At 41.9% G+C, this 144,179-nt stretch overlaps 2 protein-coding genes, 1 long non-coding RNA gene and 1 pseudogene across 3 annotated transcripts; 2 read left to right on the forward strand and 2 right to left on the reverse strand.

Annotated features, from left to right (window-relative positions):
* Window positions 1-16,849: 16,849 nt before the first annotated feature.
* Window positions 16,850-26,585, reverse strand: LOC119516045 (NUT family member 2G-like). The gene is made up of 6 exons (XM_037812236.1): window positions 26,387-26,585; window positions 24,464-24,518; window positions 21,736-22,266; window positions 20,034-20,162; window positions 18,622-18,761; window positions 16,850-16,857 (listed from the first exon to the last, which is right to left on the reverse strand). The coding sequence occupies exons 1-6, from the start codon at window positions 26,583-26,585 to the stop codon at window positions 16,850-16,852; spliced, it is 1,062 nt and encodes a 353-aa protein (XP_037668164.1).
* A 447-nt stretch (window positions 26,586-27,032) lies between these two features.
* Window positions 27,033-79,177, forward strand: LOC119515854. Its single transcript, XR_005213158.1, has 2 exons — window positions 27,033-31,252; window positions 78,860-79,177. It is a non-coding gene; the product is annotated as an uncharacterized LOC119515854 (long non-coding RNA).
* A 42,674-nt stretch (window positions 79,178-121,851) lies between these two features.
* On the forward strand, window positions 121,852-129,387 carry VSX1 (visual system homeobox 1). Its single transcript, XM_037812066.1, has 5 exons — window positions 121,852-122,281; window positions 125,119-125,197; window positions 125,694-125,817; window positions 126,769-126,949; window positions 128,351-129,387. The coding sequence occupies exons 1-5, from the start codon at window positions 121,852-121,854 to the stop codon at window positions 128,629-128,631; spliced, it is 1,095 nt and encodes a 364-aa protein (XP_037667994.1). The 3' UTR covers window positions 128,632-129,387.
* A 14,787-nt stretch (window positions 129,388-144,174) lies between these two features.
* LOC119516224 overlaps window positions 144,175-144,179 on the reverse strand; it is a 130-nt pseudogene continuing 125 nt past the window's right edge.

The following is a 144,179-nucleotide window of genomic DNA, read 5'->3' on the forward strand; positions in this document are numbered from 1 at the left end:
TCTTTCTTCATGGTCATCCCTCTGAAATTTCAACCAGTATCTCCTCCATTTTTCTCTGTAGAATATAAACTACACAAAGTTAAGGATTTTGGTCTGTTTGGATCACTGTTTGTTTTGATTTCACTATTGTTCCCAGTTCCTTTCTCTGAATCTATCTTTGTCGCTTGCAGTGTTTACCGTGAGAGTTATATTATATTTGTCTGCCAAATTGATATTGGGTTTGGCCGTGAGACTTGCTTTGATCAATGAAATGTTGGGAAGAAGTGAAAGTGTGGCAATTCTAAACATAGGCTTAAGAGGAAGGCACTGTGTGTCTCTGCTCACCCCTTATCTTTCTGCCATTTCCATTGGAAGCACATGTATCGTGTAGCCATTGAAGCAGGATGAAGGCTATATGGAGTAGAGCTGTACAACCTGTTCCATCTGTGGCTTACAGTCTTTCTCAACTGACCCCATTCTGGATCAGCCAAATCCAATCCATGTGACATACGCACAAAAGAGAAATAAGTGCAATTGCTGCATCGAAGGGTAACTCTATATCTAGTTTTCTAAGGAACTGCCACACTGACTTCCAGAGTGGCTGAACCATTATACAATCCCACCAACAATGAGTAAGAGTTCCAATTTCTCCACATCCCCTCCAGCATTTGTAGTTTCCTGTTTGTTTAATGGCAGCCATTCCAATTGGTGTGAGATGTTATCTCATTGTGGTCTTAATTTGCATCACTCTAATAGCTAGTGAAGCTGAACATTTTTGCATGTGTTTCTTGGCCATTTGTATTTCCTCTTCAGAGAACTGTCTTTTCATATCTTTTTCCCATTTTATAATTGGACTGTCTGTACTATCATCATTGAGTTGTAGGATTTCTTTATACCTGCAAGATATCAGTCTTTAGTCAGATACATGGTTTCCAAAATTTTTTCCCATTGAGTTGGCTGCCTCTTTACCTTTTTGACAAATTCCTTGGAGGTACAGAAACTTCTAAGCTTGAGGAGTTACCATTTATCTATTTTTTCTTTTGTTGCTTGTGCTTTGGGTATAAAGTTTAGGAAGTGGCCGCCTAATACAAGGTCTTGAAGATGTTTTCCTACATTATCTTCTAGAAGTTTTATGGTACTTTCTTTTATATTGAGATCTTTGGTCCATTTTGAGTTAATTTTTGTGTAGGGTGTGAGGTAGTTGTCCTCTTTCATTCTTTTGGATATGGATATCCAACTCTCCCAGCCCCATTTGTTGAAAAGACCATTATCACCCAGTTCAGTGACTTTGGGGGCCTTATCAAAGATCAGTAGGCCATAGATCTGGGGGTCTATCTCCGAATTCTCAATTCGATTCCATTGATCTATATGTCTGTCTTTGTGCCAGTACCATGCTGTTTTGACAACTGTGGCTTCATAATAAGCTTCAAAGTCAGGGAGTGTAAGTCCTCCCACTTCATTTTCCTTTTTTAGAGTGTCTTTAGCAATTCAAGGCATCTTCCCTTTCCAAATAAATTTTCCAAGTCTGCAAAGTAGGTTGTTGGAATTTTGATTGTGATTACATTGAATCTGTAGATGAGTTTGGATAGAAATGACATCTTAATGACATTTAGCCTTCCTATCCATGAACATGGAATATTTTTCCATCTTTTAAGGTCCCCTTCTATTTCTTTTAGTAACATTATGTAGTTTTCTTTGTATAGGTCTTTTACATCTTTGGTTAAATTTATTCCTAGGTACTTGATTATTTAGTTACTATGGAAAAATGATATCTTTCTTGAGTGTCTCTTCAGTTTGTTCAAAAAGGGCACCATACAGCATCCAGGGAAGAGCAAGGGGTGAGGCTGAGAACCCGCATTAAGAACTATGAGTAGCTTGTTCCAAACAGTGACTGCCTGCATCTATCCCCCACTCTTGTTTTTCCTTTTTTCTTTCTTTATTTTTATCTCACATGTATATTTTTATTGTAGAATATAACACGTATACATAGAAGTGATAACTTTCCAAGTGCAATTTAACAAGTAGTTAGTGAATTTCACAGAACATTGTAGGTTACATTTCCACAGTGTCACTTATTTCCTTATATACAAAAAGGTAATATCTTTCAAAGTATGATTTAACAGGTAGATATATAGGTTTCCAAAGTCATTATCAGCTATAGTACCATCATTTCAGTTATTTCCTTATTGCAAAATACACATACAAAAAGGTATGGCTTTCAAATTACAATTTAACAACTAGCTATAGAACAAACTTTAAAGGATGTTATGGGCTACAATTTCATCATTTCAATTCTTTCCTTCTATCTATTCTAATACCCTAGCACCTAAGAAAAAGCAAATTATATGAAGATTCAGTATTCATAATTCTTTGTTAAATTCCATTTTTTCTGTTGCTATCCCCTCTACAGTTTAATCACTTTCCCAATCTTCAGGGATGTCTAGGCAGTGACCACCATAACCTATTCATGTTGAAAAGGGATGTTGACTTTATGAGCAAAGGGGACATAGCTGGTTGATGTTCTTGAAGAGGCTATTGCCTCTGGGTTTTGGGACTTAGCTGGCATAGAAGCACTCTGAAGGACTTAAGTTTAACAATCATCACTCCTATCCATTACCATACCTTTGAATTCACCATCATTAACATATCTGTACATATTAGATTATCATTCCTCCTCAGGAGCTACTGTCTATCAGTAGGTCCCCAATATTCTTATAAAACATTGATTTTGCATTGTTCAGATAGTTCATGGAAGTGGTAACATACATTATCCTTTTATGTCTGAGTTATTTCACCCAGAATTATATCTTGAAGGTTCATGCATGTTGCCATATGTTTCAAGGCCTTGTTGCCTCTTACTGCTGCATGGTATTCCAACATATGAATATGCCACATTTAGTTTATCCACTCATCTGTTGAAGGGCACTTGGGTTATTTCCATCTGTTAGCAACTGTGAACAATGCTGCTGTGAACATAGATGTACAAATGTCTGTTCATGTCACTGCTTTCAACTCTTCTGTGTACATACCAAGAAGTGGATCATAGGGTAATTCGATGTCTAGTTTTCTGAGAAAACATCAAACTATCTTCCAGAGAGCTGTACCATTATAGGGTCTCACCCATAATGAATAAGTGTTCCAATTTTTCCACATCCTTTCCAGCATTTGTATTTTCCTGTTTATTTGATAGTAGACATTCTTATTGGTGTGAGATGATAGCTCATTGAAATCTTGATTTGCATCTCTCTAATAGCTAGTGAAGATGAATGTTTTTTCATTTTTTTGTTAAAACATTTTTATTTTCTCTTTGGAGAAATGTCTTTTCATATCTTTTGCCCATTTTATAATTGGGCTGTTTTTACTTTTGTCATTGAGTTGTAGCATTTCTTTATATATGCAGGATATTGATCTCTTACCAGATACATGGTTTCCAAATATTTCTTCCCATTGAGTCAGCTGCCTGTTCACGTTTTGATGAATTCCTTTGAGCTACAGAAGCTTTTGATTTTTGAGGAGTTCCCATTTATCTATTTTTTCTTTCATTTCTTGTGCTTTAGGTGTAAGGTCTAAGAAGCCACCTCCTAATAGTAGGTCTTGAAGATGTTTCTCCACATTATCTTCTAGGAATTTTATGGCACTGTTTCTTATATTGCGGTCTTTGCATCCACTCTGAGTTAATTTTTGTATAGGGTGTGATATAGGGGTCTTCGTTCACTGTTTTTGTTATGGCTATCCAGTTCTCCCAGCCCCATTTGTTGAAGAGATGGTTCTGTCCCAGTTCAGTAGATTTGGGGGCCTTATCAATAATCATTTGCGTTGGTCTGTTTCTGGACTCTAATTTGATTCCATTGATCAATATGTCTATCTTTATTCAAATACCATGCTGTTTTGAGTACTGTAGCTTTATACTAGGCTTCAAAGTCTGGAAGGGAAATCTCTCCCACTTTGTTCTTGTTTTTTAGGATTTTTTTTTTTTTTGCAATTTGAAGCCCCTCTTCCTTTCTTTTGAATAGCTTTTCCAAGTCTACAAAGTAGGTTGTTGGAATTTGGATTGGGATTGCATTGAATCTGTAGATCAGTTTGGGTAAAACTGACATCTTAACAATATTTAGTCTTCTGATCAATGATCATAGAATAAATATTTTTCCACCTATTAGGATCCTTTTTTATTTCTTTCAGCAAAATTTTGTTATTTTCTGTGTAGAGGTCTTTTATGTCCTTGGGTAAGTTTATTCCTAGGTACTTGAGTTTTTTAGTTGCTATTGTGAATTGAATTTTTTTTTATTTCCTCTTTGGTTAGTTGATTACTAGGGTATAGGAACGTAGTGAACTTATGTGCATTAATCTTATATCCCACCACTCTGCTGAATTTGTTTATTCTCAGGATTTTTCAAGTATAAGATCATGTCATCTGCAAATAATGACTGTTTTACGTCTTCTTTTCCAATTTAGATACCTTTTACATCTTTATCTTGGTGAATTCCTCTGGCCAGAACATCTAGCACAGTGTTGAATAATAGAGGTGGCAGTGGGAATCCTTGTCTTGTTCCCGATCTTAGGGGGAAGGCCTTTCAGCCTCAAACCATTGAGTACTATGCTGGCTGTGGGTTTTTCATATATGCCCTGTATCCTACTGAGGAAGTTTCCTTTAATTCCTACATTTTGTATTTTTTTTAATCAAAAAAGGGATGTTGAATTTTGTCAAATGTTTTTCAGTGTTGATGAAGATGATCATTTGATTTTTCCCTTTTGATTTGTTTATATGTTGAATTAACATTAATTGATTTTCTTATGTTGAACATGTGAACCACTCTTGCATTCTAGGAATGAACCCCACTTGGTTGTGGTGCATAATTCTTTTAATGTGCCTTTGGATTTCATTTGCAATTTTGTTAATAATTTTTGTATCTGTATTCATTAAGGAGATTGGCCTATAGTTTCCTTTTTTGTAGTGTCTTTATCTAGTTTTGGTGTCAGAGTGATATTAGCTTCATAAAATGAGTTAGGCAGTGTTCCTTTTTCTTCAATTTTTTGAAAGAGTTTGAGCAAGAATGATTTGAATTCTTTTTGGAAAGTTGGATAAAATTCCCGTAAAGCCATCTGGCCCTGGGCTTTTATTAGTAGGAAGATGTTTGATAACTGATTGGATCTTTTTGCTTGTGATTGTTTTGTTGAGGTCTTCTATTTCTTCTTGGGTCAGTCTAGGTTGTTTGTTTTTTTCCAGGAAATTGTCTATTTCCTCTTAATTGTCTAGCTTGTTGGCTTACAGTTGTTCATTGTATGCTCTTAGGATTTCTTTTATTTCTTCAGGATCTGTAGTAGTTATCCCCTTCTCATTTCTGATTCTGTTAATTTGTATCTACTCTATTTTTGACTTTGTCAGTCTAGCTAAGGATCTGTCAATCTTGCTGATCTTCTCAAAGAACCAACTTTTATTTTATTTATTCTCTCTATTATTTTTTTTGTTCTCTACCTCATTTATTTCTGATTTAATCATGGTTATTTCTTTTTGTCTAGTTCCTTTACAGATAGTTTGCTGATGATTCTCTAGCCTCTACAGTTGTTCAGTTATGTCTTTATTTAGCTCTTAATCATTATGCTACAACACATTAACAAATCAAAGGGAAAAATCAAATGAACATCTCAATAGATGCTGAAGAAGCATTTGACAAATTCCAGCATCCTTTTTTGATGGGAACACCTCAAAAGGTAGGAATTGGAGGAGACTTCCTCAGTATGATAAAGGGCATATATGAGAAACCCACACTGTCATCACTGTTATTCAACATTGTGCTAGAAGTGCTAGCCAGAGCACTCTGGGAAGACAAAGAAATAAAAGACACCAAACTGGAAAGAAAGAAGTTAACCTGTCATTATTTGCAGATGATATGATCTTATATCTGGAAAACCCTGAGAAATCCTCTACACAGCTACTTGAATTAATAAACAAATTTAGCAAAATAGCAGAATACAAGATTAATGCATATACGTCAGTAATGTTGTATACACTAGAAAATACATAACTGAAGAGACACTCAAGAAAAGGATTCCATTCTCAATAGCAACTAAAAAAATCAAGTACCTAAGAATAAACTTAACCAAGGATGTAAAGGACCTATACTTAGAAAACTACCTAACTTTACTAAAAGAAATAGAAGTGGACCGAAAAAGATGGAAATAAAAGGGGACTTAAATAGATGGAAAAGATGTTCATAGATAGGAAGGCTAAACGTCATTAAGATGTCAATTCTACCCAAAGTCATCTATAGATTCCATGCAATCCTATCAAAATTCCAACAACCTACTTTGCAGACTTGGAAAAGCTAGTTTTCAAATTTATTTGGAAGGGGAAGATGCCTCAAATTGCTCAAAATATTCTAAAAAAGAAAAACAAAGTGGGAGGACTTTCACTCCCTGACTTTGAAGCTTATTATATAAATCCTCAATAGTCAAAACAGCATGGTAGTAGCACAATGATAGACATATTGATCAATGGAATCAAATTGAGAATTCAGAAATAGCCCCCCAGATCTATGGTCGACTGATCTTTGATAGGGCCTCCAAAGCCGTTGAACTGAGATATAACAGTCTTTTCAACAAATGGGGCTGGAAGAGCTGTATATCCATACTCAAAGGAATGAAAGAGGACCCCTACCTCATACCCCACACAAAAATTAACTCAAAATGAATTAAAGACCTCACTATAAGAGAGAGTATGATAAAACCCTTAAGATAATGTAGGGAAACATCTTCAAGACCTAGTATTAGGAGGTCACTTGTTAGACCTTACACCCAAAACACAAGCAACAAAAGAAAAAATAGGTAAATGGGTAGTCACCAAACTTAAAAGCTCCTGCACCTCAAAGGAATTTGCCAAAAAGGTAAAGAGGCAGCCAACTCAATGGGGAAAAATATTTGGAATCCACATATCTGACAAACAACTGATACCTTACATATGTAAAGATATCATACAACTCACAAGCAATAGTACAGACAGCCCAATTATAAAATGGGCAAAAGATATAAAAAGACATTTCACTGAAGAGGAAATACACATGGCTAAGAAACACATGAAAAAATGTTCATCTTCACTAGCTATTATGGAGATGCAATTTAAGACCACAATGAGATATCATCTCATACCAATTAGAAGGCTGCTATTAAACAGGAAACTACAAATGCTGTAGAGCATGTGGAGAAATTGGAACTCTTATTCATTGTTGGTGGGACTGTATAATGGTACAACCACTCTGGAAGACAGTCTGGCAGCTCCTTAGAAAACTAGATATAGAGGTACCCTTCCATCCAGCAATTCAACTTCTTGATATATACCTGGAATATCTGAAAGCAGTGAGATGAACAGATACTTGCACACCGTTGTTCATAGCAGCATTATTTACAATTTCCAAGAAATGGAAACAGCCCAAAAGTCCTTTGATACATGAGTGAATAAACAAAACGTGGTATATACACACGATGGAATACTACACAGTAGTAAGAAGAAACGTGGTCATGAAACATATGACAACATGGATGAACCTTGAAGACATAATGCTGAGCAAAATCAGCCAGGCACGAAAAGAGAGATATTGGATGTTACAACTAATGTGAACACTGTGAAAATTGTAAAAGAATATGTTTATATGGTAGAATGTAGGGGACCTAGTGATAGCAAATATTGAAGGGGGAATGATAATCTGGTAAGAACAGCTAAGTTACAGAGGGTAAACTTAATCTTACGGGAATGTCCAGGAATGTCTACGGTTTGTTAATTTCTGGGGGATATGGTAGGAATAAGTTCACAGAAATGTAGTTATTTTAGGTTTTTTGTTTTTCTTATTCCTTTGTTGGGTTACCGTCTGTTTATTTTCTTAGGGCAGGGTAGGAACATATTTGAAGCAATGTAGTTGTTTTAGGTTATTTGTTTTTTCTTACTTCTTTGTTTTGGGTTTTTTGAAATAGTTTTTTTGTTTGTTTGTTTTTTAATTTTTTTGATAAAGTTAAAAAAACAATGAGTGAAGAAAAGGAAATGAACAATGGAAGGAGGGGAATGGAATGTTTTGGATGTTCTTTTGTATCCTAATTTTTATATTTTGGAGTAATGAAAATTTTCAAAACTGATTTTGGTGATTAATGCAGAATTATATGATGACACTATCAACAACTGAGTGTACACTTTGAAGGATTGTATGTTATGTGAATATATCTCAATAAAATTGCATTAAAATAAAGATAAGGTATGATCTAGTTCACATCTATGTGTCCTGATTATATTGGTATGATCAGGATGTCAATTTGCTTTGTGCTGTCTGCACTTTAGAGGGTCTCTTTCCAAATGTGATGAAGAAGAAGGACCCACATTTGCTCAGTTCCAAATTAAAAGATTGTGAGGGTCGGAATAGTCTACCAAGCTCAATAAATTTATTTATACTCATTAGGAAGAGTATGATCCTATGATTTTCATCTTTAGGCTTTTCCTGTGTGCTTACCATCAGAGAATTTTTTAAATCCCCCTAAATTTTTGAAAATGCACCAAAAACATATCTTTTGGAATGAAATAAGCCAAAGACATTGCAAGAAAGGACTATGAAATGGATGGTGGAATCAGTCCTTCAGGAGATTGGGTTGAGATAGGAAAACGGGAGCTCTCACTGCTCCATTTTAGTCAATACATTTTAATAAAATGGGCTCAATGGAATTTCTGGCCTTAGAATTCAGTCAAGTGGTTTGTCAGGTATCCTACAGATAATCATCAGGGATGTGTAGGTGTGATGGTGACTCTTGAGAACCTTCCTGGAGTGAGGATTTTACCAGGCCTTAGGGAGCCCCCATGTGGGGATTTTCCAAGTTCTCTTCTTCCCAATGCAGATCTCCAGCCATGCACTTTATGAGGTTGCAGGAATGAGATTTCAATGCCCCATTTTCTAGGCCTGATAGAGGAACTTCTGATAGAGAGTCTTCCTCCAGGTTGAGCTTTCTAAAGACTTAAGCCCAGATATTAGTCAACTGTGTACTGATAACCAGACCTTGGTCATGAGGAGCCATTTCTTAATTGCTTGGCAACAATTCAGGGGAGAAAGCCTGGCCTAGCCACCTGCAACACACACGGTCAGCTCTCAGCACTATTCCACACTGCCTGGTTACCCATCGTGAATGTTGTAGTTCTGAAGAATTACACATGTGCACACAAAGAGACAGACACATGGAGGGATTCTATGCTGGTCACTGGCAAAGTACTGTGTTTTCGTCAATGGTGTCAGGTCTTGTTATATTGTCAGTAGGGGTTTCTGTAGGTTGCTTCCATTTCCTTGAGAGGTTATATATGGAGCACTTATTGATGTGGGCTCCAGAACTCACCACACTTTTGGCCAATCCTGGCTGTCCTAATTGTTATTTTATAACCTCAAGACAGTCACTTGACATCCCTACGCCTCAGTTTCCTAATATTGAAGAACTCGTGAGTATATAGCATGTGTTAAGCATTTGGTATGTATAAGCATCCTTAGTTCTCTTAAAGAATTACAAGATATGATACACTGACATTCTAAATGTTCATATTCTTCTTCACTATCCCTTAATAATTTGAGACACATGTCTTACACCTTGTAATTGAAAAGTTTTATAGCTGACTAATTTTTCTAAGATTGCAGTGTGTTTCTACAAGGGAAATATTAAACCACTTCTTCATTTTCACTTCCTGTTTGACCTCTTCCTATTGGACCATTTTTGTCATAACTGACACCCAAACATTGTCAGGTGGAATTACAGCATAGTAAGTTGCGTTCTTCCACAATTTTGAACTTTACCTATCTGCTTTATGGGATGTTACAGGAGAAGTCATTGAAAAGAAAAGTGGGAAAAAATATTTTCTAGAATAAATAATTGCTGACTGAACACTACATGAAGCATTGCTTGTGTTAAAATATAAACCCTGGGAAGGCAGAGTTTCATATACAATAAGGTGTATTTAGTATGGCAATGCAGTTTTGGGATGTAAGGATGTGTGGGTGGCTTGTGTGTGAATTTGTAAACCTCAAGGAGAAATGAGGACAGAAAATTGGATTTCTCCTGCAACATCTTCTTCAGTTGCTGCCCATCTTAGGGGACTATTCAACTCTTCCAAACACAATTCCTGACCTACGTACTGCCAGGGAAAAATGGTAAATCAGACAAAAAGAAACCTCTCTGTGTTAAGTGAATGCCTGTTATGTCACCGGGCAACTCAGCACTTCTTCTGGCCTTTGACACATGGCTGTCAGGTGATGGTCAGGGAGGAAAATCATACAGTGATGGCCCTTTAGATATTTCCCACTCTGGAGATTCAAGGAGAGATTTTTTTTTTAATTTTTATTGGGATTGTTCAGATATCATACAATTATCTAAAGATCCAAAGTGCACAATCAGTTGCCCCTGGTGCCCTCTTACAGCTGTGCATCGATCACCACACTTAATTTTTGTTCGGTTTTTAGAACGTTTTCATTACTCCAGACAAGAAATAAAGTGAAAGATGGGGGGGAAAAAAGGAAAGAAAAAGAAGGAAACTCGAATCCTCCCATATCCCTAAGCAACTCCCCTCAATTGTTGACTCATAGTGTTGGTATAGTACATTTGTTACTGTTTATGAAAGAATGTTGAAAGACTACTAACTGTAGTATATAGTTTATAATAGGTATATATTTCTTCCCTATATGTCCCTCTATTATTAACTTCTAGTTGTATTGTCATACATGTGTTCTGGTTCATGGCAGAGTGTTCTAATATACTTATAGTTAATCATGGACATTGCCCACTGTAGGATTCAGTTTTATACATTCCCATCTTTTGACCTCCAACTCTCCTTCTGGTGACATATATGACTCTGAGCTTCCCGTTTCCACCTCATTCACATGCCATTTGGCACTGTTAGTTATTCTCACATCTTGCTACTGACACCTCTGTTTATTTCCAAACATTTAAGTTCATCGTAGTTGAACATTCTGCTCATACTAAGCAACTGCTCCCCATTCTTAAGCCTCATCCTATATCTTGGTACCTTATATTTCATGTCTATGAGTTTACATATTAAATTTAGTTCTTATCAGTGAGACCCTGCAATATTTGTCCATATGTGTCTGGCTTATTTCACTCAGTATATTGCCCTTGAGGTTTTGACATCAACCCATTTTTTTTAAGGTGGTTTTGTTCACACCCCATACATTCCATCCTAAGTAAACAATTGATGGTTCTCTGTATGGTCACATATTTATTTCTTCACCACCTTCACCACTATCTATATAAGGGCATCTACATTTCTTCCACAAGGGAGGAGGGAGAGTCAAAGAAGGTAGAGAGGGAAAAGAAAGAGGAAAAAAATAACAGCTAGGAAGTAGCAAAAGGAAAAGTAATCTTAAATCAAAGTAGGGTAAAGAGTCAGACAACACCAACAATGTCAAGTATCTAACATGCCTCCCCTATCCCCCCCTCTTATCTGCATTTACCTTGGTATATCACCTTTGTTACATTAAAGGAAGCATAATACAATGATACTGTTAGTTACAGTCTCTAGTTTACGCTGACTGCATCCCTCCCCCAATGCCTCCCCATTTTTAACATCTTGCAAGGTTGACATTTGCTTGTTCTCCCTCGTAAAAGAACATATTTGTACATTTTATCACAATTGTTGAACACTAGATTTCACCGAGTTACACAGGCCCATTCTTTATCTTTCCTCCTTTCTTCTGCTGTCTCACATGCTCCCAACCTTCCTCTCTCAACCGTATACATAGCTATCTTTGTTCAGTGTGCGTACATTGCTGTGCTACCATCTCCCAAAATTGTAGTCTGAACCACACACTCCCATCTTCTCCTGTCACTCTGCAGTGTTCCCTTTAGTATTTCCTGTAGGGCAGGTGTCTTGTTCACAAAGTCTCTCATTGTCTGTTTGTCAGAAAATATTTTGAACTCTCCCTCGTATTTGAAGGACAGCTTTGCTGGATACAGGATTTTTGGTTGGAGGTTTTTCTCTTTCAGTATCTTAAATATATCACACCACTTCCTTCTTGCCTCCATGGTTTCTGCTGAGAGATCCGCACATAGTCTTATTAAGCTTCCTTTGTATGTAATGGATCGCTTTTCTCTTGCTGCTTTCAGGATTCTCTCTTTGTCTTTGACATTTGATAATCTGATTATTAAGTGTCTTGGCATAGGCCTATTCAGATCTATTCTGTTTGGAGTACGCTGCACTTCTTGGATCTGTAATTTTATGTCTTTCATAAAAGATGGGAAATTTTCATTGATTATTTCCTCTATTATTGTCTCTATCCCTTTTCCCTTCTCTTCTCCTTCTGGGATACCAATGATATGTAAATTCTTGTACTTTGCTTCATCTTTAAGTTCCCAGAGATGTTGCTCATATTTTTTCATTCTTTTCTCCATCTGTTCCTTTGCATGTAGGCTTTCAGGCATTTTATTCTCCAGTTCTTGAGTGTTGTCTTCTGCCTCTTGATGTCTGCTGTTTCCATTGTGTCTTTCATCTCTTGTGTTGTGCCTTTCATTTCCATAGATTCTACTAGATGTTTTTTGAACTTTCAATTTCTGCCTTACATATGCCCAGTGTTTTCTTTACAGCCTCTATATCTTTTGTGAAATATTCTCTAAAGTTTTTGAATTGATTTAGCATTAGTTGTTTAAATTCCTGTATCTCAGTTGAAGTGTATGTTTGTTCCTTTGATTGGGTCATAGCTTCATTTTTTTAGTGTAGGTTGTAGATTTCTGTTGTCTAGGCATCTGACCTCCTCGGCCACCCCAATCAGGTTTTCCCAGATGAGAACAGGTTCAGGTCACAGAAGGAGGAAATATTCAGTATCCGGTTCCCTGATGGTTTTTCTTATGGAGGATTAATATACCTGTGCTTTTCTGTTTGGCAGGTGCAATCTGTCACCACCTGTGTAAGGGGGTGTGGCCTGTGGCTCTTCTCCCCCAGGCTTTGGGGTCTGGTTCCGGAAAGTTGGGCAGTAGAGCTGGGCCCCTCCCTTTCCTCTTGGGAAGTTATGCCCCCTCCAGTGAGGTCACTGCCTATCAGGAAGTTCCTTGTTTCTCTGACTCTGCTGATCAAAGTGCTTTAATTTTAAAATAGTCGAGTCTGTCTTTACTGCAAAGTGCTGTGGGCTGAAAGCGGTTGCAGTTTTCTCCACAGAGAGAGAAAGGGACAGAGAAGCTCCCAGGTTTGCCCGTCAGCCTCTGGGCTCCTCGTCCTGAGACAGATATGTCCTGCGACTCTCCCAAGGTCAGTTGTCCCCAAAAGCCTCCGTCTGTTTGTTGAGGATTCACTGTCTGTATTTAGCAGGTAACATTAAAATCCCAGATGGAGCTGGGCTGCGGTCCACTAGCTTGTTCGGAGAGTGCTGTTCTCCAGCACCGCGCGGCTTCTGTGAGAGAGGGGCTCTCGGCTCTGGGCTCTTAGCACGGGTCTGCAGTTTTACTTAGAGATTTTATGCTGTGATCTCAGGCATTCCTCCCAATTCAGATTGGTGAATGATGAGTGGACAGTCATGTTTGTCTCCCCACAGTTATTCCCGGTTATTTACTAGTTTTTTGGTCATTTATGAATTGTTCCTGGGGGGACTAACAGTCTTCCACTCCTCTCTATGCCGCCATCTTTTCTCCTCTCCTCAGGGAGAGATTTTAAAGGTCAGTTATGTCACAGAGATGGGGAAGACCAGAAGTGCCTATTTCTGTCAACTCCTCAACCAAGCAAGGATGGGAAAGGAAGATGACAACCAGGTGTGTGAGGATAAAATAGGAACACCTGAATCCCAGAACATAACAGTGATGAAGATTTCCATTCCTGACTGTGGAGACAAAACAAGGCTGAACTAGTTTACTAGAAGCTGGACTCGTTTAATATTCCGAACATTCTGAGCTGCACTGTCTTATGTCCCTTCCCAATGAAGAACTCAGAATGTACACGAGTTATTTACATGCACAAAATCACACACCAGTGAATGGTGGAACCAGGTCTCTGTCATTTGCTCAACATATTACCACTGAATGAGAAATGTGGGTGCTGGTCTAGCCATCAGGGTAAAGCAGGTGGAGCAGGGAACACCTGGTAGAGATGCTCATCCCAGATGGGCCTGAATGGTGCAGTGTTTAGGAATCTTCTGGACATTAGGTGCTTAGTGTCCAGGCATCGTCATAGTGTCTTGGAAGGGCATAGCCTGTGAGCCCCACTTTTCTTTGTTGAAGACCAGTTAGGAACAGAGAAAGGGCAGCAGCTGGAATAATCATGGCCAAGAGTAAAATTCCATTGCTCAAAAGACCAAAAAAAATCAGGCAGGTTCTTGATGCTTCCCAGTTGGGAAGGAGATGTCAGGTGGCACAGGAGAAACTGTAATGCAGAACCGTTAATATTATTTGTGGGATGATGACAGGACAGGATCTTGACATGTGTCCTTTTCTGTCTCAAGCTGTTTGCAGGAAGCGAGGATGGGTCTCAGGCAACCACTGGCCATCCTCCAGTGAAAGTACACAATTGTTGATGTTTACCTTGGACACTTTATGGTATTAAGACAGTGACTGTGTAACCAAATAAACCCCCTTTTCTGAAAGCCAATCCATTCTGGCAGCATTAACAAACTAGAACAGTCACCATCTTGCCTCTTCTGGTGGGACACCACCCTGCAACCACATTTTTGCATGCTGGGCTATACCACAGGATACATGCTGGGAGTCACAGCTTGTCTAAATCCACACAGGCTGTGGGGGAGTAATCAGAACTTAGAACATTCCAGTGGATGGGCAGGAAAAGGTGAGTGTAAGAGCTTTCCCATGCAGGGAATCTCAGTGTCTGACAGTTATGAATAGTAAATTGGGCTTGAAGAGGTGGAGCACACACACTTAAATTTGAGGAGTTAACCAGAGATTGAGGGGGAAGACAAGATAATTCAGCTGATGGAGCAGCTGAGTCTTCTCCTTGTTCTTAGCTCTGTTTTTCTTTTCATTGTTTTCTCAATAACTCTTGCCTGTTGGAGTCAGGTACAGAACACCTCTGTCCTCTGCTAACGTAAACTCTCCACAGCCAAGTCACTGAAAAGCCCTATCTCCAAGCAGCCCCACTGCTCTGTCCATGAGCCTGTACAAGAGCCCAAGAAGGGGGACAACTGGGTATCTCAGCCCCTCTCCCCTTCCTCCCACTCCAGGTCCATCCTGCACACAGAGGGCAGCCCAAGGCTTGCAATACAGCTCCAGCCATGTTTGGCTTTTCTAGAATCCAGTTGGTTTTACTTATGTTGGAAATAAAAAACTTTAGACTTGAATATACATCTTTACATGTATTCAAAGTAAGAATTTTAGTCATGAATTGGGAAGGGGAGAGAATAGCGGTTGTGGGATAATCCTTGAAAGATCCAAAAGGCTCCCAAGATGAGTCCTGTTGGCCACTGGAAATGGATCCATCCCCATCTAATTGGAGAAGACTCACACCTGCATAGAAATACACAAATGGACTTTGTATCCTCCCTGCCTAGGCCATGTTACATATAAACAATAACCTTTTGTCAGTTCTCATGATTAAGAAAGCTGACTACAATTAAAGATTTATTAACCTATCTGTGTCTTAATGATGCCGTCTCCCATGTTGAGGCAGAAATGCACAGAGCTGAATCCCCTTGAAACCAAGCTTGTCTGTCTCTGTTCAAACCACCCACACAGCAGTTAACCTGGGTGTGTTGAGGATCATTGAAGCCCTGATGTCTGCATCAGGAAAGCATGACATGAGAGGTGCTATGTCTAGGATCAGAGAAAATTAGCTAATAGTGAAGAAATCTGAAAGGTAGAAGAGCAAAATTCCATCAGGAAATTGTTAAGAGACACAGATAATGCTGGGATACTCACAGATGACCACCCGCAATTGAGGCAGGGCATGTGAATAGGAGATGAGGAAAGGGGTCACTGGGGACTAGTCAGTCACCAGGGAAAACACGAAAGTTAGTCTTTTCCCAGGAGCCTTCTGAAGGAAATGACACAACTAGGAGAGGGGAGAACTAGGCCAGTCATCTCTGGATCCATAGAGTCTGGGTCCTTCCATATCTTTTATTCACAGTCCCACAATCCAAGAGTAAATTGTTAAATATATATAAGACTGGGATGCCCCCACATGACCACCCACAACCAAGCCAGGTCATGTGAGAAGTGGACATGGACTTGTCAGCTATGAGGGAAAGCATGAAATTTAGTTTCTTCCCAGGAGCTGTCTGTAGGAAGTCACACTAAAGGTAGAGGGCAGAACGAGGGCAGTCATTTGTGGATCCATAGAGCCTGGAACCATCTGTATCTGTCCTTCACAGTCACACAATCCATCAAGTATCAATGAGAAGGGAATAGAGTATACAGAGTACTGCAGCACTGAGAGAATTTTTTCAACAGAACAACCTTAATTTTTATTTATATCACATTATTTATATGTTATACTATATTTATATTTTATATAAAAGTTGAAAATTTACTTTAGGTCCCCAACATGGAGGGGTGGTTTGTGGAGAGTTTGGTCCCACTTATCCCTTCTGTTTAAATACGGCGCTGCTTCTTTCCATGAGACAGGGAAGGCTCACATCTTCTTTTTTGAGGCTTTGAGGACTGAACTGCACCAGGAGAGAAGGAGCACATGGAAAGATCCCATGGAAATATGCAATGTCGTGGAGCCAAGAGGAAGGCAAGGCTTTGGAGCTCCTCATCCTTTTCTCCACTGCAACTGGCTTCTGGCCAGGATGGTGCGCTTGCCGCCGATGATTCTTGCAGAATGTCCTCATACCTGCTTCCCATTGTAGGGCCACTGCCTCTTTGTTGTTGCTTAGGACAGGTGACTCGTTTAGTTAGAATATTAGCAGACTTTTCACTCCTCTGAGGGACAACAAGATTTTCAGGGAGGGCCATGCTGGTATCTGCTCTGCCATTCCGAGGTGTGCCTTCAATACTGATTTTATTCCCACGATGGTGGTTATGGTCATTTCTGATCTCTGGACCATTGGTAAAGTGTGTTGTGGGAGGAACTGTGTCCAATTTTGGTATGTCAGGAGTTGGGGATGCTTCTGCACCCTCTCCATCTCTGAAGGCCAGGAGGCGTTTCTCAGCAAGCTGTGAGGAAGGAAAATGGACAAATTACCAACTCTGAAGAATTTCTCAGATCGGGTGGCTGAGTGATGGGGGAGATATTTGCACTTGGGTAGTGGGCAGGTAAGTTTGAAGTGCAGATAATATAGCTCATACTGCACATCTTACTGTTAAATATTCTGAAACATCCTGTCCTTACCACTCCCTCCGAACACCTTTCCATGGTCTGATACCCACTCATTCTCCACCTACACCCCACACATGCACTGCATTTCTCCAGAAGACTTGGCACCGAAGTTAACATAGGACCAGACAACACCACTGGAATTTATATTGTGAAATTCCCTGCAACTCTTTTTTACCTGAGTGGGAGTAAGTCCTTCCTCTTTTTGCAGCTCCTCTATTAGGGCAAGAAAATCTATATCTTCTCCTGGGGAAAGCAATTCTTGTAGGAACTTGGGGTTAATGACTGCCTCCACCTGTAAAAAGTAGCGAGAGGAAATGAACATCCTTGATGTTGACCAACCTGTCAGTTTGGGAGCCAAAAGCACAAGCCTTGATGTGACCCCACCATTTGTGATCTTTGCTTCTTTTGGACCATCAGGACCACCAGGTACACTTGTAGACACTCACACATGCACACACATAAGCTGACAAAGACACAAAACACTACACACAGCTCAGGAGATAAGGAACAAAATTAGGTTGCAACAGACTGGGGCAGAGGCAAATATTGTAGTTTGCTGACAATGCCAATACACTCCAATCTGCTGGACACCACACCTACAGAGCCAGCCTACCTTCGTAACAAAATCTTCCTCAGCACATAGCTTGTCAATGTATGTGAGGAGATCAGGGTCTTCATAAATCCCATCCTCTTCTTGCTGCTGCTCATGTTCTTCTGTGTCCCATTTGCCATCTGCCTCAGGGGCTGAGTCCAAAGACCCTACCAGCCCATCCATGATGTTAATATATTCTTTAACAGCTTCAGCTGGGATCTCCTTGGGTGCCTTCATCTTCTGTGTCTCCTGGTGACTCTTTTGCCGCTGTCTTGGAAACTGTGCTTTGGGTCTTGCTTTCTTTGGAATGGACACTAAAGTTAGGGTTGAATATCAGGAAAAGAAATTAGCATGGATCTCCAGCTTTTAATCTTCCAAACATACTGGTTAGAGCCGTATCTTAGGGTGCATGTGAGAAGGTGCATATAGGAGACGATTTGAGATATTGAGGAACTTAGAGATACTCACCTAGAAAGGGAAGATGGAAACTCTGATATTCTGAGATATTCTAAGATATTCCTTCATCCTCCCCCAATCTTAGAGCAAACTATATAAATGCATCCATATGTTACAGTCAACATGAAAGTGTAGTTATGGTAAATGAGAAAGTAGACCTGGTTTATGACAACAGGAAGCTGGTAACTTGGGGTCTCCTTGGGTTTTCTGCTTGCAGTACAATGCCATGTCTTGAAGGAAAAGTAACAGATGTGAGTCCTTTGGCCCTCCCTCTGCCCCCTTTGGCCATCATATTCTGTTGGAGTGTGTTGAGCCTTACCTGGCTGCTGGCCTTCCACGTTGCCTTTTTGCACCAAGGGATGAAGCTTTGGAGGGTCTGTTCTTAATGGGCCCTGAGGAACACTCATCTTCTGTAAGATCTCAATTTGTCCCTCTTCCTCAGTCTCAAACTCCTTGAATCTAGCATGGGAAAAAGGCACAAGCAATGCTTTAAGGAAGGCCCAGTCTCCTTGGATGCCCAGAAAAAAGAGATCAGCATCATCAACACAGTATATGAAGTATATTCTGTGGGTCCTCAAGGTCCTGGATAAGTGCTGCTCCAAGAGGGGCTTTACTCCTTGTGGAAAAACAACAGTTCTGGGGAACCTCATGAGATCACTGCATCATATTTTCACCTACAGTACAATCCATCACACTTAGGAAGCATGTGAAGAAAATGAACCATCTTTTGCTTGGTAGATCCTCAAGGATGGATCTACAGGTTTTAATTGTTTCACTTTAGGCTCTGACACCTAGGACCCTGTGAAGTTATGCAATATTGGTATACGTTATTGCATTAAATCAGACCTGTGTAATATATGGCAGGGCCATACAGGTAGACCCTCACCTCCATGGCAGTGCTGTTCCTGCCTAGATATACACAGAAGAGCCCGCTGTCAGAAGGTAGGATTTGAGATGCTATAGAATTGTATAGAAACCAGAGAGCAGCACATGGAATTAAGAACCCTAGGCTGGGAATTTGATCCTTAGAACAGTAAGCCTAGCAAGGACAGGGGTGAAGAAATTCTTGGGAAGAAAGTAGAAAGAAACACTGGGGTCGGGGTTCAATTTCCAATGAGGTGTTTTCCATGTGTTTTTCCATTGCTTTGTGTTTTAGCCAAGGAGAAGCAGGCAGAAATTGCAGTGAGGGCTGAAACACCCAGGCACCGGATGCCCGAGACTGTGGCTTCTACTGATCAACCTCTTCCACACCTGCCTCATCTGTGATGACAGGGAACAATTTCTGGACACTGCATCATGTATAAAAGTGGACCCCAAATTCTATGCCCATAGCCTCCAGCTCCTTTACCACCAAGGTAAGCAGGAACCTGCCTAGTAGAGCATGTCACCCACTGCCCAGTCCCTACAACTTGTAGTTTAACCCCTTGGAATCTGCAGAAATTAACCCCAATCAACCCTAAGACCTTCATGAACAGTGCATCTGCAGACCCAAAATAAGAAAAGGGAGGAAAGGGAGAAGAGAACAATTCCTGTACTAAAGTTTAAGAGAGAAGGTACCGAAGGGGAGAGTTGTACCTCCAACATCCTGGGAATCTCCACCTTTTTGACGCCCCCTGCTCTGAGCATTCCCTCTAATGACCACCCACACTGCCTTACAACTGCCTACCTCACTTTCCTCCATCACACCCCACAATGCAGCCCCCTCAAAATAGCAAGGATCCTGGGACTCACTTTCTTGCCATCTCATAGTAGATCATCCGGTCAAAATTGCTTGTCCGCTGCCATTCCTGCACAGCTCTGTGAAGTCCGTCCTCCAGGCTCATGGTGGGCTCGCGCCGGGCCAGAGATCGAAGCACTGGGCTAAAATCCTCCATGTCAGTAACATTCTATATGCACCTCCTCCTTCTCCTGCTCTGCCCCCAAATGTTATGTTCTCTGCCATCTATCACTTCATGACTTCCTTCCAGTGTGTAATCTGTGATTGTAAGTACTTTCACCTCAGAATACCCCTGACCATTGGATATTAATACTAGGATCCATTTCTGAGAGACAGAAATCAAAGAAAGGAATTATTTTAGAATATCTGCCTCTCCTTTGTGTCTTCAGTGTCTCTGTGGATACAATGACCTAGGAGAATACCTTAAAACAGATTCCAAGCCCCATTCCCAAAGGGCCAAAGTTAAGAAGTTTAACCAATTTCCCACATGACCATCAGGTGGAGGAATTATCTGGGAAACAGCATGAGAGTGTGAAGAGGAGGATTACATATTCCGAAGCCAATGGTGATTGGAGCTCTTTCCACAAAGAGTGCTCTGAGCTGGCTCAAGGGAGAGATCATCCTGCTGACTTCATTTGAGAGTCTGCTCCAGGAGGGATGATGGAATGTTTAAGAATTTGGGGAATCATTAATACTGTTCAAAACTGGAAATCTGGGATACCCCCTTGAATAATTTATTGAGCCAGAGGATTTCTTTAGGAGTTCAGCTACTGGGGAGCATGATGTAAATGAAAAACAAGCCTCTTGTTTAGTTGATATATGCACTCTTGTAGTTGACACATAATTTTACTGTAGGACAACACAGAGTAGAGAGTGATGGCGGTCCTGGGTGCGAGAAGAGAAAACTACCATAATCACACATGTCTCTATCTCACATTCAATATACCACATGGTCTTGGACTGCATGGCTTATCATCCACTCCCACATTTTAGCTGGGATATTTTGGCTTCTGTGAGCCCTTTTTTTCTTAAACTGTAATGACAAAATGACATAAGAAGATAATAAAAAGACTAGCTGTCATGTAATAAGCATCACATAAGTACTTCACACTTCCAAGTACTTCATTCATTAGCTCATGTAACAATCTCAGCAATCCTCTGAATCCAGTGTAAAAGTCTCATAGGTGATGTTACCTAGTGAGGTAACCTCTTGAGGTTTGCAAATTGGGTGAGGGGGACCAAGTATTTCACAACTGTACATGTTCTACCACCTCCTAGTTCTAATTGGAATTTTCCAGAAAATGAGGGTGGGGGCAAAAGTAAAGTACTTTGCCTGTTTCCTGCACTTCTCATCAATCCAGTGGATTTGACTAGACCTGGATGACATGTGCTTACCTCTTGTGCTGGAAGGTAAAGTACAGTGGGGTTTGTAGTTAGGAAACCTCTCTGATTTTTAGTCCTATGTAGATGATTATTAGGATGGTACTGAGGTGTAGATTGGCTAGAAACCCAATAGAAGGTGGTAAGGATGAGTGGAGACAAGACACCTGGAAGTGAGCTATAACTGGGAATACATCTTCTCCCATCGTACCCCTTTGCACTCACGACCTTCCTCCAAGTGCTCCCTGATGCCCTAAAATCAATGGTCCGTCCCCTAGCCCTCTTTATCAGAGTCCTCCAGGGCAGCCAATGTGTGCACAGGGGGAAGGTACTCACATGAGGAAGCAGGAGAGAGCTTCAGCATCAGGACTCCAGTGAAAGTACCTCTGGGCTAGGGACTTGAAGCGCTGCCAACAGCGGAAGTTCTCATAAACGCTCCTGGGTTTGCAGGAGTCATCCAGTGAAGGTGTCGACTGGGCCGAGGCCACAGCTCCCTCCCCTGAGGCCCCCTGTGTCCTGGGCAGAGCATTCCCTGAATGAACATTGGGGGCCAGCGGGGTGACTGGTGGTGGAGCTTGAGGAGGAAAGCCTGGAGACCAGCCCCCATTACCAGGCTTAGTGCCCCTGAGAGTCATGGCAGGCATGATGGGCTGCAGAGAAGAGGGCCTCAAGTTCCCTGGAGGGGGATGATTAACACCCCCACAGAGGATCCCGTTGGCACTTGAAATGTGGGGTGTCTGAGGAAGGATAACAGACTGAGTTTCAGGGGTCTCAGCTGGTCCTCCTTGTTTCCTGACTTGGAGAATGACTTTGTCAGCTCCAGGTGCTCTGGTGACAGGGCCTCCATCTCCTGTCACCAACAGTGTTCTAGGGAAAGCAGGCAGCACCTGAGGGTTTCCAGGAGGAAGTGATCGATTGAAAATAGGGTGTGGGTAATGTCCCCTGATAGGTGGGTTTGGTGGACCAGGTATTGGTGTGGGGACTGGTTGTGTAATGAAATGATATAAGGAGGCTCCAGGATACATGGTCATGTCCCGTGTGACCAATGGAGATGCTGTGGAAACAAGGAAATGTGTGAATAGAATACTTAAAAAAGACTACAGTGTTGAGGCTATCAGGGGATCTCCTAAACTAATTGGGAAATCCTAGCTATCAACTTATAAGTGAGCAGGCATGTGGACAGGGCATCTTGAAGGATAGCAAATGTCCTCCTAGAGATTTTAGATTACAGAACTCCTGCTGAGAGTTTTTCAATTGCAGGACTTGCTCCCAGGTCAAGACTCCCAGACCTCTGACTGCTAAGAAGAAGCGAGCCCATGCTCTCACTGGACCACAGCACCTAACTGAGGAAATCATTTCCATATATCTGGCCAGTCTCAAGGGCTGATCCAGGACAAGGAACAGGTTTGACAAGTGACATTTCGATAAATTCCCCTCAGGTCACTCAAGAGCAGATAAGGAAGGTTCTCTGGAGTAAGTTTTAGGTAGAGAAAGGGAAGTTACGAAGGAGGTAGATTCCCAAAGATTGTTTTACTCCTCTTCTCTTCAGTCTCCCTTTTCCTGATGCTCTTTATAAGTCATCTTTTGTCCTTTCTCAAAACTACAAAACAAGAAGTGGAGAAGAGTCTCTACCCAAAGAGGACTGAAGTTCATGCCCTCTACACATCCTTCCCAGCATATGCCTGCAGTTGTAGGCCCCACCCAGACCCTCATTACACAGGGCCAGGACCCCTACCCACTGCTCACACGTCCCTACCACCTCTCAGGAAATTCTCTTTCCAGGACAGTAGAGTCCAGTTTCCCCCTGATTCTGTCGTGTAACAGCCAACTGTGTTGGGAGACGGTAAGCGAGGGCCAATGAAAGGCATCGGGGGAGGACTTCAGAGGTTAACATAGGTGCCCGTCTGTTTAAAATTGGCACCAAGTGATGGAAACTGACTGTTCCATCTAATTTGAGCCCCAAATAGGGAAAGGAAATACCCTCACAACCAGGCTTGTGTCAGGTGTGATTTGGGGTATGAAATCCAGAATACATTCCCGTTCACAGGTCCCTCCCTCAGACTGTGCTCAGTGAGAACAGGAACCTACAGCACAGGCAAAGTTAATCACAAAGCTGTGCTAGTGACATTAATAATAATAACAATAGAGAAAATATACTTAATTCCTTGCTATTCTCCATTCTCTCTTCAAATAGGAATCTGCCTTTAAAAATGTTCCATTGGAAAACCAACACTACACAGTTTCCAATCCATGATCATGAAGCAACATCTTCCTCTCAATTGTAAAAGCAAGGGCTGAGGGTTCACCATGAGGTTAGGAACAAGTCTAAGGGAGTTTTAAAACCTGAGATTCCACAATCTTAGTACAATTCAGAACAATTTAGGTAAGCCCAACCTCTGAAACTATTTGGCATTACTCCACTGCCCTGTCCAGGTTGAAGGAAAGGAAACATGTGTCAGGAGGGAAATCAAAGATGTGTTTGGGCAGGAAGGAGCTTTGAGGTTCTGGGCTGTGGCAGTTAGAGTAACTTGCAGTCTAGCTCACCCAGAGACTCTGTCACTGCAGATGTGGACACAGATGACTCCACTGAATCATTTTGTGCTTTAGACCATTGCTCCCCACTGCCCACACAAGACCTAGTTTACTTCAGTTCAGAACCTTGACATAAAATCATACAGCACTTTCCAAGTGCCCTAACGAATTGACACAGGGTTTAGCCAAGCATCTCTGTTACCATACAACATAGCCACACTACTCATTGAACACTTGTTATGTGGCTTTTCTCCCTTCTATAGAGCATCAATCCGCTGTTCCCATCCTTTCTCTATAGCCAATGTAGTTCTGCTCAGAAATCCAGGTCTACCTCTAAGGCCACCCCTTCCTCAACTGAAAGTCTTTGGTTTCCAATCTGCCTCCAAGGTGTGGTCCTTGGTGGGAGTCCAGTGATCTCTCCTTCCTCTAATTCAGCTCTAATCTTGTCCCAATGGGCTGGGTCATATTTGAATGCCCATAGGTTAGAAGGATGGCCGGATTCTGTTAACACATCCCCATCCTACATTCCTACCTCCTTCTGATGTCACCACCACAGGTGTGGACACTGGCCACTGCTGTCTGGTAGCCTGCAGGTTGAGAAATGTTCAGGTTCAGGACCCAGAGAGTAACTTGCTGTCAGCAGATTCTCAGGAATCTGAGTTAAGGTTTGAAAATTTGAATCTAAGCAGGGTGAGAATGTAGGACTGAAGACATTCTACAGTGGGGGAGGGGCAGAGGGCAGGTGGGCCTGAGGTGGGGGAGGGGAGGCATTCCATGACTGGCTCTGACAGATGGGTAAATAAACACATGTTCCTTTCAAATTTTAATTGGACAACTCAATTGGTACCTAGTTCTTCAGTGCTATTTGTGGATTCTTTCTCAGATTCACAGCAAAAGACTTATCCCAAATTCTTATTAATCAACCTGGTTTCATGCTCCTCAACCCACCTGCTCTGCAACTGTAGTGGTAGGTTGTTCACTTAGATCAATGACAACATCACTTTTTGTACAAAAATTAGAACACATTATCTGATAAATGCATGTGTACTTATGGAGATAAGGTAACACAACGTTGGAAATTAGGATTGCTCAGCAGATCAAGCACGTTAGATTGCTGTATATTCATCAGCCTTGTTTCCCATAAATAGTGTCCGTTATTGTAAGCTCTGCAGTGTCCATCAAGGCTTGCCTGCACACTGTCGTCCTGTTCTGGAATGTCGCACTACATCAGAGACTCCCATGCTTGTAGGCTTCCAGGAAAAATCATCACTTTCTTCCTCATTTTATTTTCTTTTAGTTATGTTTTTAAATTTTATCTTCTAATGCTTTTAATTAATTTTTTAACAAGTAGCATTTTCATGGCGTAAAAATCAAATTTTGCAGAATGAAACGTGGAGGAAGACGTTTTCCCCCTGCCCTTTCCACTGGCTGCACCGTTCACTTCAACAGAGTAAACCAAGGTCAGTTGCTTCTTTTTAATCTTTCTAGAGAGATTTCGTGCAAAGTAAATACAATGTAAGTTCCTTTCAAATAACATTTTCATTTTTATTTCTGGTTATGAAATTAGCATATGATCCTATATTTTTTCATTATCAATTTTCCTGCAATTACTGTACTCTTATTTCCTTAAGATAGATTACTGAAAGGAACAGGTCTAATATTTCTGAAAAGTTTAAATCATCCTTAGGAATAACATTGCCATATTTAGAAAGAAATACACCTTCCCAACGACATTTGAAATTCAGGAAACAAGTAATATTTAGGCATAAGTATGCCCCAAACATTACATGACCCTTGTATGCTAGGAAAATATTCATGTCTGCAATTTCGAAGTTAAGTTGTGTCTTCTATTTTGTCTGGCTCCGCTACCTAAGAGGTGTAACCTATTAAGCTCTCATTACTTACTCCATAAGAAAGAGCAGAGAATTAACAGTAAAGAGATCTGAGTTTGAATCTTTGCTCCACGAACAAAACACACTATTTTCCCTTTTCATTGAAAGAGAACACTTTAATAGAATGCATTATTAAGGCTTGATTTTTATTCTATTCCAGTGCTAAGAAGCTACTTCATTCTACTCCAGGAACAAGGACCCAGGTAAGCCAGGAGTTTTCTGCAAAGGACATGAACAAGAACAAAATAAACATAGTCAAGGCGCACATAACTAATCCTTCCAATCTTAGAACACTGCCTTGGAGCGGACCTCTTCTTACAACAGTTCACCCAGGATTCTTTCTAAGTACAGGGAACTGCCCTGCATCCTTTTAAGTATAAAAATCGTGAGTGGTCTTTTCCTATACACTCTTTTATGGAGGATAGGATGGCTGTGGAGGTTTCTGGAGAAGAGGAACCACCTGTTTCCCAAGAAACCTCACAGCCTCTTCCTCGGGTTCCATTTCCCGCCTTTCCCACAGGCCCCTCCCCAGGACCCTGTCCCCACAGGGCCTGGCCCCGCACGCATGCGCACGTGGGCGCGCACGCTCGCTAATGGCCGGGCTTTCGGGCACGCGCCTCTTGTCCTGCAACCGCTGAAGCTGTCAGTTGGGAGCACGCGCATGAAGGGACGCAGATGAAGAGACGCGCATGCGCACAGCGTGAAGGTCGCGTCGCTAACTGTCGTTGGGGGAGGGGGAATATTCTTTTGACCATTTTGCATCTACTCGTAACCGGTTTTATATATCAGTTTTATAAGAAAATAAAAGGAATGGTTATTTAGACTCATGGCTTTTACTGTCACTGAGCTCACTGTTGCATGTGCTCTGCGATTATTTGTATCCGGTGTGTCTGTATCGGGGGTTGATCCCGAAGCTGCGCTCCTGCCCTCGGGTTCCCTGGGGGGAGCGTTTATACCTGGGAACGCGCAGACCCAGACCCAGCTGCATTTATTGATGATTGGGTTGTGTTCGGAAATTTAATAATGTATAGCAAACTTAAAAGTGTATCAAGTTTGCTTCTGTTATATTCTCGTAGAAAAAAAAATTGTCTTCTTCAGTATGTGAAAACCGTTATTCTCTTGAGGAAAGAGGTAAGGAACACCATTAAAAATTGAGTGAAATTCTAATGTATATGTTCATTGCTTCAGTATACTACTTGTTAACATAGAAATATCAACCAATATTTGTAATGAACCCACTCATTTTTCAAGACTGAGCGTCTTTGTTTAAAAAAATGTAATCAAACACTTCTTGAAAGTGTGATGTCAAATTGTGGTGGGATTGCAAGCACAGATTGGCTATAATAGATGCAAGATTTGGGCAAAAATCAACGAAAGCTCTATTATTCCAAGAAAAACTATTGCATATTTGGTAATTTTCTGTAAACTGTGTGCTGTATCTCTATTATCAAAATTTGTTGTGTGAGGCTGGGTGCAGTATTTACAGAGAGTTGGTTTAGGCTGTTGAACATTTTCCAACACACCTTTGATATGTACCTGGGAGTGTAACATGGTTTTGTTTTTGTATTCTGGAGGAGTGGAGGTTCTGAGTGGAAGGGTGTGTTTGGAGTGTGAGGTCCATGTGTGTTCATTCTTGGGTTGTTAGGGGGTCAATGAGAGGGCATTTTGTGCCTGATTATGGGTGTGGGGGAGATGAGGCTGGCTGTGTTCCTGGAAATGGGATATTCTGTATGGGTATTTGTGGGCCTCTTGGGGATTGTAGAAATTCAGGGAGCATGAGCTGAATTGTGCTTGTTCTTGGGATTGTGTTCCTATGAATTCAGATTTCGGGATGTTTGTGTGTATTTAATGGGTTGGTGAGAATGTGATATGTGTATTCAAATGTGTGAATTGATGGTGCCAGCATGCATTATTTCAGATTAACTGGAGGTTATGAGAATGTCGTTTGTGTGTGGCTCAGTGATTTTGGGGGGTTGAGATACAATTAATGTATTTCAGTGGGGTTGTTTATTTGTAATTTGAGGCACTGGAAATTTTTTTTTGCATGTTGTGCATGCTTTCCCCATAAATCTTGGAGAATCTTTTGTGTTTAATTGTGGGTTTGGCAGAAATATCTGCATATGCATATGAGCAGTGTTAAGCAGTGTGTCTGTGTATATTAGTTTCTAGGGTCTGTGTTTTTTGTTCATTTGGGAAACTTGGGGATACTTGAATTTGAATTTAATGGGGCATGTTGATTAGTGATGTATATTTTGGTGATTTTCGGGAATTGTATGTGTCCTTTGGTTTTTGAAGGTAGCTGTAAGACTTTTAAGTAGCTGGCAGGATGTTGTATATGTTCAGATGAAAAGATTGTGTGATTGTGGAGTTTGTTGAGTCTTATTCTGGAAGTTGCTGGAGTTATTTTTGTGAATCTTGTCAAGTGTGGGGAATATGTATATACAGGTAGTGTGGGGCCATATAGGTATTTTGAGAGTATAGGGTGTTTGTGCATATTTATAGCATGCTGGAGAATTGTGGGTGTATTTGACGCATATGTATATTGAGTGTATGTGTATTCAGGGATCATGGCAGTTTGGATGTATAACTTCTAGGACTATGAAATTGAATGTATCATTCGAGAATTATTGGTTTGCATTCTGGGAAGTTATTCTGTATATTCCTGTGTGTTTATATATGGAAGTAAATAACTTAGTTTGCCTGAGCTGCTATGACAGACTCCACACAAGGGATTGTCTTAAACAGGAAATGTTTATTGGTCTCTGGTTTGAAGCTAGAAGTCGTCCAAATCAAGGTACAGGCAAGGCTTGCTTTCTCGTGAATATCTATAGCGCTCTGGTGCTGGCGGCCAGCAATCCTTGGATGTATTTCTGCCTTCTGTCACTTGCCTATGTCCTCTCCTTTCTAGCTTCTGTAACACCTGATTCTTTTTATAAAAATTGCTGCAATCTAATTAAAACACACCCTCATTCATTTGGCCACACAATAACTAAAAGTATCATGTTCAGGAGATCCTACTTACAATAGGTTCCCACTAATAACAGCATGTCTAATTTTGTGTACATAATTCAGTCTACCATGGGGGTTAGTTTATTTTATGTTTTCCAGGTATATGATGTGATTATATCTGAGAATTTGGGGTGTAGGGTAGGTTTGTGTAATTGTGGATTTGGAAGCAGTTTTATGTGTACCTATATAGGATAGAATGAGATATTTCTTTGTGTCTTCAGTGTGTGTGACTCATATGTGTGTATATCCAGGAGTGAGTGGATGAACTGTATATGTTTATCTATAGGATATAGTATGTTAAAAGTATTCACAGCCTTCTTTGGAAAATGCTATGGTTTTCAAATGTGTCTTTGGCAATGGTTTGGGGTTACAGAGGTGGGGTTTTATTCTGGATATATGGAGATGATGTATAATGCTTGCTGGTGTATATGTTCAGGTATTGGAAATATTTGAGAGTGTATGTCTGCGTTTACTGTCTGTAGGGAGATCATGTTTGCATATTATCAATAGTGCAGAGATAGCTGGTGTTTGTATGTTTTGTGTGTATCTATCTGAGTGTTAGCTACATAATTATAATCATGGGTTTTGTGTAAGTGTCTTCATAGGGAGTTTGTGTGTGTAATAAAGGGTTCACTGAATATCTTTGCTTATTCTGGAATAAAATGCTCGAAGGTCTTGGTACAGTTGTGTGTATATGTGTTTTCAGGTCCTTGTTTGTAATTGATGTCTATAGTTTGTTTGTACCTCTCTATGCATTTGAGTTCACGGAGATCAGGAAGTTCATCGAGTATGTCCTCTTTGATATATGATAGTTCAGTATTGGAAACTAACAGTATGTGTAGGTTGTGCATGTGTTGAGAAATTGTGACTATTGTACAGTTGTGGGATTGTGTGTAGGTCCATTAGGGGGACATATGAGATAAATGTTTGTTTCCTTGGTGCTTTGAGAGCCTGTGCGTTTGTAGGGTGTTTAGTGTGTATATACCAGAAATGTGTTTGTTGCAAGTTTGTTTTCAGGCAGGTTTGTAATTTTTTATGTGCCTATCGTAGGACTGGCATGTGGGTATTCTAGGTGGGTATGTTTTCACTGTAAAAATTTAGGAATAATAGGTCATTTGACTATACTTAAGGTGTGGGTACAATTGGGCATGTTTGTCTAGGATATATGAGAGTCTGTGTGTCTGGAGATATATAGGGTGGTTTTACTGGTGTAGTTAGGGTGGGAGTTGAGGGTCCTCCTTGGGGTACAACTCCATCCTGTATACATGTTCCTATGAAAGGGGATCAGGTTCACTGGAGCTGGTTCATATTAGCAAGATATGGTGGTTTAGAGCTGTATGTACTCCAGAAAAATATGTTCTTAATCAATTCCCATTGTAATTAGTACCTTTTGATGGGGGTATCTCCAGTCATGTGTCTCACCTCACCAGGATGTGTCCTAATCTTTTATGAATGGAATTCTTTATGAACAGAATGCAATTCAGACAGAAAGCCACAGGAAGCAAGAAGGTGAAATTCAGTGGAACCCAATCAGAATGTCCAATGCTTTAGGAGTAAAGACTCCCGACTTAGATGTTGGAGATTTTCTTCTCTTCCTCATGCAGATGGGTTCAGGTGTGTCTGAAGTTTAGGGTGTTCCTTCTGCTTTCAGGTGGTACTGGCATCAGCGGACCCTAAATGGGTAGGGGTGATGGACAATGGCCATGCCGAGCAGAGCCTCCCAGCTGAGTTGTTCACATGGCAGCCAGCAGTCCTAAGGTAGTGCAGCTTCCTGAGCAGTAAATAAGATGGATCAAGTCTTCTCCCAGGCAGAGGCCACTGAGAAACTTCTGGGCAGCTACAGGTGCAATTAGCTTCTCTTGGTCCTGAGTAGTGGTCAAGGATAGTGTCCACCAAGGGTCCTGCTCTGGAAAGGATTCAGAGCCATCTGCCCCACCCCACCCCCAACCTACTGTCTGCTGCCTGGGCCTAATATTGGGTAGCAAGCAGGTCAGTTGTGACACTAATTCTCAAGCAACCTACCTCCATGGAAAGCTGAGCCTTCAGGAGTAGAGAGGACTTCTAGCTGTCAGTGAGGTGATATTGGAGGAATTGCAGAGTAGGCCTGGAAAATGATGGTTTGTGAGGGCTGGTGACCCTGGGGAAGTCCAGATAAGAGGGGATTTGTCTCTGACTCTCCTGAACCAATGTGACATGGATTTTTTCTTATCTAAATGCTTAGGATGTTCTTAGCACTGGGAAGCTCATCTGAGCTTCATGCTTGTTTTAATAGGGTTCCTGATTCTTCTTTATTTTCCCTATTCCACATGGAGCTGGATCCCAGCAGAGGGTTCCAAATGATAGCGGAAATCTTCTGACCTCACACCTGCCTCCTGCCTCCCTGGGACCCACTGAAGGATTTCTTGTCCTTACTCCTTTCGGTGAGTCTCCGTTTTGCCTTTTATTCTTTATGTTGTATCCTCCTGCCAACAAAAGGTATAGACATCCCTTTTTTGAAAGCCCCAATGAATGCTTCCCTATGGTATAGAGGGATTCTTATAGCCTCCACTGCCCATTTCATATCCTTATCCCAAGTTAAAGGCAGGATTTTATTCTATATAGTGTGTTTATTAGGAGAATGGTGCTGTGGTTGCTTTTATGCTTTAATATTATATATTTTAATTTAAAATACATAGAAAGTATACACAGTAGGTTTTCTCTGGTATTTTTTATTTTTTAAATTTTTTTATTTTGTTTTTATTTGGTAGGACATGTACCATGAGATTTAGGAGAGTGGACAGGAGTTTCTTGTATCTTGACCAAGCCTTGAAAAGCTCCCTCCCGGGTTGCATGAATGAAAATTGCTGGAATGCCTGATGTGATCTGATCTGGTTGTTCAGTATAAATATTTTGTGGAGAGAATGTCATGGTTTTTGGAGAGGGCCCACCCTGAAGAATCGAGTCCCCTGGCATGGAGCAAGGTGGAGCGAGTCTGACTGTGCCCTGGATCTGCCCCTGCCAGGGAGGAGGGTCGAGGGGTCAGAGCCCCAAGCATCACAGGGTCCGGGGATGGCAGGGCAGCTGTGTTGTTTCATTGGAGCCACATTTGTTTTCATCTCACTCCCCAGAAATAATCTCTAGTTTTGTTTTAGAATGAAAATCCACCCCTTTTCCCATGTTGAACTTAACCAGGAGGGAGGGAGGGCCCACACAGTCAGAGGCCAGTCTTCTTCAGGGTGTCATGTAAAAGAAGTCCTCAGGGTCATAGTACGTTTTCCCTCAGACCTGAGAATGGACATGGCAAATGTCAGCAGGCCCGAAGTTGTTCCTGACTCAGAACGTTCACAGCTAGTGTGGCAATGAGAATCTGAAGTAGAATATAGATAATCAAGTCATTCACACCACTGAAATTTACTGACTTTCATATTTGTACAGAAATCGGCAAGTCACAATAAGAGGTAAAAACTCACAGCATCTATATATCTGAAAATGGGTTTATATGCAGAATATCTAAAGAATATTTACAGCAGAATGATAAGTTTAAAAAGCCAATAAAAATGGCTAAAAATTTGTACAGACACTACAAAAAGTATTTGTGACTGGGAAATATGCTGGTGAACAGATACTCAACATCACTATTGAGCAAGGAAGTGAAAATTGAAACCAAAATATGAAGCCAGTAGACATGTGATAAAATGGTGAAAATAAAAGGCTGACCTTTCCAAGAGTTGAAGGAAATGGAGCAACTAGGATGTCTGTTCATGATCTGAGGGAGTGTGAAATGGTGCATCCAGTTTGGAAAGCAGTTTGGCTGTGCCTCATCACTTTAACTGGCTTATCCCACATGCCCAACCATCCCACTTCTAGATAATAAACTAAGAGAAATGCTAGTGAATAGTCAAACCCTCCCAAGTTTCCATCAGCTGATAAGCAGATAAGCAAATTGTGGTTTATTCACACAATGGACTACACTGTGCCATAAAACTATTCACACAGGACCACCTGGAGGATCTCAAAATTTCATTCTCAGTGACAAAAGCCAGCCCCCATGGCCATACATATTGTGACCCTGTTTATATTACCTTCTGTATTGAACATATCTACATTCATAGAAAGCAGATTCGTATTTCCCTCAGGTGAGGGTGAGAGATGAAGGGATTGGTGGCTGGATGGATTTGAAGCCAATTCTGGGTCATCCTCTTACTGGCCCTGTGACCTGGATGAGTTGTGCCTCACATGTGAAATGGGAATCACCTCTGTGTCACAGGCTAGTTATGACATTTATAGGAATCTGTAGTGTGACCTGAACAAGTGCTCTTGGTAAAGATATTAAAAAAATAATAGATGTCATTGTCCCCACTGTTGTCCTTGTTTGTGTTGCTGTCCAGAACAGGCTCAGGTCTTGTAAGGATGCAATAGTATCCAGTTTCCCTGAGGGTGTCTTAGAAGATGGATACACCCTGCGAGGCCTCAAGTCACTGTGCTTTTCTACCTAGCATGTGGCACCTCTCTGCCTGAAGCTCTAGAGTGGTGTAAGGAGTTGTGGCCTGTGGCTGTTTTCCTTCAGGCTCCAGGGTCTAGTGCTGAATGCAAGGTGGGTAGTAGAGTTTGGCATTACCTTCTTCCTCTTAGGGAAGATATACCCCATAGGGAGAGGTCATTTGCATTTGAATAGTCTCTCTGCCTTTGCTATCTCCACACTTGCCTGGATCAGAGCACTGGTAACTGAAAATGGCCAAGGCTTTCTCCACTGAGCTGAAAAGGGACAGAAAGCCCCCTTCAGGGCCTGTCCATGATGAACCTCCAGCTCTCCAATTCAGTTATCACCAAAAGCTTCTGTCTGCTTGTTGGGGATTGATAGCTTGTATTGAGCTGTCCATGTTTGTTAATTAAAAGCCCTGTTGGAGCTCAGCTGAGCCATATTCACTTTCTAGGAGAGTGCTGCTGTCATGCACCATGAGGGTTTGCAATTCAGGCCGTGGGGGTAGGGTGCTCCCAGCTTGGATCTGCAGTTGTTTCTTACAGATTTTATGCTGTGATCTCACGTATTCCTCCCAATTCAGGTTGGTGTATGATGAGTGGATAGTCTTGTTTGTACCCCCACAGTTCTTCCATTTTATTTACTAGTTGTTCCTGGTTGTTTATTAGTTGTTCCAGGGGGACAAGCTTGCTTCCACTCCTCTCTATGTTGCCATCTTCTTGTATCTCTGTCCATGGATTTTGGCAGGTGACCCCATTCTCCTCTTCCCAGTGCTCATGTCACATAATAACAACAGAAAATGTGGTGTTAGGACAGGATGTGTCTTGATGGCCCAGGGAGGTTGTATAGTAGTCTTGGGGCTGCAGACCTCATACTGGGATTACTGACCCCAAGAAGTGATGCAAAGATTGAGGCTTTGGAAGGGAGCACCCCTCAACTGGAGGCAGGACAATCTGCCTTCCCCTCCACAACCCCATCTCCATATGGACTGAAGGAATCATCAGCTCTGTACTACAATGTCCTTTGCTCTTCTCCTTCCACACTAGGGCCTGGGGTCCCACAGGCCATTTAGTGACATACTGGTAGGGTCTGAGGGGACCCAGAAGTCTTCTGCCTCACCACTGAGAAACTCCTCCTAAAAAAGAAGTTTTTTCTTATTTCTACTGTATGAGCCTGGGATTGAAGGGAGGAGGTGACCTAGGACCTGCAGAGGTGGAAAACAAAACAGGCTCAGTGGAAAACAGACAAGAGCTAGAGAAGCCAGGAATTGGAAATGGGTCCTTAGACAAGGTTCCTCTTACAGTGGGAGGTGGAGAGAGTGAATTGGGGGAGGTGAAGTCCACCAACCCACATCTGAGGAGAGATCTGCACCTCCCTTTTGCCCAGACTGAGCCCCTGTGTCTTCTGCAGCATGTACAGGAAGCCCTGCAGGAATGTCAGCCTGGAGCTAAAGCGTCTTGGTTCTGCCTGAGTCCAAGCTCGCCCCTTACCCATCCTTTCATCAGGAAATATGACTATGATGGGACCAGATGAAAATAGGGGTATTACAGAACCCTACTACCTTATAGATGGAAACCTAGAAAGCAACCTCTGTGAAAGATAGAAAAATAAATCAGGACCAGGCAGGGAGAGAAGAAGAATTATGATACACACCCAAAACCTTCTCAGCTGACCCCAGGAAGGCTGTGGCTCTAGGATGTGTGGTCAGGTCTTTCCTCACTTAGGCCGAGTCCTCCAGGCATTTCTTACCTGCCCCCATCACCCACTGGATGGTGAGCTTTCCTGGAAAGGGGGAGAGCAGAGACAAGGTGACTCCCTGTATCTGCAGCCATCAGATAAAGCCCAGACTGTCTCTCAACACCATTCCCATCAACAAGGAAAGCAAGGCCTTCACTGTAGAGGGCTCTGCTGCACTTCCCTCTACCCGCCAAGCTCATCCTTTCCACAGCTCGAGCCACTTCATCATATACATTGTGAGTGTCTGCAGCACAGTGGGAGATATTTATGTGCTTAGGGGAAATAGGTGTTTCTGTGTATATATGTTGAGTGTGTATGTATGGATTCACAGGTTGGGGAGGCCTGTATGTGTAGGTAGGAGGGAGGTGTGGATGACACTGTGAAGGTTTAGGGTGGGGGATAGAGGTTTGCATACGTACATGCAGGGTTCTTGTGGGTGTGTGTGTACTATAGTTTTGGGCAGGTTTTGTGAATATTCAGTGAATTTTTAGGGCATTTTTCCATATTCTGAGAATGAAGTGAGTCCAGGCTGACAGAATGTGTGTTGATTCAAAGGTGTGTTTATCCTTCTAATGCATGCATTTCAGAATTGAATATTAATTATCATGTGTGCTTATTCATCAATGCAAGTGAAATGACCACACCTGAGGTCAATAGGAAGGGAGCATATAGTGTTATATCATCAGGACACTGCAGAAAGGGACATCAAATATTCTGCATAGTCATATAGTCAGCCACTTTGGAAACATCTGTGTGTGTGCATTTGCTGTGGTTTTGTGTATTTTGATGGTGTTGTGAGGTTTGTTTATATGTCTGTATGTGTGAGCTGTGAGCTGGGTCTGTGTAAATGCAGATCATGGTGTTAAATGTGTGTTCATGGTGCCCAGGTGAGAATTCAGGGTGCTTATATTTTTGGTGTGGAAGAATTTGGAGAGAGTGGAGTGACTGGGTTTGTGTTTTGATGTTTGTTTGTTTGTTTTTGTTCTCTTAATTTGAATATATTGTCCAGGCAGTTGGATGGATTCTGTTCATAGTTTCTCAAGGTGGAGCCTTGTGCAAGTGTGTGTGCGTTTGGGACTGTGAGGTTATTCTGTGCATTTTGAGGGAAGTGGGGGCATCATGTGTGTTCATGAGAATGTGGAAATGCTTCTGTTCATATTCAGCTCCTGGGGCATTGTATATATGTGTATCTTCCCAGGATATGGGGGACTGAGTTTATAATATTTGGGACTAGTTGAATGACTTCTAAGTACTTAGTAATATGTGAGTGTGTCTTGAATGCATTTGGGTATTGTCAGAAGATCTGTGTGATTGATTGGGTGGTTACATGAGTTTTAGTGTGTTTTCTTGTGGGATGTGAGGATATGTGTACTACTAAATGTTTGTTTATTCACAACTCTGTTTTTATTATTCATTTTATTGAGACATATTCACATACCACGCAGTCATACAAAAAAAAATCGTACATTTGATTGTTCACAGTCCCATTACATAGTTGTACATTCATTACCAAAATCAATCCCCGACACCCTCATTACCACACACACACAAATAACCAGAATAATAATTAAAGTGAAAAGGAGCAACTAAAGTAAAAAAGAACACTGGGTGCCCTTGTCTGTTTGTTTGTTTGTTTGTTTCCTTCCCCCACCTTTCCACTCATCCATCCACAAATTAGACAAAGGGGAGTGTGATCCCTAAGTCCCCTCCCAATCCCACTGTCCCCTCTCATAAGCCACATTTTTATACAATTGTCTTCAAGATTCATGGGTTCTGGGTTGTAGTTTGATAGTTTCAGGTATCCACCACCAGCTACCCCAGTTCATTAGAACCTAAAAAGGGTTGTCTAAATTGTGCGTAAGAGTGCCCACCAGAGTGACCTCTCGGCTCCTTTTGGAATCTCTCTGCCACTGAAGCTTATTTCATTTCCTTTCACATCCCGCTTTTGGTCAAGAAGATGTTCTCCATCCCATGATGCCAGGTCTACATTCCTCCCCGGTAGTCATATTCCACGTTGCCAGGGAGCTTCACTTCCCTGGGTATTCACAATTCTTTACAGTCTTTTGTATAAAGATTGTACTTGATAATTTTACTGTGACTTGTGGGGCCTATGTACTTTTTTGCAGAAGGGATTCTGAGTGTATTTTCAGGGTTTCATAAAATATATGGTTAGTGTCTGAGATTGTTCAGGGATTTGTGTGATTGTTACTGTGTATATCCAGCAGGTATGGGGGTGTCTCTCATGTACCTTGTGATTGTGGAGGTGCATGTGCATTTCTGAGCAGATGGTGGGTGTGGAGATTCAGGCTCTGGGTGCTTGAGCTTGTGGAACCTGAGGGATGTGAATGTTTTTGGGAAATGTACGGATTTGGGTGTCTTCCTAGTGCTGTAGGTGGAGGGTGCATGCTTGTACTGGGGGAGTGTAAGACAGTTATATGTACATGTGGATTTGGGGGATTGGTTGGAGCATTTATAGGGTCCTTGCATATATTTGGGATGTACATGTGTGTGTAGAGATGGCAGGAATGTGTTTTTCAGGAGTTGAGTTTGGCCTCTTGGTAGTATTGGTTATTGGGATCTGTGAGTGTTCATTAAGGGAGCGTTTGAGGTATTTGGGTTTTTGTGAAAATGCGTATCTTGGCACTTGGGATGGGCATTTGTGTTTGCATAGGGAATGTGGAGAAATTTATTTTTGTATGGGGACTATGGTCAGATGTGCATTTTGTAAAGGGAAGGGTAGTTTATGTGTCTTTAATCCTAAGGCAGAGGTTCCATGTAATGAGGTTAATTTGGGGAGAGATCTGGAAGATTTTATGTGTATTTGGGAGTGTGTTGGAGCATCAGAGTGTTCTTGGGCTGGGAGTCATTGTCTATGTGTGTATCTCTGGTATTGTGGGATCTGTGTATTTTTTCAGGGATTCTGAATGCTGTGTGTTTTTAATCAAGTTTGGTAGGGGTGTGTGTATGTGTATGAGAGTTTGTGGAAGTTTGGGTATGTTTAGGGCTGTTGCATAATTACCTCCAGTTCACTGTAAGCATGCGCTTATATTCAGAAGCTCAAGTTTCCATGAGTTTTGGGAATTTAGCATTCCATTTATCTTGATTCTGGAAGCTAGTGGGATTGTGTGTGTTTGTGTGTGTGTGTGTGTGTGTGTGTGTGTGTGTGTGTGTGTGTGTGTGTGAATTTTAAGTGTTTGATAATGTCATGTGCACTTGTATATTCACGGAGTGAGGAGTATATTGGAAAGGCGAGAGCTTCGGGGAAGATCGCCAAGTAGGGAGCTCAAGAAGTCATTCCCATCTAGAAAACAACTGTGAAAACACAGACACTGTCTGAAGGAACTGTTCTGGGGTCCTGGAGATGAGAAAAAGGACACCACACAGCATCCAGGGAAGCGCAGGGGGTGAGGCTGAGAAACTGCATTAAAGAACTATGAGTAGCTTGTTCCAAACAGTGGCTGCCTGCCTGTACCCCCCACTCTTTTTTTTCTTTTTTTCTCACATATATATTTTTATTGTAGAATATAACATATATACATAGAAGTGATAACTTCCCATGTGCAATTTAACAAGTAGTTAGCAAATTTTAAAGACCATTATAGGTTACAATTCTGCATTTTCACTTATTTCCTTATTATGAAATATAACATTTATACAAAAATGTAGTGTCTTTCAAAGTATGATTAAACTAGTAGATATATAGGAAATTTCCAAAGTTATTATGAGTTTCAGTACCATAGTTTCAGTTATTTCCTTATTGCAAATTATACATAAAAAAAGATATGGCTTTCAAATTTAACAAGTAGCTATAGAACAAACTTTAATTGATGTTAGGGGTTACTATTTCACCACTTCAGTTCTTTCCTTCTATCTCTTCTAATACCCTAGCAACTAAGAAAAAGCAAATTATATGAAGATTCAGTGTTCGTAATTCTTTGTTAAATTCCATCTTTTCTGTTGTTACCCCTTCCTCTAGTTTAATCACTTTCCCAGTCTTCAGGGATATCTAGGCAGTGACCACTAAAACCTATTCCTGTTGAAAATGGGTGTCGACTTTATAAGCAAAGGGGACATACCTGATTGATGTTCTTGAAGAGGCTATTGCCTCTGGGTTTTGGGACTTAGCTGGCATAGGAGCACTCTGAAGGACTTAAGTTTAACAGTCGTCACTCCTATCCATTACCATACCTTTGAATTCACCACTATTAACATATCTGAACATATTTGGGAATCGTTCCCCCTCACTAGCTACTGTGTATCAGTAGGTCCCCAATATTCTTATAAAACATTGATTTTTCATTGTTCAGATAGTTCATAGAAATGGTAAAATTTGTCTGAGTTATTTCACTCAGAATTATATATTCAAGTTTCATGCATGTCGCCATATGTTTAAAGAGTTTGTTGCTTCTTACTGCTGCATGGTATTCCATTGTATGAGTATCCCACATTTTGTTTATCCACTCATCTGTTGAAGGGCACTTGGGTTGTTTCCATCTCTTGGCAATTGTGAACAATATTGCTATGAACATTGGTGTACAAATATCTGCTCATGTCACTGCTTTCAAATCTTCTGGGTATATACCAAGAAGTGGAATTACTGGATAATAGTGTAATTCAGTATCTAGTTTTCTGAGAAACCGCCAAGCTGCCTTCCAGAGTGACTGTACCATTATACAGTCCCACCAGCAATGAATAAGAGTTCCAGTTTCTCCACATCCTCTACAGCATTTGTAGTTGCCTGTTTGTTTGATAGTAGACTTTCTTATTTGTGTGAGATGATAATCTCATTGAGATCTTTATTTGCATCTCTCTATAGCTAATGAAGATAAACATTTTTTCATGTGTTTTTTAGCTATTTGTATTTCCTCTTCAGTGAAATGTCTTTTCATTTCCTTTGCCCATTTTATAATTGGGCTGTTTGTACTATTGTCATTGAGTTGTAGCATTTCTTCATATATGCATGATATTAGTCTCTTACGAGGTACATGGTTTCCAAATATTTCCTCCCATTGAGTTGGCTGCTGCTTCACTTTTTGATGAATTCCTTTGAGGTACAGAAGCTTTTGATTTTTGAAGAGTTCCCATTTATCTATTTTTTCTTTCATTTCTTGTGCTTTGGATGTAAGGTCTAAGAAGCGACCTCCTAATGTAGGTCTTGAAGATGTTTCCCTACATTATCTTCTAGGAGAAGATACTGCCTCTTACATTGAGGTCTTTGATCCACTTTGAGTTAATATTTGTATAGGGTGTGAGATAGGGGTCCTCTTTCATTGTTTTTGTTATGGATATCCAGTTCTCCCAGCCCCATTTGTTAAAGAGACTGTTCTGTCCCAGTTCAGTGGATTTGGGGGCCTTATCAAAAATCAGTTGACTCTAGATCTGAGGGTCTATTTCTGAACTCTGAATTTGATTCCATTGATCAATATGTCTCTCTTTATGCAAATGCCATGCTCTTTTGACCACTGTAACTTTATAGTAGGCTTCAAAGTCTGGAAGTGTAATTCCTCCCATCTTGTTTTTCATTTTTATGATGTTTTTGGTGATTCAAGGCCCTTTCCCTTCCAAATAAATTTGATAACTAGCTTTTCCAAGTCTGCAAAGTATGTTGTTGGAATTTGGAATGGGATTGTGTTGAATCTGTAGATCAGTTTGGATAGACTTGACATCTTATCAATATTTCATCTTCCTATCCATGGGCATGGAATATTTTTCCACCTATTTAAGTCCTTTTTATTTCTTTTAGTAAAACTTTGTAATTTTCTATGTAGAGATCTTTTATATCCTTGGGTAAGTTTATTCCTAGGTACTTGAGATTTTAGTTGCTATTTTGAATGGAATATTTTTATTGCCCATTCTGTTAGATCATTACTAGTGTATAGGAACATTACTGACTTATGTGCATTAATCTTATATCCTGCCACTCTGCTGAATTTGTTTATTAGGTCAGGTAGCTTTGTGGCAAAATTCTCAGGATTTTTCAAATATAAGATCATATCATCTGCAAATAATGACAGTTTTACTTCTTCCTTTCCAATCTGGATGCGTTTTTTTAAATGAATTTTATTTTGAAATAAATTCAAACTTACAAAAACAGTTGCAAAAACAATACAAACCCCATACATAGAACTCCAGCATACCCCGACCCCCCTCCCCCGATACCCCAAACCATCACCTTTAACATCCTGTCACACCACCATTTCTTTCTTGCCATCCCTCTCTCCTTCCCTCCCTCCCTCCCTGTCATCCATCATCTATTGCTCTGTCCTCTGAACATGAGAGCTAGCTGCACACATCTGTGAACAAACAATGTAATTCACATATACCTTTCCCATAGACAAGAACCTTCTTTTATGCAATCCCATTAAGCACAGCTAAGAAGTTCAAGAAAGTCAACATTGATACAAAGGTTACATTCTATATTTCCTTTTTTTTTTTTTCCCATCTGTGTCCCTTTGAGCCTCCTCTCCTCCATCCTCAGATCCCATCCAGGATCATCCTTGGCATTTAATTGTCATCTATTTAGACTGTCTTATATTTTTTCAATTGTGGAAACATATATACAGCCTAAATCTTCCCATTCCAACCCCTCGTTAGCATTCCATTAGTGGGATTAATCACATTTAGAATGTTGCAATGCTATCACCTTCCCACCATCCATTTCTGGAAGTTTCCCTTCACCCCAAACAGAAACACTACACTCATTTCTTAACTCTGTGTTGCCCCTTCCCCCAGTTCTTGAAACCCCTACTCTGCTTTTCATCTCTGTGGTCATATTCTCTGATACTTTCTTTGTGTTTACTGTGGGGCTTAAATTTTACATCTTAAATCTATAACAATCTTGTGTTTCTTTGATACCAACTTAACTTCAATATGACAGATAAACTATGTTCCTGTACTCCCTCATTCCCCCACCTTTATGCAGTTCTTGTCAAAAATTACATATTTTACATTGAGTCCAAAACCACTGATTTATCATTACAGTTTATGTATTTTAGATCCTGTAGGAAGCAAATAGTGGAGTTACAAATCAAAAATACAGTAGTATTGGTATTTATATTTACCATGTGATCTTTACTGGTAATCTTTATTTCTTCACGTAGTTTCAGTCAATTGTTTATATCCCTTCCTTTCAGCCTGATCAACTCCCTTTAGCATTTCTTATAGGACTGATCTACTGGTGCTGAAGTCCCTCAGCTTTTGATTATCCGGGAATATTTTCATCTCCTCCTCATTTTTTACCCTCCCAGTTTTTGTGATTTCTCCAAGTCTCTGAAGGTTATTGACTTCTATTTGTATTCCATTGTAGTCAGAGAATGTGCTTTGAACAAATTAATTTTTTTTTAATTATTGAGGCTTGTTTTTGTGTCCCAGCATACCATACAGTCCATTCTGGAGAAAGATCCATGATCACTAGAGAAGAATGTGTGTCCTGGTGACCTGGGATGTAATATTCTATATATGTCTGTTAAAATTCTCTATATCTCACTCTCCTTTTTTTATTTCTCTGTTGATAGGGCTCCCTTTAGTATCTGAAGTAGGGCAAGTCTTTTATTAGCAAAATCTCTCAGCATTTGTTTGTGAAAAATTTAAGCTCTCCCTCAAATTTGAAGGAGAGTTTTGCTGGATAAAGTATTTTTAGTTGTAAATTTTTCTCTCTCAGAATTTTAAATATGTCATGCCACTGCCTTCTCGCCTCCATGGTGGCCACTGAGTAGTCAGTATGTAGTCTTATGTTGTTTTCTTTGTATGTGGTGAATTGCTTTTCTCTTGCTGCTTTCAGAACTTGCTCCTTTTCTTCAGTATTTGACAGTCTGATTAGAATATGTCTTGGAATGGGTTTATTTGGATTTATTCTATTTGGGGTTTGCTGGGCATTTATGCTTTGTGTATTTATATTGCGTAGAAGGTTTGGGAAGTTTTCTCCAACAATTTCTTTGAATACTCTTTCTAGACCTTTACCCTTCTCTTCCCCTTCTGGGGCACCAATGAGTCTTAAATTTGGACGTTTTATTTTATCTATCGTATCCCTGAGATCCATTTTGATTTTTTCGATTTTTTTCTCCATTCTTTCTTTTGTTCTTTCATTTTCTGTTCTGTGGTTCTTGAGGAGGCTGAGTTGTTGTTCAACTTCCTCTAATCTTATATTACGAGTATTTTTAATTTGGCCTACAGTTTCTTTTATTTCCATAAGATCTTCTATTTTTTTTATTTACTTTTGCAGTTTCTTCTTTATGCTCTTCTAGGGTCTTCATTATGTCCTTTATATCCTGTGCCATGCTCTTCTTCATGTCCTTTATATCCTGTGCCATGCTCTCATTGTTTGACTTTAGTTCTTTGATTAATTGCACCAAGTACTGTGTGTCTTCTGATCTTTTGATTTGGGTGTTTGGTTTGAGTTCTCCATATCATCTGGTTTTATCATATGCTTTACGACTTTCTGTTGTTTTTGGCCTCTTGGCATTTGCTTTACTTGATCTCTAATTTGTCAGAACTGGAGCTTGGTGGCATATACTTTCTCTAACTAACCAGCAGATGACGTCCAATAGTCACCTATTCCCCTCAAGTCAGTTCTCCCCAATTTTGTCTTTGTGGTGTGTGAGGATCTGATACTTGTGGGGTTCAATTGGTGCACTAAATTTGGGTGTGTTGTTGGTGCTGTCCACCCTGAATGTGGGGCATGTGTCTGAGTGGTTAGGGAGGCAGGGAAGCTTTAATAATCTAACCTCTCAGGTGTTCCCAGAGATTTAAGGCTGTTGCAGGAGCCTAAGCCTTCATTTCAGTCTTTCCACCGATTGTCTCTGCCGCTGACCCACAAGTCCTTGGTATTCACATAGCATCCCTGGGATTTCTGAGCAGTTCCCCCTTCCCAGCTGTGCTCTTCCAGGACCTCTGCTGAGGGAGGGCCATGGCATGTCACAAGTGTGTGCTGGCCCACCAGGGAAGCCATGGGTCACTGGGCCGTGCAGGGGCGCTCTCAGCCTGCTTCAAAAATGGTTGAATGGGGCACATTAACTTCTCCCTTTTCACACAGCTCTGCCCTCCCAGCTCCGGGACAATCAGCCATGGGTACACTAAAGGCCACTGTCCACTGCTGATATTGTGGCGTGTATGCGGTGCTGCAGGAAAGACTCCCAGTCACACTGGGTTTCTTGGCACTGCTCTGGGCTGTGGGTCCAGCCCCAGGCAGAAGTGTCCCCATCCCACCAGGGAGATGGCTGCAAGGAATGTGGTTTTTTTCTCCTTTTGGCTCCCCTCTGCTCCCTTGGTCTCGAGACAATCAGCAGCGGGTATAGGAAGGGGTATCCTCCATGCCAGACACCAAGATGTTAGCCCAGCCTGCTCACACCATGCTTCACTGCACAGCTCTCCCTGTCTTATCTGTAGCTGCTCCCAAGCTTTTTTTTTTTTTTTTTTAAGAACTAGTCCATCTCCAAATGCCAGCCCACCATTTCCCCACACCGCAGTGCAGCTGCTGGACTATCAGCTGGCTCACTCACTCGTTTCAGAATGCAGACTCCTGGTTTCACCAAATGCACGTTCCCTGTGGATTTAGCAGACCTTGTCTGGCTGGTGCTATGCTGGAACTAGTGTTCTGGGTCACTTTCTGGTTTTTATCTAGTATTTTTCACAGAGGTGTTTTTTTGCCGTCTCACCTTGCCACCATCTTAAGTTCTCCCAATTTGGATACCTTTTAAAAATTTATCTTGGTGAATTGCTCTGGCTAGAACTTCTAGCACAATGTGGAATAATAGAGGTGACAGTGGGCATCCTTGTCTCATTCCCGATCGTGGATAGAAGGCTTTCAGCCTCTCACTTTTGAGTATTATACTGGCTGTGGGTTTTTTATATATGCCCTTTATCATATTGAGGAAGTGTCTTTCAATTTTTACATTTTGAAGTGATTTTATAAAAAAGGGATGTTGAATTTTGTTGAATGCTTTTTCAGTGTCTATCAAAACGATCATCTGATTTTTCTCTTTTGATTTGTTGATGTGCTGAATTACATTGATTGATTTTATTATGTTGAACCATCCTTGCATGCTAGGAATGAACTCCACTTGGTCGTGGTGTATAATTCTTTTAAGTTGCCTTTGGATTCAATTTGCAAGTATTTTGTTTAGGATTTTTGCATTTATATTCATTAGTGAGATTGGTCTATAATTTTCCTTTTTTGTAACGTATTTATCTGGTTTTGGTGTTAGAGTGATATTAGCATCATAAAATGAGTTAGGTAGCATTCTTTTTTCTTCAATATTTTGAAACAGTTTGAGCAAGAGTGGTGTCAATTCTTTTTGGAAAGTTTTGTAAAATTGCCCTTTGAAGCAATCTGACCTAGGCTTCTATTTGTATGTAGATTTTTGATAACTGATTGGATCTCTTTGTGATTGGTTTGTTGAGGTCTTCTATTTCTTCTTGGTTCAGTCTATGTTGTTCATTTGTTTCCAGAAAATTGTCCATTTCCACTAAATTGTCTGGCTTGTTGGCATACAGTTATTCATAGTATACTTTTATGTTTTTTTTTTTATTTCTTCATGATCTGTAGTAATTATCCCCTCCTCATTTCTGATTCTGTTCATTTGGTTCTTCTCTCTTCTTTTTGTCTACTTGCTTTAGGGTTAGTCTGCTGATCATTCTCTAGCCTCTCCAGTTGTTCAGTTTAGGTCCTTAGTTTTAGCTCTTTCTTGCTTTTTGATATATGCATTTAGAGCTATAAATTTACCTCTCAGCACTGCCTTCGCTGCATCCCACAGGTTTTCATATGTTGTATTCTCATTGTCATTCACCTCTAGATACTTACCAATTACTCTTGCAATATTTTCTTTGACCCACTGGTTGTTTAGGATTGTGTTGTTTAACCTCCATATATTTGTGGAAAATCTGGTTTCTTGGTGGTTGTTGATTTCTAGTTGCATTCCACTGTGGTCAGAGAATGTACTTTGAATAATTTCAATCTTTTAAAATGTATTAAGACTTATTTTGTGCCCCAGCATATGATCTATTCTGGAAAATGTTCCATGGGCACTAGAGAAGAATGTGTATCCTGGTACTTTGGGATCTATCAATTTATATATGCCTATTGAGTCTGACTCATTTATCATATTGTTTATGTTCTCAATTTCCTTATTGGTCCTCCATCTAGTTGTTCTGTCTATAGAAGAGAGTGGTGTATTGAAGTCTCCCACTATTATTGTAGTTGTGTCTGTTGCTCCCTTCAGTTTAACCAATGTTTGTCTCATGTACTTTGGAGCTCCTTGATTGGGTGCATAAACATTTTTAATTGTTATTTCTTCTTGGTGAATTATCCCTTTTATTAATATATGGTGTCCTTCTTTATCTCTTATGACATCTTTGCTTTTAAAGTCTATTTCATCCAATATTAGTGTAGCTATCCCAGCTTTCTTTTCAATGCAGTTTGCATGGAATATTTTTTACCATCCTTTCACTTTCATTCTGTGTCACAGGGTCTAAGATGAATCCTTTGTAAACAGCATATCACTGGGTTATATTTTTTAATCCATTCTACTGGCCTGTGTCTTTTAATTGAAGAGTTTAATCTGTTCACATTCAATGTTATTATTGTGAAAGGAATTCTTGAACAAGCCATCTTATGCTTTGGTTTTTAGTTGTCAGATCTATTTTTCCCACCCTCTCTTTTTTCATTTAAGTTACCCTTACTAATAACTTTTCAGTTCTGTGCTTTTCTCCAGACCGCTCTCTCCATTCTTTTTTTTCTCAGTTAGTAGAGCTCCCTTTAGTATTTCTTGCAGGGTGGGTCTCTTGTTAACAAATTCTCTCGGCTTTTGTTTGTGTGAAAATTTAAAACTCTCTCTCAATTTTAAAGGAGAGCTTTATTGGATAAAGAATTCTTGGCTGAGAGTTTTTCTGTTTCAGAATCTGAAATATGTCCTTCCACTTTCTTCTTGCCTCCATGGTGCCTGCTGAGTAGTCAGTACTCAATCTTATATTGTTCCCCTTATCTGTGGTGAATCACTTCTTTCTTGCTGCTTTCAGAAGTCTCTTCAGCATTTGACAATCTAATCTGTGTATGTCTTGGAATAGGTTTATTTGGATTTATTCTTTTTGGAGTTCATTGGACATCTTTAATTTGGATATTTATGTCATTTAGAAGAAGGGTTGGGAAGTTTTCCCCAACAGTTTCTTTGAAATATGCTTTCTAGCCCTTTGCTCTTCTCTTCCCCTTCTGGAATGCCAGTGATTCTTATATTTTTGTGCTTCATGTTGTCCATCATTTCCCTGAGATCCATTTCAATTTTTTAAAATTTTTTTTCACCATTTGTTCTTTTGAGCTTTCACTTTCCATCACCCTGTCTTCAAGGTCACTAATTCATTCCTCTACTTCTTGTCTGGTGTTATGTGTCTCAAGAATATTTTTGATTTGATTAACAGTATCTTTTGTTTCTGTAATATCCACTATTTTTAAATTTGCTCTTGCAAGTTCTTTTTTATGTTCTTCTAGAGTCTTCATGTCTTTTATATTCTGAGCCATAATATTGATACTTGTGAGTACTTTTTTGATTAATGGCTCCAAATTTTGTGTCTCTTACGGCTTTTTAATTTGCTCATTTGACTTGTCCATCTCTTCTACATCCTTCAAATGTTTTGTAATTTTCTGCTGGCTTCAGGACATTTGTTTGTCTTGTTAGGGTTATTTTGGGAAGTGCAGAATTGAGTATATGTGATTTGTTTTGCTGGAGTGCAGTTTTCCTATCTATCAGCAGGTGGTGCTATCAAGCCAGTCTTCCTTGAACTGTGTGGTGGGTGAAGTCCAAACAGGGTGGGGAGTCAATCAGTGCATCAGATCTCTGTGTGCACTGGGGAATCCCATTCCTGAGGCTGCAAGGTGGGCCTCTGAGCAGGTAGGCAGGGAGCCTGATCAAGTTCACCCCACAAGTGGGATGTGGGCCCTGTCTGCTGGTTCTCTACCTGCCCTGCACCCCTGAGTCTCTGGGGTGGGGGTGTGGGAGGGGCTCCCAATTGCCAAAATGGCACCTCTCCCTTCCCTGCTTCTCACTGCTGCACCACCCTGACTTCCATGGGCGAGAGCAATCACAGTCCCACGTTCCCTCACTGGGAGCTCCCGGCACTCCAGCTGTGGAGGATCACCCTCTAGCCAACTTTCAAGGTAGGTGAGTGTGCCGGTTTGAATGTATTGTGTCCCCCAAATGCCATTATCTTTGTAGTCTTGTGGGACAGACGTTTTGGTGCTGGTTGGATTTGCTTGGAATGTGCCCCACCCAGCTGTGGGTGGTGACTTTGGTGGGATACTCCCATGGAGGTGTGACCCCACCCATTCAGGGTGGGCCTTGATCAGTGGAGCCATATAAAACATGCTGACTCAAAGAGACTGAACGGAGTGCAGCTGGGAGAGATGTTTTGAAGAGGAGCAAGCTTGCTAGAGAGGAACGTCCTGGGAGAGAGCCGTTTTGAGGCCAGAGCTTTGGAGCAGACACCCGCTGCCTTCCCAGCTAACAGAGATTTTCTGGACGCCATTGGCCATCCTCTGGTGAAGGTAACCGATTGCTGAGGTGTTACCTTGGATGCTTTGTGGCCTTAAGATTGTAACTGTGTAGTGAAATAAACCCCCGTTTTATAAAAGCCTATCCATCACTGATGTTTTGCATTCCGCAGCATTAGCAAACTAGGACAGTGAACAAGGACAGAGAGCTGCTGCTCACTCCCCTTCCCAGCAGTGGTTTTCCGGCTGCTGGCCTAGGGCTCAAGGCCCTCCAGTCACACCGAATTCACCCTCTCTTTAAGCTGCTGTCTCTCCTCCGATTTTGTCAGGTGACCCCTCCACATACTGTGGGGGACCCTCCATGGCTGGTCATACCCCAGAACCATGGTTCCTGGTGTGCTCCGGTCCCTTTCTAGTTACTCTGATGGAGAAGCCCATCTGCCTCACCTACTCCGCAGTCTTCCTGGAAGTCTTCCAGCTAGGCTTTTAATAGAACCACGGAAAGAGCCCTACTGGGGTCAGAACAAATCTCAAAGACTGGTGTCAAAAGCAACTCCTTTAAAGGTGCCCTGAATTCAATTGTATGAGGTGGTGGAGAAATTTATGCCCCAGGGTGTGGTCAAAACAATAGAACAATCAGCAATTAGTAGAGGGTAAAGCTGAGTGTGTTATCAGTAGAGAGAGAGGTGCTAGAAGCATAACAGGAGGATCAGAGAGAGACAGTCAGATAGCCCGGCTAAAATCACTGATATCCTTGGAGGGGTGAGCCCAATGCTGTAACATCAGAGGGACAACATCAGAAGCTGCACACAGAAGGGGACATAGATTTCACTTAAATAGTCTAGTCAGGTCACTAATCGAATAAACAAGCCACAAGAATCCCCCAGCAGGTTGTTGTTGGTGGTGGAATAAATAACAAGAGGTGCTGTAATATATTATAGAAAACATACAGTTTTCTGCAAAAAATTATGACACATGCCAAGAAAAAAAAGTGTAACCCATTCAAAGGAAAAAAGGCATTCAATAGAAGCTATCCTTGAGGAAGCTTAGTAGACAAAGATTTTCAGTCAGCTAATGTGATGTTCAAACAATCAAAAGAAAACATGTCTAAAGAATTATAGAAAAGTAAGAGAACAATGAGAGTATGATATTCTCATCAAATAGAGAATATCAGCAAAGAGATGGAAATTATAAATAAGAACCAAGCAGAAATTCTAGAGTTGGAAAAGTACAATAACTAAAATGAAAAATTCACTAGAAGGACCCAACAGCAAGTTTGAGCTGATGGAAAAAAGAATCAGCAAACTTGAAGATAGGTCAATTGAGATTATCCCTTCCATGCTAATCCATATTCGCCAGGGAAACAAATCCAACGGGGTGTACTTGTAATATATCTATGCAAATGTTATGAAATTTATTATGGAAATTGGCTCACACGACTATGGGGATTGGCATGTCTAAATTCTGTAGGGCAGGCTGTGAGTTGGGAACTCTGATGAAGGTTTTGATGAGTTTCCCACGAGAAGCTGCTGGCTGAAGCAGAGGTAGAAATACTTCTTTCTGACAGTTGAAATAATCAGTTCTCCCTTTAAGGCCTTCAGTTGATTGGATGAGACTTCTCTTGTTGCTGAAGGCAGTCTCCTTTGTTAATTGTAGATGTAGTCAGCCGTAGATGCAACAAACTGTCTAATGATCAAAATCCACAAAATACCCTTACAGTAATAATCAGGCCAGTACTTCCTTGACCAAATAAAAGGACACCATAATCTAGCCAAGTTGACACATGAAATTAACCATCAAACTTTCTGAAGAACAGAAAGAAAAAAGAATGAAGAAAAATAAACAGTCTAAGAGAGCTGTGGGATACCACAAGCATACCAACATATGCACAATGAGAACCCCAGAAGGAGAGGAGGGAAAGAGACATAAACAATACTTGAAGAAATAAAGGCTGAAGCTTCCCAAATTTAATGAAAAACATTAATCTGCACATCCAAGAAGCTCAACGAACTCCAAGTAGAAGACTCAAAGGGATACATCATAATCGAACTATTGAAATGTAAAGACAAAGAGAGAAACTTGCAAAGAGTGTGAGAGAAGTGACTCATCACCTACAAGGAATTCTCAATAAGATTAAAAGATGATTTCTTATCAGAAATTATGGAGGCTAGGAGGCAGTGAGATGATATGTCTAAACTATGAAAAGAAAAAAACAAATTCTAGTTCCTGCAAAAGTATCCTTTAAAAATGAAGTAGAAATTAGATATCCCCAGATAAATAAAAACTGAGAAAATTTATTGCCAAAAAGCCCCTACAAGAAATACTAAAGGTAGTTCTTCAGGTTGAAATGAAAAGACACAAGTCAGACACTTGAATCCATAAGAAGAAATAAAGAATACCAGTAGAGATAACTACATAGATAAATAAAAGCGAGTATATTTATGTTTGTCTTTTCTTCTGTATTATTTAAAATAATCATATAAAAGCAATAATTATAAAGTTGTGTTGCTGGGCCTATAATGTATAAAGATATAATATATATGACAAGAATAGCACAAAAGAGGGAGGGAGCAAAGTTTTGTGTACTATAGAAATTAATTGGCATCAATCTGAACTGATTGTCTTAAATTAATATGTTAATTGTAATCACTAGGGCAACCAGTTAAGAAAAAACTAAAAAATACAGAAAAGAAACAGTAGCAATTAAAATGGTATGCTAGGAAATATTTGATACAAAAGAAGACAGTAATGGAGGAAAAGAAGAACAAAAAATGCATAAAACGTATTGAAAACAAATAGCAAAATGGCAGGCATAAATCCTACTTTATTAGTAATTACTTTAAATGTAAATGGACTCAACACATCAATAAAAAGGAGGATATTTCAAAGTAAAGCATAGAAGGTGCAGCATGGTTTCTTTTTTGCTGCTTTTAGTAAAGTGTGAGACGAAAGAGATAAACTGAGGACTGAACTGTTACACAAAAAAGGAATCAGCACTTGATGATCTGAAAAATTTTCAGTGTCCCCAGATGGTATGTCCAGGGAACTCCCTGATTTCCTAGGAGGTGAGTTGCCAGAAAGTGGGGCTCAGTGAGAGGAGGTTGTTGAACAACCATTTGCTACAGATATTTGGCATATGACTCATGAATCCACTCAACCATCTCAGAGTCAGTAAGGAGTGGAAATGCAATTATCCAGAAAAGATCTGTGGGAGATCCTTTGGTTTGATGGCTTGGGATCCTTGAATTTCGTGGAAGACTGATAAGGTTTTTGAGAATTTTTGTTGGCGAAAATACTGCCAGCCTGGACTAGAAGGAAAAGAGTTGGGACACAATGAAGAAAGATCGCAAGACAACCTTGGATGCAAAAATCTGGGTTGAAGGGACTTCCTTGGCCCAAGAGAGAGGGGCTGCTGCCCCAGCATTTGGGTACAGTAGTTGGATAGAGTGGACCCACCTCAGCATTTAGAGGATGGGACCTCCGTCACAGGGTTAGGAGAGAGGGTGGCCACTGTCACACTGCTTGAAAAAGATGAGGCTGCCACGCCAACAGGCCCGAAGGACAAACAATCATGTAACAGATGACTCTCAGGCCTTGAAATCATATGGGGTTTTCCCTGCTGGGTTTCAGACTTGTTTGGGATCTGTGACTCCCTTTTTTTCTTCCAATTTTGCCCTTTTGAAATAGGAATGTCTGTCCTATGCTGTCCCACAGTTGTGTTTTAGGACACAATTGGGACTTGTTTTTAGATTTCACAGGTCCACAGAAAAGGGAAACTGCCCAAGATGGATTAAACCCATAATTGATTTAGATGAGATTTTTGGATGAGAGTTGTTACTGAAATGGCTTAAAGTTTTGGGGATGCTGGAATAGGGTGAATGTATTTTACATGTCTTTCAGGGGTCTGTTATGGATTGAATCATGCCTCCCCCTCCCACAAAGACATGTTCAATTCTTAATCCCTGGCATTGTGGAGGTGAACTCATTTATAAATAGGTTCTTGAACAATCCTATTAATTAAGATGAGGTCAAAGTTAAATCAAGGCAGGCCTTAATCCAGTATGACTGCAGTCCTTGTAAGCAGAGGAAATTTGGACACTGGGAGGAGACAGGTGGGGAAAGATATGAATGCAGGAATACCTCATTGTGCTTTGCTTTATTGCACTTCACAGAGATTGTGTTTTTTACAAATTGAAGGTTTGTGGCAATCTTCCATTGAGCAAGTTCTGGTTTGTTTACACTGCCCTTTTGCAAAACACCAGAAATATATTGGCTTTTATAAAAGGGGGTTTATTTGGTTGCACAGTTACAGTCTTAAGGCCATAAAGTGTCCAAGGTAAGACATCAACAAAAGGTACCTTCATTGGAGAAAGGCAATTGGCATCTGAAAAACCTCTGTTAGCTGGGAAGGCACGTGGCTGGCGTCTGCTTGCTCCCAGCTTGCGTTTCAAAATGGTGTTCTCCAAAGGGTTGCTCTTGGGAAGTTTCTGCTCCACTGACTGGCCATTTCCCCATCTCTCCCTTTCCTGAGACTCAATGATATTAAAATTAGGCCAATTAATAACCTTTCAATGGCCTTGTAGTCTCTTGCTTTAAATCAAAAGCTGAAAATGATTAAGCTTAGTGAGGAAGGCCGAGATAGACTGAAAGTTAGGCCTCTTGTGCCAAACAGTTAGTGAAGATGTGAATGCCAAGGAAAAGTTCTTGAAGGAAATTAAAAGTTCTACTCCAGAGAACATATGATTGATAAGAAAGTGATATTGCTGATACGGAGAAATTTTGAGTGGTATAGATAGAAGAACAAACCAGCCATTAGGCTTGGGCCAAAGTCTAAATCCAGAGCAAGGCCCTAACCCTTCAATTCTGTGAAGGCTCAGGGAGGTGAGAAAGGTACAGAAGAAAAATCTGAAGGTAGCAGAGTTGGTTCATGAAATCTAAGGAAAGAAGCCATCTCTAGAACCTGAAAGTGCAAGATAAAGCAGCATGTGCTGATGTAGAAGATACAACAAGTTATCCAGAAGATTTAGCTAAGATCATTGATGAAGGTGGCTACGCTAAACAAAGATTTTCAATGTAGATGAAACAGTCTACTGTTTGAAGAAGATGCCATCTATGACTTTCCTAGTTAGAGAGGAGAAGTCAATGTCTAGCTTCAAAGCTTCAAAGGATGGGCTGACTGTCTTGTAAGGGGCTACTGCAGCTGGTAACTTTAAGTTGAAGCCAGTGCTCATTTATCATTCTGAAAATCCTAGGGCCCTTAAGAGTAATGCTAAATCTATTCTGCTTGTGCTCTATAAATGGAACTGTAAAGAATAGAAGACAGTACATCTGTTTGCAACATGGTTTACTGAATATTTTAATATTTTGAGACTTACTGCTCAGAATAAAAAGATTCCTTTCAAAATATTACTGCTCATTGACAATGCACATAGTCACCCAAGAGCTCTGATGGAGATGTTCAACAAGATTAATGTTGTTTTCATACCTGCGAACACAGCAACCATTCTGCAGCCCATGGATCAAGGAGTAATCTCAACTTTTAAGCTTTATTATTTAAGAAATATGTTTTGTAAGGCTAGAGCTGCCATAGATAGTGATTCCTCTGATGAATCTGTGCAAAGTCAATTGAAAACCTTCTGGAAAGGATTCATCATTCTAGATGCCATTAAGAACATCAGTGATTCATAGGAGGAGACAAAATACTGACATTAACAGGGGTTTGGAAGAAGTTGATTCCAGCCCTCATGGATGACTTTGATGGTTCAAGACTTCAGTAGAGGAAGTAACTGCAGATGTGGTGGAAATAGCAAGAGAACTAGGATTAGAAGTGGAGCCTGAAGATGTGACCGAGTTGCTGCAATCTCATGATAAAACTGTAAGGGATAAGGAGTTGCTTCTTATGGATGAGCAAAGAAGTTGGTGTCTTGAGATGGAGTTTGTTCCCAGTGAAGATGCTGTGAACATTGTTGAGATGACAACAAAGGATTTAGAATATTCTATAAACTTAGCTGATAAAGTAGTGGCAAGTTTTGAGAGGACTGACTACAATTTTGAAAGACGTTCTATTGTGGGTAAAATGCTATCAAACTATGGAAAAATCTTTTGGGAAAGGATGAGTCAGTGAATGGGACAAACTTCATTGTCTCATTTTATGAATTTGCCACAGCCACCCCAACCTTCCACAACCACTGCCCTCATCAGTCAGCGGCCGTCAACACTGAGTCAAGACGCCTCACCAGCAAAAAGAATAGACTCGCTGAAGGCTCAGATGATGGTTAGCAGTTTTTAACAATAAAGTATTTTTCAATTAAGATATGTATATTGGTGTTTTAGACATAATACTATTGCACACTTAATAGACTACAGCATAATGTAAAAATAAGTTTTATATGCAGTGTAAAACCAAAAAACTCATGTGATTTGCTTTATTGCAATATTCACTTTATTGCAGTGGTTTGGAAGTGAACCTGCAATGTCTCCAAGGTATGCCTGTGCTATTGTATTTTTGATTTGTGGCTCCACTTTTTACTTCCTCCATTATCTAAAGACAAATGCACAAAATGTATTGACAGATCAGTGGTTTTGGACTCATAATGAATTAACATGTAATTTGTGATAAGAACTACATAAAGAAGGGGACGGAGGAGTATAGGAATGCAGTGTGTATAGACTATTGAAGTTAAGTCAGTATCAAACAAGATTGTTATAGATTTAGGATGTTACATTTAAGCCCCGTGGTAACCACAAAGAATATATGCTAATTTGTAGAGACAGAAAGTAGAGTACAGGTTACCAGAGGTGAGGGGCAGGGGCAATGGGGAGTTAGTGAAAAATGAGTGTAGGGTTTCTGTCTGGGGTGGAGGGAAAGCTCTGGTAATGGATGGTGGTGAGGGTACTGCAACATTGCAAATGTGATTGATCCCACTGAGTGGTGCTTGTGAGGGGGTGAGATGGGAAGATTTATGTTGTATATATGTTTGCACAATTAAAAAGAAAACTGAGAAACTAAAGAGGAAATATAATTTATATGCAATACCTGATACTGGATGGGATCTAGGAATGAAGGAGAAAAGCCTCAAAAGGACTTATTGGGGCGTAAGAAAAAAATGGAATATAGAATGTAAGCTTTATATCAATGTTAAATCTCTTGACCTTGATAAATGCACTTAAGGTGATTACGTAAGTGAATGTCTTTGTTCGTAAGAAATGTGTATTGAAATATTATGTATTTAAGGAGTATGATGTGTGCAACCTGCTCTCAAATGTTTAGAATATGGACGGATAGATAGGTAGATAAAGAATGGATATATCAAAGGTAGTAAAATTTCAAAATTGGTGGATCTGGGTATCTGGGGAAAGGGAAGGTGGTTGAGGGTATGTTGGAGTATTCTGGAATTCTTTTTATGGGGTTTGTATTATTTTCGCAACTGTCGTGTAAGTTTGAAATTATTTCAAAATAAAAAGTTAAAGTCTTTTTTAGTTATTTGCATTTGACATGTAAATACCTTTAAGACACCAAAATACAGTGTGATGAAGTTGCGCCATTCACAAGATAACTGTAGAAGATATTAAAAATATTAATTCCTAGTGTCGAAGGTGTAATCTGGTACTGGGACACAAGCTGAAAGTTGTATGAAGAACTTTAAAGGAAACTATGATGGTGAGCTCATAATTACACTGTGTTTTGTGCGTAAGTCAGCAGTCTCTGCAGAGTCCGAATTTAGAGGCCTGAGATGAGATGGCCTGGGCCCCCTGTGAGCTCTGACAGGGAGGGTTCAGTGTAAACGGCCTCCCCACCCCATTTCATAAAGGAAAAGGATGGCGTGATGCAGTTTGCGTCTCCAGATCCCTGACTTGCCAGAGCTTGATTCAAAGGCCCTTCTCCCTTCTGGTGCTTGCAAATAACAAAGCTGCGACATTTACCAAGTGGGAGGTGACAGGTCCTTCCCCTCTCTTTCTATTCATGACTTCAAATTAATAATTAGTTGCCTGAAAAATGAGCCAATCTGTTTCTTGGAGGGGAAGAAGCCTGAGCCAAGCCAATTAGCATCTGGCTCTGGCCGCCTGGGGAATTTAATTTGGTTGCACAGCCCATTTGAGGTCTCCAAATAGTGTTGTTTCCTGAAGAGGGAAGTCATGATTGTTAAACGAGGGAAGCCCCTGGAGACCCATATGCCGAGATGCTTCTGCGTGGGTTGGCCGGACTGGGGCCCAGGCCAGGCGGCTTTGTTGAGCCCACATGCCTGCTCTATTCTTCTAGGAGCACTCAGCAGCTGGCTCTGGGCAGCCCAAACCTCAACCACCCGCCGAGGGAGTGGCGGCTGCCCCCAAATAGTTGCACACTTGAATGGGCCTTTTGTCTGCTTAAAAGACATTCCAACTGCCCGTTACCAGTCTGCCTCCCCACGAAGGAGGTGGCCTGGAGCAGGCAGTCTGTCCATGCAGCATATTACAAGGAGTGATGAGTGGCCGTTGCAACGAGTGGCTGCAGTGCCAGGGGAAGGACAGAGGCCTTGACAAGGGGTGCACGAGCTGGCATTCACCTGGCCATGTCACTTCAGGAGGTTTAGGAACTCATCGAGCTAAGATACTGGGACTCCATGGGGCCTTGAGTCTTTTTGGCCTTCTCTCTTCTCTCTCTGGAGCCTCCCAAGCCCTGGGATATGGAATGTTCTTGGAAAAGAAATTTCCAGGCCTCCTGGTTTTAACAACTGTTGCTGGGAGAACATTCTTTGAGTCAGGGCAATTAAAAAATCTCCACTGAGAACAGCCGGCTTTCTGTTTAACAGGTTTCAGAGATTAAAAAAAAAACGGTATTTGGTGACAGCCGCAATAGGGTTGATTACAGAGCTGTTAGCTGCGTGCTAATGCAGATCTCGTTTAATCCTCACAGCAGTCCTGGGAAGTTGCTATTATTATCCACTTGTTAGAGGTGAGAAACAGGCTTCAAAAGGGCTAACTGAGCAGCCCGTTGGCACAGAGAGTCTGGGCTGTAACTGGAGCCTGGGAGGGGCCCCTGCCCGAGCCCGACAGCACCCCTGTTGCAGAGCTCCCTCCAGAGTAGAAGCTTGGTTCTCTGCCAGCCTCAGCGTGGCAGCTTCACCCACTGCCTTCTAGGCTTTTCCGGGGGCAACCCACATGTTGGGGGGGGGTGGTGGCAGAGACGCCATGGCCTGCAGTCTTTGCTGCCCTTCACCAGCATGAACCAAGCCTGGCATGGGCCGCTGCATCCCTGCACATGAGCAGAGCCAGTGGACCATGAAGGCCAGGCCAGAGTCCCCCCAAAAGCCAGCACCGCATCGTTGGGAGTGGGACACCACAGAACAACTCTGGATGCCAGACAGGTGGTGGCAGGAGCTGCAGTCACTAGATTTGGCCTTGAAGGTGTCTTGTCAGAAAGAGCAAGACGACCTTAGAGGAGGGGTGTGATCATGGAGCTGGGAAGAAACAATTGTGGATCCAAGGTCAGGGGACAAGACAGAGGCAGGGGCAGAGTCCGAGAGAGAGTGTGTCCTCAGGAGGCTGCGGTGGGGCAGAGAGATGATGGAGTGTGGAGAGAGAAGGGACACTGGGACACCCATGCTCTGAGCTCAGGGGAACACTGCTTGGACCTCTAGGCCACCTGGCATCATCCATGACACTTGGGAAGTATTTGCCCCCAGTCAGTCGTGGGGAAAACTGGACATTGTACTGGACTCACCCAGCAGTGCTCACAGGCCTGCTCTGTGGGCTGCAGGTGCCCGAGCTTTTATTCCCCGGATGGCTTCAGCTTTCACTGGGTGAAGTACTGCTGGTCAGCAACTCTCCCTGGGGAGATGCATGGGATACACCTCGGATTTCCAGTGTACAATGGCAGTTTTCAGGGAGTAGGTATCACAGCATGGCCCCTTTTAGCACCCACATTTATGTAAGAACACCCTCAGATTTTTCACCTCCTCCAGCGGCACGTAATTCACTGACACTTGACACAAAACAAAAATGTCCATCACCACGATGGTTACTATCTTTCCCACGTTGATTTAAGTCAGGGCTTCTTTAGTAGTGGGTAGGGGAGATTTGGAAACTGGACGAAAAAGGGGGTGAGGTGGGAGCCCCACCCACGTGGTCCAAGGAGGAAGCGTATGGAAATCTCTACTCTCCAAACATCACGGGGCCTGCCGAGGCCCCCTCGCCACCCTGCCCTGAGGCACCGTCACTGTCCTCACAGTGAGGACGAGGCCTTGTTAGAGGAAGAAGCCAAGAAGCCGATTCCCACGTGAAGAAGTTACCTCGACCCGAGTGTGCCAGCTGCCCACAGGGCACACCTGGGACCGTTTCTGGAATTTAGGTGTGCTCATCACTGGTGTTATTCCGCACCCTCCCTGCCTCCTAAGGTTGTCACATGGCATCCAATGCAAGTAGCTCTGTAAGTAATTTTTATTTGGGGAGCAGTAAAGAAAGTGAAGGCCACGGGGCACTTTGGAGCCACTGGGATGGGTGTGTGGCAGGGACGTGTATACACTGAGAGATGCAAGGCAGTGATGAAGCCCAGGCTCTCCGGTGCCCATTTTGCTAACAATGGCCTGATGCCACTTGGAGTAGGAGGAAGAGGATGGCCTGCAGGGGCTGGGGGTGGCTCACGGATGTCCTGTGGCCTGTCGCAGGCTCCATCTGCCAGGTTGGTCTGTGAGCAACCTGGCCTTCCCTGTAGTGGAGGAGAGCATAGTGGGTCAACATCTGGGCCTGAATCAGACAGCCCTGGGTCAAACGCTGGCTCGGCCACTGTTTTCAGTTGTGTTTCCTTCAAGGCAGCCCTGAGACAAAGGATTTGGGTGCAAGTAGTTTATTTGGGCCATGATCCTGGGAAGCACCGTGAGAGGCCGGGAAGCAAGACTGGGAAGGGAAGGACGCCAGGGCAGGGAGCATGGATGGACAGATTGCAACCAGGCTTTGAGCCTGCTGGGGCCCCATGGGAAAGTGAGTTGAACAGGCCTCAGGGTCATTGCTCCTGGGGGGCAAGAGAGCCAGGGTATATCCACAGACAGTGTCTTTTGTTGATTGAGGAACACCATGATGGCTCCTTGGCACACCTGGCCGGTCTTGCATGAGGGCAGAGCATGCCCTTCATCAGACTTGCAGGTGTACTGAGGGGAGCACCAGGACAGGGCTAGAGAGGGTGGAGCAGGGCACTTGCAACATGGCCACAGCCCCTCGGCACCCAGAACGGCCTCTCGGCCTCCAGGTCGATGCCGCAAGCTTTGCGCAGGAGTCACCCCACCACCTTGCCCCTCTGCCTTCCTGCCTCCGGGTCCCCATGTAAAGCGTGAGTTCCTGGGATGGGGTGGGGCAGGGCAGAGAGGAGCTCATGCAAGGGGCCTGCTTGATGAGTGATGGGCAGGAGTCAAAGGGTAACACATCCTCCATTCCAGGAGGCCCTCTGAAGTCCCTTGGGGTATCTGTGGCCAGCAGACAGACAGTCGTCCAACTCAACAGCACATCAGAGCCTTGGCCCCCAGAGCCCTCATTCCCATCCCAGGGACCCCTTCCCGACACCCCACACACCAGCCTTGGCCGGGCTCTGCCCTTTGAGAACCAGCCAAGATGGTGGCAATGGGGTGAAGCGTTTGCCTCAAGGCAGACTGAGGGAGGGTGTGTAAGGGAGCACCCTCAAAGCCTTAAGTGGCTGAATCGCCTCCATGCTGGGTAGAGAGTAACCACATGACTTCTGGGATGTTCAAACCCTCCAGACGTGTGGACAGAATGTCCATATTCAGAAATCAGCCAAGAACCAAAAGTAGCTGAGGGCTGTTGACTGACAGCACTGCTTTCCAAGGTACAGAGGAATTTAGGAAAGCGTTGCCCATTTGCTTTCTCCTGCACTGGGTTTACATCATCCCAAGGTCGGGCTGGGGACTTGGAGTCAACACAGGAGGAACCACTCAGGCTCTGGAACTACCTGGAACCACTCAGGACCCTCTTTCAATCTTCACAGGTTGTCGTCAACGTGAAGGAAAAGAGACTGAATCAGTCAAAGAACTGTTGGGTTTGTCTGTACCATTGCAAAGTGTCTACTTACTTTTTAACATTTTACCTGGAAATAATTTTCACTCTCCGGATGAGTTACGAAGATGGCACGGAGTTCCCAAGTACCCAGCTCCCGCAAAAGCCACCAGCTTTCATAGCTATTGTATGTTAATCAAAGTAAGGGCTTTATACTGCCACCTGTTTACTAAATGTGATTTGGATTGCACCACTTTTCCACTAATGTCATTTGTCTGTTTTAGAATTCGATCCAGGATGCATTCAGTCATCTCCTTCAATTAATCCCCTTCAATTGCTGACAGTTTCTCAGGCTTTCCTTGTTCTTAATGACCTTGAACTTTTGAGCAGTATGTACTAATTAAAACTTGTTTTTCTTTTAGTAGAGAAAGTGTGGGTTTACAGAAAGATCATGCATAAAATACAGAGTTCCCATATACCCCCTATTATTGACATCTTGCATTAGTGTGGTACGATTGTTGCGGCTGATAGAAGAACATTTAAATAATTGTACTATTATCTATAGTCCATGGTTCACCTTAGAGTTCACCATTTGTGTTGTAATGTCCTATGGAGTTTTAACAAATATTTTTATTCTAGTAATATACATACAACCCCAAATTGTCCTTTTAACCACATTCAAATATAAAATTCTGTGTAGTTAATTGTGTTCACAATGTTGTACTACCATCACCACCATCCATTACCAAAACTTTTCCGTCAGCCCAAACAGAAACTCTGTACAACTTAAGCTTTAACTCCCCATTCCCTAACCCCACCCCAGGCCCTGGTAGCCCATATGCTAGTTTTTGACCCTATAAATTTGCTTATTCTAATTATTTCATATCAGTGAGATCATACAATATTTCTCCTTTTGTGTCTGGCTTATTTTACTCAACAGGATATCAAGAGGATTCATCCACATTGTAGCATGTATCAGAACTTCATTCCTTTTTATAGCTGAATAGTATTCCATTGTGTGTATTTAGCACTTTTTGTTTATCCATTCATTGGTTGATGGACACTTGGGTTGTTTCCATCTTTTGGCAATTGTGAAGAATGCCACTATGAACAGTGTTGTGCAAATATCTGTTCAAGTCCCGGCTTTCAAATTCTTTTGGGCAAAAAAAGTCCTTTGATGCACAAAAGTTTTTAATTTTGATGAGGTCCCATTTACCTATTTTTTCTTTCATTGCTTGTGCTTCGGGTATAAAGTCTGAGAAACCATTGCCTAACATAAGATCATTAAGATGCTTCCCTACATTTTCTCCTAGGAGTTTTATAGATGTGGTTCTTATATTTTGATCTGTGATCCATTTTGAATTAATTTTTGTTTATGGTGTGAGGTAGGGGTTCTCCTTCATTCTTTTGCATTTGAATATCCAGCTCTCCCGGCACTACCTATTGAAGAGACTATTCTTTCTCAATTGAGTGGACTTGGCAGCCTTGTCAAGAATCACCTGGTTATAGATGCAAGGGTTTATTTCTGAACTCTGAATTCAATTCCGTTGGTCTACATGCCTGTCATTGTGCTAGTGCCATGCTATTTTGATTACTGTGGCTTTGTAGTAAGTTTTAAGATTGGAAAGTGTGAATCCTCTGACTTTGTTCTTTTTCAAGATGGATTTGGCTGTTTGGGGCCCCTTATCCTTCCACATAAATTTGTTGTTTGGCTTTTCCATTTCTGCAAAGAAGGCTGTTAGAATTTTGACTGGGATTGTGTTGAACCCATAAATCTTGTTGAGTGGAATTGACATCCTAACAATATTTAGTCTTTCAATCATGAACACAGAATGCCCTTCCATTTATTTAGGCCTTTGACTTCTTTTAGCAATGTTTTGTGTTTTTTTAGTGTACAAGTCCTTAATATCCTTGGTTAGATATATTCCTAGATATTTGGCTCTTTTAGTTGCTGTGCTGGTTTGGATATACTGTGTCCCTAAGAAAAGCCATGCTCTTTAATGCAATCTTGTGGGGGCAGACATATTTGTCTTTTGATTAGGATGGGACCTTTTGATTAGGTTGTCTCCATGGAGGTGTGACCTCACCCATTCAGGGTGGGTCTTGATTAGTTTACTGGAGTCCTTTAAGAGATCTCAGAGGGAAAAGGAGCTCAGAGAAGCTGAGAGAGACATTTTAGAGAGAAGTGAAGATATGTAATCCAGAGTTTTCCCCTGGAAAAAGCTAAGAGCTGACAGAGAACAGATGCTTGTAGACACTTGTAGATGCAGAGATGTTTGGAGATGCTAAGCTCAGAGATGAAGCCCAGAGTTTGCCCAGGAGAAGTTAAAAGAAGACCCCCAAACACTTAGAGAGAACCTCCCCAGGAGAGCCAAGCAGAGAGTTGAGAGAGAAAAGCTAAAAGAGACCGAAGCCCAGAGACATTTTGGAGAAAGCCATTTTGAAACCAGAACCTAGGAGTAAAGGACCAGCAGACACCAGCCATGTGCCTTCCCAGCTGACAGAGTTGTTCCGGATGCCATCAGCCTTTCTTCAGTGAAGGTATCCTCTTGTTGATGCCTTAGTTTGGACACTTTTATGGCCTTAGAACTGTGTATTTGTTACCCAATAAATTCCCTATAAAAAGCCAGTCCATTTCTGCTATTTTGTATAATGGCAGCTCTAGCAAACCAGAACAGTTGCTATTCTAAATGGAAATTTTTTCTTGATTTCTTCTTCAAATTGTTCATTATTAGTGTAGAGAAATACTACTGGTTTTTAGGTATTGATTTCGTATTCTGCCACTTTATTGAATTCATTTATTAGTTCCAGTAGCTTTGATGTGGATTTTTCACAGTTTTCTCTAGGATCATGTCATCTGCAAATAGGGAAAGTTTTAATTCTTCCTTTGCACTTTGGATGACTTTTGTTTCTTTTTCTTGCCTAATTGCTCTTGCTAGAACCTCCAGTACAGTGTTGAATCAACAGTGGTGACAGTAGTCATCCTTGTCTTGTTCCTGATCTTAGAGGGAAAGCTCTCTGTCTTTCACCATTAAGTATTATGTTAGTGGTGGTTTTTTCATACATGTACATTATCAGGTTGAGGAAGTTTCTTTCTAATCCTAGTTTCTAAGAGATTTTTTATCAAGAAGGGGTGCTGGATTTTTGTCAAATACCTTTTCTTTTATCAATTGAGATAGGATGTGCTTTTTTTTCTTCATTGTGTTAATATGATGTATTACATTAATTCATTTTCTTATGTTGAACCACCCTTACATATCTGGGATAAATTCCACTTGATCAAGGTGTAATTCTTTTAGTGTGTTATTGGATTCAGTTTTCTAGTATTTTGTTGAGGATTTTTGCATCTATGTTCTTAGGAGATACTGGTCTGTAATTTTCTTTTTCTGTGGTATCTTTATCTGGCTCTGGTATGAGGGTGATGTAGGCCTCACAGAATGAGTTAGGTGTCTCCTCCTCTTCACATTTTTGGAAGAGTTTGAGCAGGAGTGATGTTAATTCTTCTTGTAATGTTTGGTGAAATTCCCCTGTGAAGGCAGCTGATCCTGAGCTCTTCTTTTTTGGGAAGTTTTTGATGACTGATCAACCTCTTTACTAGTTATTGGTTTGTTGAAATCTTGTATTTCTTCTTGAGTCAGTGTAGGTGGTTTGTGTGTTTCTAGGAATTTTTTCATTTCACCTAGGTTATGTAATTTGTTGGCATACAGTTCATAGGATTGCCTTATATTCCTTTCTATTTCTGTGGGTCAACAGTAATGTCCCCCTTTTACTTTCTGATTTTTGTTATTTGTGTTCTCTCTCCTATTTTATTTATTAGTCCAGCTAAAAGTCTGTCAATTTTATTGATCTTTTCAAAGACTCAACTTTTGATTTTTTGATTCTATTATTTTTTATTCTCTGTTTCATTTATCTCTGCTCTAATCTTTATTTCCTTCTTTCTGCTTGTTTTGGGTTTATTTTGTTCTTATTTTTCTAGATCCTCCAGAAATCCTCTAACTTGAGATATTTCTTCCTCAAATCCTCTGATTTGAGATATTTCTTCTATTTTAATGTAAGCATTTAGAGCTATGAATTCCCCTCTCAGCACTGCCTTTGTTGCATCCCATAAATTTTGGTAGGTTGTGTTTCATTTTAATTTGCCTCAAGATAATTCCCAATTTCCACTGTGATTTCTTCTTTGACTCATTGGTTGTTTAAGAGTACATTATTTAAATGTTTATGTAAATTTTCATTTTTCCCTCTTTTATTGATTTCTAGTTTCATTCTATTGTTTCTGGAGAAGATACATTGTATGATTTCAATATTTTAGAATTTATTGAGGCTTGTTTTGTGACTTAACATATGGTCTATCTTGAAGAATGATACATGTGCACTAGAGAAGAATGTGTATTCTGCTGCTGTTGGTAAAGTGTTCTATATATGTCTGTTAGGTCTAGTTGTTTAGTGTATCATTCAATTCTTCTATTTCCTTATTGGTCTTCTGTCAAGATGTTCTATCAATTATTGAAAGTAGTGTATTAAATTCTCCTACTATTAATGTAGAGCCATCTATTTTTCTTTTCAATCTGTCAATATTTCTTCATATATTTTGAGGTTCTGCTGTTAGATGCATATATAGTTATAATTGTTATGCCTTCTTGCTGAATTCATCCCTTTGTCAGTATATAATGACCTTCTTTGTCACTTGTAACAGTTTTTTATTTAAAGTCTATTTTATCTGATATTAGTATAGTGACTCCAGTTCTCTTGGGTTACTACTTGCATTGTGTGTGTGTGTGTGTGTGTGTGTGTGTGTATCTTTTCCATCCTTTTACTTTCAACCTGCTTATGTCTTTGAATTTAAGGTGCGTCTCTTGTAAGCAGCACATAGTTGGTTCACACTTTTTATCCATTCTGCCAATCTCTGCCTTTTGAATGGAAAGTTTAATCCGTTTGTATTTATATTAACTACTGATAATGCAGGACTTTCTTCTGCCATTTTGCTTTTTAGTCTTTCCAAGTGTTATACCTTTTGAACCCTCATTTTTTCTGTTAAACCTACTTGCATATTTTTATGTGATTTTCTGAATTGTACAATATTGAGTACCTTCTCATTGCTACATAAATTTTTTTCAATTTTTAGAACATTTTCATTACTCCAGAAAAGAAAAAAAGACAAAAAAAAGAAACTCAAATCCTCCCATACCTCTAACCACCCTGCCTCCATTATTGATTCATAGTATTGGTTTAGTACATTTGTTACTGTTGATGAAAGAACATTAAAATACTACTAACTGTAGTATATAGTTTGCAATAGGTATATATATTTTTCCTATATGCCCCTCTATTATTAACTTCTAGTTATAGTGTCATACATTTGTTCTAGTTCATGAGAGAGATTTCTAATATTAGTACAGTTACTCACGGACATTGTCCACCACCAGATTCACTGTTTTATAATTCCCATCTTTTAACCTCCAAATTTCCTTCTCATGACATATGTGACTCTGAGCTTACCCTTTCCACCACATTCACACATCATTCAGCACTGTTGGTTGCTTTCATAATGTGCTACCATCACCTCTGTCAATTTCCTAACGTTTAAGTTGATCCTAGTTGAACATTCTGCTCATAGTAAACAATTGCTCCCCATTCTTTAGTCTCATTCTATATCCTGATAACTTATATTTCATGTCTATGAGTCTACATATTATAATTAGTTCATATCAGCAAGATCCTGCACTATTTGTCCTAATGTGTCTGTCTTACTTCACTCAATATAGTGCCCTCAAGGTTTCTTTATCAATCCATTTTTTTTAAAGGTTTTGTTCACACACCATACATTCTGTCCTAAGTAAACAATTGATAGTTCCCTGTATAGTCACATATTTATGTGTTCTCCTTCACCACTATCTATATAAGGACATCTCCATTTCTTCTACAAAGAAGGAGGAAGAGTCAAAGAAGTTAGAGAGACAAAAGAAAAAGGAAAAAGAGAGAGAGAGGAAAAAGATGTAACAGCTAGGAAGCATCAAAAGGAAAGATAGCATTAAACTAAAGTAGAATAAAGAGTCAGACAACATCACCAATGCCAAGAGTCTCATACCCTTCCCTCATTCCCCCCCCCATATGCATTTAGCTTTGGAATATTGCCTTTGTTATATTAAAGGAAGCATAATACAATGTTTCTGTTAATTGTAGTCTCTAATTTGCATTGATTGTATTTTCCCCCAGTTCCACCCTATTTTTAACATCTTGAAATGTTGTCATTCATTTGTTCTACCTCATGTAAAAATATATTTGTACCTTTTCTCATAATCATTGAGCACTTCAGGTTTCACAGAGTTATACAGTCCCAGTCTCTATCTGTCCTCTTTCCTTTTGGTGTCCAACATGCTCCTAACCTTCCTCCTTCAACCATACTCACAGTCATCTTTGTTCACTGTACCCACATTGCTGTGCTACTATCTCCCAAAATTGTGTTACAAACCTCTCACTCCTGTCTTTTCTTTTCAGTGTGTAGTGCTCCCTTTAGTGTTTCCTGTAGAGCAGGCATCATGTTCACCAAACTCTGTCATTGTCTGTTTGTCAGAGAATATTTTAAGCTCTCCCTCATATTTGAAGGACAGTTTTGCTGGATATAGGATTCTTGGTTGGTGGTTTTTCTCTTTCAGTATCTTAAATATATCCCCCCACTTCCTTCTTGTTTCCATGGTTTCTATTGAGAAATCCATTCATAGTCTTATCAAGCTTCCTTTGTATGTGATGGATCGCTTTTCTCTTGCTGCTTTCAGGATTCTCTCTTTGTCTTTGATGTTTGATAATCTGATTATTAAGTGTCTTGGTGTAGACCTATTTAGATCTATTCTGTCTGGGGTATGCTGCACTTCTTGGATCTGTAATTTTATGTCTTTCATAAGAGATGGGAAATTTTCATTGATTATTTCCTCTATTATTGCTTCTGCCCCTTTTCCCTTCTCTTCTTTTGGGACACCCATGACATGTACATTCCTACATTTTGTGTTGTCATTCAGTTTCCAGAGATGTTCATATTTTGCCATTCTTTTCTCTATCTGTTCTTTTGTGTGTAGGCTTTCAGGTGTCTTGTTCTCCAGTTCCTGAGTGTTTTCTTCTGCCTCTTGGGATCTGCTGTTGTATGTCTCCATTGTGTCTTTCATCTTTTGTGTTGTGCCTTTATTTCCATAGATTCTGCCAGTTGTTTTTTTGAACTTTCAATTTCTACCTCATGTACACCCAGTGTTTTCATTATACGCTTCATCTTTTTTGTCATATCTTCCCTAAACTTTTTGAATTGATTTAGCATTAGTTTAAATTCCTGTATCTCAGTTTAAGTGTAAGTTTGTTCCTTTGACTGGGACAAAACTTTGTTTTTCTTGGTGTAGGTTGTAGTTTTCTGTTGTCTAGGTATCTGGTTTCCTTGGTTACCCCAATCAGGTTTTCCCAGACCAGAACAGGCTCAGGTCTTGGAAGGAGGCAATAGTATCTGGTTTCCCTGAGGGTGTCTTGGAAGATTGATACACCCTGTGAGGCCTCAAGTCACTGTGCTTTTCTGCCCAGCAGGTAGCGCCTGTCAACCTGTAACTCCAGACTGGTGTAAGGAGGTGTGGCCCATGGCTGTTTTCCCCAGACTCAGGTCTGGTTCTGAATGGAAGGCAGGTAGTAGAGCTCAGCACCAACTCTTTCCTCTTAGAGAAGATATACCCCCCTAGGGAGAGGTCATTTGCTTTTGAATAGTCTCTCCGAGTGTGCTGTCTCCACCCTTGTTTGGGTCAGAGCGCTGGGAACTGAAAATGGCTGAGACTTTCTCCACTGAGCCAAAAAAAGGGACAGAAATCCCTCCTTCAGGGCCAGTTTGCAGCCACCTTCAGTTTCACTCATCAGACAGAGACAGCACCCGGTCCTATGGGCTCCCTTCCAGAGAGGTCCTCCAGTTCTTCAAGGTCAGTCGTCACCAAAAGCCTCTGTCTGCTTGTTGGGGATTCGTAGCTTGTATTGAGCAGTCCACATTTGTTAATTAAAACCCAAGTTGGAGCTCAGCTGAGCTATATTTGCTTGCTCAGAGAGTGCTGCTCTCTATCACAGTGAGGCTTTGCAGTTTAGGCTGCCATGGGGGAGGGGGCTCTCAGCTTGGTTTTGCAGTTTTTACTTAAAGATTTTATGCTGCGATCTCAGGCATTCCTCCCGATTTAGGTTGGTGTATGATGAGTGGAATGTCATGTTTATCCCCCTGCAGTTATTCCAGATGATTTACTAGGTGTTCCTGTTTGTTTATTAGTTGTTCCAGGGAGACTAACTAGCTTCCACTCCTCTCTGTGCCTCCATCTGCTACATATATTTTTGATATATCTTCTTTATGGTTACCATGGGCTAAAATTTAACATCCTGAATATATAACAATCATATCTGATTTCATACCAACTTAACTTAATGGCATACACATACACTGTTCCTATACCCCACCTCCTATTTTGTACTTGTTGCAAATTATATCTCTGTACATTTTATGTCCCAAACCATAGATTTATCTTTGCTTTTTAAGCATTTGCATTTTACCACCTGTAGGAAGTAAGAAATGGGGCTATATACCAAAAAATACAATACAAGAATACTGGCATTTATAATTACCCAAATGGTTACCTTTACCAGAGTTCTTTATTTCTTTATGCCACATTGATCCACTGTCTAGTGTCCTTTTCTTTCAGTCAGAATAATTCCCTTTAGCATTGATTATAGGGCAGGTCTAGTGGAAATGAAGTCCCTTAGATTTGTTTATTTCTCCCTTAATTTTGAAAGAAAGTCTCATCAGATGTAAAATTCTTTGTTGGTAATTGTTTTCTCTAAGCACTTTATTTCATTCCACTACCTTCTTGCCTCCATGGTTTCTGATGAGGAATTGGAATGTAATTTAATTGGGACAACCCTTGTACATACCTAATTGCTTTTCTCTTGCAGCTTTCAGAACTCGCTCCTTGTCCTTTGCATTCAACAGTTTGACCACCATGTGTCTGGACATATTTCTCTTCGAGTTTATTCTGTTTGATGGGCTTCTTAAATATGCATACTCACGTCTTTTGCCAAGTTTGGGAAATTTTATCATTATGTCTTTGAATATTCCTTCTGCTCCTTTCTCTGCTACTCCCTCTAGGACTCCCATGATGCATATATTGGTTACTTGTTGGTGTCCCACAGGTCTCTTAGTTTAATTTTGCTTTTTCTAATTCTTTTTTCTTTCTGGTCCTCAGCCTGACTCATTTCAATTGTCTTGTCTTTGAGTTCACTGATTCTTTCTTCTGCCAGCTCCAATTTGCTGTTAAACTCTCCTGGGAATTTTTCATTTCAGTTATTGTGGTCTTCAATTCCAGTAGCTCCATCTGGTTCCTTTTTAAAATTTCTGTCTCTATCTATTGAGATCCTCATATTGTTCTTTCACTGTTTTCCTGATATCCTTTATTCTTTCTCTCTATTTTCCTTCATCTCCTTGATCATATTGAAGATCATTTTTTAAAAGTCTTTGTCAGGTTTGTTCACAGTCTGGTCTTCTTTGTTGATGTTTTCTGGATCTTTATCCTCTTCCTTTGGATAGGCTATCATTTACTGTTTCTTTGCTTATCTTGTACTCCTTTGTTGTACACTGTGCATTTTAATATTTTAAAATGTTGACTCTGGGATTTAGTTCATGAGCTGACTGTTTCTTGAGTTTGTATCCAGCTAGTGATATGACAGAGATTTTCTTGAGTCCTAGAAGCTAACAAAATCACCTTTCACTGACTGCATGTTGGCTTTGCATTGGCTGCTGGCCTCTTTTAGAGTTTACCCCTCCTATCAACAAGGTCAGCCCAAGGAGAATGCATAGTGCAGGTCCTCCCTGTCTTTTCTGGACCTGTGTCTTGTCCTGGGCTTGTGCTTGCTAGTGGCCTTAGGAGTTTCCCTGTTAACAGGAGTTTGAATGCCCTCTCTGCTCCCAAGAAAACAGACCTTCTCCCTCTCTGGGGTGCTCCCCCATAGGACTTAAAGCAGGTAAAACTTTTCCCAGGCCCTCTGACTCGATTGTTTCTTATTCTCCTTTTGCTATCTCAAGCTCCTTTTGCCTGGAGGGCAAATTCTTGGAGGGTGGGTGAGCCAGAGGGCATTTCCCAGGTTGCTCTTTCCCAGCTAGAACAGGGCCAGGGACCCACAAAGGGAGTTCTGGCCTGCTCCCCACTGGCATGAGGAGGGGATGGAAGTGGGGCCAGGAAGGGAGCCTTCATATCCCACCGGCACCAGCAGGCTGCACCAGGGGCCAGGTTTGAAGAGTCACTGCTGCGTGCCACTGAGCTGGGGGAGAGGAAATGGTAGCTGCTGTGTGAAGAGAGCAGTTCACTGGTATTTACCATGATTTACCAGCCTCTTCCTCCCACTGTTCCCTGGATGCTGCCCAGGGTTCTACTAGACTCTGGGGGTTTGAAATAGTTCAACAGTTGTTCTGGTGGAGGGACTGATTCCTGGAGCTTCTTACATCACCATCACCCCACAATCCTCTGTACTAACTTTAAAGCAAACTAAATGGGCTGAAATATAAGTTGTTTGTTTGATTTTGTTACTATACAGACACAGTGATGGTTTTGATAATTCTAGGAACATGAGACCTCATTTTACCACAGCCTAGGATATCTGCAGTTTTTTTGAGGTATTGTGAAATTCTCAAACATCTTCTAAACTGAATTAAATGTAATTGATTTTCTACATATATATACTTGTTTGCACCTTTTGGGGGGGAGAGTGCATACTGTAAAAATAGAAAGCAGCAGGGTGCTAGGACTTCAGAGTCATTTGGAAACCACTGCTCTAAATCCTTCTGCAGAAAGGGTGTGTTTCCATCTCTCTGATTCCCCGCATACCAGCCTGGGGTGGGGTTCTCCCCTCCAGCCACCTGTGCTGCTCAGCTCATGGTTCCACCAGGGAAGTCCCTCTTGGCTCACACTCCCAGATAGATGTCAGACTGTGGGGGTCAGTGCATGTCCGTTTGTGCTGGGTGTGAAAGTGGCTCCTGGCCCCCTTGATCCCCTTCTCTCTTCAGGCACTGGAGCCCACTGGGGCCCCCTGCAGCCAAAGCAGATCACAGTACCTGCTGAGACCCACTCCCTTGAGGTAGACCAGTCCTCAGTCTCTCGGGCTCTCGGGACACCTTTTCCTTTAGGTAGGTTGCCCCCACGCAGAACCCGAGGCAAGGGCTCTGTGCCCCTTATCTGGCAGGTGGTCCTGGGAAGAACAAGGAGGGGGCAGTAGACTTGGGGCAGGAGACAGCCCATTAGCAGTGTGGTGACCAGGAGCTCTCTGAGGGGCCTGTGGAGGGTCACTCAGAGTCCTCCCGCCGAGGGACGGCCTCACTCCCCAGTCAGTGAGGGCGGCTGTCACCTTTTGGCTGCCCCTGGGTGAGGAGTGCATCACGGGTGGGCCAGGGGAACACAGGGGTCTGCCCTGGGGAACAGCCGGGCCAGTGTCAAGATGATCCGACACACCAGCTAGACTTTAGGGGTGAATGGCCACCGTGAGGTGACAGAGCCCACAGCTGCTGTCGAGGGCTGACCATGGGCCTCTGGGCACCTATCACACCATTTAGGCCACAGCAGTGCACGTTCTGGGCGTGGCTGTGAGTGGGTGGCAGGGCAGGATCCAGGGCTCAGTGTCACCTGGGTGGTGTTTTTCCAGAAGCATTTACCTGGCTCTAGTCATGAGGAAACAACAAGACAATTCCAGAATTTGAGACATTCTGCAGGGCAATGCAGGAAAAAGAAAAAAAAAGTGGAGGTGGATAATGTTCCAGATTGAAGAGATTGAGGCAGGAGTGGGGTGGGAGTGGGGTGTTAACCTTAAATGGTATAGAGTTTCTGTTGAGGTGATGGAAATTTTCCGTACTGGATGGAGGTGACGGTACATGGTAAATGCAATCAACACCTTTGAATTGTATACCTGAAAGCGGTTAAAACAGGAAATTACAGGCTGTGTGTATGTTACCAGAATAAAAAAACCCCACCCCAAACCCATAGAACTGTACAACACAAAGAGTGAAACTTAATGTAAACTATGGACTATAGTTATTAGTATAATAATAATATTGTTTCATCAATTCTAAGTTACCATAATAGTACAAAATGTTAATAATGAGGAAAAGTGTGGGTGTGGGGGTATATGTTCTTTCTGCATGATTTTTCTGTAAACCTACAACTGCTCTAATTCTAAAAATAAAGGTTAATAAAAGGTGTGAGAGAGAGAGAAAGAGAGAGAAAGAAAGGGACTAAAGATGCATAACAACCAAAAGCCTTGTGTAAATCTTGATTTGATCCTGAAGTGAAGAGGGAAAAAAAGCCTATAAAGTCCATTTGGGGGCAGTGTGACTATGGCATTAAATTAGTATTAATTTTCTTCTTAGGTGTGGTAACTAAGAAATATTTAAATGTCAAGATGCCCACAACTTTCAAATGGTTCTGCAAAGAAACATGGGGGAGTAAGAGGGAGAGAGATAATGCAAATGTTGGACTCTTGGCTCTACCATCTGCCTCCTGTAGCCTGAAACATTTGTTGCAGCTCTCTTTTCTTTGGCTTACTCACCTGTAAATTGGGTGATAGTGGTGTCTGCTTGATAGAGAGTGATGTGGAATGAGGCAAAAGCGGTGAAGTGCTTGGGGCAGGGCCTGCTTTGTCATTGCACCCTCCACAGATACAATGACCCTGTGAGCTCTGGTTTGCAGATGGTGTGAGTAAGGCTCAGAAAGCTTTAAGTACTTGTACAGTCACACTTCTGGTAAGTGGTGAATGGAGCTAGGGTTTGAATCCAGATTCAAAGATGAGGTTCTTAACCCCTATGTTGGTATTTGCATTTGTAAGGGGAGTTTCAGACCCTGATCTCAAAAAAGTAAGCCACAGTGGAGTTCTGAGGGGTGGAGAGAAACAGGGTGTTGTGTGGGTAACTTACTGAGAGAAAGCAAGGGCTTTGCTGCAGGATAGCCAGACAGCTGGGTTTGAATCCCATCTCCACCACTTGCTAGTTAGCAAGTTAGTCAACATCACTGAGTCTTCATTTCTTCATCTGTAAAATGGAGATAGCAGCCTATTTTATATAATTTTTCGGAGGCTTAAATAAGAATGCCTACATAAACTGCCAGCATGTAGAAAGTGGCAGAATTATGATAGCGGTGATTTTGACTTAATACGGCATCCAGCCTGCTGCTGTGTGCTTCCTGTGTGCTAGAGCACACAGTCCTCAGTTCTTCTTTAGCATTCACATCCCCGACAGGTGTAAAGAGCCCAAGCCTTGCATTTTATAGGAGGAGCCTCCACCTGGGTCCTCCAGATGTTCCGGGCCATGCAAGCTTGGCTGGAAGCCTCAGGGGAGAGGCTCTGTTATTTTCTGTGCCTCATGTGATATGTTGGGACAGCTCATTCTCCAATAGAGTCCTCAGAGAGGGGTCACTGGAACAACTTGTTTCAGTTGTGTTTTTTTTTCCCTTAGATGTTTTGTTTTGAAGTAATTACAAGCTTACAGGGCAGTTGCAAAAGCAAAACAAAACCCTTACAGAGAACTCAAATATAAGCCCCCCAAGATACCCAGTTCTACCAATTTTAACCTGTTGTAACATTTGCCATATTATTCCACCTACCCATCCATCAATCCATTTATCTATTTTCTAAACATTTAAGAGTAGGTTATATATATCATGCTCCTTGTACACATATACTTCCTTATACATTTCCTAAGAACAAGGTCACACTTATGTAACCACCTTAAGTACAGTTTCCCTGAGTTTTTGCATGTTGATAACAGTTTGTCTGTGATCTTTATATTTAAAAGCAGTTCTACTGGGTATAAAATCCTTGGCTCATATTTTCTTTCCTGTGCCTTAAGTATATTACTCTATTTCCCTTTGGTGTAAAGTGTTTGCTGTCAACACTGATGGTGATCTAATTTTCAGTCTCTTTTAAGCCTCATGCTCTTTTTGTTGCGATGCTCAAAGGAATGATTTCTTCATCTTTTCAAGTTCAGTAATTTTACTATAATATGTCCTGGTACTGATCATTCTGGGTTGATATTTTCAGGCATACAATGTGCTCTCTCAATATGTAGTTTCAAATCTTTTTTTTTTTTTAATTTCAGGAAAGTTTTATTCAGTTATCAATTTTAGTATTTGTTCTGTTCCTTTAGGTAAACTTATTACACGTATGTTGGATCTTTTTTTTTTTTTTTTGGTTACTTGTCACTTAAAATTTTTTTATCTCTTTAATTCCTTGTGATTTAAAAATATTTCCTTTATTTCTCTTAAGGCATTAACTATTGTGTTATTTGCTTTAATGCTCCTTATAGCTTAGCTTTCCTTTCTAAATGATTTTATTTTATTTTGAATTCTTTCCTGAGTCATATATTTTCTGAGTTTTCCAATTTCTGTTGTTCCCTCTTCCCCATCCACTCAGAAGCTAATACCAGGCAGGTCTTGTGGCGACTGATGGTTTGCCCCAATCTCTTGTAATTTGGGGTCTGGGGTGTACTTTATTACTTGATTTTGCTGTAAATTTTCCCATATGTTTTGGTGCTTCTATCTATTTGCCATGTTATTTTTGGGTAGGATTCAAGACGAGAACTCCCTTAAATCTTCATTGAACTGATGACAGTAGGAGTGTCCCCAAAAACCATGCCCAAATTGGACAACAACACAACTCAGCTACAACCAGAAGCAAAAGTAACAAAATGCATCTTCCACTCACCCTTCTCCAAACACCGGTGATCTCCCAGTGCAGCTCAACCCATGGAGACATGAGGGAGGCAAGTGGGAGTGGTTTCAAATAACTGTGTTGATAGTAATTACTGTTGCAGATTTTACAAAAACATGTTCCGAAGCCCTAGGAAAGGGCACATGTCCAAGATTTTGATAAAGACTAAATAAGCCAGAGTATATCTCTTAGGTGGAATAGTGTGCAGCCACGGAAAATTATCTTTTTGAATTAAAATAATAATCTTTTCATAATAATAAAAGTGCATTATAAAAATTAGAAAATATAATAAAAAATATAGAAAACAAGAGAATAAAAGCATTGTATTGCTACCACCCAGAAGTTATTTCTGCTAACACCTATATCCTTCCAGGTTTTGAAATATTTTGGTGAGTTAAAACTGCATATGAGAATTATTGCTTAATAGGTGGAGAGTTTCTGTTTGAGGTAATGGAAAGTTTGGGATAATGGACGGATGTGAATGAAATTAATCCTACTGAATGTACACTTGAAAGTAATAAAATGGGAAATTTTGAGTTGTATATATGTTACTTCAATAAAAAGTTTTTAAAAGGTAAGAAAATGCACACAAATAATGTCAAACGGAAAAAATCAGCACATGTTACACGTATAATGTGATATAGAGTTGTAAAATTATGAATACATTGAAAAGTATTAAAAGTATTAAAAAGTATGCCAAAGATGTTAACAGGGCTTATTTGTGAATCATAGGTTTATGGTGATTATTACTTTCTTATTTTCTGTTTTTTTCCACAGTAGGCACGCAGACTTTCATAATCATAAAAAAATCAATTATTTTAGAAAGCAATTGTAGTCATTTCGCAAGTGAGATGCATTCGTGAGTGCATATAAAATCACATAAACAGCTTATTTTGTGTCTGATGATTATGTGACTGCATTATGTCATTTGGGGTTTTTTACCCCTCAAAAAAAAAAAAAAACAACTAAATCCGATTGTGTTTTTGTCCCTGATGTTAACACGTGAACATCACAGGAGCATGTGGGTCACATGGGCAATTCATTGGCACAAGGATTATGTCATCAGGGGATAAAATGTGAAATTCTCAAGGTACTTTTCTCTAGTAATCAGGACTTTATTTATCTGTAAGCTAAGAAAGGGATTGAATTCTCTAACAAGGATCAGAAAATGCTTTTAGAAAGATTTCTTTCCTATTAATAAAAATGTCTTAAAGTTGCAGTATACCCTGTGCTACCTGTCCATGCCAGGTGAAGCCTGCATTCAGGAAAGAATGTAACAGGGTCCATGGAGGAAAATGCTTTGCAAGAGGACAAGGTTGGACATGGGCAGTCAATGTCACTGATGACTGGTTGGCAGGGTGCCCTGGCCCAATCAATTCCCTTTGGGGTCTGGACCTCCCAAGACTCTGCCATTGGCCACCAGAGTGTCCCCTAACTCATTTGAGAAATTTAGGTCTTAAATTAAAAGCAGATTCATGCAACTGGATTCTATTTCAGCAGTTTGAATTTAAGTGCAAATTCTGTTTTTGTAATGTAAGAATGCAGTTGGCTTTCTGAGTAATGAAAATTGAAAGCGATGATACTTACCACCTGGGGGCCCTGGCCAGCCTGTAGGCTTCCTGCAAAGACCATAGGTCACACCCAGTTAGCTCTGTGGTCCTTTCTTTGGGGCCACCTGTTGTACCAGGGCATTCTCCTTGGCTCGTGCCATTGCACTTACCTGTCGGAACATGGTGGTGGAATTGCCATCCCAGCTCCTCAGGAATCCAGGGCCTGGGGAGCATCACAGTCAGCAGGATTAGCCAGGGATGCTCTGTGCTTCTCCCACGTGAGGATGGGAGATGCATTTATGCCTCCAGGTGACTCTTTCCTGGGTCTCTGCATCAGGACCCACTCGGAGGAGAAAGAATCTACTTTTGATTCCACGTTCGGAATTAGAATGACCAAGACAGTGGAAAACTTCCCAGTGGCCTGGGAAGCAGCCACAGCCTGGACACTGATAACTGTCATGCTCATTCTTTTCACTTGTTACAGTGTCTGTGAGCAGAGTACCATCCCTAACCAACCTCTGACATGGATCTTCCTTAACAATTTGCTGGGCACTGTTGAGTATGATCTACCCCTTTCAAGACACTGGGGATAAATTTGAGGACACGAAAGGCTCATGGGTGAGAATTTCCATACAAATCTCACTGTCTCCTTTTGGTGCCCTAAAGATTTTCTAACATGTAAGGGACTTCCCAGGAGTAAGAGCAGCTCTTTATATTCCTTATAGTATGATCTGGAGGGCATCATAAGAGAGGTGGGGTTAGAGAGTCCTGCGTTTGAACACTGTGCATCTTGGGTAAGGCACTTGGCTTCTCTGAGCCTTAGAGGCATCATCTTTATAAAAAGGAGTGGTAAAACGGGGTCACATTATAGGGTCATTTAACCTTTGTAAATACAACTACATGGGCTTGCAAAGAAAGGGAGAGGGGAGATAAGAGGACAGACAGGCAGCAAGAGAGAGACAGAAAGAGAATCAGAACCAGCAATTTAAATAGCAGTGGTGATTTGATCAATACTCTTCCCAAGGAACATGCTTCCCAGAGAGATGGCGTTTTTCACTTGGTTATTCTCAGTTCCTGTGCCAAAGCCTGTTACAGCTGAGTATGAATCTAGCCTTTTTATATATGTGAAATATACTGAGTACAATTCTAATGTTCTTGAGCAAATGGTCTTCTTCCTGGTTGACTTTATCAGAATACAGTGTATCAGTCTTCCTCATGGTGATGTCTTGAGGGATGTTCGAGGGCAATTTTGACTATGCGTGTTCTTACTTAACACAAGGCCTTTGGGATCCCATCTGTGGTGAGATCTGACAGTGCCCTCTTGTCAGAGGTCTGTGAGCAAGGCTGGGATACAGTAAGTTCTCAAGAGATATATGTTTTCCCTCCTAGGGGTAATTTTATTTAAATGTAAAAGTAAAAAGGATCATTAACTGGGACTGTGGACAACCACTTTGGCCCACCGTTGGTGGTGTCTAGTAAAGCCGACCATACGCCCGCCCCACGACCCAGCAGTTCTCCTAGATCATGTGGGAATTAGGCAATGGAAATGCAGCGTGTTCATGCAATACTCCATGGTGGCCCCAAGCTGGAGAATGGTAAGTAAATTGTGAAATACTACTGTGAAGTAAAATAAAATGGCCATCTGCATTGGGCATGGCTGGGAGAGACCCCTTTCTGAGAAAAGATTTTCTGGAAGACAAAAGTGATTGATCTTCAGGGTCTTTCTGAGAAAATGAAACAGTGGCATACACCCTACAGAACTGCAGATAAGCAATACCTGGTGAGAAACCAGTTTCAGTCCTGTAGAGGCAGCTTATCAGAATGGACACGCATACCATGCTAATCAATGAATACCTACTCCCCACTTTGTAAGAACCCCCTGTGTAAAATGGAAAATTAATGTCTATCAGAACAGTTTGTCATTTGCTTCTGTTTGCTCTACATAAGCACCCTCCATTCACCCCCTCAATGGAGCTCTTTTCCATGTGAGGTTTGGATGTTGCTTGATCCATGAATTAATAACTGCTCAAATAAACTCCCATAAATAATATCATGTCTAATATTTTATTTTAACTTTACACAGAAGTGGCAGTGAATGAGCTACAGCTGCATACGAGAACATGGATGAATCTCACAAACATGGAGCCAGGAGGAAAAGGCATACATCCTGCCTGATTCCGGATACATTATGTGCAGAAACGGACAAACCTAATCTGTGGTGTTAGCAGTCAAGACAGTGTTTATTTTTGGAGTGGGATGGGCAGTATTTCTAGGGTCCTGGTAATTTTCTATTTCTTCATCTCAATGTAAACCTTTTGTGAAAATGCAATGAGCTGTGCATTTGTCATTTGTGCACTTTCATATGAATGTTACACTTTAATAAAATTTTACTTTAAAAATATGACTGTGGCTCTTCAGTATATTTCCTAGCAATTATAACTGAATTATACCCTATTATATGTTGCTTTTATTGGTTTTGACTTTCTAGCTACACTGCCCTTGAAGCAGAGCCCATTCCTTGCCTGTCATTGTTAACCGCCATTGTTCCAGTTTGCTAATGCTGCTGGAATGCAAAATACCAGAAATGGATGGACTTTTATAAAGGGGGTTTATCTGGTTACAAAGTTATAGTCTTAAGGCCATAAAGTGTCCAAGGTAAGGCATCAACAGTAGGGTACCTTCATTGGAGAAAGGCCATTGGCATCTGGAAAACCTCTGTTAGCTTGGAAGGCACATAGCTGACATCTGCTTGCTCCTGCTTTGCATTCCAAAATGGCATTCTCCAAAATGTCAGTGCCAGCTTTCAATGGCCATCTTCAAAATGTCTCTGAAAGTCGCAGAAGCACTGAGCTCCTTCTGTCTGAGCTTTTATAGGGTTCTGGTAAACTAACCAACACCCATGCTGAATGGGCAGGGCCACACCTCCATGGAAATAATCTAATCAAAGGTATTACCCACAGTGGGGTGGGTCACATCTCCATGGAAACAACCTAATCCAAAGATTTCAACCTAATAAACACTAATACATCAGCCCCTACAAGATTGCATTAAAGAATGTGGCATTTTGGGGGACATAATACATCCAAACTGGCACAGCCATGGAACAAGGCTGGGATGTAAACATTTGATAAACATCTGCTGGCAGATTTATGGCCATCCCTGGAATAATGGATGTATGAATGTTCCTCAGAAAAATAACTTTATGTTGGGCCTTGATGTGTGGAAAGAAATAAAATGACAAAGCAGTTGCTTTCTCTGCATTTGTGCCTGGAGCCTTCTCTCCTTGGTTTAGCCCTTGCCTTACCTGGTCATCTCCGACGTGGAAAAGCCAAGCGTCAGAAACTGGATCAGACATGGAGAATTCCAAACTGAAATGTTTTTTAAAAACTTGATGTATTTACCTGTGAACATGATGGCATCCTTTTTATTTGTGATCATGTGAGGATACATACCCCATTTTGCTTTGCAGAAGAATTGTGCAACTGTGCTATTATGGTGAGGATTTTGACAAAAAGGCATACATAACAGTGATTCTGGAAGCTCTAAAAACACATGCCCCAATGCCAATTCTTCCACTAAAAGAACCGATGACTCCACAGACCTGCCAGGTGCACCCCAGCCCTTCTGGCCCCTTCACTGCTCTCTGAGGCTATCTCTAAACCAGGGCACATGGGCAGCAGGAATTGATGTCACCCTTTGGAGGCAGTCACAGCATCTGCTCCTCACCTCACCTTTCCTGCCAATGCTCCCTGCACAGCACAGGGCACTGAGAACTTCGTGATGAACCTAAATAGACATGGCCCTGCCCTCAAGTTGCTGTGTCAGGATTTTCCTGGTGGCACTCTCGCCAGTTCTGCCACAGTCTCATGTAGCCACAGTTATCTTTTTAGCAACCCACAAGGGCCTTGGGGTCGTTCCATAGCCACTTTTTTGTACAGATAAAGACAAGGTGACTCCAGCATATTGGGGGGTGGAATAGTTTGTTTTGGTTGAGAAATGTGACTGTCTTCCTGTTTCTTCGTGTTGATGGCCAGAGGTTCTCCTACACCACCCACAACTGAAGAGTGAGAGCAACACATTGCAATATCTGTGATTCCAAATTCACTCAGGAACCTACCCGTCTTTGTTCTATTTTGTTCCAGTTTCCTAATGTTGCCTTTTCACAAAACACCAGAGATGGATTGGCTTTTAATAATGGGGGGTTATTTGTTTACAAAGTTGCAGTCTTAAGGCCATAAAGTGTCCAAGGTAAGGCATCAACAATTGGGTACCTTCACTGGAAGATGGCCAATGGTGTCCAGAAAATGTCTGTCAGCTGGGAAGGCACATGGCTGGCATCTACTCCAGAGTTCTGGTTTCAAAATGGCTTTCTTCCAGGACATTCCTCTCTAGGATGCAGTTCCTCAAAAATGTCACTCTTAGTTGCTCTTGAGATGTTTTTTCTCTCTTAGCTTCTCTGAAACAAAAGTCTGCTTTCAACGGCCATTTTCAAACTATCTCATCTGCAGCTCCTCTCTTCTCAGCTCCTGTGTTTTCCTTAAAGCATCCCTCTTGGCTGTAGCAAGCAAGCTCCTTCTGTTTGAGCTTATATAGTACTCCAGTAAACCAATCCAGGCCCTTGCTGAATGGGTGGGGCCACCCATCCATGGAAATTATCCAATCAGAGTTATCACCTAGTTGGGTGGGGTGCATCTCCATGGAAATGCTCAATCAAAGAATTACAATCTAATCAACACCAACACGTCTGCCCACACAAGATTACATCAAAGATAATGGCATTTTGGGGGATATAATACATTCAAGCTGGCACATATGTCTATGGCAATTGCATAGTGCCACTATCCAGATTCAAACTTAATGTGTGGTTGGCTGTGGGAGACTCAGTAGGGAAGAAGGAATAATTAAATCATCATGAATCTACTTTGTTAATGAACTTAAAGTAGCTAGCTCTCTGGGTATTTCCCATGCACATTTCTATTTACAATGTGCAGGCATAGCCCATGACATCAGGTTTAGACTGAATACCAAAATTGAAACAAAAACATTAGTGCATGGAAAGCAGTGAGAGGCATATTTCATATTGAGAAAATGTACACGTCACCAAGTGGATGTGTAACAAGCCTTCCTGCACCTAATTACACAGCCTGGAAATATGCAACTGAGATGCATGTTTTTTCAGCTTTTCACGGCTGTGAAATGAGGATGCCCCACAGTCAGTGAAGTCCCCCAGTGACTGTCAACCTGCAGCCAGCTGGATACAGTTGTTGCATGAGCTTGGTCATTACCCCTGATGGCCTATCAGACATTTCAGTCAGCAAACCACATACTGGCCATTGGAGGAGTCCAGGTTGTTTGAAGACCTTCTCTAGACATCCTTTGGCTACATAACAAAGCAACAGCATTGAAATCTACAGAATGGATGTGAACAATTTGGAAGAAAACTAGGAGACAATAGTGGCACACTTTTTAAGACATTCTGTATCACTGACACTCGATGGAGCAGAGGTTATATTGAAAAACATGGACATCAGTGGCTCTAATTCAAAAAGCAAGTCAGAAGCTATACCTCTAACGACATTATCAAGAAAGTAAAAAGACAGCTTACAGAATAGGAGAAAATAATTGCAACCTATATACCTGATAAAGGTTTAATAACCAAGATATGTAAAGAAATCCTACAATCCAATGAAAAGATAAACAACCCAATTTTAAAAATGGGCCAAGAACTTGAATAGACATTTCTCTAAAGAAGATAGACAAATGGCCAGTAAGCATGTAAAAAGATGCTGAGCATCACTGGACATCAGGGAAATGCAAATCAAAACCACAATGAAATACTACCTCATACCTATTAGGGTGGCTATTATTTTAAAAATAGGAAATAATAAGTGCTGACAAGGATGAGGAGAAATAAGAATCCTTATATGTTACTGGGGGCATTGTAAAATGGTATAGCCACTGTGGAAATCAGTTTGGTAGTCCCTTAGAAAGATGAAAATAGAATTACTATATGAACCAACAATTCCTCTTGTAGATATATACCCAAAGGAAATGAAAGTAGGGACTTGGACAAATATTAGTGCACCAGTGTTCATAGCATTATTCACAAAAGCCAACAGTAGAAGCAACCTGTTATGGTTTGCTAATGCTGCTGTTATGCAAAATACCAGAAATGGATTGGCTTTGATAAAGGGGATTTATTAAGTTACAGATTTACAGCCCTAAGGCCATAAAAGTATTCAAATTAAGGCATCAACAAGAGGGTACCTTCACTGAAGAATGGCCGATGTCGTCCAGAACACCTCTGTCAACTGGGAAAGCACGTGGCTGGTGTTTGCTGGTCCTTTGTTGCTAGGTTGCTTTTCAAAACGGCATTCTCTGAAATGTCTCTAGGTCTCTCTTAGCTGCTTTTGGGGTGTTTTGTCCTCTCTTAGCTTCTCCAGAGTGAACTCTCGGATAGCATCTCTTAGCTAAGCATCCCCAAACATCCTCCTGTCTGCATCTCCAAGCAACTCTGTGTCTCTAAGCATCAGCAAGCGTCTGGGTCTCCAGGTTTAGCATATCCTGGGGCGTATTCATCTCTCTGCTCTCTGTGAGCTCCCTTTAAAGGACTCCAGGAAAACTAATCGAGACCTACCATGAATGGGCGGGATCAAATCTCCATAGAAACATTCAATCAAGAGGCCACACCCTAATAAAAAACATTAATCAGTCTGCCACCACAAGATTGCATTAAAGAGTATGGCTTTTGGGGGGCCATAATATTTCCAAACCAGCACATAACCCAAGTGTACATCAAGAGATGAATGGATAAACCAAATGTGGCATAGACACACAATAGAAAAATATTCAGCTATAAAAAGAATGGAATTTTGATGTATGCTACAACACGGATGAACCTTGAACATATCAGGTCGAATGAAATAAGCCAAACACAAAAAGACAAATATTGTATGATCTCAGTTACATGAAATACACAGAATAAGCAAACTTCATTGAGGCAGATAGCAGATTATAGGTTTTCAGGATGGGGAGGGAGATGAGGGCATTATTGCTTAATAGGTACAGAGCTCTGTTTGAGTTGATGAAAAAGTTGGGTAATGGGTATTGGTGATAGTAGCACAATATTGTGAATGTGATTGATACTACTGAATTGCACACTTGTAAGTAATTAAAAATGGGAGAATTTGAGTTGTATATATATATATTACTACAATAAAAAGTTTAAAAAGTAAAAGATAAAAAAATAAAAACCTCATAAAGAGATACCACCTCACAGACACTAGAATGATTATGGTTTTAAAAACAGAAAATAACAATGCTGGCTACAATGAGGAGAACAAGGAACATTCATACATTGTTGGTGGGAGTGCAAAATGGTGCAGCTCCTGTGGAAAATAGCTTGGTAGTTCCTCAGAAACCTAAATATAGAACCACCATATGACCCAGCAATCTCACTTCTTGGTGTGTACCCTAAAGAGTTGAAAGCAAGGACTTGAGCAGGTATTTGTACACAAATGCTTCTAACAACAGTTGTCACAATAGCCAAAAGGTGGAAGCAACTCAAATAACCATCAGCAGATGACTGGATAACCAAAATGTGCTATAAACACAAAATGGAACATTATCCAGTCTCAAAAAAGAATTAAGTTCTGATACCTGCTCTACATGGATGGAGATTAAAGACATCAGGTTGAGTGAAGTAAGTCTGACACAAAGGATCAGATATTGTAAGATTACACTTATATGAAATAGCTAGAAGATGAAACTCATAGACCAGAGATGTGTGTGTGTGCAGAGAATAGGGAGCTAATGGATAATGGGGAAGGGTTTCTTTTTGGGGTTATGGGAAAGTTCAGGCAGTAGATGGCCCTGGGGGTACTGAACATTGTGAATGTAATTAATCACACTGAGTGGTATGCCTGGGAGTAGTTGAGATGGGAAAATGTATGTTGCATATGTTTTCATAATTTAAAAATAAAAGCAACTGAGGTGGCAACCACAATTGAATACAATACATGATCCTGGACTGGATCCAATAATGGAGGAGAAAAGGCCCAAAAGGACATTATTGGGACATATAAAAAACCTGGAATATAGACTGTAAGCTTTATATCAAAGTTAAATGTCTTGAACTCTATAAATGTGTATAAGATGGTTACATATTTGAATATCCATGTTCTTAGGAAATGTACATGGAAGTATTAAGTGTTCAAGGAGCATGATGTATGTAACCTCTCAGATGTTTAGAAAATAGGTAGATAGGTAGGTAGGTAGGTAGATAGATAGATAGATAGATAGATAGATAGACAGATAGATAGATAGGCAGAAGGATAGAGTGAAACAAAATGTGGCAAAATGTTAAGATTTGTGGATCTGGGTATCTGGGGGAAAGAGGTATGTTGGGTTCTTTGTATGGGTTTTGTATTATTTTCACAACTGTCTGTCAGTTTGAAATTATTTCAAATTACAAAGTTTAAGGAACAAGAAGTAATTCGAAGGAATCAGATAATGAAAGAAAACAAATTTTAAGAGTCCCTAACCAATTTATTTCACTTCTATTTTCTTTTTTCTTGTTATGCTCAAGAGAAATATATGATACAAATGATTTATAAATAAATCTAAAAGAACTCTTTCAACAAGCATACAAATTTTCATGGATAAGAAAGTGTTGTTTCAGTCATTGGCAGCATTTTTCTTCCTAGTGGTACATAAAATAACGTTGGGTCTCAATGAAAAATGGTAGTTTTGGTGGTTAAGAACTCATACCTTGGAACCACATGTAGGGTCTTATATCTCAACTCTGCTACTTTCCAGGTGTGTGACCTAGGGGTCCTCTTTGCCTTAGGTTTGTCATCTAAAAAACAAGGGTAATAGTAATGCTTTCCTCATGGGGTCGTCACAAGGATTAAATGAGGTTGTATATGTAAACCCTTGTCACAGGGCCTGGCACACAGCAGGCATTGAATGGATGTTAGCGACTTTTATTCCTAAATTAAAAATAGATGGCAATGCAAAGAGAAATGGGCATGTCCACCATCATTTGTGAGATTTGTAGTGCACATCTCTCCAAAATGAAAGGGATTAAAAAGACCCACTCTTGAGGGTCCCGGGAAGCACGGGGTCATGGGGGCGTGGAGAAGCTAGCCAGGGAAGGGTGAGAGCTGAGATGGGGAGTGTCATCAAGTGTGTTCCTGCTGTGGGTGAGTGGAGCTTCCCCCACAGTCCTCAGGCTTGACCAGCAGCTCCCTGCCCTTAGTTGTTGGGGGAACAGTGCATGTTTCCATTGCCAAAGAAAATCTCTCTGGAAGAGCTGCAGGTGTTTGCAGGAAGCAGCCTCCAGTATAGAGGCCAATGTGGAGGGGATCAACATCTGTGACAGTAAATTTTATCAATTTTGTACCTGCAGTGATTCCTGTATTCCTTATCATACCCCGGTGCCAGTTTGGGTATATTATGTCCCCTCAAAAGCCATTTTCTTTAATGCAATCTTGTGGGAGCAGATTTATTAATCGTTCTGATTAGGGTGTGACCTCTTTATTGAATGTTTCCTTGGGGATTTGACCCCACCCATTCAGGGTAGGTCTTGATTAGTTTGTTGGAGTCCTTTAAAGGGAGCTCACACAGAGAGCAGAGAGATGAAAACACCCTGGGATGTGCTAAGCCAAGGTCCAGAAGTTTGCTTATGGTTTGAAATGCTTGTCCAGAACTTGTTCCAGAGAAGTTAAGAGAGGACAAAATTCCCAAGAGCAGCTGAGAGAGAGAGACTCTTGGAGAGACGCTTGAGAGCTGACGCTTATGGGTGCTTAGAGATGCTTGGGGTTGCGGACAGAAGGATGTTTAGAGATGCTAAGCTAATGATGCACAGGAGCTGAGAGAGGCGCTGAAACACAATTTGGGACAGACAGCAGCCACGTGCCTTCCCAGCTGACAGAGGTGTTCCAGATGCCATTGGCTGTTGTTCAGTGAAGGTATCTTACTGCTGATGCCTTACCTTGGACACTTTATGACCTTTGGACTGAAACTTTGTAACCAAATAAACCCCCTTTATGAAAGCCAATCCATTTCTGGTATTTTGTATAACAGCAGCATTAGTAAACTGGAACACTCCTATGCCGTCCACACTCAAGCCATTCTCCTTTTACAGGTGATGCTGTGTGGAGGCTGGGGCAGGCCCAAGGACAGCCATCTACAACGTGCCGAGCAGGTATTCGGAATCCAAGTTGGCAGGCCTGGTGCTCCTGTCCTCACCACGACCCCTGGCTGCTTCCCCACACACTGGGTTCTGGGGACCACGAGGACAGACTGGGCCGCCCAGGGGCCACACAACCCTGCAGGGCTCTTCTCCGTGGCTCAGTGTCCCCACTCTTCCTACCTGGTGTTTCTGACTGTACTCTTGGGCAGACAGATAGAAGCTCGCCGGGATCCTCCCCAGCCCCACGCCGAATGCCGGGAGTGCTTCACCTGTTCCCTCTACACCACCTGTGGCAGGTGTGACTCTCCACTTGGGAGGTGACTGTAACTCCAGTGCACCTCTGTATGGGAGTGTAATGGGATCCCCAGGCTTGGAAACGTCCCCCTTTCTCTTTACCCCCGGGAGAGGGGAAGATCACAAAAGGGTTAAACACTTTATTTAGAGGGCTTTGCTTGTTCTGGAGAATTAATGGAAGATAAGCCAAAAGTTCATTCATAAGAGTATTAAAGGATAATTATGGTGGAGGAAATGCAGCGGGTCAAAAGGCATTACGGTGAGCAGAATTTTAACACAGAGCTGGAAAAACAGGCTAAAATGTATTTGGTAATGCGACACCCGTTTCCTCAAAAATTCCGCTATATGTGAAAGTCCATCTCTCTCTTCTCTCCCCTTTTTCTATTTTAATTAAAAGTATAGCAATTCGGCCCCTGGCTGGGTCATCTGCAAACTTATAAATTGGTTCTAGGAACTCAGAGTTTATCGCAGACCCCACTAGGTGACCTTTTAATAGCAACAAAATAATAGCAAAAAAGATTTTGTAGAAATCTGCTTCAATCAGATTAGATGGAAAGTGGGTAAAGCTGATTACAGTCCTACTAAAGACAGCATTTGGGTGGTATTTGTTCTAAAATGATAGTGTTAACTCTTCTTTAACAGGTATTATCTGGAAAAATCAATAATTAATGGGAATTCCACATTGACTCACAAGCAGCACATGGTATGTGTGAAGGTGGGATGGGAACGCTGCGGGAGCTGCCCCCGTGGACAGAGTCGGAGGCCCCCAGATTCCTGAAGTTTTCGTTAGCTCTGGGCATGTTGTGGCCTTTTCTTTAAAAAGCACACACACACACACACACACACACAACAGCTTTATTGAGATGGAAGTCATACCATAAAAGAGCACAATTCGGTGGTTTTTAATGATGTCATGCATTATTGCTCCTGTAGTGTTCTATCCATCATCCATCCATCCATCCATCTATCCATCCATCTACCATCTCTCCATCATCTATTATCTACCCATCATCTTTCTATTACCCATCCATCATCTATCTACCATCTATCCATCGTATCTATCAGTCTGTCTATCTATCTTAATTTTAAAAATTGGTCCAATTTCAATTGTTTCCCATCAAACTTGCTTTTGTGACAATCTAAGAAATACACAAATAGCAACAGTCACACATTTCAAGATTGGGACAGATATTCAATTAAAAATCTGGGATAGGTTTAACTGAGAACTAAACCTAAGATTTAGATTTAGAAAAATGAACACTCCAGAGAGGTGGAAGTTCCTTGGTGAAAATAGAGAGCCCCCAAACAGGGAGGATGAGAGAGTTTTGCAAATAGATGGTGGGGAAGGTAGAAAAACATGGTGAAGGTAATTAATGCCACTGAACCGTATGCTTAAAAATAGTTAAAATGGCGGCACTCATGTTCTATAGATTTTACCACAATCACGTTTTGGAAGAAAGAGAGAGCCCTAGCAATCTCAGAGGGGAGAAGAAGCACCCAGATCCCCCTCCAAGGAAGGGCTGGCCAGGCAGCTGAAGGAGAGCCGTCAGCAGGCGGCTCCCACTGGGTCAGGTCCACCTGTCTCCCTCACGGTGGCCTTCTCCCTCTTCCCAGGGGTGTGGGGCTCAGCCATTTGGACACACGTGGGATCCTGCTATGGGCCATCTGGGCTCCAGAGCTCTGGGCCAGCTGCCAGGGGCTTCCTGAGGCCCACGGCACACTTGAACCCCTTCTGCTGTCCAATCCCGCCAGCTCCCCTTTCTTTCATGGGAGTTGTACCCTATCAACATCTTGTTCCCCAAACTCCGATCAACTTTCAGGCAGCTGGGTTGCTGCACAAAGACCAGGAATAACAAAAAGTCGTACACTTGTTTTTTTTTAAATATTTAACATTTAATAAGGCAACCAACATTCTGCTTTAACTTTAATTTGCATTTACTTTATATTGAATTTATTCCCAAGCCATAAGTTTTTGTTTTTCCAGTTTCTTCTGGGGTATCTTTTTCTTCTGTGCAACCTCCTCTTCTGGTTTAGGAACAATTTGTTCTTTCTCAGTAAGGATCATCTCGATGTGTCTGACCAAGAGCTCTGTAAGTACAACAGTGCATCTTGGGGGCTTTGTACACATGGATGTGCTCAATGACCAGGGAATCTACATCTAAACCCTTAAGTTCAGCATTACTTTCTGCATTTTTAAGCATGTGCAACAATTCAGGACTCTTTTTGGTCCACCGACCCTGCATCCAGCCCCACTGTTTGGCCTGGGCACACCTACCAATGCCACCATCATAATGACGGAATGGCACACACGGCTTCTGTAAAGTGGCATCTTTCAGATACTTGGTGGCTTTTCGAATATGCATACCCCTGATGGCCTGAGAAGTTTCTTGGGTGTTCTTAAAGTGAACACAAAGATTTGAACCTCTTGATTCGCAAGGTTTTGTGGGGTTTTCGGGGTCAAGTGAATAGCGAACTATTTTCTTTTCTTTTTTTTTTTGAAATTTTTCCTACCATACCCACCAGAAATTAACAAACTATAATCATTCCTGGTCATTCCCAGAACGTTAAATTTACCCACGATAGCTTATCTGTTCTTTTTTTTTTTCAAACTTTTTTCATCGACATTGTTCACATGCCATACAATTATCCAAAGATCCAAAGTGTACAATCAATTACCCATGGTACCATCATATAGCTGTGTGCCCATCACAATTTTTTTCAATTTTTAGAACATTTTCATTACTCCAGAAAAGAAATAAAGAAAAAAAAAAAAAGGAAACTCAAATCCTCCCATACCCCTAACCACCCCTTCATTATTTTTTTAATTTAAAAATTTTTTATTTGTTGAGATTGTTCACACACCATACAATTATCCAAAGATCCAAAGTATACAATCAAATAATCAGTTGTCCCCAGTACCATCATACAGCTGTGCATCCATCACAACAATTAACTTTTTTTCCAATTTTTAGAACATTTTCATTACTCCAGAAAAGAAATACAGAAAAGGAAACTCAAATCCTCCCATACCCCTAACCACCCCCCCTCCATTGTTGCCTCATAGTATTGGTATAGTACATTTGTTACTGTTAATGAAAGAACGTTAAAATACTACTAACTGTAATTAGTTTGCAATAGGTATATTTTTCCCTATATGCCCCTCTATTATTTTTTTAAAGTTTCAGAATAGTATTTATTTTCAGATATTTATAGTCATCTAATTTGATATCACAAAATAGTGGCCATGTTATAAATTTTACAGATGAGGATATTGTTGCGCTATTTTCACCAAACCTAGGTTGCAGAAATATTCTGAATACAGATCAATACTTCCCCTTCTTCCTCCTTTGTATATTTACAAACATGCCTACACATAACCCTTGCTATTCAAATTATTTTTATCTGAACCAAGGAACTAAATGCATTGAGATAATTTTGTTCTATTTATAGGAATTCTCACTGTAAACTATACAAGCTTAGGGATCAGAGAGTAGATTTTTTTTCCAAACCCTTTATCTGAACTCAGAAGCTAAAATGGTTCAGTATTTTCCATTAACTATGCAATAAATAGCAAATCTTGGGTCCATAATTAATGTTCTTTTGTTTCAGTGTATGAAATAGAAGTTAATAATTGCCACTTAAATTTAGTGGTTCAGTGACTACAATAACAGATGTCTCTCCATATATAGACATTTTCACCAACACTGCTCCCTATATGCCTTTTCTCTATATGTCCCATGCCTATCTCCAGACAATGGCACCTAATCTACATCAATCAGTAAAACATAATTGAGAATACACATTTTTCAATAGTCTCAAAAAGTATAGGAGTCTTCCTTTAGATTTTCAAAAGAAGTCTATATTTTCAGACTTAAATTTAATAGTTTTTAATTATTCTTAGTCTAATTCCTGTTTTATCAATTAGGAAACTAAGAGTCATGAGTTAAGTGAGATGATCACATTTACAATCAGCAAGTCAGAAAAGTGAGGCAAGTATCTTCATCTTCTGACTTCTAGTGTTTCAGAAAGAATGCCGTACCATAAACCTGAGTTATCCATTTGAAATAGAGTGAAAGAAAAGGTAGCATGGAATAGGATGTGATACCAAGTATGTTTTCTCCTTCATAATGTCACCATTCTGCAATGTCTGTTTATTCCTCTCTGAAATACAGAATTAAAAAAATTTAATATAAGGTTGTGTCTTATTATGACTATGATGATAATAAAGCCAAACTTATACTCAGTGGTCACTATATGGCTTAAAAAATGCAACTTCATCTAATATTATGGAACCTTTCTCCATACCTCTCTCTCCTTTCTTTGTTTCTCTGTCGGTACGGTCCCCTTTAGTATCTCAAGTATGGCAGATCTTTTATTAGCAAAATCTCTCAGCATTTGTTTGTCTATGAAAAATGTAAGCTCTCCCTCAAATTTGAAGGAGAGCTTTGCTGGATAAAGAATTCTTGGCTGGTAATTTTTCTCTCTCAGAATTTTAAATATGTCATGCCACTGCCTTCTCGCCTCCATGGTGGCCACTGAGTAGTCACTACTTAGTCTTATGTTGTTTCCTTTGTATGTGGTGAATTGCTTTTCTCTTGCTGCTTTCAGAACTTGCTCCTTCTCTTCAGTATTTGACAGTCTGATCAGAATATGTCTTGGAGTGGGTTTATTTGGTTATATGCCATTTGGAGTTCTCTGGGCATTTATGCTTTGTGTATTTATGTTGTGTAGAAGGTTTGGGAAATTTTCCCCAACAATTTCTTTGAAAACTCTTTCTAGACCTTTACCCTTCTCTTCCCATTCTGGGACACCAATGAATCTTATATTTGGATGTTTTATCTATCATATCCCTGAGGTCCATTTCAGTTTTTTCAATTTTTTCCCCATTCTTTCTCTCGTTCTTTCGTTTTCCATTTTGTCATACTCCAGATCGCTGATTCGTTGTTCAGCTTCCTCTAGTCTTGTACTATGAGTATTCAGAATCTTTTCAATTTGGTTGACAGTGTCTTTTATTTCCATAAGATCATCTATTTTTTTATTTACTCTTGCAATTTCTTCTTTATGCTCTTCTAGGGTCTTCTTGATGCCTTTTATATCCTGTGCCATGCTCTTCTTCATTTCCTTTATATCCTGTGCCATGGTCTCATTGTTTGTCTTAATTCTTTGATTTATTGCTCCAAGTACTGCATCACCTCTGATCTTTTGATTTGGGTGTTTGGGTTTGGGTTATCCATATCATCTGGTTTTTTCATATGCTTTAAAATTTTCTGTTGTTTTTGGCCTCTTGGCATTTGCTTAACTTGATAGGGTTCTTTTAGAATATGTATACTAATTCAAATACTTCTCTCTAATTTGTCAGATCTACAGCTTGCTGTTGTACACTTTCTCTAACTAACCAGCAGGTGGTGTCTGCGAGCCACCTATTCCCCTCAAGCCATTCTCCCCAATTTTGTCTTTGTGGTATGTGGGGGTCTGATTCTTGTGTGGTCCAATTGGTGCACCAGTTTTGCGTGTGTAGTTGGTTCTGTCTGCCCTGATTGTGGGGTGTGTGTCTGAGCACTTAGGGAGGGAGGGCAGCTTTAACAATCAAACCTCCCAGGTGTTCCTGGAGATTTAAGGCTGTTCCAAGAGTCTAAACCTTCAGTTCAGTCTTGCCACAGATTGTCTCTGCCGCTGACCCACAAGTCCTTGTTATTGGCGTATGGTCCCCGGGATTTCCGAGTTGGTCCCTCTTCCAAGCCATGCCCTTCTAGGGCCTCTGCTGAGGGAACGCTGTGCTACGTCACAAGTGCATGCTGACCCTCAAGGGAAGTTCTGGGCCACCGGGCCGTGTAGGGTCATTCCCAGCCTGCTGAAAGGATGGCTGAATGATGCGTGTTAATTTCCCCCTTTCTGCACTTCTCTGCCTTCCTAGCTCCAGAACAATTAGCTACAGGTGCACGAAAGGCTATTGTCCATGCCAGATATTGTAGCATGTGCATGCATTGCTGGAAACCCTTCCCATCGCACTGGGTTTTTTTGGCACAGCTCTGGGCTGTGGCACCGGTGCCGAGCAGGAGCATTCCCAGCCCGCTGGGAAGATGGCTATAAAGAGCGTTGTTTTTTTCCCCTTTTGGCTAACCTCTGCCTGCCTTGCTCCAAGACAGTTAGCAGCGGGTGCACAAAAGGCTATCATCCACGCCAGATACTGAGTTGTACTCACAGGTTGCGGAGATGCCATTCCTGCCATGCTTCCCTGTGCAGTTCTCACTGCCATATCCGCACCGCTTTTGGGTTTTTAGAAAGAACTAGTCCAACACCAAATGTCAACCCACGGTTTCCCCACACAGCAGTGTGGCTGCTGGATATTCAGCAGGCTTACTCACTCACTTCAGAATGCAGACTCCTGGTTTCACCAAGTGCACAGTCCCTGCGGATTTAGCAGACCTTGACCGGCTGGTGCATCGCTGGAACTGGTGTTCTGGGTGACTTTCTGGCTTTTATCTAATATTTTTCCTGGAGGTTTTTTTTTGCCCCATATCTCCTAACTACCATCTAACAGAGGTCTGGATCCACAGTTTTTACTTACAGATTTTATGCTATGATCTTGGGCATTCCTCCCAATTCAGGTTGGTGTATGATGAGTGGATGGTCACATTTGTCCCCCTGCAGTTATTCCAGCTTATTTACTAGTTGTTTCTGTTTTTTTTTCTAGTTGTTCCAGGGGGACTATTTGGCTTCCACTCCTCTCTATGCCACCATCTTAGATCCTCTAGCTTATCTTTTCTTATTGGGTTATCATTCCCCCTTCATTAATTGCTCTTATTGCTAGTTCCCTTACATTCTACATTATAAATCATTTATTTTACATTTTTCAATGTTCGCATTAGTGGTAGCATATACTATTTCTCTTTTTGTGCCTGTCTTATTTTGCTCAGCATTATGTCTTCAAGGTTCACCCATGTTGTCATCTTTTCATGATATCGCTCCTTCTTACTGATTCATAGTACTCCATCGTGTGTAAATACCACATTTTATTTATCCATTCATCTTTGAGGGACATCTGGGTTGTTTCTATCTCTTGGCAATTGTGAATAATGCTACTATGAACATTGGCATGCATATATCTGTTTCTGTCACTGCTTTCAGATCTTCTGGGTATATACTGAGAAGTGCAATTGCTGGATTGAAGGGTAATTCTATATCTAGTTTTCTAAGGAACTGCCAGACTGACTTCCAGAGTGGATGAACCATTATACAGTCCCACCAACAATGAACAGGAGTTCCAATTTCTCCACATCATCTCCAGCATTTTTAGTTTCCTGTTTGTTTAATGGCAGCTATTCTAATTGGTGTGAGATGGTATCTCGTTGTGGTCTTAATTTGCATCTCTCTAATAGCTAGTGAAGCTGAACATTTTTTCATGTGTTTCTTGGCCATTTGTATTCCTTCTTCAGAGAACTGTCTTTTCATATCTTTTGCCCATTTTATAATTGGGTTGTCTGTACTGCTGTCATTGAGTTGTAGGATTTCTTTATACATGCAAGATATCAGTCTTTTGTCAGATATGTGGTTTCCAAAAAATTCTTCCCATTGAATTGGCTGCCTCTCCATCTTTTTTGACAAATTTCTTTGAGATACAGAAACTTCTAAGCTTGAGGGGTTCCCGTTTATCTATTTTTTCTTTTGTTGCTTGTGCTTTGAGTGTAAAGTCTAGGAAGTGGCCGTGTAATACAAGGTCTTGAAGATGTTTCCCTATATTATCTTCTCAGAGTTTTATGGTACTGTCTTTTATATTGAGGTCTTTGATCCACTTTGAGTTAATGTTTGTGTAGGGTGTGATGTTGGGGTCCTCTTTCATTCTTTTGGATATGGATATCCAACTCTCCCAGCCCCATTTGTTGAAAAGACTGTTATGTCCCAGTTCAATGGCTTTGGGAGCCTTATCAAAGATCAGTCAACCACAGATCTGGGGATCTATCTCTGAATTCTCAATTCGATTCCATTGATCAATATGTCTATCTTTGTGCCAGTACCATGCTTTCTTGAGTACTGTGGCTTTATAAGCTTCAAAGTCAGGGAGTGTAAGTCCTCCCTCTTCATTTTTCTTTTTTAGAGAGTTCTTAGCAATTCAAGGCATCTTCCCTTTCCAAATAAATTTGATAACTAGCTTTTCCAAGTCTGCAAAGTAGGTTGTTGGAATTTTGATTGGGATTGCATTGAATCTGTAGATGAGTTTGGGTAGAATTGACATCTTAATGACATTTAGCATCCCTATCCATGAACATGGAATATTTTTCCATCTTGTAAGTTTCCTTTCTATTTCTTTTAGTAGAGTTATGTAGTTTTCTTTGTATAGGTCTTTTACATCTTTGGTTAAGTTTATTTCTAGGTACTTGATTTTTTTAGTTGCTATTGAAATGGTATCTTTTTCTTGAGTGTCTCTTCATTCATTTCTAGCATATAGAAACATTACTGACTTGTGTGCACTAATCTTGTATCCCACTACTTTGCTAAATTTGTTTATTAGCTCTAGTAGTTGTGTCATTGATTTCTCAGGGTTTTCCAATTATAAGATCATATCATCTGCAAATAATGACAGTTTTACTTCTTCCTTCCCAATTTGGATGCCTTTTCTTTCTTTGTATTGCCAGGTTGCCCTGGCTAGCACTTCTAGAACAATGTTGAATAACAGTGGTGACAGTGGGCATCCGTGTCTCATTCCTGATCTTAGAGGGAAGGCTTTCAGTCTGTCACCATTGAGTACTATGCTGGCTGTGGGTTTTGCATATTGAGGAAGTTTGCTTCAATTCCTACCTTTTGAAGTGTTTTTATCAAAAAAGGATGTTGAATTTTGTCAGATGCTTTTTTGGCATCTATTAAGATGATAATTTGATTTTTCTCTTTTGATTTGTTAATGTGTTGTAATACATTGATTGATTTTCTTATGTTGAACCATCCTTGCATACCTGGAATGCACCCCACTTGGTAATGGTGTATGATTTTTTTAATGTGTCTTTGGATTGGATTTGCAAGTATTTTGTTGAGAATTTTTGCATCTATATTCATTAGGGAGATGGCCTGTAGTTTTCCTTTTTTGTAGCATTTTTGCCTGGTTTTGGTATTAGATTGATGTTAGCTTCATAAAATTTGTTAGGTATTGTTCCATTTTCTTCAATGTTTTGAAAGAGTTTAAGTAAGAATGGTGTCAGTTCTTTTTGGAAAATTTGGTAGAATTCCCCTATGAAGCCATCTGGCCCTGGACATTTATTTGTGGAAGCTTTTTGAAGACTGATTGGATCTCTTTGCTTGTGATGGGTTGGTTGAGGTCTTCTGTTTCTTCTCTGGTCAGTCTAGGTTGTTCATGTGTTTCCAGGAAATTGTCCCTTTCCTCTACATTATCCAGTTTGTTGGCATACAGTTGTTCATAGTATCCTCTTAAAATTTTTTAAATTTCTTTGGGATCCACAGTAATGTCACCTTTCTCATTCATTCTTTTGTTTATATAGGTCTTCTTTCTTTTTGATTTTGTCAGTCTAGCTAGGGGCTTGTCAGTCTTGTTGATCTTCTCAAAGAACCAACTTTTGGTGTTATTTATTCTCTCTATTGTTTTTTTTGTTCTCTATGTCATTTATTTCTGCCTTAATCCTTGTTATTTCTTTTCTTCTACTTGGTTTAGGATTGGTTTGCTGTTCATTTTCTAGCTTCTTCAGTTGATCCATTAGTTCTTTGATTTTAGCTCTTTCTTTCTTTTTGATGTATGCATTTAGTGCTGTAAATTTCTGCCCCAGTACTGCTTTTGCCTCATGCCATAGGTTTTAATATGTTTTGTTCTCATTTTCATTCATCTCTATGTATTTAGCAATTTCTCTTGCTATTTCTTCTTTTTTTTAATCTTCATTTTATTGAGATATATTCACATACCACGCAGTCATACAAAATAAATCGTATATTCAATTGTTCACAGTACCATTACATAGTTGTACATTCATCACCTAAATCAATCCCTGACACCTTCATTAGCACACACACAAAAATAATAAGAATAATAATTAAAGTGAAAAAGAGCAATTGAAGTAAAAAAGAACACTGGGTACCTTTGTCTGTTTGTTTGTTTCCTTCCCCTATTCTTCTACTCATCCATCCATAAACTAGACAAAGTGGAGTGTGGTCCTTATGGTTTTCCCAATCCCATTGTCACCCCTCATAAGCTATATTTTTATACAATTGTCTTCGAGATTCATGGGTTCTGGGTTGTAGTTTGATAGTTTCAGGTATCCACCACCAGCTACCCCAATTCTTTAGAACCTAAAAAGGGTTGTCTAAATTGTGCATAAGAGTGCCCACCACAGTGACCTCTCGGCTCCTTTTGGAATCTCTCTGCTACTGAAGCTTATTTCATTTCCTTTCACATCCCCATTTTGGTCAAGAAGATGTTCTCCGTCCCACGATGCCAGGTCTACATTCCTCCCCGGGAGTCGTATTCCACGTTGCCAGGGAGATTCACTCCCCTGGGTGTCTGATCCGACGTAGGGGGGAGGGCAGTGATTTCACCTGCCAAGTTGGCTTAGCTAGAGAGAGAGGGCCACATCTGAGCAACAAAGAGGCATTCGGGAGGAGGCTCTTAGGCACACTTATAGGGAGGCCTAACCTCTCCTTTGCAGCAGCCGTCTTCCCAAGGGTAAAACCTATGGTAGAGGGCTCAACCCATCAAACCACCAGTACCCTATGTCTGTGGTCATGTTCGCAACCATCGAGGTGGGGCAGGCCAATACCCCTGCATTCTCCACAGGCTCCTCAAGGGGGCACTACATATTTTTTTCCTTTTTTTTTTTTTTAACTTTTTTTCTTTTTTAAATCAACTGTATGAAAAAAAAAATTAAAAAAAAAAAACAAACCAAACATACAATACAAGAACATTTCAAAGAGAGCATAACAAGGGAGTAAGAAAAAGACAACTAACCTAAGATAACTGCTTTACTTCCAACCTGTTCCTACTTTACCCCAAAAAAGTTACATAATATAGCAACATTTCTGTGAACTTGCTCCTACTATATCCATCAGAAATTAACAGACCATAGTCATTCCTGGGCATCCCCAGAACGTTAAATAGCATATCTGTTCTTCTTGGATTACTGTTCCCCCTTCCTTAATTGCTCTCTATTGCTAGTTCCCCTACATTCTACATTAGAAACTATTCGTTTTACATTTTTCAAAGTTCACATTAGTGGTAGCATATAATATTTCTCTTTTTGTGCCTGGCTTATTTCGCTCAGCATTATGTCTTCAAGGTTCATCCATGTTGTCATATGTTTCACGAGGTCATTCCTTCTTACTGCCATGTAGTATTCCATCGTGTGTATATACCACATTTTATTTATCCACACATCTGTTGAAGGACATTTGGGTTGTTTCCATCTCTTGGCAATTGTGAATAATGCTGCTATGAACATTGGCGTGCAGATATCTGTTCGTGTCACTGCTTTCCGATCTTCCGGGTATATACCGAGAAGTGCAATCGCTGGATTGAAGGGTAACTCTATTTCTAGTTTTCTAAGGAACTGCCAGACTGACTTCCAGAGTGGCTGAACCATTATACCGTCCCACCAACAATGAATAAGAGTTCCAATTTCTCCACATCCCCTCCAGCATTTGTAGTTTCCTGTTTGTTTAATGGCAGCCATTCTAATCGGTGTGAGATGGTATCTCATTGTGGTCTTAATTTGCATCTCTCTAATAGCTAGTGAAGCTGAACATTTTTTCATGTGTTTCTTGGCCATTTGTATTTCTTCTTCAGAGAACTGTCTTTTCATATCTTTTGCCCATTTTATAATTGGGCCGACTGTACTATTGTCATTGAGTTGTAGGATTTCTTTATATATGCAAGATATCAGTCTTTTGTCAGATACATGGTTTCCAAAAATTTTTTCCCATTGAGTTGGCTGCCTCTTTACCTTTTTGAGAAATTCCTTTGAGGTGCAGAAACTTCTAAGCTTGAGGAGTTCCCATTTATCTATTTCTTCTTTTGTTGCTTGTGCTTTGGGTGTAAAGTCTAGGAAGTGGCCTCCTAATACAAGGTCTTGAAGATGTTTTCCTACATTATCTTCTAGGAGTTTTATGGTACTTTCTTTTATATTGAGATCTTTGATCCATTTTGAGTTAATTTTTGTGTAGGGGGTGAGGTAGGGGTCCTCTTTCATTCTTTTGGATATGGATATCCAACTCTCCCAGCCCCATTTGTTGAATAGACCATTATGACTCAGTTCAGTGACTTTGGGGGCCTTATCAAAGATCAGTCGGCCATAGATCTGAGGGTCTATCTCTGAATTCTCAATTCAATTCCATTGATCTATATGTCTATCTTTGTGCCAGTACCATGCTGTTTTGACAACTGTGGCTTTATAATAAGCTTCAAAGTCAGGGAGTGTAAGTCCTCCCACTTCGTTTTTCTTTTTTAGAGTGTCTTTAGCAATTCAAGGCATCTTCCCTTTCCAAATAAATTTGATAACTAGCTTTTCCAAGTCTGCAAAGTAGGTTGTTGGAATTTTGATTGGGATTGCATTGAATCTGTAGATGAGTTTGGGTAGAATTGACATCTTAATGACATTTAGCCTTCCTATCCATGAACATGGAATATTTTTCCATCTTTTAAGGTCCCCTTCTATTTCTTTTAGTAGAGTTACATAGTTTTCTTTGTATAGGTCTTTTACATCTTTGGTTAAGTTTATTCCTAGGTACTTGATTTTTTTTAGTTGCTATTGAAAATGGTATCTTTTTCTTGAGTGTCTCTTCAGTTTGTTCATTTCTAGCATATAGAAACATTACTGACTTATGTGCATTAATCTTGTATCCCGCTACTTTGCTTAATTTGTTTATTAGCTCTAGTAGCTGTATCGTCGATTTCTCAGGGTTTTCCAGATATAAGATCATATCATCTGCAAGCAATGACAGTTTTACTTCTTCTTTTCCAATTTGGATGCCTTTTATTTCTTTGTCTTGCCGGATTGCCCTGGCTGGCACTTCCAGCACAATGTTGAATAACAGTGGTGACAGCGGGCATCCTTGTCTTGTTCCTGATCTTAGAGGGAAGGCTTTCAGTCTCTCACCATTGAGTACTATGCTGGCTGTGGGTTTTTCATATATGCTCTTTATCATATTGAGGAAGTTTCCTTCAATTCCTACCTTTTGAAGTGTTTTTATCAAAAACGGATGTTGGATTTTGTCGAATGCTTTTTCAGCATCTATTGAGATGATCATTTGATTTTTCCCGTTTGAATTTTTAATGTGTTGTAATACATTGATTGATTTTCTTATGTTGAACCATCCTTGCATGCCTGGAATGAACCCCACTTGGTCATGGTGTATGAGTTTTTTAATGTGTCTTTGGATTCGATTTGCAAGTATTTTGTTGAGGATTTTTGCATCTATATTCATTAGGGAGATTGGCCGGTAGTTTTCCTTTTTTGTAGCATCTTTGCCTGGTTTTGGTATTAGATTGATGTTAGCTTCATAAAATGAGTTAGGTAGTGTTCCATTTTCTTCAATTGTTTGAAAGAGTTTGAGTAAGATTGGTGTCAGTTCTTTCTGGAACGTTTGGTAGAATTCCCCTGTGAAGCCATCTGGCTCTGGGCATTTATTTGTGGGAAGATTTTTGATGACTGATTGGATCTCTTTGCTTGTGATGGGTTGATTGAGGTCTTCTATTTCTTCTCTGGTCAGTCTAGGTTGTTCATATGTTTCCAGGAAATTGTCCATTTCCTCTACATTATCCAGTTTGTTGCCATACAGTTGTTCATAGTATCCTCTTAAAATTTTTTTAATTTCTTCAGGATCTGCCGTTATGTCACCTTTTTCATTCATTATTTTGTTTATATGGGTCTTTTCTTTTTTGGATTTTGTCAGTCTAGCTAGGGGCTTGTCAATCTTGTTGATCTTCTCAAAGAACCAACTTGTGGTGTTATTTATCCTCTCTATTGTTTTTTGTTCTCTATGTCATTTATTTCTGCTTTAATCCTCGTTATTTCTTTTCTTCTACTTGGTTTAGGATTGGTTTGCTGTTCATTTTCCAGCTTCTTCAGTTGATCCATTAGTTCTTTGATTTTGGCTCTTTCTTCCTTTTTAATGTATGCGTTTAGTGCTATAAATTTCCCCCTCAGCACTGCTTCTGCTGCATCCCATAGGTTTTGGTATGTTGTGTTCTCATTTTCATTCGTCTCTATATATTTAGCAATTTCTCTTGCTATTTCTTCTTTAACCCACTGATTGTTTAGGAGTGTGGTGTTTAACCTCCAGGTATTTGTGAATTTTCTAAGTTTCTGATGGTTATTGACTTCTAATTGTGTTCCATTGTGGCCAGAGAATGTACTTTGAATAATTTCAATCTTTTTAAATTTATTGAGGCTTGTTTTATGTCCCAACATATGATCTATTCTGGAGAAATTTCCACAAGTGAGCACTAGAGAAGAATGTGTATCCTGGTGATTTGGTATGTAATGTTCTATATGTGTTTGTTAAATCAAATTCATTTATCAGATTGTTTAGGTTTTCAATTTCCTTATTGTTCTTCTATCTGGTTGATCTATATATGGGAGAGAGTGACATTTTGAAATATCCCACAATTATTGTGGGAACATCCATTGCTTCCTTTAGTTTTGCCAGTGTGCCTCATGTATTTTTTGTTACCTTGATTGGATGCATTAACATTTATGATTTTTATTTCTTCTTGTTGAATTGCCCCTTTTATTAGTATGTAGTGGCCTTCTTTGTCTCTCATAACATCCTTGCATTTAAACTCTTTTTTATCTGAGGTTAATATTGCTACTCCTGCTTTCTTTTGGCTGTAGCTTGCATGAAATATTTTTTCCATCCTTTCACTTTTAATTTCTTTGTGTCCCTGTGTCTAAGATGAGTCTCTTTTATGCAATGTATTGATGGGTCATATTTTTTAATCCATTCTGCCAATCTATATCTTTTAATTGGGGAGTTTAATCCATTTACATTCAACATTATTACTGTGAAGGCATTTCTTGAATCAGCCATCCTATCCTTTGGTTTATATTTGTCAGATATATTTTTTCCCTCTCTCTCTCTTAATGTCCTTTAATGTACCCATACTGAATATCTTTAGTTCTGAACCTTTCTCCATGTCTCTCTCTACTTTCTTTGTTTCTCTGTCTGTAGGGCTCCCTTTAGTATGTCAAGTAGGGCAGGTCTCTTGTTATAAAATTCTCTCAGCATTTGTTTGTCTGTGAAAAATTTAAGCTCTCCCTCAAATTTGAAGGAGAGTTTTGCTGGATAAGGGATTCTTGGTTGGCAGGTTTTCTCTCTCAGAAATGTAAATATATCATGCCACTGCCTTCTCTCCTCCATGGTGGCTGCTGAGTAGTCACTACTTAGTCTCATGCTGTTTCCTTTATAAGTGGTGAATTGCTTTTCTCTTGCTGCTTTCAGAACTTTCTCCTTCTCTTCAGTATTTGAGAATCTGATCAGAATATGATTTGTAGTGGGTTTATTTGGATTTATTCTATTTGGAGTTCACTGGGCATTTATGCTTTGTGTATTTATGTTGTTTGGAAGGTTTGGGATGTTTTCCCCAACAATTTCTTAGAATACTCTTCCTAGACCTTTACCCTTCTCTTCCCATTCTGGGACACCAATGAATCTTATATTTGGATGTTTTATCTATCATATCCCTGAGGTCCATTTCAGGTTTTTCAATTTTTTCCCCATTCTTTCTCTCGTTCTTTCGTTTTCCATTCTGTTGTCCTTGAGGTCACTAATTCACTGTTCAGCTTCCTCTAATCTTGTACTATGAGTATGCAGAATCTTTTTAATTTGGTCAACAGTTTCTTTTATTTCCATAAGATTGTCTATTTTTTTAATTTACTCTTGCAGTTTCTTCTTTATGCTCTTTTAGGGTTTTCTTCATGTCATTTATATCCTGTACCATGCTCTCATTGTTTGTCTTTAGTTCTTTGATTAATTGCTCCAAGTTCTTTGCATCCTCTGTCTTTTGATTTCGGTATTTGGGTTTGGGTTATCCATATCATCTGGGTTTTTCATATGCTTTAAATTTTCTGTTGTTTTTGGCCTCTTGGCATTTGCTTAACTTGATAGGGTTCTTTTAGGATATATAGGCTGATTCAAACACCAATATCTAATTTGTCAGATCTACAGCTTGGTGGAGTACCCTTTCTCTAACTGACCAGCAGGTGACATCCGTGAGCCACCTATTCCCCTCAAGCCAGTTCTCCCCAACTTTGTCTTTGTGGTTAGTTGGGTCTGATTCTCGTGGGGGTTCAATTGGTGCACCAAGTTTGCATTTGTAGTTGGTGCTGCCCGATCTGAATGTGGTATGTGTGATTGAGCAGTTAGGGAGGGAGGTCTGCTTTAATAATCAATTTTCCCTGGTGTTCCTGGGGATTTAAAGCTGTTGCAATAGTCTAATCCTTCAGTTCAGTCACACCACAGTTTGTCTCTGCTGCTGACCCACAAGTCCTTGGTATTGGCACATGGTTCCTGGGACTTGCGAGTGGGTCTCTCTTCCAAGCTGTGCCCTCCTATGGCCTCTGCTGAGGGAAGACTGCTACGTCACAAGTGAGCACCATCCCCCAAGGGAAGTTCTGGGCTGCAGGGCCATGTAGGGGCATTCCCTGCCTGCTGAAAGGATGGCTGAATGGGGCTTATTAATTTCCCTCTTTTCACACTGCTCCACCTTCCCAACTCCAGGACAATTAGCTGTGGGTGTGTGGAAGGCTATTGTCCAAGTCAGATTGTGAACTATTTTGAAAGATCATCTTTGGCTGCTTACAGGAAGAGCCGTATACTTGTTTTTAACAGCTGAGAGAAATGAATCCATCTTGTTTCCTTCAACATTTTTTAGTTCAAATTGACAAATTGAATCATGTAAGGACCACCTTGTATAAATAACCTTCCCTTGGATTCACCACTTAGTAACACTTTGCCACCTCTGCTTTCTCTCTCTCTCCCTGGCTCCCCTGCCAACTGCTAAAAGTAAGTTGCAGACATTTTGATACCTCAATTCTGAATGTATTTCCTAAGAGCATATATTAGCATATGTTCCTAAGAGCAGGAGTATTCTCCTATAGAACCCCAAATTTCATTGCCACACTGATACAATAATATTATCCGTTATCCAATCCATATTCAATTTTCTTCAATTAATTGTCTCAATAGCTTTTTTAAAAATATACAGTCCAGGATTTAGGCAAGGATCATGCATTTTCCTTTAGTTGTCATGTGGTTCCTCTGCATTTGAATTTGTAACCCTTACTTCACATATTTAGATCTAAATTCAAATGACCTCAGCCTAGCCTCACCTGTGTCATTTCTTAAGTGCTTCATTTAATGCCACCATCTTTAGGGTGAGTAGGATGACTTCCAGTTCCTTCTCTGCTTCCTTTATTCTCTCTTTCCAAAATTCCTGTTATTGGGCTGTTGAACTTCCAGGGATGATGGTCTAGTTTTCTTGCTTTTCTCTCTTCCAATTTTCCACTTCTATCTTTTTGCTCTACCTTTGGGAGTAGACTTCCACATTTTTATCTTCCCAACCCTTATACTGAGTTTTTCATTTCTGCTTTCCTGCTTTTGAGTTTTAAGAGCACTTTTTTGTTCACTCCTGTTCCTTTTTGTAGCCTCCCATTCTTGTTTCATGGATGCATTTTTTCCTCCTGTCTCCTCACCTTTTCTCTGTTTCCTCCAGATTGTGTTTGCTTGCCTGTTTTGGTCTCTGACTTCCACTTGAGAGGCTTTCCACAGATGTCTGCTCATCTCTGTTTACCTGTATATGATTTCAAAAGGAGGCTTTAAAAGCTGATGGGAAGCCCTGGCAGGGGATAGACTTGTGGAGTTTGAGTCACATAGTGATGTGACCACATGTGTCATATGTTGGGGAAAACCTGGTGTCAGTATCTTAAGGTCTTTCCTCTGGGGCTAGTCAGATTCTCCAGAGACTCTTCTAGTCTCTTGCCTTCAGGATTAGGGTTTGGCTACCAATGGGGGTAGATCTTGTGGTCTTCTCCCCAAAAAGAGTGTAGGCCTTTGCTTCATCCCCACCAGTCTTCTGCTAGGATGGGGAGGGGGGTGCAGGCTTCCATGGCCAGAGTGGGGAGGATCTAGGATCTGACAGGTTTTGGCTTTTACCTCATCATTCTTATTTTTGCCCCACTTCCTTCACCCCTGTTCAGTTTCTGAAGTTAAAAAAAATTTTTGTGGGAATTTTCAAACACCAACAAAGTAGAGAGATTGGACGTTGAATCCCCATGTGCCCACCACCCAATGTCAACAGTCTTCAATTTTCTTTCACTCCATTCTTGTGTCATTCTGCCCACTTTTCTCTTGCTAGAGTATTTAAAGCATACATTTCACTGGTAAATACTTTGGTATGAATCTCTAACACATAAGGATTTTTGAAAAATTATCGTAGTACCATTAAAATTCCTTAAGTGGTGGTCTAAGTCTGTGTTTACCTGAATATGTATTTGCTAACCCTCATACTTGGTTATTTCAGTTGATAGAGACTTCTAGGCTGACAGTTATTTTCTCTCATCATTTTGGAGATATTATTCCACTGTCTTCAGGCTTGCATTGCTGCTATGGAGAAGTTCAACTGTTATTTCTTTGTAAGTAGTCTGCATTTTGTCTCTTCTTGCTTTTTAAGATCTTCTCTTTGTCTCTTTTTCTTTTGTTATTCTGTTTGGTAAACATCATACTTTTGATTCTGTGGGATTCAAGTCTTTCCTGAATCCTGGAAAATTCTTAGCCATCATCAAGTCAAATATCTCCTCTCCTTCATGCACTCTAGTATCTCCTTTAGGAACTCTGAGAAGACACAAGTTAGATATTGGCTGAGGACTGAGTCATGTACCCCACAGGTCAGGTCCCAATCCCTGCCCTGTGGGTGTGAACCCATTTGTAAATAGGACCTTTGAAGGTGTCTTTAGTTAGGTGAGCCCTAACTGAATGAGGATGGGCTTTAATCCAATGTGGCTCAAGTCCTTACAAGCAAAGGAAATTGGACATGGAAGGAAGCCACAGGAAGCAGCCACAAGCTGGAAGTCAATAAAACCTGAAAGAGAAAGGTGAGGATGCAGCCATGTGCATTGCCATGTGATGGAAAAGCCAAGAAACCCCAAAGATTGCCAGAAGATACCGACCCCAGGAGGAAGCAAGCCTCTGAAACTGTGAGCCAGTAAATTCCTGCTGCTAAGCCAACCAATTGCATGCTATTTGATTTAGCAGTCAGGAAACTAAAACAGTCAGGAAACCAAAAAACTGTTAGTTAGCTGTGTTAGTGTCCATGTGTGTCAGTGTGGAAGTGCATATGTCTGTAAGAGTGTCTGAGTGTGTCTGAGAGTGTTCTGCATGTGTGTATGTGTCTATGTACATGCATTGAGTGTGCCTGAGTGTGAGTGTGTGTGTTAGCCTTGTGTGAGTGGGGTGAGTGAGTGAGTGGTGCAGTGCCTGCTGGTGGGTGGGTTTCCCTGCAGGTAGTTGGGCCCTGGGCTGGTACCCGGAGCTGGGAGGCTCTCCTCACTCACAGTGCAGGCATCCTGCCACCTCCACTTCCCACCTGTGCTCAGCCTGTGCTGTGCTGGACACCTCCACCTGGGGGCCTCTCCAGAGGGCTGGTGGAGGACAGGTCCCTGGACTTTGAGGGAGGGTGGTAGGCTCCTTGGGAGTCATCAGCAATGGGGTACCTTCACTGGAGGATGGCCAATGATGTCCGGAAAACCTCTGTTAGCTGGGAAGGCATGTGGCTGGCATCTGCTCCCAAGTTCTGGTTTCAAAATGGCTTTCTCCCAGGATGTTCCTCTCTAGGCTGCAGTTTCTCAAAAATGTCACTCTCAGTTGCTCTTGGGGTGTTTGTCCTCTCTTAGCTTCTCCGGAGCAAAAGTCTGCTTTCAATGGCCATCTTCAAACTGTCTCTCATCTGCAGCTCCTCTCTCAGATCTTGTACATTCTTCAGAGTGTCCCTCTTGGCTGTAGCAAACTCGTTCCTTCTGTCTGAGCTTGTATAGTGCTCCAGTAATCAAGGCCCACGCTGAATGGGCGGGGCCACACCTCCATGGAAATTATCTCATCAGAGTTATCACCTGTAGTCGGGTGAGTCACATCTCCATGGAAACACCCAAAGGATTCCAATATAATCAGCACTAAAACATCTGCCCCACTAGATTGCATCAGAGAATATGGCTTTTTCTGGGGGACATAATACATTCAAACCATCATACCATGTTTCCCCAGTGTCCCCACCACAGGCCTTCCCTCCTTGGCCACCAAGCCCTATTCTGTTTCCTTTCTCTCTTTGAATTTCTTTGACCTTCCTTGCCTCCTGTTATCTCCTCTTCCACTTTCTTTGCCTCCTAGCATTTATATATTTTCCCCCTTCACTGTTATTTTAGCAGGGTTTGGGGAAGTAATGAAGACAAAAGGTCAAATCACCACATTCAAGCAAATGTCCCATGATGCTAATTTTAATAGTCACACAATAACCAGTCAATGACTGTATACTGGTTTATTTAAGTATCTGGCCATAAAAGGTGTTCAAGTTGTTCTCAGTTTGTTTTCTGTTTTTATTTTTGCTATTATAGCAAATGTTTCCATGAACCTCCTGTAAATAGAGCTTTTTATCTCTGTTAAATTACTTCCTTAGGATAAATTCCCGGGAAGGGATTATCGCTCCAACATCTCTATGAGCTGTTACCTCTTGCTTTGCTTGCCTCTATCTGGCCTTGCCCAAGGATGTCTTCATGCCAATTTTAATTTTCGCCCAGTGTCTGCTGTCTGCTCAGTATGTGTCCCTAGGCTGGGGCTTGGGGACGGTGCAGGGTGGGGGCTGTGATAAGGACATGGTTCCCCTCTGGAGAGGGCCAGCAAGCTGCAGGGAAATGTTGGCTCCTGCTGGTTCCAGGAGTAAAGGGGCAGGCTGAAGGCAGTTGTGTGGACAGAGGTGGACGAGCAAGCCCCTCTGGAAAGGCGGCCTCTGTGGCAACATTTAATCTTTGGACCTTAAGAGGTGACATCTGCCACATCTGCCACTGCACCTCCCCGCAATGGGGGCAAGCTTGCAGCCCTGGGAGGACAATATGCTCCAGTCTGCATAATCACTTGAAAAATACCACTTTTGCAGAGGGTTCTTTCAGCAATGGTTGCAAATCCTTCTATTTTATTGTAGAAATCCCAGGCAAATCCTTCAATGAGGGGGAATTTTTATTAACACACAGTTGGTAAGTGAAAAATAAAACAAACAAGAGGAAAACCAAACCAGATCCCAAATAGTCACACACTGACCCTGTGAACACGGAGCAATCGGGCCGAGGAGAAGACAGTCTCCAGAGCTTTGGACAATGCTCTTTCTAAAGACAAAACCAAAACCACAGCCCCGGTGTTACAGCAACTACCGGGAAAACACAAAAACATTTGAAGGACACCCATGTGGGGGCAGCTCCCGGGTTCCCAGACCCCCACGAGATGAGAGACCCCACCTGTCCACCCTTTTTTTCCCACTTCTCTTCTCCTGTCTGACTTTTGATTTCTTTCTCTTTTTCTTCCAAGAGGGAGAATTTAATCACTCCTTGCCCCTCCATCAGCTCTGGAAGGCCTTGGGAAAGAGATCCCCTTTGGCTTGGTCTCCCACCTGCAAGATGCCAATGTCCAGAAAAATTTAAAAAGAAAAGGGCTCCTTGGTCATGGTTCCCTCTTGCTTTTCTGAAGTTTTCCCTTGATCAACACTTTATACATGTAGATCTTTTCCCCTAGTGATAGCAGTAGCCATTTTTCCATGGAAGTTCATCTTTTTTGTCAGGATTTTTGAGGTTTAATATTTTTATATAATTTTTTTTATTAGAGAAGTTGTAGGTTTACAGAAAAATCACACAGAAAATAGAGTTCCCGTCTTCTTGACCAAAAGGGGGAAGAGAGAGGAAACAAAAATAAGGTTCCAGTGGCTGAGAAATCTCAAATGGAGTCGAGAGGTCACTCTGGAGGGTATTCTTATGCGCTATAGAGGGAAAAGCAATGTTTTGGGTACTCTTTTTATTTTTATTTTAATTTTTTATTTTTTTTGAGTAATGGAAATGTTCAAAGATTGTGGTGATGAATGCACAACTATATGATGATACTATGAACAATTGCTTGTACACTTTAAGTGATTGTATGTTATGTGAACATATCTCAATAAAGTTGCATTTAAAAAAATAAGGAATATAGATTTCCCTTCTAGCCCCCCTATTATTAACCCGTTGCAGTGGTGTGGTACCTTTGTTACAATTGATGAGAGAATATTATTGTAATTGCACTATTAACTATAGTCCATAGTTCACATTAGGCTTCACTGTGTGTTGTAGTCTTATGGTGTTTTTTTTTAAATTTTTATCCTGGTAACATATCTATAACCTAACCACATTCAAATATGCAATTACATTCACAATGTTGTGCCACCATCACCACCATTCATTTTGAAGTTTAATTTAAAAGTGACAAATGTCACCTTTTTCAACATGCAGTTCTATGAGTCGCAGTCCATAACCACCACAGTTTGGAGGTTCATCTTTAGGGACCCCCACCCCCCAACTCAGGTCAGTCCCTGGAAGCAGAGTCCGAGGCGGGGGTTGGGGTGGTTTGTTGAGGGACAGGACTGGGGGAGACTGAGCCCAGCAGGGAAGGAGCTGTGCAGCCCTTTCAATGGGAGGTTCAGGGACAGCTGCCTTGAGGCAAGGAAGTAGCCAGGTCCCTCAGTCATCAGCAGCTCCTGGGGGAGAGGAGCCTCCTGGGTGTTTCAGGGGAGGCAGCTCAGCCAGCAGGGCGGTCTCCAGAGGACGTGCCTCCTTAGTTCCCTTAGCAGCCGGCACTCCCTCCTGGCAGCCAGGGAATCAGCTGCTCCAGTCCCGTAAAAGGCATCTTAGGGTTAGAATATCTGACATTCACAAAGCCATCTTGGGAAACTGCCTGGCACATGCCAGCTCTGCACCCCCCGCGTTCTGGTTCTTCTGAGTAAGTGGCCTGGGTCTCTGTGGGATGCTTTTGGTGGTGCCAAGGCAGAGGAGGTGAAAAATTTTCCCTTTCCTTCCGACCAATCAATATTGTATCTTCATGCCAAAAGAATGTTATGTGTTGGAAATTTGTTCCTATTTTAGATATTTTTCTAAACATTCATTTAGACTTGCAGGAGAAATTTTTTCATTGACTTTTGTCAAAAAATTTATTGCATACTGGAGACCCATACAATACAAAATGTAAACGAAAATATTTTTTAACCTGGGTGCAGATCTCCTGCAGTGCTCATGGGCCATTTCTCTGCTCTGTCCCTGTACGGGTAGTGGGTGGTGGAATGCATTAAATAATAATAAAGCACTTACCAGCAATCGCTAACATCCTTTGCATAAGCCCAGATTAAAGAGCACTCCTACTAGCAGGACATATACTTATATACATGTGCAGATAAAATGTAATCTAGGAATCAATTCCCTCAATTTGAGAAAACCGGCCTCATTTGAGTAGGATTAATTCCTCCTTCTCAAATATGGAGAGGAGGCTCTAAATCTGTCAGGAAGATAGCCATAAAGTCAATTGTATTAACCATGCAATGAAATTATATATAGAGAAAATCTGTCCATCTGTCACACATTTTTAAGGCACTTTAAGATGACATATAAAAATGAGAAATAGCCTGAATATTTTAATTCTCATTCAGAGCTTATAGGAACATTTTTAAAATATGCGCTTTGTGATTTCACCTTGGTTTCATGGTTTTGCCCCTTAAAAGAAGTGCTTCTAACAGATCTGGGCACATCACCAGATAAACAATAGGCCTCTAAACAAAAGAATAATAGGTTCAGTTAACAGTCACTTAACTTTTGACTTTACTTCTTGACCAGTTAAGAAAGTAATGAGCGCACACTGTACTTAAGACTTGATTTCAGAAACCGCAAAGAAAACTGACTGAGAGCTTATGTCAGATTTCTTTCCTGGGAGTGACCTCTTGTATATCAAGACAAGTTAATACTGTGGCCTCATCCGAGAGGTCTGACTAAAGCGTCTTGGGTTATACTTTCTTGAAAATGAAGAAGTGACTGGATAAGGAATAGCTTTGCATGTCAGATGGCTTCCTGTTCTTTGTTTTAACCAATTGCAAGAGTACCTGATTAAGTTGTTGGCTAGGAGATGATCAAATGGGGTTTGGGGCATGTAATTGGGAAGTGGTTCTATGAGTGGGCGATGAGCAAAGGAAAGTCAGGGAAGGAGCGTTCATCTGGCCTGGGCTCCGCGTGGGGAAAACGTCCAACTTGAGAATTTGTAACAACAGGCCTTCCGTCATTCATGTGGGGGTAGGAACACTCAAGCCAAAAAGAACCATAGAAACTGGTACCTTTGGACATCTGGAAGAAGTCAAGAAATGGAGAGGTAGAAGCTTGATGGAACCTGATTGGGATTCCCACAGGTAATGTCTGCAGAACACAAAGACTTTCACGATTATGGAGTACACAAGAAAACTACCTCCAGCAGGAGTCAGCAGGAAGAACAGCAGAATATGACCTCTAAGTGCTCCAGATAACAAAATTATATGATGTAGACTCTAAAATAGGTGTGTTTAAGTCAGACAGAAATGAAGAAATACAGCCCCTGAACTTAGAAACACGATAGATAGTTTAGAAAGCAAACTAGGCACAGGTTTTATGAGAGTATTAAGGAATATCAAGTCAGAACAGCCACACCAAGAGATTAAAAGATAAAAATATGGAAAATATGAAAAATAGGTGTCAGAGGCATGGAGGATAGAATAAGAAAGTCCAACCTAAGAATAATTGGGATTCAAATAGGAAAGAATGGAGAGAATGGAGTATGGCAATATTAAAAAAAATAAAATATGATCATTTCTCAGAATGAATTGAAGATGGGAAACCATACGATACAATGGTACAGTGAGCTCCCAGCAATAGGATGAGTGTGTGATAACAGTTCCTCTTCGTGTTAATCGTCTCTTATTCTTCTTGTTGGGAGGGAGGGTTTCCTACTCTAGGGTGATGGGGATGGCTGGACACATGGCATCTGACACCGGACAGATGAGACTGACCACAGTGTGTCAGTCACAGACCCTCACCCCCTGGGGCGGACCTTGTGGTAACAAGAGGGTGGGGTGACCCCTGGTTCTGCGGGTGGGGAACGGAAGCCCACCACTCGGGATAAGCAGGAACTGACCTGATGTATGTGAGAAGGAGGGTTGCTGGGCTGGAGGACCCTATCTCTGGGAGCAGAGTGGGGAGGGGCCTCAGAGATCCTCCCAGGCTCCCCAGGAGTCAAGGCAGCACATGACACTGGGCCTCATCTCTGGGCTTACACCACAGCCTGCGGAAAGCAAGAGGATCAAGAACACAAACCACTATTATGGGTTGAGCTGTGCTTTCCCCCAAAATATGTTGAAGTCCAAACCCCTGGTACCTGTGAATGCAACTTATTTGGAAATAGGGTCCTCTCAGAGGGAATTAGTTATGTTAAAATGAGGCCATAGCAGAGCAGAGTGGGCCCTTAATCCAATATGACAGGAATCCTTAAAAGAGGGAGAAGAGGTGCAGACACAGGGGAGCCGGCCACGTGTCAATGGAGGGAGTGAGGGTTGGAGTGATGCCACTGCAAGCCAAGCAACACCAAGTGTTGCCAACAAAGACCAGAAACTAGAAGAAGCGAGGAAAGAAGGAGTCTCCTACAGATTTCAGAGGCAGCACGGCCCTTCCCTGATCTCACACATCCAGCTTCCAGAACTCTGAGGCACACATTTCTGTTGTGTGAAGCCCCTTTGTGGTTCTTTCTTACAGCAGCTCTAGGAAACTAACACCACCATCTTGAAATACTTTTTCAAGTAGATGAAAGACTTGCCTGTAATTGTAGTTTAAGGAATGAAATTTCTCAATGTTTTGCCACTTCCTCTTTCTCCGGGGGGGGGTGCTGAACTTAGAATAGAGGCATCTTTGTTCTGATCAGGATGCGCTGATTTCATGCCTGTAGCAGCCAGGGGCAGCGATGGATGGATTCTCTCTGTCACCCTTTCTCCTTTTCTGATTCCTCCTCCTCCACTCTTTAATGAGGTTTTCTCAAACTGATTTGAGGATGTCTGGTTAATTAGCGTGCTTGGGGGGGATGAACTAGAATGAATGAGATTCTGTAATCAGACTGCCCACTGCAGCCCTTCTCTCAGGCTAGTGGAGCAGACGGTCCTCTGGCTTGTCTAGGGCCGGGTGCAGACAGCTTGTTCAACCCCATCCTGAACATGAGCCTAGGCACCACAAGTCTCCACACCCACTTTCGTGAGCGAAAACCCAACACAAACAAAACATGACCTCAGGGCTGAGAAATGGGTCCTTGGAGGTCAAAGTGTTACCTGGATTCCTACTTGGGATTTCCCCTGTTATCTCAGGACCTGGAGAGAAAAAATGAACACAGGACACACGAGCTTCCCAAAGGACTCTACCTTGAGCCCGTGACACGCCATCACCAGTGGCAGGCGAGCAGCATGGGGTGGAGACCTTCACCTGTCCAAGCATTGGAAAATGAAAACCCCAAACAGAATAAAACGTAGATCAAGCACAAGGAACCCCCAAGCATGCGCTTTCCCCATCATGACTTTGTGCTTCCAGCCTGACGGCCAGGGTTTGGGTCCTGCCCTCTCCACTTACGGGTGGGCTGGTGACAGCTTTGGGCCTCAGCCTTTTTATCCACAAAATGGGATGATGCTATGTCTTCCCTCAGAGCTGTCACAGTTTTAAATGAACAGACATGTCTGAAGCACTTAGCACAGTGCTTCACCCAGGGTGTGTGCTCACTGAGGGGACCTCTGAGTTTTATGACTGTATGTATTTTTGATACATAGAATGTTAACTTCCTTAATTTTTTATTTATTTTGGTGACTTGAGTTACTGATACCCTGAGCCCATGCCTGGCAGCTAGCTGCTGTCTTAGCAGCTGGTTTTGAGCATTCCTCCTAGCTTCTCCTAACACTGGGGGACAGCTAGGTGCATATGTGCTCAGAACATAATCATTAAATAAATGAAGGCACTTGGTTCATGCACCGTTAATAGACGGCATGGTTCTCACGAGCAGGCACCAGCGTCCCCCTGTAAACACACACGTGGCTGGAGCCCCGCCCCAGGGTTTCTGCTTTGGTAGGTCAGGGTGTGTCCAAGAATTTACATCTGATTGCTTCCCAGGTGCTGCTGCTGCTGGTCCAGGGATCACAATTTGAGTAAAGAGACCACTTCCCAAAGCCACATGGGGAAATGTGTGGCTGTGGAAGGTAAAGAGGATTTCTCTGGGTGATGCAAATATGAAGAATGAAGACGGTGTTGTCCTGAGCACCCAAAGCCTGGTGGGGGATGAAGAGAGTCATAAAAGAACTGAAGGGCAAGGCAAGAGGGTGTAAGGATGATCGGGTCCTATGAGAATTCAGAAAAGATTCTTCCAGCTGGGAGAGGGAAACCAGGGAGGGCCTCATGGAGAGGAGCCTTTTGAGCTGGGCCTTCTTGGCTTAGTCCGTACCTGAGCCACTGCTGCTGCAGAGAGGTGGGGCCTGCCTCCCCTCTCCTTGAATCTGGTGGGTTTGTGGCTGCCTAGATCAGTGAACAGGCCGACTTCTCCATCAGGCATGGCAGGCACAGGGCCAGGGCCCATGAAGATGTTTCAGTTTATTTAAAAATCAGACAAAAAATGGAATATAATGACAACAAACATATCATAGCAAATCCAGGTTGGACTATGTTCACCTTTACACTGATGCAGTCATAAAATATAACTCTCAATATTTTTATGGTAGGGGGGTTCCATGGATGCAAACGTGCCCACCAATGTCCTGACCTGGCCTTGCCAATCGAATTTGATGAAAAGTGACGCTATGTGACTTCTGAGGCTGGGCCAGAAAAGGCCATGCAGCTTCCATTCGTTTCTCTGGGATGCTTGCACTGGAGGAGGCCAGCTGCCATGTAAGAAGTCCAGCTCTCCCGAGCTCATCGTGCTGGGGAAGTGGCAGGTATGTCAGCCACTGGTCAGGTGAGTGAGCTGCCTCAGACACCTGGCCCAATTGAGCCCCCAGAGCCAACCTCTGACTGCAGCCGCCCAAGGGACTCCAACTGAGAATGACCCAGGCCAGCCCTACCCCAAATTTCTGCCCCACAAAACTGAGTCCAAAGTAAAGTGGCTTGCTTTAAGCAGCTAGGTTTTGGGATACACCATTATGGAGCAGTACTAACCAGAACATTCAGCCAGGGAAGGGAACTCAAAAGCTGAGGTGCTCATGGGGGCGGGGGTAGGATGGGTGATGAGTGGGTCAATACTTCCTGATCTTAGCACCTTGCACAGTTTACTCATTTGGGTCAGTTTTATAGTTTTTGGATTGCCCAGGCACGTGAGACGACTGTTTCTCTAGTCACTAACCAGGAAGGGAGTAGGAGTTGTCCTTACCTGGCTGGCAGTGGGAAGTCCTTGAATGGTGGGAAGGAAAGGAGCATCCTTTAGCAAGGATGGCAGGGGCGGTGGGGTGCAGATTGGATTGTGGGTTGGGTGGTGGGGCGTGAAAGGGCTGGGGAAAGGATATCGGGGGGTAAAGCCCCAATGCAGGAGACAGAAGCTACATCCCACCAACTTGTGCAGAAAGGGAGTTTGTCGCAGGATCTCAGCTTGTTTTCCAGATTGATGGGAAGGCCAGGGAAGGGGCAGGGCCATGGCCACCCGGGCGCAGCCCAGCGAGGGTGTCACCTTGCACAGAGTAGCTGTGGAGCTCTCACTTCTGCTCCCATGAACTTGACTTCCACTCCCCGAGTTCTGGGGTTCAGGTCCAGGCAGGTACTTTGAATGGCTGGGGAGCAGGACAGGAGGCACCCGCCACCCTTGTGTTTTTGTAGGGGCCTCCTTTTTAGGGTACCCCCACACTTGTTTGGATACTGAGTAGCCCCGGTCGGAAAAGTAAATACCACCCAAGCAGGTGAGAAATTGATCAGAAATTGATCAGGCGATGGGAAGGGAGAGGGAGCCTGCTTTGAGGGGGACGGGGGTGGTGTTGACCAAGAGTCAGACTTTTGACCCCCACAGGGCAGGTTCAAACCCCGGCTCTGGCACTTGCTAGGGGGGTGAATGTGGGCGATTTGTTGACTTCTTGGTGTCTCTGTTTCCTTATCTGTAAGACGTGGGACAATGATGTGATCCACCTGTAAAGTGGTGACCAAGCTGAAATGTGGTCCTTTTAAATAAAGTATTTAGTATTACTTGTATTACTTTTAATTTGTAATTGGAGATAAACCTGGGTAGAGGCAAGTGGTCAAGGTTGATGCATGGGTTTCTGTTTGGGTAAGTGGGGAGGCTGAGAAGCCACAGGGAGGTGTGGGTTTTGGGGGGAGATGCTGACTCAGCATTGGATGGGCTGCGTCTCTGTGCTATCTCAGGAAAATCCACACAGAGGTCCAGGAGCCACTGGGTATGTGGGCCTGGGGTTCAGGAGCCCGGTCCCGTTGGCAGGCAGATTGGAGAATTCTCGGAGATGGTGCCATGGGATCCAGCTGAGGGAGAGGGAACAGTGTCTAGAAAGAGCCCCTGAAATACAAGTGCCTTAGTTTCTGTTTCCCCAGTGATAAAACTGTATAGAGAAAGCCCCGGAGACCCCTCAGAGGGAAAAAAAATCCATGCCCTCTTGAGTTTTCTCTTTATCTTTTGAAATCCTCACCAATCCCCAGATAGCCAATCAGGCCCCTAGCTCCATACTTTTGGCCCAATAAAAAATAAAGCCCACCTGCTTTAAACCCACTCCCCAAAGACAGACAAGTCCTGGTATGATCTTTAAGAGTCAAGCTAACTTCCTTTTTATGTGCATAGAAACTGCCATCCCAGGAACCCAAAGCTACTTCCATTCTGGCTTTCTTTGCTGCAGCAAAACTTTGGTGTCCCGAATAAAATGCTGCCATCTGCAAACTCCACTCCAAGTTGTCATTCACATCAGAAATAGACTCTGAGGCAAGAATTTGGGGGCAAATTTTTTATCTGGGAAGTGACTTCCAGAAACATGAATAGGGGAGCAGGAAATCTGGATGGAAAGTGCCGGAGGTTGGGGTTCCCTAGAGGCAGAGCTGAGGCAGGGTCAGAGTGCATGAGAGTTACAGGGGAGGGGGGAGTAGGGATGAGGGGTGGGGGGTTTAAGGAGTGTGGGAGACAAAGAGGGAAGGGAAGGAGCTGAGCGGGATGGGCTCTCAGGTCAAGTCAAGACTTGGTGTGACCATGAGGGGTGGAGGTTTGGAGCTGAAATGACTCTGTAGAACAATCCAGTGTCAGTGGATCAAATATTGTGTTTGCAGGTGTGTGTGTGAGAGGGGAGCGGGGGAGACCAGCTGTAACTTCCCGGGTTATGGGGCTTTTCCCAGCACAGGGCTATTCTCCCCAATAGGGGGCAGAGGTGGGCTGCATTCAGAGCACCTGGGGATGGTGCAGGAAAGGGGCTCTGTGTGGGGCACCCACAGCATCTGGGAAAGGAGCAACAGGGGATGTGATAGCTTACAGGTTAAGGGTGAGGACAACTGGGGCACAATCCTGCTAGGGTCTTTGAGAGGCAAGTAGAATGCGTGCCCAAGAAGTAGTCCACCAGCCTGCCGGAGCTGGGATATTTATAGTCCAACTCCTTTGGGTCTTCTGGAAAATCTCTCAGTGGGCATTAATTCTTGGCACTTCTGGCTGCTGGTCAAAGCGGACCTTGGGGTCTAGAGGAAGCCGTCAGGCGACCTCCTTTGCTGGGGATTGGTGCGCAGCAGAGCGGGAGGGTGTGGGCTGTGGATAGGGCGCCCAGGCACCCTGGAAAGAGCAGCCAGAGGGTCCAGGAAAACCAGGCGCGCAAGGAAGTCATCTGGCGCTCCCACAGTTAGACGTTTAACACGAGGGTGCTCACCCTACTGTATCTAGAGTCCTTAGACTGGCAGAGCGTCAGGGCCAGCTCTGAAAACCCCAAGAAGGACGGATCTATCTGTGGAGCCCCCCACTCCCGGCCTTGTCTCAGCCTGGCGCGGCGAGCCGAGCGGGAGGCGCGGGCGGCCCCGGCAGTGGACACACTCGCGCCCGGCGTCAGGGAGAGGGGCTGGAAACCTGCCCTGGAAAATAATGAGCGAAGAAGCCTTTCCTGATTAGTTAAATCCCGGATAATCCTGGCTGATGAAGGCAGATCCGGACCCCTTAACGGATTCAGGGTTCCAAAACGATTCCGGGGGCCAGCCCGGGGCGGGGACGCTCGCGGAGGCTCGGCCTCTGGCTGCGGATTTGTCTGTGCGCATGGCGGCAAGGGGCTTGGGAGAAGCCCACACTCCACCCGGCCAAAGCCCGGCGCGGACAGCGTTAAGACTCGACACCTGCCGGAGGGCGCCCGCCAGACGCGTGGAGCGTGTGAACGCAGGGGCCCGCTCGCTCTCTTCTTTCCACGTCTCCTAAACCCACTAGGAGTGACCAGTCGCGCTTGACGGATGCTGAGAGAAATTCGCCCGCCCGGTTCCGGCTGCTGCGCCCCCCATCCCCGGGAGCTTTGATTCCGGGCAGCTGCTGGGGGTAGGGGTGGGGAGTGGATTAGCGCGGCGGGGGGCAAGCAATGAAGTGTCCTCTGGCTCTTCGCCTCGATGCTCCAAAAAGGAGGCACCCCGGGGTTCAACTCGCCTCCACCTGGTCTCTCGGGCTCCTTTCCTGCCGGTGGAGCCGAAGGAGACGTTAGGGACGCCCCCGTCCAGGAATTGCAGGGTCCGCCCTAGAGGCCCGGTGTGACAGGGTTAATAAGTCTCAGTTTCTCTCATCCGTAAAATGGGTTTGGTAAAATGCTCCCTCCTCCAAGGGGTTGGAGGCTGAGATCCACCGAGGTCACGGCTTGGGGGCCCGAGGTTGGGCCCTGGAATCTCTGGGTCTCTGACCATCTACGTGGGGTCTGTCCTTTCTCGGTGATCTCCTGCCTCCCCTGGCAGAGTTTAGGGGAGGGAGACCCCAAGATTCCCGCCGGGGCGAAGCACCGCGGGCGGCACGTCCAGGCTGCAGGCAGCTTGCGCAAGTCCCCGCGTGCACCCGGGCGGCCGTCTACACCGTCCCTGCGCGGTTGACCTCGCTCAGACCACCTTAGGGCCTCAGGACGAGGACAAAATGTGTGGAATCTAGGTGTCTCCCTTGACTGCGGCCCTAAATCCGGATTTACAAACGAGTTAAGAACGCTGCCCAGCACCTCGGCAGGTTCCTGTACCCCAACGTCTTCCCCTGAGCCCAGAGATAAATCTTGGGGAGAAAAATCTGGCCGAGCCGAAAACGACCCGGGCGTCTAAAGCTGCCCGCGAGCCTGAGCGAAATCAAATGACAATTATCCCAGAGGAAAGTTACTGTTTTCGCTAATCCCTGGAACAGCTTGCAAGGGGCGATTTGGGTCTTCCTTTAATAACGGAAAGTTAATGCACAGTCTCTTGTAATTATCTTTATCGGAAGCCCCTTGTTTGAGCTGCACATTTAGAGGCGGGAGAGGACCCAAGCCAAGGCACAGCCAGCGAGGGACCCACTTTCTGTGCCCAGGGGAGGGCTGTGCGCCCAGGATGGCCCTGCGCCTCTCACCGAGGCTCTGAGAGTTGTCCCCTCCCTGGCTGGGTAACTTCGGACTGTCAGGCCCCCCGGGAGTGGGACTACAGAGGTTCTGCTTTGGGGGGTTCTTGATTTGGGAAAGGTAGGCTCAGAGGGATAGGTGAGTGGAGTGGTCCGTGATAAAGGCAGAAGACAAGAAACGAAAGAAATGCGGCTACAAAACCCAGAGGCAATAGCCTCTTCAAGAACATGGACTAGATGTATCCCCTTTGCTCATAAGGTTGACACCCCTTTTCAACATGAACAAGTTAGTGTGGTCACTGCCTAGACATCCCTGAAGATCCGGAAAGTGATTGAACTAGAGGAAGGGGTAGCAACAGACAAGATGGAATTTAACAAAGGATTATGAATACTGAATATTTATGTAATTTTCTTTTTCTTAGTTGCTAGGGTATTAGAATAGTTAAAAGAAAGAATTGAAATGGTGAAACTGTAACCTGTAACATCCTTTGAAATTGGTTCTATAGGTACTTGTTAAATGGCAATTTGAAAGCTATAAGTTTTTGTATATATGTTGTATTTCACAATCAGGAAATAACTGAAACTCTGGTACTATAACTCATAATAACTTTGGAAATTTCCTATATATCTATTTATTTAATCATACTTCGAAAGATATTACCTTTTTATATATATGCTATACATCATAATAAGGAAATAACTGAAACTGTGGACTTGTAACCTATAATCTTTGAAATTTGCTCTCTATTTGTTAAATTGCACTTGGAAAGTTGTCACTTTTATGTATATATGTTAGATTCTACAATTAAAAAACATAATGAAAAGGAAAAAAGTTAAGAAAGAAAGAAAGAAAGAAAGAAAGAAAGAAAGAAAGAAAGAAAGAAAAAGAGAAAGAAAGAAAGCTAAATTTAGGTCCAATGCCTCTATCGAAAGTCTCAAACTCCCGCCCGGGAGCCAGGCTGGCTTGCCCGTGTGTTTTGTTTGGCCCCCCGAGTCTTACAAAAATAGCGCCAACTTTAACAAATCTGGGGGTTTCATATGGAAATTAGGCTCTCTTTGAATAACTATAAACCCCGACAACAATTTATTAGCCCCAGTGCGGAGGGGGCGCCCGGGGGAGACAGATCTTATTTTCCAGTCCCATTCCCCTCCACCACCCCTTCTCGCGTTTAGGGTTGTTCTATAAATACTGGCACATACTTATACCAAAAAAGTATTCATTGTTTATCTGAACTTCCAATTTAACTGAGCTTCTTCTATTTTTATTTGCTTTGAAATCTGACACCTCTATCCCCATTGTCTTAGTCTGTCCCCACCTCGTCTCCCGTTTCCCGTCTCCCTCTTGCTGTCACCTGCCTCTGGTCCTGGCCCTCTCCCCACCCAGTCGGAGTTTTTTGACACCCGGCAGCTGGGCCTCTAGACTGCTGGGGGCGAGGAGGGGAATCTGGCTAGAGGGCGGAGTGGCCATGGATTAAATACACTTTTTACCTCCTTTCTCCCTTAGGGATCCCCTGGGAAGGCCTTCTTGACTCCAGCGGGGGTCAAATTGGTGGTAATGTTGGAGGTGCGGTTGGGAATTGGGGTTCTAGGAATTAGTGGGCTACTAGGCCGGGCCGCAGAGGCTTCAGGGCATCTGGGAGCGGGCTTCCACGCGGAAAGCCGGGAAGGGAAGAGAAGCCCACTCCATCGTCTGGACCCGGTGGCTTTTATAGGATCCGGCAGACAGCGGTTGTTGTCCCCTTCCTCCTTCCCTCGCCCAGCAGGAGAGGAGGGGGAGAAAGAGAGGGAGTGAGGGGACTGCAGCTGGGACGGCGGCGATCTAGGGGAGGGGAACTGGTAGCGTCTTCATCCTATGGGCCCGGGAGCGCTGACGCGCCCGCGCCCAGCTGATTGGCGCTCTCCCGCCTCCGGCGCCCGACGGATGGTCCAGATGTATAAAGGGTCGTCTGAGCTGGGCCCTCTGCGCAAAGAGGACCCGGAGAGGGTCGCGCCTCGCTGGCTGAGAAGCCATGACCGGCCGAGACGCGCTTTCCGACGGGCGCGCCTGGAGCACGGCGCTGGTACCCCGCAGCGCCCGCCCTGGCCCACGCCCCCGGGGCTTCGCCATTATCGACCTGCTGGGCCTCGAGGCCGAACTGCCGGCACCAGTCGTCCCCCGGCCGGGATCGGGCTGCGAGGGCCCTGTGGCAGCGCCCTCCCCGGGCCCGGGGCTCGGCGGTTCCTGCCTGGCGCGCGGAACCCTCCCGCTGGGGCTCGGCCTCCTCTGCGGCTTTGGCACGCAGCGGTCCGCGGCCGCTGGAGCGCCCTGCCTGCTCCTAGCCGACGTGCCGTTCCTGCCGCCCGGGGACCCTGATCCCGCCGCTCCACAGCTCCCAGGCCGCTCGCACCCACCGCCCCCGCTCGACGGCGAGAAGCGCAGCGAGAGCGTCTCGGCGTCGGGTAATCAGCCCCCCTGGTCCTGCTCCTGACCCTGTTCCCCTGGGCTTCGGGCCGTGCAGGTGTAACGCACTGTCTCTCCACTGCATCCCCATCCCCAGCATCACGGATTTAAGGGAGGGCCTGACACCAGAGCAGGGGGAAGGCGTATCTACGCAGGCTCGCCCAGCCCACGCCCCGTCTTCTTCTGCTCAGATCCCGCCTCTCCTCCGGGATCCGCCCCGGCAGCGTTGCAGGCACTATCACCACCGGGTTCTGGGCTTACCCTGGGGTCCCAGCTCTCAAAGAAGTGCCTTTCTCGAGCGCTCCGCAGCGAATTTCGACCTTGGGGGATGGCGTGGGTCGAGAAGGCGCGGGGCTGTCGTGTCCAGCAGAACAGCACCTAGTACCCAGGAGAAGGTGATTCCCAGTGGGCGCTCAGATGTTTGCTGAATTGATTGACTCGTTGACACGTCCCTGGTGTGCGCGCTTGCCACTGATCCTGGAGCTGTCCGCCTCCCGGCGTGCTGAAAACAGGGTCCTGGGTTTCTCCTCTCCTCAAGCCACCTGCGCAGAGGAAAGGAAACGACCCCGCCGGTTTCGTTGTAGTTATGTATTGCGTTTTGTTCGCAGCCCACCTATTACTGCAAAGAAGGTGCCACGGATTATAGGGAAAGAGAAGGAAGCAGTGGTATTTTATGAAGGACAAGGGCCAAGAAATGGAGAGGTGTGGGGGTGGGGGAAGAAAACGTGGACTGAGGAAAACTATGTAATAGAACCTAGAGCTGAGCATCCAGGCAGCCAAGGCAAAAAAGGGTACATTGATTCTCACTGGTAATAAGAGGAAACACATCATGTCAGCAATTGGAAGAGGATTTGGCCCGTATGAGTTCTAACAGGAATTTGTTCACAAGTCTCTATATAAGATAAAATGAAATTTCCTTTTAGTTGTTTCACTAAAAAAGATAGAAACTACATTCACAGGATCTGTTCCTTGTTCTCTGAGAACTGATAAAACAAAAGGCAAAATGCAACTAGTCCATAGGGCATTTCTGGAAGAGTAGCATCATTCAGCAGAAATACCATGAGAGTTCCTTGTGTAATGAAAATTTTTCATGACCACATTAAAAAGTAAAAAGAAATGGGTGAAAATAATTTTAATATTATATTTTATTTAATCCGATACATCCAAAATATTATCGTTTTATCTGTGATCAACATAGACTTATTAATGAGATTTTTACCTTTTCTTTTTGTAAGTCTTAAATCCACTCATATTTTATATTTACAACAGGTCTCACATTGGGCTAGCCACATTTCTAGTGCTCACTAGCCACATGAATGACTGCCAGATTGGCGCAGGGCAGATACTAAATATGGTAGTCCAAGCATACAGTTTTTTGGTGAGCTAATCGATGTAGAAGCAAGACTGACATTTTATTATTTATGCCTTTCTTCATTAAACTGTTAATATTTTTAAGCCATTATGCCTTTTAACAATGAATCTGGTAATACCTTTATAACTTTCTTTTCTGTCTGGATCATTTTATATGATGGATATCAAAAGATAAAGCATAGTGGAATGGTTCTTTTGCATATGAATCCTCTGGGCATACTTGTCAAAAACGAGTTTCCTGGACCTTACCTCCAGAGATCCGGAATTGGCAGGGCAGGACAGTGATGTGGTTCTAAGATTCTGATGTTGCAAACCTCAGCCCTCCCTTTGAGAAAAACTGGTGTAGCGGTGAAGGCAAGGAAGTTGGAGGCAGAGGGAAGTGGATGAATTTGGAAGCTATTTGGGGAAAGGCAATGCAATTCGTGGTCAAGTAGCTTTGTCATCACCCAGTCTTGGATTTGAACCCCAACTTCACCTTTTATGGCCTGTGTGATCTTGGGCAAGTTACGTAACCTCTATGTGCTCTGGTTTCCTCATCTGTCAAAAGAGGATAATAATAGCAGCTCCTTTGGGGTTTCTTTATTTGATGAAAAATAATTGAGATAATTGCTTGGAGAATGCTAAGGCTGTGCAGAATGTAGTATGCGGTCGCGTCTACTGCTTCGGGTGGGGGCGGCCGGTTGCTGAACCCTCGGCTCTCGGCGTTGCTCAGAGGGTACCGGCGGCGGGGGCTCTTTCCCGGAGGCGAGGGCGAGGCGGGGGACTTGGCCAGGTCCCCGGCGGTGGCGTGCAAGGTGTGGAGGGCGGCGAGAAGGGAAAGACAAGACACTCTTCCTCCAGTAGGGGTAGAACAAAAGGCTTTTTATTCAGGGGTGAGCACAGGTTATATAGGCTGGCATAGAGGGCGGGGGTTGTTACAAGCCAATGCTGAGGGGATAAAGGCTAGGATTGGTTCTGAGAGGGTGCGGAGGTTAGGATTGGTTCTAAGAGGGCGCGGAGGTAGTTTGAAAAGGGGCGGGAGTTGCTCTGGCAATGGTGTCTGGCAACAGTGTATGCGCACTGGTGGTGGCGGGAGTTGCTCTGGCAACGGGGGGTGTGCGGGCAAGATAAGGGGGTGGGGAAAAGGCGGTTTCCTCCGGCAAGCTTCCCCTAACGGTGGTATTTTGGGTGAGGAAATGGGGCCTGCCTCCGGCCTCACTTTCCCAGGCCTGGGGGGCTGTGGAGGGCGCTGTCGCCCGTGCCCACCACCCTCCCCAGGGGCGGATCCGGTCCCCTGGCCCAGGCCCGCCAAGTTGAAGCACGTAATCAGTATCCCACAGTAGTAAATGCTAAAAGTGTTACCTTTAATTGTTACATGCCCATAATCCTGAACAGGATCACAGCTCTGACCTCTGGATTCAAATCTGGAAAATAATATTAAAAATATGCTTACTGCTAAAGCCTTCTCTTTTCCCTGTGCCAACAGATGAGGACAGCCTATCAGAAGGCAGGAGTGACCTGAAGGTGTCCACTGCCCCAGGCAAGCGGAAGAAGCGGCGACACAGGTAAAAGTGCTGCCCATCTTTTCCATCCCATCTGGCTGCCTGACCTCGGGACCCAGTCCCTGGTTTTAGGGGACCAGCATCTGGGAACTGATGGTCCTGGGTTACGGCAGCCCAGAGACCTCCTGGCTGGAGTGAAAAGGCCAGAGTGGCCATTTGGGAACATAATTATGCAATTCTAGGGGGTGCCGGACAATCTTCACAGCTTTTCAAAGACCTGATTTTACAGGTCTTTAAAAGGGGTCCTCTTAGGATGAGCTGATGGAATTGATTGAGGAGAAAATTGATTTCAGGAACTCTTGTTTCACTGGAACCAAACTTGTGGACTTTGCAGAGGCTAACTGCTTAGGGCCAGAAAGAGGGAGAGATGGGGTGTCCTGTTGTCATGAGGCAGGCTTTGAGGGGGTGGAAGGCAGGGGAAGCAGGAAGGGGCGTCCTGCAAGGCTGGGGAGCCCAGGCTGGCACCTGCAGACTGATGCTCACATGTGTGTCCCGGCAGGACTGTTTTCACCGCCCACCAGCTGGAAGAGCTGGAAAAGGCATTCAGCGAGGCCCACTACCCCGACGTGTACGCCCGGGAAATGCTGGCCGTGAAAACTGAGCTCCCCGAAGACCGCATACAGGTATCAGGGGTCTCCGTTCTCCCTCTTGCCCCAGGAGAACACAGACATGTCATTCTGCTCACACGCAGCCACTCCAAAGCATGTTCTTGTTTGTGCCAAACCGAGGCTCATTATCTGAAGGCACCACAATACTAGGGCCATCACTTCTATTTATTTCAAGAGCATATGCCCTCTACCCCTCATGCCCTTCACTCCTTTAATTAATTAAATCATTCTTTAAAATTATACAATAACAAGTGTACTGCAACTAGCAACTACATTAAGATTTATCAATGAAAAAAATGACTATTCTGCCACCTTGAAACCCTCAAATGAACCAACATCAAAAGCCGGATGTGACCTTCCACATCTCCTCTCCATTTCACATCTATCTGTCTGTCTGTCTGTCTGTCTATCTATCTGTCTATCTATCTGACCTTCATGTGGACACGTTGGATTTTGTTCCTTGTTTTTAAACCGTGGTAGCATGCTATCTTCATTACCCTCTTCTTCCTTGACCACCCCTCTTGGCCATTCCTCCAGGTGAGAAGATTCTCCACCAACTCACTCTTTTTGCTGGCCTGACAATATTCCACAATGCTCCTTTATTAAGATAATGTTTTTCATGAGAAATCTCGCCAAGAAGGGCCATTGCCAGCGAACTCTTTCTGATCAAGGAGAAAAATCAGTAAACATTGAAGTCTACTTCTTTATACAATGCATGATAAAACACCTTGGCTTTATTTGTTTTCATTCCTGGCCCTACAGCAGACTTCGGTGGGAACTGGTAATGTGTTGTCCCCACGATGATAGGTCCTGAGGTTTGAGGGTACGGTGGGCACTTCGCCCGGAGAGCCTCTGCCCTTGAGTGGACACTTGGCTCTTTTCAGAGGAACTCCATGCCTAGGGGAGTTTCAGCTCCCTGGAGCGTCCCTCTTCACTGGTGTCTCTCCCCTTCCCGCCTCCCACCAGGTCTGGTTCCAGAACCGGAGGGCCAAGTGGAGGAAGCGGGAGAAGTGCTGGGGCCGGAGCAGCGTGATGGCTGAGTATGGTCTCTACGGGGCCATGGTGAGGCACTCCATTCCGCTCCCGGAGTCCATTGTCAACTCCGCCAAGGGTGGCCTGGTTGGCTCCTGTGCCCCATGGCTCCTGGGTAAGAGAAGGTGCCCCCAGTGAGCACACGAGGCTGGTGCAGAGTGGGGGTGTGGCTCCCCACTTTTGGCTGCCCTGTGCAAAGACAAAGCGATGGTGACTTATTTACATTCAGACTCAGAATGTCACATCTGATTTCAATTAATTGCAAGGCTTAGCGTATATGCAAAATCACCTCATGTTTTCTTGGAACTGTGCAGACCGTATGTGGAAAAGTCATGCTGGGCTGTTTACGGTACAGAACATGTATTTGGGATCTAAGAGCAGAGTGATAGGCTTGCATTATGTGAAATACTTATTTCCAAAATGTCAAATGCTATTAGAATTTTTGGAAACCGCACAATAAGAATGTTCCAAGATATCATAAAGGAACCCTGTAGAGAATCTTTTCATAAAGTAACTCATCATTTCTTGCTCTATCTTTTGGGTAAATCTGGATGTAAACTTTGATTAACGGGAAGTAGAGCACAGGACAGTGCTGCATAGTAAAATGTGGAGATAAGTAAACCTCTTCCTGGAGATAAGTAAACCTTCCGGTTCTGGTTCCAGCCATCAGTGACCTGCCATGAAGCTTTTCTGTCCCTCGGTTTCTCAGTCTAAAATAGTCTACAGTGGTGAGGTGCAAGCTTTGGGGCTGCACGTGCTCAGGGGGCGTCTCCCTCGTTGCTCGTTTGCAGTTTCCAGGGACGGACTTGGCAGGGCTCGGCTCTGAGGAATGAGTCACAAACCGTGCACCTCGAGAGGACCAGAGTTAGGGGCAATGGATGGCTGATGGTGGTGTTTTACCTTGAGAGTTTTTCCATCCAGTAAACAGTTTTTGAACATCTACCCAACAGAGACTATGCTGGACACTGAGATACCCAAAATAAATATGATCTTGACTCAGTCCTGAAGAATTGCAGGGACTAGAGAGAGAGAATTGGGAGCAAGGAACACAGCCCCCTCCCCCCTGTGGGGAGGGGGGTCTTGTGAAGGGGCCAGGCATTGGGGGCATCTGAAGGGCAGCTGCCACCTGGCTTCAACCGTGCAGACTTTAAGAGGAAGCGGGACCCATGTGGCCAGATGTTCTGATATTCTGAGAAAAGCTGGAAGTCTGGCTTTTGAGGAGCCATCTCCCAATATTTAAATATTGGCAACAAATTAAAAATATAGATACATAAAATCCCTGTGTCATCCAAACAAATCACATTAGTTGCCTGCATCCTGCTGGCAGACACCTGTCCTCAACCCTTACTGGGAGTGGGGTGGGGGTGGGTTATCTACCTTCTTTCCTGTAGGCTCTGGACATTGGCACTGCCAGGGATGGCTCTAGTGGGTTTTGGAGGACAATGATAAGAAATTTACTCAATTGCTAACTTTAAAGATTATTTTAATTTTTCTTGTCTTTTTTTTCTTTTGCAAGGGATGCACAAAAAATCCATAGAGATGATAAGGGACCCAGAAGGCAAAGAAAAGACTTCAGGACTCTGGGTCTCGGACCACCTCCCCAAAGACTCCAGCCCAAGTCAGGCAGGGTCCCAGATGGGCTCAGACAAAGCAAGTCCCGAGGACAGCCTGGAGTACGTGGCAATGGATCTCTCCAGCTCCGCTCGGCAGCAGAGGGCCGGCGCTCAGGGATGCTCGGACCCCGCGGGACTGGAGGGGCTCCAGGGGCTCCAGCCTGGGAAAGTGGGAGCCTCATGAGTCCCACCTGCACACGGCGGAAATGAGCAAATTTGTCATGGCATTTTTCAAAAGACAAAAGTTGTCTAAGACAGATACTCTCAATCTGATTTTCTTCTCCTTTTGGTGTCTGGATAAATCTCAATGCCACTTGCTTTTAAAAGACAAATTTAGAGAGAATTCCATCTCATTCTAGAATGGAAATCATTCCTTACAGGCTCTTGAATCGGTTAAATTGGTGTAAAATTTTGATTCTCTTTTGTAGAATCCGAAGAAGGAGGATTTAAAGTTCAAACAGCGTTTTGAATGCTGGACATTGTTAAGATTCAGTTCAATATATTGTGTAGGTTCATAGGTTTATGTCTGATGTCCTCACTCTGAATTTGACAACATAAAATTATTTAACCTCCAGAAGAATCAGATATCTTTATGAATAGTGAGGAATTCCTAAAGCCATATGAATGATTTATAGTATTTTTTATGCTTTTCACCTTGAACTTGGCTTTGGACATTTCAACATTCTTGTTATGCAATAGTTTTGTGATCTCTTTGACTGTCATTTGATAGAGCATATGTATGGGAAATCATAAATAAGCTATAAATAAAGTCACACTTCCCTCCTCCCCCTTCTGAGGTAGCATGGGACGATACTTAAAGAATTGCTGAATATCTGTAAAACAGTGTTTCAAGGATAGACCAGACTGCCTAGTCTTTATATTTATGACTGAAAGCACTTTAGTGATTTGGATTTTAAAAATGTTTCCTTTGCTGTATCTTCATTGCCACTTATTTATTACTTAAAAATAAAAATTAAAAACCCTAAGTGGTGTGTTTGTTTCTCAATGCACTTCTTGGACACACATGCACGTCTCCATGGGTGCTGGTTCTGACACAGCCTCTCCCTCTCATCCCTTTTCAGTCTGGAAACTTCCAAAACACTGTATTCTTCTGTCCTGCAGGGCTTATGGCATGTTGCTCTGTAGACTCCCTCGCTAGACTGCAAGTTCCTATGGAACGGTACTCTGTCTAGTTCATCTTTTGGAATTCAGGATGGAGAGAGCAATTGCATGCAATCGAGGGAAAATGCAGAGCGTCATAAGCAGCTGGTGCAGGCAGAGTGAGAGTGTGAGAACAGCTACTTCCCAGAGCCTCCTCTGTGTAAGTGATCACAGCAGGACACGCAGTACTCTCAGCTCTTCAAATGATAAATTGTCTATTTTTTGCATCCTGTTGCATGTCCTGAGCTATCGTGAAAATTGCATATCACTTACTCCTTACTGTAGAAACAGAAAACAATGAGCCCTCTTTTCTTTCATTCAGTCCTGGCTCATAGAGCTCATGGCTGAAACCTGAGACTCAGCCTCCAATGAGCAGTTGTGGGCAAAGAGCTCTAGAAGAAGAGACAATAGACCAGGCTCCCAGGCTACACGGTCACACTCATCCTGGACCATTTTCTGCCTCCCAGGTGGTTACCACACATTTCTTTATGGTCATTCCTCAAATTCTGGATTTCATCTCTCTGTCTTGGTTTTCCAGGGTTGAGTTTGGAAGAGGAAGCCTGTGACCTGAGCAAATTATATACATTATGCTCATAAAATAAAATACACAGTTTCTAAAAATGATAATAAGCTGTATTTACTTATGTGGAAAGATGTTCATGAAATGCTGTTGAGTGAAAATCTCCAAATGAAAGAAAAATTTAAAAAAAGATTCAAACAGAAATAAACAAATATGTGAAGTTGAATAAAAATGAAATAATAGCCTTAACAACTGGTTCTACAAACAATGTACAAATAATGGACAAACTTCTATGCACTATCATAAAGAAAAAGGAGAAAACAGGAAGATACAAAAGGAAAAGGGGCTAGAACTACTAATATAACTATTTTAAATTTATAAGAAAATACTATTCATAACCAAAATGCATTTTAATATGTTTTCAAATCTCCCACAAAAGGGTAAGTTTCCTGAGAAAATACATATTACTAACATTCAATAATCATGAAATATGAAAGATCAATAACCAAGAAAGTCATGAACAATTATACAATAAAATGGCTCTGGGCCTAGACGGAGTTATGTGGGCATTGAAGTCTCCAAGTTTTATTGTAGAACTGTATGTTTCTTCCTTCAACCTGTTAATTTTAAAAACTTTTTGTTTTGAAATAATTTCAAACTTACAGAACAGTTGCAAAAATAATACAAGCCCCATACAGAAAACTCCAACATACCCCCACAGTCCAGATACCCAGATCTACCAATTTGAACATTTTGCCACCCTTGCCATATCATTCTACCTATCCATCATCTATCTGTCTTTCTATTTAAACTATGATCTATCTATGATCTACCTATTTTCTATACATTTAATAGCAAGTTGCACAAATAATACTCCTTGAACACCTAATATTTCCATCTACATTTTCTAAGAACAAGGATAATCATTTATGCAATTCACTTAAGTTCAGTTATCAAGTTCAAGAAATTTAACCCTTGATATAAATCTTACATTCTATGTTCCAATTTTTTGTGTCCCTATAATGCCCTTTTGAGCCTTTTCTCCTCCATTCTTAGATCCCATCCAGAATCATGTTTTGCATTTGTCATTTTCTCTTTAGTTTCTCTTTTTTACTTTTTTTAATTGTGGAATCATATATACAACATAAATCTTTCCATTCCAACCCCTCCCAAGCACCACTCGGTGGGATTAATCCCATTCACGATGTTGCAGAACCCTCACCACCATCCATTACTAGAACTCCCCCTTCATCCCAAACGAAACCCTATACTCGTGTTACATTAACTTCCCACTGGCCCTGTCCCTCACCCCTGCCAACCTGAACTCTACTTTCCGTCTCTATGAGTTTGCATATTCTATGCTAGCTTCTCTGTGGTTACCATGGAGCTTACATTTAACATCCTAAATCTATAACAATCTTCTTTGCTTTGATGCCAACTTAGCTTCTATTTAGCCCTGCCCAGCCCCACAGGCCTCACCTCATTCTTCATTGGTCAGAACAGCATGCCATGCTCAGGCCCAAACCAGTCACCAACCAAGGGCCCAGATTTCCTTGTTTCTCTCAGACCAATCAAAATTCATCTCTGTGGCTGGGCCGTGGGCCTGCCTCCTCCAAGCTCAGGTTGCTCAATAACTATATATAATTGAGCTCCTCCTAGGCAAGAAGAAGGCGGTGTGGCTGCTCACCAGCTACCCAATAGTGTCTGCGTCCTCCAGGATACAAAATAGTGTATGGTGTGCTAAAAAAGAAAAAAAGAAAGAGGCCTGTGCCTAAAGACTATAAAGTAGATGAACAGCCTTTAAATATTCCTAGCACTTATCTTTGGATCGTGGGTAAATTGATACTTTTTGTCTTTTTTTTTTTTCCATATTTTTTAAGGTTTGAAAAATTAGTATGTAAAAATAAAATAAAATTTATTAAAACATTAATACCACTTTTCTCAACTTAGTTTTAAGTACACACATGACAAAAACACTTTTAAAAATATGGTGTGAAAAGTTTCCACGAGAAAGAATCCATACTTTGTTGTGTCTTCTGTGTGATTCTCACATGTGCTGATTTGATGGGGAGGAGACAAGTGGCTTTCCCACGTGGCTCTCTTAAATCCTTACTCTAATTGACTAACAGGTCAAAGTGGAATCTGTCCACAGACTGACAGCAGCCCTGAATCATTTCCAGTTTTCAAAATTGTTTGCCAGCTGAAATGCGGCTACAAAAGTCCAAAAGGAGCTTTGTTAAAAATTAAAATTTTAGCAAGGCCAATTTGGAAAGATTCCCAAAGCAAATCAGTGTAGCACACCCAGTATACCTTTAGTGACAAGAGGCAGCACTTCAGTGGGTGAGACACATTTATGAATTAAGCAACTATTTTCCAGAAATGACAGAAAAGTGAGAGATAGGAATCAATAAACTCTTGTCCCCTGTGATCTATAAATCATATCCATATCTGTTATCTTTTCAGTTCTCACTGTGGGTGTGAAACTGGGTAGCAGAAAAATTAAGTGAACTTGTTAAGCTGATCCTCAAATTTATAAGGAAACTGAGAGCCAAGAATAGCTAAAACAGTCCCAAAGAGGAAGAAGGAACTATTTGCTCTGCCACATATCAATACTTTGAAAAAGCTGCAATAATTAAGATTGTATAGGGGCTTAGGAGACAAAAATATACCAGTGAATCAGAAAATAAAGAGCCAAGGGTCACACACAGAAGGACATAGAGGTGGCAAGGCTGACAAACTGAGGGAAGCATTGACTTTTTGGTAAGTTGTTTGGGAAAATTGTTTATCCATACGGGAAAATATGGAATTAGACCCCAACATGAAAATACTCCCAGACAGATGAAAGACATAAACGTGAAAGGCAAAGCTATAGAGCTTTTAAGACAGCTCTGTTTAGATGATGTTTCTATTATGCCAAAACGCATAATTTTTTTTTTTTTTTTTTTTTTTCAGGTTTCAGAAAGAGGATTTATTGGTTCAAGAAAGCAGGAAGTCCAGGGGTGGCTCTGGCTTCAGGCCTGGATAGAGAGAGGGGCTCAGAGGAGGCCGTTGGGTCAGCCCATCTCCCAGCTGCCTCTCCTGGGTCTTGCTCACACTCAGGCTGGCTGGGTTTGTTGGGCCCACCTGCCCAGGAGCTCCAGGCTCCCCTCCACCTGCCAGGACCCCCTGAAGCCGGAGGGCCCAGGGTTGCCTGATTCAGGTACCACAGGGCAACCGCGCAGGAGCTACGAGGGTCCTGCCCCTGGAGGCTCTCAGCCCAGGTATTTGATCATCTGCCCCTTTATCTCTTGATATTTCTGTGTGTATTTCCTAAGAATAAGGACATTCTCACACGTAGCCTCAGTACAGTTGTTATCTTCAGAAATCTGAATTCAATACTTTAAATCTGGATGCAGTACTCTAAATCTGAGTAGAATACAGTATTCTGAATCTGAATTCAACACTTTTATCTAACACAATACAGTACCGATCACAATGTTCTAAAGTTGAATACAAGACCTTTATCTAATCCACCATCCAGATTCCAATTTGGATGATTGATCCCATGCTGTTCTTTACAGCTGTTTTCTTTCTCCGTACAAGATCCAGTCTAGGATCATGTACTGCATTTAGCCTCCTTTAATCTGGAACATCCCTCAGTCTTTATCTTTCACAGCATTGGCATTTTTGAAGAACACTGGTTGATTATTTTATAGAATGTCCCCTTAGTTTCAGTCTAATACTTCCTCGTGATTAGGTTTCAGGTTATGCCTTTTTCTTCCTTTTTCCTTTTTTTTTTCTGCTAGGAATACCACTGAAGAGAGTGGCTAAAGTGATTTAAAAGGTTGCCTCTGAGAACGAAGTCTGGAGTGGGAAGTGGCAGGGCAGGGACTCTTGTTTACTGTTATAATTCTTTCTCCATTATTAGAGTTTTTATTGGGGCATGCAATTATTTGATAGAATTTTTGCTGCAAAGGAGAGGCTAGGCCTCCCTATAATTGTGCCTAAGAGCCTCCTCCCGAATGCCTCTTTGTTGCTCAGATGTGGCCCTGTCTCTCTAGCTAAGCCAACTTGAAAGGTGAAATCACTGCCCTCCCCCCTACGTGGGATCTGACACCCAGGGGAGTGAATCTCCCTAGCAACGTGGAATATGACTCCCGGGGAGGAATCTAGACCCAGCATCGTGGGATGGAGAACATCTTCTTGACCAAAAGGGGGAAATGAAAGGAAATGAAATAAGCTTCAGGAGCCAAGAGGTCACTCCGGTGGGCACTCTTATGCACAATATAGACAACCCTTTTTAAGTTCTAATGAATTGGAGTAGCTGGTGGTGGATACCTGAAACTATCAAACTACAACCCAGAACCCATGAATCTCGAAGACAATTGTATAAAAATGTAGCTTATGAGGGGTGACAATGGGATTGGGAAAGCCATAAGGACCACATCCCCTTTGTCTAATTTATGGATGGATAAGTAGAAAAATGGGGGAAGGAAAACAGACAAACAAAGGCACCCAGTGTTCTTTTTAATTTTAATTGCTCTTTTTCACTTTATTATTCTTGTTATTTTTGTGTGTGTGGTAATGAAGGTGTCAGGGATTGATTTAGGTGATGAATGTACAACTATGTAATGGCACTGTGAACAATCGAATGTACGATTTGTTTTATATGACTGCGTGGTACGTGAATATATCTCAATAAAATGAATATAAAAAATAAAAATTAGCTATAAAAAAATAAGGGAAATATTGTTGGAAGGCACATGTTACGAGGACAAGCAGGCAGGCTAATTGTTTTTCGAATCCTTGGAGTCGCCCAAAGGAGGTTGAAAAGGCTATACACGGATGCAGGAAATAATCACTTCTGTCTAGGAAAGTGAGTCACTTTCCAGCTATTCCAGCATTTGCAAACCTTCCAGCTGGCGGGGGGCGGGGGAGGGGTCCTAGGAATCAGAACCCTGAGAGCTTTGAATGTCTGCAGACCAGGCCTTCTTCCAGCTTTGCATTTCCCAGGCCAGCTTTGCATTTCTATGGGCGAGTCAGGCTGCCTGTGAACTCTGGGCCACTGGTTCCGATGCTGCTTTTGCGATTCTTCCCGTGGCCTCTGTGCCTTGCTGTGGAAACAGAACATTGCAGGGGTGGCAGAGTTTTCAGAATACTGGGAATGGGACACAGCAATTTTCCCAGCAGCCTGGTCCAGCCTCTCCAAGGCTACAAGCTCCCTGAAGCCTCTCAAGAGTCATAGAACATGCTCCCTTCAGCCCAACTTAAATTTCTGCTCATGACAGCAACTATTTGCAGGTGGTTATCAGAGAGCTCGCAGGCTCCTTCAGACCCTGTTTGGATTCACAATCACTGTCAGCTATACTCTAAGGCTGCGGAAGTTTGCTCCTTTCAAGAATAACTCAAGTAGCTTTGTTCTGCTGAAATAATGTGGATAGTCTTTAGTTATCACCAATTTTCACTGTTACCGGATTTCCCACTTGCAGGGCTCCCCACATGCAAAGGTATCAACCTTGGAACTGAAAGCACTGATCTCCATGTTTTATTATATTCTTTCCTTATCTATTGCTTCGCTGATGGGAATAAAACCACCTTCTTGCCACTTCGGTCCAAGTTACAGCTGCTCGAAGCTGCTCTTACAGAAAATGATTATGCAGAGACATCTCTTCTTATTTGTTGGTTACTCTGAAATACTTCTATGTAAGTTGTCTGTCTGTAGACATCCATGGTCTTATTCTCTCTTCCGGATGTTTGCAAAGCTGGACCACCCTTCTTTCTGTTTTAAGTAAAAAACTGGCGCCATCTATTGGCAGTCAGAGTTGACATGCTTTTGCCCTGGCATATATAGCTTAGTATCCAGTCAAATCCACAAGGTAAAAATTCCTACTCAGATGCTGGTTCTACCAAGGTTTGGAAGAACAATTAATTTCTCTCGTATGCAGGGAATCCAGGAAATGGAAAAAGAGAAGAAGGTGTCTAGCTTGCTCTGGAGGGGAAGGTGGTCTTGTTTGCAGAAGTAGATAAAGAAAATGCAAGCAAGGAAGGAAAAAGATTTTATGTAGAATCCCTATTATTTTCTACCCTAGTGCCTCTAATTCATGCTCTAAACCACCAGCTGTGGTCATCTCCTCTTTGACTCTTGATCTCAACCTGGGCTTTGAAATGTCTCGGTTTGCATAACTTGTCCCCTTCTCCACCCTTCCAGCCATTGCTGAATTGGTTCAGTCTCACGTTACGATTTCAGGACTTCTCTTTTACCTCCTTCCGCTCAAAGCCACCTACATTATCTCTTTTCTACTTCCCTCCCCTACAGCTGTCTGTTTTGTCCAATAACTTAGGTTTCATTCAATCCTGAGAAAAGGGACTGGGGCATGGCTAGCTTGGAGTGGGAGATTCTGGGATCTCTGTCTAATATCATATGTAGGGGCCCTGGGAGGGGCAGGGATTCCATCACAATTAACCCCATAAGCCCAATATTGCAGGGCAGTGGTGGGGTAGAAATCCATTCCTTTTACCAAGTAGTGCAATGAAGAGTCCTTCAAGAAATTTCTGAATAGGACCCTTCTCAAACATCTCTTACTCTAGCCATTGCTGTGGAAACTGGCTCTGCAAGCTCTTCTCCTCCTTGCTTTCTGCCCTGGGGCTTCTCCTACCTTGAGGGGTGTGTGCCTTTTGGAAACTGCCTGGTATTTTCATTCGTGAGACCTAGAAGCGCCAAGACGTTAACACCAATAAAGCAACTCCCTGTGGGTAAATGCTCGCCTCTTACATCCTTATGGTGGTAATTCTGAAGGACTTCTGCATGGGTGCTCACAGCAGTGACAAACTGGGGAATGAGTCCTTGCTTCGCTACTCCCCCGTTCTCAGTCTCCAACCTCTTTTCATGGATCACCTTCCAAGCCAAGCCACCTGCCCACAAGCCCTCATCTCTGCAAAGACAGGTGGACCCAATATTCCTAGGTGAGCCAGAAAATATCATGGAATCTGAAAGAACTATTATGACCTAAAACTCCATCTGCAGAAACTGGGTTTACTGAATTCATTTGTGCAAAGTTTGACTCCAAGGAAACAGCCAATTTTGTAAATCAAAGTGATATCCAGCCACTGTTCCAGTTTTTCTGAGATTGTTTTGGGATTATACATACACAGTCTGAAAACATTATGAGGAGCAAATTGCTAATTTCTCCTAGCATTTCTGAAAATTTTGATTTTATTTTTTGGAATTGTATTTTTAGGTATACGCAGTTAAGAATTCCTAGCTCTTCCTGGTGAATTATACCTTCACCACATGTAGTTTCCCACTTTTTAAATATTTGTGAAATATTTAAATTAGTATCTTTTTCATAAATATTTTCCATCCTTTTACTATTAAGATTTCTGAATATTTATGTTGTAGGTTTAGCTATGTCTCTTTAAAGAGTGTATAGTTGTTTTTATCCATTCTAACAATCTTTATTTTTATTTTTCTTCCTTTTTAGTCTTCTATCTTTGTTTTTGTGTTTTAAAAAAGTATTTCCCCATTTTCTTTGTTTCTTTTAAATTTGTTTCTCCTTTATTTCCTTTTTTGAAGATTGCTTGGATTTTACTTCTTCCATTTCCCCCCTCCTAGTAGATTAGAAGGAATATATTTCATTTCTATTATTTTTGTGGTTAATCCAGCAATTGTAACTTGCATATTTAACTAAAACTTAACAATATCCCAAACTCTAAAAGAATTATAGAATGCTACTTATATAAGATCATGGTCACAATGTATATGTTATTATTCACAATTTTGACTCCGTAGTTTTTTAACCTCACAAGGTAGACATAATTGTTATAACTCCATATCACTAGTGTTTGTTTAGATTTACCCACAAGTGTAAAAATTTCCTTGCTCATTGTCCTTCTTCCACTTCAGACCTTCGTTTGAGGATAATGCCCCTTCCTTCTGAAGTGGGGATCCAGGTGGAGAATTACATTAGTTTCTTTGTGTCTTAAAATATATTTTGTACCTGTTCTTCAGGGATGATTTCACTGACTACACTATTCAAAATTGACAGTTATGTTCCCAAACCCTTTAAAAATATTATTAGTATGTCATTTGTCAATCTAATCACCATTCCTTTGAAAGTAAACTTTCTCTCTGAATTTTTCCCTTTTTTAGGTGGGAAAATAAATATAACTTAAATATTATCATTTAACCATTTTAAAGTTTAAAGTTTACTGTCTACTTCTGTGACATTTTCATCACCCCAAAAGAAACCCTCTACCCATTAACAGTCACTGCCCTTTTCCACTTCCCCCAAAATGGTGGCAAACACTAACCTGCTTCCTGTCACTATGGATATGCCTATTCTGGACATTCCATATAAATGGAATCACACAATATGTGGCTTTTTGTGACTGGTTTCTTTCATGCAGCATAATGTTTTCAAGGTTCATCCATGTTGTATCAGAACTTTTTATGTATGAAAAATATTCCATTGTGTGGATATACCACATTTTGTTTATGCATTCATCACACGATGTAAATTTGGTTTATTCTACCTTTTGGCAATTATGGATCATGCTATTATGAACACTGGTGTACAAGTATCTGTTCAAGTCCCTGTTTTCGATATTTTTTGGCTGCATACCTAGGAGTGGAATTGCCAGGTACGTTTGTTAGGGTTCTCCAGGGAAACAGAACCAACAGGATATATATATATATATATATATATATATATATATATATATATATATAGTAAATATTGTGAGATTTACTATAGGAGTTGGCTCAGGTGACTGGCGAGATGGGCAAGTCCAAATTTCATAGGGCAGGCCATAAGCTGGGAGCTCCGATGGAGGTGTGCAGTGAATTCCCTAGGAGAAGCTGGCTGGCTGAAGTAGAGATGGAAATTCTTCCTTCTGACTGCTGAAATCATCACTTCTCCTCTAAAGGCCTTAAACTGATTGGATGAGACATCCCTCATTGCTGAAGGCAATTTCCTCAGTTGATTATAGATGCAATCCGCCATACATGCAATCAACTTTTGGATGATTTAAGTCCACAAAATATCCTTACATCACAATCAGGCAAGTGCTTCTTGACCAAACAACTGATACCATAACCTGGTCAAGTTGATACATGAACTTAACCATCACCCCAGGTCTTACAGTAATTCTATGTTTAACATTTTGAGGGAATGCCAAACTGTTTTCCACAGCAGCTGCACCATTTTACATTCACACCAGCAATGCACAAGGGTTCCAATTTCTCCTCATCCTTCTCAACACTTCTTATTTTCCATTTTTGTGATTATAACCATCCTAGTGGAGGTGAAGTGGTATCCTATTGTGGTTTTGATATGCATTTCCCTAGTGACTAATGATGTTGCACATATTTTCATGTGCTTTTTGGCCATTTGTGTATCTTCTTTGAAGGAGTGTCTACTAAAATTCTTTAACCATTTTTATTGGGTTGTTTTCCTCTTTGTTGTTGAGTTGTAAGAATTCTTTATATATTCTGGAATCTAGACCCTTATCAGATATATGATTTGCAAGTATTTATTTCCCATTCTGTGGGTTGTCTTTTCATCTTCTTGATTTCATCTTCTAATGCACAAAAGTTTTAAATTTTGATGAAGTACAACTTACCTGCTTTTTTCTTTTGTTGCTTGTGCTTTTGGTGTCATATCTAAGAAAACATTCCCCAACCCTAAGATTTACTCCCATGTTTTCTTCTGAGAGTTTTATAGTTTTAGCTCTTATATTTATGACCTTGATTCATTCTGAGTTAACTTTTGCTTCTGTTATGATCTTACTTCATTCTTCTGCATGGGGTACCCAGTTGTCCCAGCACATTTCTTTCCAGACTATTCTTTCTCCCATTGAATTGTCTTGGCACCCTTGTTGAAAATCAGTTGATCATAGTTGTATGGATTTATTCCTGAACTGGCAATTCTATTTCATGAAATTGTAGGTCCATCCTTACACAAGTACCACAGCATTTTGATAACTGTAACTTTGTAGTAAATTTTAAAATTGGGAAATGTGAGTCCTCCAACTTTGTTCTCCTTAAAACCGTTTTGGCTATTAAGGGTTCTTTGCAATTCCATGTGAATTTTAGGTTCAGCTTTTCCATTTCTGCAAACAAACAAACAAACAAAAACTAGACAAAAAACATTTTTGGGATTTTGACAGAGATTGCTTTGAATCTGTAGATCAGGTTGGGGAATATAGCCATCTTAACAATATTAAGTCTTCCAATCCATGAACACGGGGTATTGTTTTAGTTTCATACCTGCTAAAACAAAAATCCCACAATGGGTTGGCTAAAAAATAGGAATCTGTTTGCTCATAGTTTCAGAGACTAGGTTTTCTGCCTTCTGGGGTTGTTATCTTCTGGCTGGTTGGCAATCTTTAGGATTCCATGGCTTTTCTGTCACATGGCAATGAACATGGCAGCATCTTTTCCGGGTTCCACTGATTTCCAGCTTCTGGCTGCTCTATGTGTCTTCTCTCTCCATTTGTCTTTCACTCTGCTTATAAAGGACTCCAGTAATCCAGATTCAAGCCTAATTTGATTCTGAAGTGGAAGATGGTGCATAGAGAGGAGTGGAAGCTAGTTTGTCCCCCTGGAACAACTAATAAACAACCAGAAACCACTAGTAAATAATCTGAAATAACTGTGGGGGGACAAACATGATTGTCCACTCATCATACAGCAACCTGAATTGGGAAGAATGCCAGAGATTGCAGAGTAAAATCTGGAAGTAAAGTGCAGATTCAAGTTGGAAGACCCCTCCCCCCACAGCTCGAACTGCAAAGCCTCATGGTGCTAGAGAGCAGCGCTCTCCCAGCAAGTGAATATAGCTCTGCTGTGTTCCAGCTGGGATTTTAATTAACAAACATGGTCTGCGCAATACAAGCTATGAATTCCCAATAAGAAGACAGAGGCTTTTGGTGACGACTGACCTTGGAGAGCCAGAGGGTGGCTATGGATTGGCCCTGAAAGGGGCTTTCTGGCCCTTTTTTGGCTCAGTGGAGAAAGCCTCAGCCATTTTCAGTTCCCAGTGTGCTGACCCAGACAAGGGTGGAGATAGCACAGGCAGACAGACTATTCAAATATAAATGACCTCTCCCTAGGGCATGTATCTTCCCTAAGAGGAAGAAGGTGGTGCCAAGCTCTACTACCCGTCTTCCATTCAGAACCAGACCCCAGAGCCTGGGGGAAAACAGACAGGGCCATACCTCCTTACACCAGTGGGGAGCTACAGGCTGAGAGGCACCATCTGCTGGGTGGAAAATCACAGTGACTTGGTGCCTCACAGGGTGTACCAATCTTCTAAGACACCCTCAGGGAAACCGGATACTATTGCCTCCTTCCAAGACCTGAGCCTGTTCTGGTCTGGGAAAACCTGATTGGGGTAACCAAGGAAACCAGATGCCTAGATAACAAAAAACTACAACCTACACTAAGGAAAACAAAGTTATGGCCCAGTCAAAGGAACAAACTTACATTTCAACTGAGATACAGGAATTTAAACAACTAATGCTAAATCAATTCAAAATTTTAGGGAAGATATGGCCAAAGAGATGAAGTGTATAATTAAAACACTTGGCATACATAAGGTAGAAATTGAAATCTTGAAAAAACAACTGGCAGAATCTATGGAAATGAAAGGCACAATACAAGAGATGAAAGATACAATGGAAATGTACAACAGCAGCTCTCAAGAGGTGGAAGAAAACATTCAGGAGCTGGAGAACAAGACACCTGAAAGCCTACACACAAAAGAACAGGTAGAGAAAAAGAATGGAAAAATATGAGCAACATCTCCAGGAATTGAAGAACAACACAAAATGCAGGAATGTGTGTGTCATTGGTGTCCCAGAAGAAGAGAAGGGAAAAGGGGCAGAAGGAATAATAGAGGAAATAATCAATGATAATTTCCCATCTCTTATGTATGACATAAAATTACGGATCCAAGAAGCACAACATACCCTAAGCAGAATAGATCTGAATATGCCTACACCAAGACACTCAATAATCAGATTATCAAACATCAAAGATAAAAAGAGAATCCTGAAAGCAGCAAGAGAAAAGTGATCCATCACATACAAAGGAAGCTTGATAAGACTATGTGAGGATTTCTTAATAGAAACCATGGAGGCAAGAAGGAAGTGGGGGGATATATTTAAGATACTGAAAGAGAAAAACCACCGACCAAGAATCCTATATCCAGCAAAACTGTCATTCAAATATGAGGGAGAGCTTAAAATATTCTCAGACAAACAGACAATGACAGAGTTTGTGGACTGGATACCTGCTCTAAAAGAAACACTAAAAGGAAGCACTGCAGACAGAAAGGAAAAGACAGGAGTGAGAGGTTTGGAAAATAATTTTGGGAGATAGTAGCACAGCAATGTAAGTACACTGAACAAAGACAACTGTGAGTATAGTTGAGAGAGGAAGGTTAGGACCACGTGAGACACCAGAACAAAAGACGAAAGATAAAGACTGGGACTGTATAACTCAGGGAAACCTAGAGTGCTCAATGATTGTAATAAAAGGTACAAATACGTTTTTACATGAAGTAGAACAAATGAATGTCAACATTGCAAGGTGTTAAAAATAGGTTGGGATTGGGGGGAAAATACAATCAATACAAACCAGAGACTGTAATTAACAGAAACATTGTATTATGTTTCCTTTAATATAACAAAGGAAATATACCAAAGCTAAATGCATATGGAGGGGTAGGCATAGGGGAAGAGTATGAACTCATGGCATTGGTGACCTTTATTCTACTTTAGGTTAATGCTATCTTTCCTTTTGTTGCTTTCTAGCTGTCATGTTTTTTTTTTCTCTCTCTTTTTTCTTTTGTCTCTCTACCTTCTTCAACTCTTCCTCTTTCTTTGTGGAAGAAATGGAGATGTCCTTATATAAATTGTGGTGATGATGCTGAATATATAAATACATGACTATACAGAGAACCAATGACTGTTTACTTAGGATAGAATGTATGGTGTGTGAACAAAACCATCTTAAAAAAATGGGTTGATGAAGAAAGCTTGAGGGCACTATATTGAGTAAAATAAGACGGACACATTAGGACAAATAGTGCAGGGTCTCACTGATATGAACTAATTATAATATGTAAATGCATAGACATGAAATATAAGTTACCAGAATATAGAATGAGGCTAAAGAATGGGGAGTGGTTGCTTATTATGAGCAGAATGTTCAACTAGGGTGAAGTTAATGTTTAGAAGTGGACAGAGGTGATGGTAGCACATTGTGAGAATGACTAACAGTGCTGAATGGTGTGTGAATGTGGTGGAAAGGGTAAGCTCAGAGTCACATATGTCACCAGAAGGAAAGTTGGAGGTTAAAAGTTAGGAATGTATAAAACAGTGAATCCTGTGGTGGACAATGTCTGTGCTTAACTGTACAAATATTAGAAATTTCTCTCATGAACTAGAACAAATGTATGACACTATAACTAGAAGCTAATAATAAAGGGGCATAAAGGAAAAAATATATACCCATTGCAAACCATATACTACAGTTAGTAGTATTTTAACATTCTTTCATCAACAGTAACAGATGTACTATACCAAAAGTATGAATCAATAATGGAGGGAGGATGATTAAGGGTATGGGAGGACTTGAGTTTCCTTTCTTTATCTTTATTTCTTTTCTGGAATAATGAAAATGTTCTAAAAATTGAAAAAAAATTAATTGTGTTGATGGATGCACAACTGTATGATGGTACCATGGGCAATTGATTGTACACTTTGGATCTTTGGATAATTGCATGGTATGTGAACAATCTCAATAAAAAAACGAAAAAAAATTTTAAAAATTTTAATGAAGTAACATCTTGAAGACATTATATTTACAATGGGTCCACATCTGCTAGAATATGGACCCAGACAAAAAGCATGTCTGAACTGGGACACACAATTCAGTCCACCACAATATATGTCACTCTTAGGCCTTTGTTAATTTCTTTCAACAGTGTTTTGTAGTTTTCAGTGTACAAGTCTTGTACCTCCTGGGTTAAATTTATTCTTAAATATTTTATTCCTCTTTTTCAAGG

Source organism: Choloepus didactylus, chromosome 19, assembly GCF_015220235.1.
Source record: "Choloepus didactylus isolate mChoDid1 chromosome 19, mChoDid1.pri, whole genome shotgun sequence".
Classification (NCBI taxonomy): domain Eukaryota; kingdom Metazoa; phylum Chordata; class Mammalia; order Pilosa; family Megalonychidae; genus Choloepus; species Choloepus didactylus.

What these genes read in the sequence shown, in the direction of transcription:
- VSX1 (XM_037812066.1), top strand. Translation starts at nt 121,852, where the DNA reads ATGACCGGCCGAGACGCGCTTTCCGACGGGCGCGCCTGGAGCACGGCG. An exon ending in CGAGAGCGTCTCGGCGTCGG is followed by an intron (nt 122,282 to 125,118) that starts GTAATCAGCCCC and finishes CTGTGCCAACAG; the next exon opens with ATGAGGACAGCCTATCAGAA. An exon ending in CTGTGCCCCATGGCTCCTGG is followed by an intron (nt 126,950 to 128,350) that starts GTAAGAGAAGGT and finishes TTCTTTTGCAAG; the next exon opens with GGATGCACAAAAAATCCATA.
- LOC119516045 (XM_037812236.1), bottom strand. Translation starts at nt 26,585, where the DNA reads ATGCAAAATGGTCAAAAGAATATTCCCCCTCCCCCAACGACAGTTAGC. An exon ending in GCGCGCCCACGTGCGCATGC is followed by an intron (nt 24,519 to 26,386) that starts GTGCGGGGCCAG and finishes CTCAACCTGCAG; the next exon opens with GCTACCAGACAGCAGTGGCC. An exon ending in TACTATGAGATGGCAAGAAA is followed by an intron (nt 18,762 to 20,033) that starts GTGAGTCCCAGG and finishes TTCCCATGCTAG; the next exon opens with ATTCAAGGAGTTTGAGACTG.